The sequence below is a fragment of the Gossypium arboreum genome, chromosome 13, assembly GCF_025698485.1.
Source record: "Gossypium arboreum isolate Shixiya-1 chromosome 13, ASM2569848v2, whole genome shotgun sequence".
Lineage (NCBI taxonomy): Eukaryota > Viridiplantae > Streptophyta > Magnoliopsida > Malvales > Malvaceae > Gossypium > Gossypium arboreum.
The window spans coordinates 461,622-604,293 of record NC_069082.1 but is presented as its reverse complement, the minus strand read 5'-3'; the positions used below and the strand labels follow the sequence as shown (position 1 = coordinate 604,293).

Below are 142,672 nucleotides of genomic sequence, written 5' to 3'. Positions count from 1 at the left end.
GCACCTATCCTCTACATTTCACTTAAGTTCTACTCTCATTTAATCAACCAATAGAAATCGAGCTAAAGGAAATAGTAACCAATTTAAGATGTTATAAAATAGTCATTAAATTATTTAAATATTTTATTTAAGTTACTGAATTATTTTAAAATTTTTATTCAAGTCATTTGGCTATTAAATTTTTATTTTTTTAAAAGTTCAACTAAAAAGCTTGAAATGACAATTTGACGGTCGATATAATGGATCAATACATATCGGAAAATAGAAAAACATACTTTAGATTCAAGCTGATCTAGTGGTTAATGTCGGAGACAGGGAAGAAAGTTGTTTGGTTAAAACTATAGTAGAGAAGGGAAATGAGAGTTTTCGACCCAATGACTTAAATAAAAACTTTAAAATATTATAATGATCATTTTGTAACTTTTTGAAATTAAATAACGAAAACATAAACTTATTAATCGTTTAGTATCCTTTCACGTAATTTACCCCAAAAAACTATGATAAATCATAGGTTTCACCAAATTATCATAAGGTTAGGGGGTAGGCAATAAAAACTTGAAATGGAATTTTGTGGAAGTGACGTGTAAAGCCAGAATGCCATTTGCAAATCAAATTCACCACAATGCCAGTACTGATTCTCTTCCAAATCCAATGGAAACTAGGAAAAGCTAACGTCCTCATATATGTATATATATATCAATCAGACATCATTCGTCCAATCCTAAATACCCTTTTCTTGTTGTTTCATTTTGCGCTACGAAAATCCATTACCAGTGAACCAGAAAGAGCAACAATGGCGGTGGTGTGTAGTGTTGGTTGCGGCTGTGGTAGCGTCAGTTTCCAACGGTGCGAGTCTTTAATGCTCTCGAATCCTACATCTTCAAAACCGAGAACGTTCAAGATCTTTGCAACGACGCCGCCGCCCTCATCTAAGCCCGCTGGCGGTGGCAGTCTCCACTCATTGCAACCAAAACAATCATCGTCAAAGAACAAACGCAAGGGGATTCCGTACGAGAAAATGGACGATTGGATGAGAGATTCAGTGGCTGAGATTGTAAAAAAGTTACCCGAATCACCACTCTTGATCCACGTCTACTCTGAAAACGCCACGATGGAAACAACGGCGGTGGAAGAAAACTGGGTTTCGATGAAACAGAAGTGGAAGAAAGGGGAAAGAGCTATGCCGGATGGGGTGATATTTGTTGATCAAATACAAGGAGTTGAAGAAGGAACATGGGGCATTGTGGTTCAAAGTAAAAGTGAAGAAGAAGATAATGGGTGTGGATCAGGACCAGGTTCAGAACCAGTACCGCCAGCTTGTTATTTGTTGAAGACGACTAGTGAAGTGGGTTCAGGGTTGGGGTTAAGGTGCACCCATTTTTGTTTGGTGAAGGTTAATAGTTTTAGAGAAAGTGCTTTCTCACAGCTCAAGAATTGTTGGCTTTTGCAGGGAAATTGAAGACCTTGTGGGGGGAATTGAATCCATATTTATATTTTAATTGAAAAATTTCTTGTTCATAAATAAGACTTGGTTTTCATGGGAATTGACAAACGTCATGTTTGATCAAGTTAGGGAATTGATGTACAAATCTGTTATATGAATCAAAGACTTCAGAACTGTAAATACTTTTGAGATCACTAAACTTTAGGAGTTTTTTATGCGATGAATATATATGAGATCAATACTCAATTATGGTTTGAGTATTTCTAAACTCGAATTTAGTTTGATTAATTGTTTGAATTATTTGAGCTCAGCTGATAATTATCTAATTGAATTAAAATTTCTTTTAAATTGAACTCAAAAAATTTGCTAGCAGTACTATTTCATTTACATCTCTACTAAAAACAACCTTGATTGGTTGGTACGTTATTGTTGTTGATTGGTTGATAGAACATTGTTGAGCTGATATGTTTGTGGACATCTTTCCCTTATCTTCACTTTATTTTGTTCATGGGTCCTTTAGTAATTAAATTGGGTTACAAGCCCATCATTGCATAGTCAACAATTTTATTTTAAGTGGCTGAAATTTGCTATGTGTAGAGATAACAAAATTCGAATCCATAGTGAAGCGGATTATTTTCTTTTAAATAGGGGATGCAGGTGACGCATGTTGATTTTTTTTTTTAGACAATGAGTACGGTACAATTATGGTAACTATTTGCTTTGCCCCATCTCGCTCCACTATATGAAACTACTATTTTGTATTTGTACATATATAACTATTAAAAGAATGAAAATATAATAAAATATTATAAAAAAATTTATATATTATGTTTAATTTTTATTTTTATTTTGTATTATGCATATCCATTTTACAATCCATGTTCAGGGTCAGTGGCTACCCCCTTCCCCAGCAATGTTGTCTCCAATATTTGAACTTATGTTATCCCCTTAGAAATGTAATACGCTTTACCATTGCACCAAACCACTTGTTGGTATTATGTTTAAAATTTTAATTGACTTCAAAAGATTGAAAATATTAAGCACAAGTAGCAAAAATTAAATTGAAATGAAGAAAATTAGGACGGGAATAGATGTATCCAATGTCCATGAGAATGGTAGTGACTTTTAAAATTATACATCCATAGTGAAATAAGGAGGGTAGTGGAGTAGAATGTGCTAACTATGGAATAGTAGTGGATTTAACATCTGCCCTCACCTCTCTCCATTGCCATCCTTAACTATGAGGAAGCTCTATAAGGATATCTTTACTAGCTTTTTAGTGGTCCTTTGACAGTTTTGAGTGGCAAGGAACTTAGAAACCGTGCAAGGAAAGACTATCTCCCTAAGACACTTTGATTCATGCTCAGGCACTCTTAAGGACTTCAGGATTCATAATCTTCTTTATGAACTCTTCTTGCCTAGGAGTTCGAGAATCGAGAGATGGGAGGCCCCTGCGATCAACATCTTAAGAGCAATGTTGACGCAGCTTGGTGAGCAAGGGAGCGTGAAGCTCCTATGGTGCCGTGGTGGGTGATTCGAAGGGTATAGTGCGAGTGAACTGTGCACGCAAGCTAGAGGGCATCTTTGATGATTTGTTGGCCGAGGCACAGACCATTGTTGCAACCCTTAAGACGGCTCGAGATTTGCACTTCCACCCCATCATTTTAAGAATAATATGAAAATCAATTGAAAATCTCATAAAACATTTTCAAGCCCTCAAAATATAATATAAATGTCCATTTTTAAATATAGTGAAAGGAAAAGTCAAAAGTGAGAACATTATGATGTTTTTTCAAAAATGATGTCTGCCACTTGTTTCCTAACATATTGACATTAATATATGCATCAATAACCATTCACTTTATAAGTATCATTTTGTACTACATTTCATATTTGTACAAGGGGGGCATTAGCTAAATACAAAGATGTGAACATACATATACATATATTTATATAGAACGAAAATGATTAAGCATGCTCGTTCAACTCTTTGCATGTAATTTTTATGCTTAAAATACGTGACAAGGTAATTTACAAGGGGCTTGTTTCATGAAACACTATAACAATGGTACAAAAAATAAAATAAAATATTTCGAGTTAGGTTAAATATTGAACTAACCGTGGCACACACTGATACCGACACCAGCAACGAAGTGTCACTCACCTGCCCCCATTTTATAAATTACAGGTCTATAACCAGTTTGGTCCCATCTTGCTTGTAATTGGCTTTGGGGCTGTGTTATCTGCAACTTTGGCAAGTGAGCGATACTGCAATTTAACGCTCTCTGCATTATCCAATGTCTTCACCACATACCTGCAAAAAAAAAAATTAGTTAGCAAGATTGATCGACAATGCAGATACCATGTCTATGTAATCCATAAGGTGGTGACTAACCATCCATTCAAGCACTGCATGGTTACAATGGCCTCACGTCCTACGAAACGTTGTGGGGTTCTCTTGTTCCCCTGAATCAACCAGTCTCCGGTCATGAAATTCAACTATAAAAAACATGAGTTGCAAGAAAAAATGCGTGGGGTTTCACTAGATATACCTTTATGATAACCCGATCTGTTACAGCAAATGGAAACTGAACACCTCTATTTCTTGGAGGATCCATGATATTTGGATCACCATAGCTACTCTTATCCTACACGAACACAGAAGTAAAAGGAGAGTTGGGGATGATATAAAAGAAGTGGGAACCCCACAGTAAAAGTATCACAGAAGCCATTATACTAAGAGTTGGATTGCATTTTGCCTCCTCTACTAAAAAAATGAGCAATTTAGTCCTTAATCCTTATCCATTAGATTAAAGAGCAAACTGGCTCTTCTGTTAAAAATTTCATCTATTTCTATTGTTAAAAACTATTCCCTATACGTCAACATGAGGTACATGTGGCGTGTCTAGTTATTCTGTCTGCCACACCAGTTTTTAACAGTAGAAATGCATGAATTTTTTAACAAAAAAGATCAGTTTGTTCTTTGATCAACCGTACAAGGACTAATTTGCCCATTTTAAGAGTAAATGGGGCAAAATACAATCTGACTCCTAGTATAGAGGCTTCCATAGCACTTTTACTGAACCCAACTACATGTTTAGAAAGCTAGTAACAATAAAAGGAGGTATGAAAATGATAAACCTGGTCAAATCTCTCTCTCCTCCTTTTAGGTGAGCGATAGAACTGTAATTCTTCTTCGTGACGAAATGCCTGCACTGCAGCTCGGAGAGCTGCTCGTGAACATCAGCACAAAAAAACCAAATAAATATCCATGTATAGGAAAAAAATGGTATGCATAGCACCAGCCATAGGAACTTTTTGCATTAATCATAATTTAACCACAGGTTTGCCCCTTCATCAAAATTTATATCAAATACTGTCCACATCTATAGAGAGAATCACTGCATATCTGAGAAAATAGAAGTATAGAAACTAGAAACCTGGGAAATGGTTTAAGGGACACAGAGATGGCGGTGCTCAACATGAATAGGAAACTTAACTATGCATATCATCATTGCATGAAAATCTGAGCAAATTATAATAGCAGTTCACAAAACTATAACTGAGATTCAAAATTAAAGGGGATAAAGATTTTATTTTGTAACAGACGGATATTACTTACAAAGATTTGGAGACACCAATGCCTCTGAAACTGATTGCGAACAAGTGTAGCAAACTTTCTGATAATGCATTGATAATATCAAAATTAATATACTGTTGCAACAATTGTTAGCAAATGACTGGGTAAACTGACTATGCAGTTCAAGGCAAAAGCTAGTGAAATAAGCTGGAAAACAAGATAAATACTACACAGATTTAAAAAATAACTATAAAAATGAACTATAATATGCGAAGGCACCTTATAATACAGTTCACGAAATTGGATATAATATCTTACTAAGAATGGTCTGTATAAAGGAGGCAGAAACTTCAAAAGCCAACAATCAATCACAAAACCAGATTCAAAGGTCATTCTTAATATTTCTTAAGGCCAAAGGATTTATATGGCTTCTATAGCAGCAATACACTTTCAGTCATGGATTGAGATAACAGAAGTTCTGCTCGCAGATTGTTAAGACATTGAAGCAATTCCACTAGCAAATAAAAGTCGAGCAGAAAGGTTCAAACGTTGACATAAATCATAATTCACCAAAACACAATGCTTAAGAACAAGGAGGATTGTAGGGAGGGAAAAAAATGACATGGATACACATAGATGAAAATACCATTTCTCACATAAGAATTATAGCACCATATACACCATCTAGTCCATGTTACAGTCCGTCTTTGAGAGGTGCTATTATAGTACTGATGAAAAGACTAAATAGTCATTTTATTAGAAAGAAAGTAACTGTCCTGACAACAAAATAATACTTTACAGAATGATCCACTTATGTACAGGCTCATATTATTTGTTCAAAATGATAAAAAGCGACCTCTTACTAAATGTAAAATTGTTCAACATAAGTAACCAATCTCAAATTATACCAATATGCCAAGCCTGATATTTTCAGGCTAAATTACTTCGAGCTGATTATCACACACTGAGATGGCAGACTTATAAGTTATGGTGAAAGTAAAAAAGCAAATAAAGATTAAAAAGATTGAAAATTATATAGGTCAGAACCATGCCTATGATCTATAGTGCACCTAGGATATAAGACTTTAACCAAGACCTGAAGCAAAAGTGATCATTCATGTTATATTAGTAACAAATCTACCAACTTTACCGAAGTGGCAATGTGGTGCGACTATTTTGCTTGAGAAAAGAAAGTACTAAACAGAATGGAAAAGAACTTGATCAATACATGGTATAAATTTTCTTATCTTGGAGTTAAAACTCATCACTTCTAGTGATTTGAACCATCAATTGACCAATCAAAACTAATTGTTCAAAGCATGGCACAATCTTCTCCAAGCACTAAGCATCATGTTTAAAGAACAAATATTAGAAATAAGTTAACAAAAAGCTCACCATTCTAAGAACATGCTGTAATCCAGCAGCACTGAAGGAATGTCCACAAGGTAATATCATCGCATCGTCCATGAGAGCTCCCCTGAATTTTTAAAAAGTAATGCAAATAAATGGTGAAAACATCACTCCAACATTTCCTTTTCCCTTCTTTCTGTAAGTAAAACAAATCCTTGATATGTAAGGATCAAAGATCAATGCACCATTGGAAGAAAAATACAGAGACAGATGAAAACTAAACATATTGACATGCGTCACTTTCTGTGGTAACTTATACTACTAATATCAACTTTCCTGCTCAAAATCCCAGCCGAAGCTCACTAGTCAACAAAACAGGTAAAATTCACAACTATATGAACTAGTAGTTAACATTATGTTTAAGGCATTAAACGATCAAATCCAACAAATGTATAAGCCATTCTTTCAACAATTAAAAGTTATAATTACTTACGTGATGGGGTCGGAGAAAATGGCTCGCAAAGGATCACTGGACTCGCTTAAAAATGAAACATCTTTTCTTCCACTAAATCCACATCCACCACCATTTTCTGCCGCAATAATATCCTTCTGTCCATTAGCACCTGCAACAGAAGCAGATCCTTCTCCACCATGCGAATACTGTGTGTAATAAAGATCTCCATCTGGATCCGCAATTGTCACCGCATTTTGATAACTATTACTCTCTCTCAACCCTTGCCCCACACTATTTCCTCCTTCCTTCACTACCAGTTCCCTGCAACTCCCTCCCACTTTCCAATTATAAAAAAAAATAAAAAGAATAAATAAAGCTTGTACTTTTTTATATAGAAATCAATGAACTTTGTAAAAGATTGAAACAAACGAAAATTAACATCATTGATGTATCCTCGGCCTATGAACACATCAACGGATTAGCTAGTTCAAGTGATAACATCATGCTGATAAATGACCTATATGCAAGAAGTCATCAAGTTCCAGCTTGATTATGCGCGAACCCTTCAATTTCGCAGGGCCGGCTTACTTTGTGAACCCACAAGGGCTCGACAGAGTTGGAAAATAAAACTCTGATCGGCACGATCTCGGCAAAGCCGAGGCACATCAACAGACATTGATTACAGAAATAACAGAGAACTTACCAAAGGAATGCTTTGCTTTTCCGTTTCCCATTCTTTCGGGATCTGCACTTCCTGCATTATTTACAGTCTCGTTTCCACTATTATTATTTTTATTAATATGATTATTTATATTAATATTATGATTTTTGTTACTAATATTATTTTCGTTAGGATCATCATCATCATCATCCTCGTCTTCCTCCTCGTCGTCGTCGGCATCCTCTCCATCCAATTCATCGTCACCGCTGTTAGTGGAGCCACCTCCGGGACTACTCCCCCAATTCCTCTGGTGACGATTCGGCGAGCCACGACGGTCTGCGGAGGCAGCAGCGGCGGCAGCGGCGGCGGCGTAGATGTTGGAGGAGCGGAATTCGGGAGGTTGCAAAGGAGGGAAGGAGAACATTTTATCGTCTATGAAGGAAGTTGGATCTCGGGTTTTTGAACCGGGTCGGCCGGTTGTACCGGGTCCGCAATTAAAGGCCCGAATCGGGTCGTCTTGGAAGACGTTGAGGGTGATTTCGTCGGAGGACATGGCAATTAAGGGAAATTCTGCATCTTTAGAGGGGTAATTCGGGGAATTCAAGGGAACAAATTCATGGATTTTCCCCAAGAGCGGAGCAGTAGGGTTTTAGATATTTCTGCACAGTTCACGTTTTGGGGGAAGGAGAAGAAAGAACGGAACCCGAATCAGAAACAAAACGACGTCATTTCATTGATTGCCTGAACTTGGTAGATTTTATAAAATTGGTACCTAAGTTTTTTTTATTGATCAAATTAGTACCTTATGTTTGAAATTGTTACCATATCATCCAAAATCTTAAAGCCAATAAATTGTGATGACATGACAATCGAACACCTAATGAAACGGTGACGTGTGGCATAAATGATGATCCAAGTAGCATGCAAAGGAGAAATTAAGTTATGGACTCTTCCCATCATTTATGATTTTTTGCTAATTATTTAATGACATTCAGTAATTTTTTTCATATCATCGATACATAATTTTTGTAGTATTTTTACCCTAAATCTAAAACCCTAAATCCTAAACATTGACCAATTGAATTTTGAAAAATATTAATGGAGAGGTTTATTCTCTTTTGCTTATTTACAATAACTTTTCGATGATTCCAAGTGTTTAACTTGTAATCTCCAATCTTTTTATAATATTAGTTTCTAGCTCTTATACAACTACGAGGCCAATATTCCATCATCTTTCTTTCGAAACTTTGTTCATAGACGATTCGAGATTTGAATACTTAAAGTATTGACATTAAGTCTCACGGTATCAGAGGTGAAGTCAGGATTTTATGTGATGAGAAACCAAGATAAAATTTTTAAAAAAATAGAGGCAAAGCTAAAATATTTTGCATTAAAATAACTAAAATTAAATTTAAACATTTGAAAAAGGTCTAAATTACAATTGTTCCATTTAAAGAAAAACGAATTAAATTGAACGATTGACATTTAAGAGGCATTATAATCAAAATTATACCATTTAAAGGTCTAAAGCCCTTACTTGCCGCGTTGTGTGACATGTTCATCGAGATTCGCCTCAAACATGTTAACATTCATTTAATTTTGTACCACAAATTACCAACAAAATCTGTCAAAAAATTCAATGACTATTTAATAATTTCGAAAAATTATCTAGAAAAAATGAATCTTTATCTACCAAAAAAAATATTATGCTTATATAATAATATAATAACTTATAAATTAAGATACAACAATTATATTTTAAATAAATTTTTCTTTAAATAGTTGGTGTCTACTTTCTAAATTCAATTTGTTAGAGGCCGATTGTGACTCCATTTTTGTATGTACATCTTTTGGGTCATGACAATGACTTCATCAAACAAACAAATTTTTAATGTCAATTATTGAATGTTATTAGTTATTAAATAATCAATGGTCAAAACAAATAATTAAACACTAAATTACGTAAATAGTCATAAAATTATTTAGTTTTATCTTTTTATTACTGATTACAGGTGGCAACTTTTAAAATTAGTATAATATTAATTTTAACTCTTGATATTTATAAATTATGTCAATTTAGTCTTGATTTTAAAAAAGTTGACTCTCAACATTTACGCATTGTGTAATTTGATTTTTTTTCACAACTTTGTTTTTCTTTATCCTTTCATCTAAAAAGCTAAAAATAAATTTATCAGTTAAATTTAATTAAAATATATAAAAAAATGGGAGCACCCAAAATTCAAGATAATACTTTTTATCTTTTTTTATTCTTTTAAAATTAATTTTCAATATCACGAAGAAAAGCAAAACTACAAAAGAGAGAGACCAAATTATACAATGTGTAAATGTTGAGAGTTATTTTGTTTTAGAATCAAGACTAAATTGATACAATATATAAATCTTGAGGGTTAAAATTGCTATTATGTTAATTTTAAAAGTTGCCACCGTTAGTCTGGTGTTCTAAAAAGACAAGATTGAATAGTTAGGTGACCATTTTGTAACTTTTCATAGTTGGGTGACAAAAAAAGATTACTAATAGTTAGGTGACTCCTTATGTAGTTTACCCATAATTAAAATAATTAGTTTCTTCACTCAGATTAAAAATACATGGTTAAATGATTTTTAAAAGAAATTAATAAAACTATATATTTTCCGAATCTTTAGTTTTATCATATAATAAAAGTGTTAAAAGTTTCGTAGGAGTTTCAACAAATACTCGCACATCGACCTCCCTAATTAGTGTGTAGCAAAATTTCTCTTTCAAATATTTTTAGTTGTATTTAATGAATCACATTGAAGAAAAATAAACAAAAAGCTTAAATAAAACGCTTTTTTTTTGTCTAAGATTTGAGGCTAAAATTAAATTATATAATTTTAAAAAGGTTAAAATATAATTTTATCTTTGTATATATGTGTTATTTTAGAATCTTAAAAGGATTAAATTTTTAAAAAAATTCATCTTGTGTGGTCAAAATGTGTTTTTACTATTAAACTAACTTACAATTTTAAAACTTTCGAGGGACTAAAATAATAATTTTCCGTTTGGGGTGCTAAGGCCTTTGACTGCCCCTTTGGTGCCGTCCCTGATTCAAAGCTAACTTTTTAGGAGGAGCTAAGATTTAGATGCTAAATACCCAGTAATACCATTTCTGCATATATGGCTTCTAGTAAATCTTCACCACCAGGTTTTGTGTTCTCTATACTAATTATCTTCTCCTTCTTCAACTTCATTACATGCAACAATCATCATATCCTTAGCAGCTGCAATTTCGATGCCATATATCAACTCGGGGATTCCATAGCAGACACGGGTAATGATGTGCAAGACAACCCTTCATCAAAATTTGCAAGGTTACCATATGGAGAAACCTTCAAGAAAGCAACTGGGAGATGCTCCGATGGTTTGTTGATGATTGATTATATAGGTAAAATACTAAATTCTAATCAAAAGCTTCACTGAGACCATACACGTTGGGGGCATTGCTTGGAGAAGAATCCATCGCTTTTTTCTCTAAAAAAGTGTCAATCCCATACTAAAAAGCTTTAGGAAGATGATTAATGATTATATTTGTATTGATTTTTGTTGGTTTAATTAACTTCTTTTTTAACCAGTGTGTTTATTGTTTCGTGTTTTGAACATTTGAACAGCACTATCTGCTGGAATTCCTTTTCTTGATCCTTACTTAAACAAAGATGGAATTTTTGATTATGGGCTTAATTTCGCGTTTGCCGGAGCTACTGCCATGTCTGCAGAAGATTTAGCCAAGTGGAATGTTTCCTTTGTGCCTACCGGCATATCTTTAAGTAGACAACTTGACTGGATGTTTAGCTATTTCAATACAACTTGTCATGGTAACAAAGGTTAGCATCTTTCCTCTCTCTATATATGTTTGTTGATATAGGATGTGGTGGAAGAGGTTGAAGGTGGCTCACACGTGAGTGTCAAGAGCTGCTAGCAGAGGTTGAAATAGATTATTTTTGTAGACTTAATGGTCGAGTGATGGAGCCTCTACTAGATGTGATAGGAACATGTCCTGAGTGGATCTTGATATGACCTTGTGGTGGCTCGTGTGACAAGGCACATGAGTATCTTTAGTTGGTTGAGCTATCATGCAGGCGAGACCTCCATGATCGAGCAGTTGGTCTAATGAGGCCTCCTGGTGAGGTAATCAGGGATAATAACAATGTTCAGAATGGGTTAATGTTGCGCGGAAGCGTGTGAAAGAGTAAAATTATTGTACTAAAAAATCACATTAAGTTCAATTCCCAGGAAAGAGAGGTGGATCACGAGGATTACTTAAGTATCAAGTCTTTCCTAGCCAGAATATACCTCTATCGTAATTTAATAGCACAATAAATCACTACAATCACACTCACAAAATATGAACAATAAATAGAAAAGAACACCAGAATTTTAACGAGGTTCAGCAAATCTTGCTTACGTCCTCGGGCACTACCAAATATATTTCACTCTAAAATACAAGTGAAACTTTACAAATAGGGAGAGAGAACAATGCCTTAAGTAGAGAATGACAAATGTGGGATGATTAGAATGAGCAAAGGTTAGGCCTATTTATAGTTGAGGTTCAAGGGCTACCTTGCAAAGTCCCTATTCACTTAGGGACTAAAAATTGCTATTATTCCATGCCCAACACTAAATAAATATTTGATGCCCATAACTTTGACCTTTCCAAGGTATGGGTAGGTATGGGAAAGGTACGGGCAAGGAATGGGTATATTCTAATAGTTAACACAAATAACCACTTGAGGTGTTATATTTTGTAGATTGCTTCTAGAAAAATGGAAAAGCTCTTTTCATGGTTGGGGAGATAGGAGGAAATGACTATAACTACGCCTTTTTGCAAAGAAAAACCATAAAAGAGGTTAAGACCATGGTGCCCGAGGTAGTTGAAACCATAAAACAAGCTACCAAAGTAAGTTTCCTTCTAAGAAACATCTGATTATATCACTTCTAATCATTGAAACCTTGTTTCTCATAAGTTCCACTGTGTAGAGAGTTATCGGATATGGTGCTACTCGGTTAGTTGTTCCTGGAAACTTCCCCATAGGCTGCTTTCCTGTATATCTCACCAAATACCAAACAAATGATGCTACTGCTTATGATGAACTTCATTGTTTAAAGGAGTTGAATAATTTTTCAATCTATCATAATGATCTTCTTCAAAAAGCTATTGGTGAGCTAAAAGAAGAACATCCAGATGTAATCGTTGTCTACGGTGACTACTACAATGCATTCCTGTGGCTTTTGAGCAAGGGTGATGTGCTTGGTAAGTCTGATTTATTTGCATCCATAAGTTTATGAGATCGTACTGTGAATGGTTCTAGTCATGTTCTGAGTTTTCGAAAAATCTCATCAGGTTTTGATCCAACATCATTGCAAAAAGCTTGCTGCGGCATTGGGGGAGACTACAATTATGGCTTATCAATTCGGTGCGGAGATCCAAAAGTACCGGTATGCAAAAACCCTAATGAACGGCTTAGTTGGGATGGAGTTCATTTGACACAAAGAGCATATGAGTTAATGGCAACATGGCTTGTACGTGACATGTATCCAAAACTTCAATGTGAATACATTGTTTCATATAGTTCTGCTGTCTAGTTCCTGCTGGAACTAATGGGGCTGTTTATGTTTCGAACTTTCTATCATTGAATATAATGTTGAAATATGTATATATTTTAAATTTATTTAGATAGATAAATCTTATTTGGGTAGATAAATTTTATTCATATTCTAGAAATATTTTTATTTTATTTTTAGTAGTTTACTAGAATAAGAGAACTATTTTCTTTTTATATTTTAGTAGTTTATTAGAATAAGGAACTATTCTCTATTAAAATTCAATTCTTTAGTTAATAAGATCTGTACAATTTTATTCAAAGCTCTCTTGAAATCTTTCATATAAGATGTATTTTCTACAATTAAAAGTATAACCTAAAGTTTTCCATTCCCATTGTAGCGTCCTTTGCTTGTTTCTTGGGGTTTGGTATAGGATGCCATCGCTTTATTGTTCCTATTTTTGGTGCTTTACTCTATTTTAATTTTCATTATAAAGCCAAACATGCTTCATTGAATTTGTCTTCACTTTAGTTTAAGTTTATTTCTTTCCAACTTCCAACAAAAAAACCGTCTAAAACATCAAGTTTGGCCAACTCCCACTCCTGTCTCGACTTCTAAAAAATGATTAGCTATGATGAAGCTGGTTCAGGGAGCATTGGTGTCATCAATGATTATGAAGATTCTCAACCAGCAACCCCTTCTATGGAACAACCTATGGTGGTGGGAGCAGCAGCAGCTCAAGCCCCAATTATTTCATCATACAATGACAAAATCCGACCTTTGCTTGATGTCATCGACAGGCTCAGGTTGCTCAATGTGATGAAAGAAGGCATACAGCTCCCCACAATTGTTGTGGTTGGAGACCAGTCATCAGGCAAGTCTAGTGTTCTTGAATCCTTGGCTGGTGTTAACCTTCCTCGTAGCCAGGGCATTTGCACCAGGGTACCTCTCATAATCAGGTTGCAGAACCATGCAAGGCCAAGGTCAGAGCTCTACTTGGAGTACAGTGGCAAAATGGTCCCAGTGGAGGAACCCCAGATTGCAACAGCCATAAACATTGCAACTGATGAGGTTGCAGGCCCGGGTAAGAGCATATCTGACATCCCTTTAACTTTGGTGGTGAGAAAAGATGGGGTTCCTGATCTTACCATGGTTGATCTTCCTGGAATTACCAGAGTTCCTGTCCATGGTCAGCCTGACAACATATATGAGCAGATCCGGCACATCATCATTCAGTACATAACACCAAAGGAAAGCATTATCCTTAATGTTCTGTCGGCTACGGTTGATTTTTCAACTTGTGAATCCATTAGGATGTCACAACAAGTTGACAAGAATGGTGAGAGAACTCTTGCCGTGGTTACTAAAGTAGATAGGGCCCCTGACGGGCTTGTTGACAAGGTTACTGCAGATGATGTGAATATAGGACTTGGTTATATTTGTGTTCGGAATCGGATTGGTGATGAATCCTATGAAGAAGCAAGGAAGGAAGAGGCTAGATTGTTCGAAACTAATGCACATTTGTCATGTATTGATAAATCAATTGTCGGTGTTCATGTTTTGGCTGAAAAGCTTGTCCAAATTCAAGCTAAAGCAATTGCAAAGTGCTTGCCAGCGATTGTTCAAAACATTAGTGCAAAGCTGGATGCAAATGTTTCAGAGCTAGAGAAAATGCCAAAGGCCTTAACTTCTATTGCTGATGCCACTCAAGCTATGATGAGGATCATTCAAGCAGCTAAAGAATCCCTCAAGAAACTTCTTTGGAGAGGGGAATTTGATGAATACCCCGAGGACAACACGAAGCACGGGACTGCTCGGCTTGTCGAAATGCTGAACCAGTTCTCCTATGAGCTCCACAACTGCGAGGAAAGTAATCTGTCAAAAGACTTTTTAACAGAAGAGATCAAGGGTTTGGAAGAAGCTAAGGGGATCGAACTACCGAACTTCCTTCCCTGTGAAGCATTCCTTCGTATCTTACGGAGAAAAGTTGAGAGGATATCGTATCTCCCTATCAAATTCACCGAAAAGTATTGGGATTACATAGACAATGTGATGATTTTTGTTTTGACGCGCCACTCGGAAATGTATTATCACCTCCAGGTATCCGCGAAAGGAGCTGCTCACAACCTTGTTCAAAAGCTGAGGGAGCAATCAATAAATAGGGCGAAAGAGATTGTAGAAATGGAGAAGCTAACAGGCTATACATGTAACCCTGATTACATGATGGAGTGGAATAAGCTCATGGACCAACAAGACCATTTCATAAACCAAATATCTGGAACAAACATGCAGCCGCTGCCTTGCTGTGTGAATCTCCAAGGTTTGGGGGAAATCCCAGTCGAACATCTCAGACAACACTCGAATGTTTCGATCCTGCAACAAGCTTTTGACCTGAAGATGAGAATGGTTGGTTATTGGAAGATATTTAAGGTGAGATTGGTTGATTCCATGGCATTGCATTTACAATATCGTGTTCATAATCTTGTAAACAATGACATTGATGAGATTGTGAAGGAGCTGATAGGACCAGATGGACATGGGGTAGAGATGATGCTGGTGGAATCTCCTGCCGTTGTTGCAAAGCGTGAGAAGCTTAAAAACAGCATCAAGGTGTTAAAGGAGTCCAAAGATAGTGTGGCCAAGATCATGGACAGGATTGTTTTTTTATGATGCTTACTTGGTTTAATATTTTCACATAAAATTTGGGTTATCATCATGGTTTGCTTATTGCATGTTTTAAGTGTCTGTATTCTCTATATATAGTATATATTATTAAGAATTGAAGATTATATAATAAGGTCACAACTACTGTGGACGGCAATTTGGGGGGGTGGGGGTGGGGGTAGTTTTCTACTTTGTTTTATTTTTATTTTTGTGTGTCAATTTACCGTTGTAAACATTTTACATCTCTATGAAATCTTATTGCTTTATTTTTTTTTTTTTGCTTTTTTGTGTACGAAGATTCCAATGTTCTAAGTCTTGGTATGCAATCATCTTTTTGGATTTTTTTAAAAATATAGATGTTCTCATCTATTAATATGGTATTTAGGTAAAATTTTTCGAATAATAACTGATCAGTCTAAATATTTAGCGGAAGAACTCTAATACTACTCATTCAAATAACTTGTTGGTTATCTCATATTTGTTTTGAGGTATAAACAATACCAAAACATTATCATCGATCAATATTCGATATATAATCCACAAAATAAGGAATAAAGAGAAGAACATAGTACATCAATATTTGTTATATAATCCACAAAACAAGGAATAGAGAGAAAAATATACTCGTTATCTAGCTCCTGTAGGAACTTGTTCTGTTATTGACACATTCATCTTTTGATTGGTCACGATTTGATTTTGTTCTGTTTCCTCTCTTGCGTCCTTGTATCACTATTTTTTACATCCCAATACAGAATATAAGATGTATTTTCTACAATTAAAAGTATTACATAAAGTTTCCATTCCCATTGTAGCTTCCTCTGCATGTTTCTTGGGACTTGGTATAGGACGCTATCACCTTATTGATCCTATTTTTGGTGCTTTACCCTATTTTAATTGTCGTTATAAAGCCAAACATGCTTCCTTTGTGACTACCGGTATCTTTAAGTAGACAACTTGACTGGATGTTTAACTATTTCAATACTACTTGTCATGGTAACAAAGGTTAGCATCTTTCCTATATATATATACATATATATATTTATATATGTTTGTTGATATAGGATGTGGTGGAAGAGGTTGAAGGTGGCTCACACGTGAGTGTCAAGAGCTGCTAGCAGAGGTTGAAGATGGATTATTCTTGTAGACTTAACGGTCGAGTGATGAAGCCTCTACTAGTTGTGATAGCAGCAGGTCCTGAGTGGATCTTGATATGACCTTGTGGTGGCTCGTGTGACAAGGCACATGAGTGTCTTTAGTTGGTTGAGCTATCATGCAGGCGAGACCTCCATGATAGAGTGTTTGGTCTAATGAGGCCTCCTGGTGAGGTAATCAGGTATAATAACAATGTTCAGAATGGATTAACACAAATAACCACTTGAGGTGTTATATTTGGTAGATTGCTTCAAGAAAAATGGAAAAGCTCTTTTCATGGTTGGGGAGATAGGAGGAAATGACTATAACTACGCCTTTTTGCAAAGAAAAACCATAAAAGAGGTTAAGACCATGGTGCCCGAGGTAGTTGAAACCATAAAACAAGCTACCAAAGTAAGTTTCCTTCTAAGAAACATCTGATTATATCACTTCTAATCATTGAAACCCTGTTTCTCATAAGTTCCACCGTGTAGAGAGTTATCAGATATGGTGCTACTCGGTTAGTTGTTCCTGGAAACTTCCCCATAGGCTGCTTTCCTGTATATCTCACCAAATACCAAACAAATAATGCTACTGCTTATGATGAACTTCATTGTTTAAAGAGTTGAATAATTTTTCAATCTATCATAATGATCTTCTTCAAAAAGCTATTGGTGAGCTAAAAGAACATCCAGATGTAATCGTTGTCTACGGTGACTACTACAATGCATTCCTGTGGCTTTTGAGCAAGGGTGATGTGCTTGGTAAGTCTGATTTATTTGCATCCATAAGTTTATGAGATCGTACTGTGAATGGTTCTAGTCATGTTCTGAGTTTTCGAAAAATCTCATCAGGTTTTGATCCAACATCATTGCAAAAAGCTTGCTGCGGAATTGGGGGAGACTACGATTATGGCTTATCAAGTTGGTGCGGAGATCCAAAAGTACCGATATGCGAAAACCCCAATCAACGGCTTAGTTGGGATGGAGTTCATTTGACACAAAGAGCATATGAGTTAATGGCAACATGGCTTGTACGGGACATGTATCCAAAACTTCAATGTGAATACATTGTTTCATATAGTTCTGCTGTCTAGTTCCTGTAGGATACAGGAACTAGTGGGGCTGTTTATGTTTCGAACTTTCTGTCATCGACACACTCATCTTTTGGTCGGTCAGGATTTGATTTTGTTCTGTTTCCTCTCTTCTGTCCTTGTATCATTATTTTCTACAATCCAATACGGAATATAAGATGTATTTTCTACAATTCAAAGTATAACCTAAAGTTTTCCATTCCCATTATAGCTTCCTTTGCTTGTTTCTTGGGGTTTGGTATAGGATGCCATCGCTTTTTTGTTCCTATTTTTGGTGCTTTACCCTATTTTAATTTTCATTATAAAGCCAAACATGCGTCATTGAATTTGTCTTCACTTTAGTTTAAATTTATTGCTTTCCAACTTTCAACAAAAAAACCATCTAAAACATCAAGTTTGGCCAATTCCCGCTCCTGTCTCAGACTTCTAAGAAATGGGTAGCAACGATGAAGATGATTCAGGGAGCATTGTTGTCATCAATGATTATGAAGATTCTCAACCAGCAACCCCTCCTATGGAACAACCTATGGTGGTGGGAGCAGCAGCAGCTCAAGCCCCAATTATTTCATCATACAATGACAAAATCCGACCTTTGCTTGATGTCATCGACAGGCTCAGGCTGCTCAATGTGATGAAAGAAGGCATACAGCTCCCCACAATTGTTGTGGTTGGAGACCAGTCATCAGGCAAGTCTAGTGTTCTTGAATCCTTGGCAGGTGTTAACCTTCCTCGTAGCCAGGGCATTTGTACCAGGGTACCTCTCATAATCAGGTTGCAGAACCATGCAAGGCCAAGGCCAGAGCTCTACTTGGAATACAATGGCAAAATGGTCCCAGTGGAGGAACCCCAGATTGCAACAGCCATAAACATTGCAACTGATGAGGTTGCGGGCTCAGGTAAGAGCATATCTGACATCCCTTTAACTTTAGTGGTGAGAAAGGATGGGGTTCCTGATCTTACCATGGTTGATCTTCCTGGAATTACCAGAGTTCCTGTCCATGGCCAGCCTGACAACATATATGAGCAGATCCGGGACATCATCATGCAGTACATAACACCGAAGGAAAGCATTATCCTTAATGTTCTGTCGGCTACGGTTGATTTTTCAACTTGTGAATCCATTAGGATGTCACAACAAGTGGACAAGAATGGTGAGAGAACTCTTGCTGTGGTTACTAAAGTAGATAGGGCCCCTGAAGGGCTTGCTGACAAGGTTACTGCAGATGATGTGAATATAGGACTTGGTTATGTTTGTGTTCGGAATCGGATTGGTGATGAATCCTATGAAGAAGCAAGGAAGGAAGAGGCTAGATTGTTCGAAACTAATGCACATTTGTCATGTATTGATAAATCAATTGTGGGTGTTCATGTTTTGGCTGAAAAGCTTGTCCAAATTCAAGCTAATGCAATTGCAAAGTGCTTGCCAGAGATTGTTAAAAACATTAGTGCAAAGCTGGATGCAAATGTTTCAGAGCTAGAGAAAATGCCAAAGGCCTTAACTTCTATTGCTGATGCCACTCAAGCTATGATGAGGATCATTCAAGCAGCTAAAGAATCCCTCAAGAAACTTCTTTGGAGAGGGGAATTTGAGGAATACCCCGAGGACAACACGAAGCACGGGACTGCACGGTTTGTCGAAATGCTGAACCGGTTCTCCGATGAGCTTCACAACTGCGAGGAAAGTAATCTGTCAAAAGACTTTTTAACAGAAGAGATCAAGGGTTTGGAAGAAGCTAAGGGGATCGAATTACCAAACTTCCTTCCCTCTGAAGCATTCCTTCGTATCTTTCGGCGAAAAGTCGAGAGGATATCGTATCTCCCTATCAAATTCACCGAAAAGTGTTGGGATTACATAGACAATGTGGTGCTGTCTGTTTTGACGCGCCACTTGGAAATGTATTATCACCTCAAGGTATCCGCGAAAGGAGCGGCTCACAACCTTGTTCAAAAGCTGAGGGAGCAATCAATCAATAGGGTGAAAGAGATTGTAGAAATGGAGAAGCTAACAGCCTATACATGTAACCCTGATTACATGATGGAGTGGAATGAGCTCATGAAGCAACAAGAACATTTCATAAACCAAATATCTGGAACAAACATGTGCTTGCGGCCTTGCAGTGTGAATCTCGAAGGTTTCGGGGAAATCCAAGTCGAACATCTCAGACAACACTCGAATGTTTCGATCCTGCAACAAGCTTTTGGCCTGAAGATGAGAATGGTTGCTTATTGGAAGATATTTAAGGTGAGATTGGTTGATTCCATGGCATTGCATTTACAATATCGTGTTCATAACCTTGTATACAATGACACTGATGAGATTGTGAAGGAGCTGATGGGACCAGATGGACATGGGATAGAGATGATGCTGGTGGAATCTCCTGCCGTTGTTGCAAAGCGTGAGAAGCTTAAAAACAGCATCAAGGTGTTAAAGGAGTCCAAAGATAGTGTGGCCAAGATTATGGACAGAATTGTTGTTTATGATGCTTACTTGGTTTAATATTTTCACATAAAATTTGGGCCATCATCATGGTTTGCTTATTGCATGTTTTAAGTGTCTGTATTCTATATATATAGTATAGATTATAAAGAATTGAAGATTATATAATAAGGTCACAACTACTGTGGACGGTAAATTTGGGGTGGGGGGGTTAGTTTTCTACTTTGTTTTATTATTATTTTTTTTGTGTTAATTTACAACGGTAAATATTTTATATCTCTATGAAATCTTATTGCTTAATTTTTTTTTGCTTTTTTGTGTACCAAGATTCCAATGTTCCAAGCCTTGGTATGCAATCATCTTTTTGAATTTTTATTTTTAAATATAGATGTTCTCATCTATTAATATGGTATTTAGGTAAAATTTTTCGAATAATAACTAATCAGTCTAAATATTTGGAAGAAGTCTAATACCACTCATTCGAATAACTTGCTCGTTATCTTATATTTGTTTTGAGGTATAAACAATATAAAAATATTATCGTACATCAATATTCGTTATATAATCCACAAAACAAACACTCATTCGAATAACTTGTTGGTTATCTTATATTTGTTTTAAAGTATAAACAATATCAAAATATTATCGTACATTAATATTCGTTATATAATCCACAAAACAAGGAATAAAGAGAAAAGTATACTCATTGTCTAGTTCTTGTAGGAACTTGTTCTGTTATCGACACACTCATCTTTTGATTGGTTACGATTTGATTTTGTTCTGTTTCCTCTCTGGCATCGTTTTCTACAATCCAATACAGAATATAAGATGTATTTTCTACAATTAAAAGTATAACATAAAGTTTCCCATTCTCACTGTAGCTTCCTCTGCATGTTTTATTGATCCTATTTTTGGTGCTTTACCCTATTTTAATTGTCATTATAAACCCGAACATGTTTCATTGAATTTGTCTTCACTTAAGTTAAAGCTTGTTGCTTTCCAACTTCCAACAAAAAAACCATCTAAAACATCTAGTTTGGCCAATTCCCACTGCTGTCTCGACTTCTAAAAAATGGGTAGCTATGATGAAGCTGATTCAGGGAGCACTGGTGTCATCAGTGATTATGAAGATTCTCAACCAGTAACTCCTCCTATGGACCAACCTAGGGTGGTGACAGCAGCAGCAGCACCTCAAGCCCCAATTATTTCATCATTCAACGACAAAATCCGACCTTTGCTTGATGTCATCGACAGGCTCAGGCTGCTCATGGTGATGAAAGAAGGCATACAGCTCCCCACAATTGTTGTGGTCGGAGACCAGTCATCAGGCAAGTCCAGTGTTCTTGAATCCTTGGCTGGCGTTAACCTTCCTCGTAGCCAGGGCATTTGCACCAGGGTACCTCTCATAATCAGGTTGCAGAACCATGCAAGTCCAAGGCCAGAGCTTTACTTGGAGTACAATGGCAAAATGGTCCCAGTGGAGGAACCCCAGATTGCAACAGCCATAAACATTGCAACTGATGAGGTTGCGGGCCCTGGTAAGAGCATATCTGACAACCCTTTAACTTTAGTGGTGAAAAAAGATGGGGTTCCTGATCTTACCATGTTTGATCTTCCCGGAATTACCAGAGTTCCTGTCCATGGTCAGCCTGACAACATATATGAGCAGATCAGGGACATCATCATGCAGTACATAACGCCAAAGGAAAGCATTATCCTTAATGTTCTGTCGGCTACTGTCGATTTTTCAACTTGTGAATCCATTAGGATGTCGCAACAAGTGGACAAGAATGGTGAGAGAACTCTTGCTGTGGTTACTAAAGTAGATAGGGCCCCTGAAGGGCTTGTTGACAAGGTTACTGCAGATGATGTGAATATAGGACTTGGCTATGTTTGTGTACGGAATCGGATTGGTGATGAATCCTATGAAGAAGCAAGGAAGGAAGAGGCTAGATTGTTCGAAACTAATGCACATTTGTCATGTATTGATAAATCAATTGTGGGTGTTCATGTTTTGGCTCAAAAGCTTGCCCAAATTCAAGCTAATGAAATTGCAAAGGGCTTGCCAGAGATTGTTAAAAACATTAGTGCAAAGCTGGATGCAAATGTTTCAGAGCTAGAGAAAATGCCAAAGGCCATAACTTCAATTGCTGATGCCACTCAAGCTATGATGCGGATCATTCAAGCAGCTAAAGAATCCCTCAAGAAACTTCTTTGGAGAGGGAATTTGATGAATACCCCGAGGACAACACGAAGCACGGGACTGCTAGGTTTGTCGAAATGCTGAACCAGTTCTCCAATGAGCTTCACAACTGCGAGGAAAGTAATCTGTCGAAAGACTTTTTAACAGAAGAGATCAAGGGTTTGGAAGATGCTAAGGGATTGAACTACCGAACTTCCTTCCTTATGAAGCATTCCTTCGTATCTTACGAAGAAAAGTAGAAATGATATCGTATCTCCCTATCAAATTCACCGAAAAGGTTTGGGATTACATAGACGATATGGTGACGTCTGTTTTGACGCGCCACTTGAAATATATTATCAACTCAAGGTATCCGCGAAAGGAGCCGCTCACAACCTTGTTCAAAAGCTGAGGGAGCAATCAATCAATAGGGTGAAAGAGATTGTAGAAATGGAGAAACTAACAGGCTATACATGTAACCCTGATTACATGAGGGAGTGGAATAAGCTCATGAACCAACAAGACCATTTCATAAACCAAATAACCGGAACAAACCAAATAACCGGAACAGTCAAGCCGTTTCCAATAATCTGTAAGACCGAGGATCTGTTAATTCCAATAACCTGTGAGACCGAGGATCTCCAAGGTTTCGGAGAAATCCAAGATCTCTGGGAAATCCATGGTTTCGGAGAAATCCAAGTCGAACATCTCAGACAACACGCGAATGTTTCGATCCTGCAACAAGCTTTCGACCTGAAGATGAGAATGGTTGCTTATTGGAAGATATTTAAGGTGAGATTGGTTGATTCCATGGCATTGCATTTACAATACCGTGTTCATAATCTTGTAAACAATGACATTGATGAGATTGTGAAGGAGCTGATGGGGCCAGATGAACATGGGATAGAGAAGATGCTGGTGGAATCTCCTGCCATTGTTGCAAAGCGTGAGAAGCTTAAAAACAGCATCAAGGTGTTAAAGGAGTCCAAAGATAGTGTGGCCAAGATCATGGACAGGATTGTTGTTTATGATGCTTACTAGGTTTAATATTTTCACATAAAATTTGGGTCATCATCATGGTTCCTTATTGCATGTTTTAAGTGTCTGTATTCTATATATGTAGTATAGATTATAAAGAATTGAAGATTATATAATAATGTCACAACTATCGTGGAAGGTAAATTGGGGATTAGTTTTCTACTCTATTTTGTTTTGAGTTGAAGCGTATTATCTTTCTATTTATAGTGTAAGAGGGCTATGAGTACTTCTAGACATTATGTCAAAAATAACAGATATTATCAAAACATTATTGGACACCAATATTCGTTATCTAATCCACAAAGCAACATACAAAGAGAAAAGACAAAGTAAATATATATTCTTTTAATTTTAACTAATGTTATAAAATTTGATAATATACTTAAAATATTTCGAACCCAATACATCCCATTCATAGCTATCATAAATTAATAACAATAATTATGTATCAAACTACATACTTTAACAATTAAATTACAAAAATTACACAAAAATCAATATTTACACTAAAATTGAAAAATAAAAATTTGAAATAACTTGAAATCAATTTTTTATCAGTTCAATTTTTTATAAAATAAAATGATTAAAGGCTAAAATATCAAAATGAAGCCAATGAGACATTGTGGGAACTTCATGCAATTTTCTTTCGAAGCCTCTTTGCATGGCCTCTTTGAGAGCTCTAGAGTATAATGGATTTCACATACTCTTCTTTCAAAGCGAATCCGACGTTGTGGGGATTTCGGTGTCTAAATTGGTGAAATATCTTTGTAGGTAAGCTTATTCAGCTCGATTAGAACAAAATTTTATTGGCTGTTATTCCTAAGGCTACAAGTTCAAAGATCTCTTGGTTTAAGCCCATTAGCTTGTGTACAGTACAAGGTGGTAATGGAGGTTATTGCAAATCGATTACGAGTGGTTTTCCTAAGATCATTGCTCAGGAGATGCTAATTTCATTGCTGGTCGAAGCATTACAGGTAATATTATTGTTGTGCAGGAAGTCATTCACTCGATGTGGGTGTATCAAGGTAAGAAGCAATGGAGGGCGACTAAAGTTGCCTTGGAAGACCTATGGTAGGATAAGATGAGATTTTATCTTTGATCCCCTACGTGATGCGAGATTTTCAAATTGCCTAAATTGGGTTAGCATGTAAGTATCATAACCTCATTGATGCAAATCTTCTAGAATGGAGCCTTGACTCGGGAATTCAAACTAACCAGGGGAATTCAGGGGTAGAGCATCCAAGAGGCAGTGGATAAGGGTCTTTGGAGTTTGATCAAATTGACCAGAAATGGTCTGCCGCTATCTCACATTTTCTTTGCTAATGTTCTGCTCCTCTTTTGTAAATCGGGCTTGGATCGAGCTAATATGGTCAAAAGAATCTAGGATCAATTTTGCAATTACTCGGGGCACCAAGTAAATGCTCAGAAAACATAGATTTTCTTCTTTTCAAATATTGAGGAATCTGATGGCAGCTTGGATTGCCTCTTTTTAACCAAAAAGTCACTACTAACACTTTTAAATTTATTCTTGATGAAGTTAGGAATAGATTGAATAGTTGGGATGCTAGGCAATTGTTTTTTTTGGTTGGGAGAGTCACCCTAGCATGATTGATTCCTAAAGGCATTTGTGAGGAAATCGGAAAGGTGGTCCGAAAGTTTGTCCGAGTATCGCCTAGGTCCAATAGAAAGATGTCTTTGGTTAGTTGGAGTTCCATTTTCCAACTATAGGTACATAGTGTTCAGATTTAGTGATCTTAGTGTAGTTTTTCATCATATATAATTAAAATTTTTCAAACAAATTGATTTAATAAATTTTCTATCATTCACATTGATATTGTTTGTATTTGCCCTCAACTATTTTTGTTTGCAAAGTAAAGCGAACAAGCAAATATTGACTCCCTAATTACTTAATGCAAGAAGACAACTTATATTAGTAGGTAATCTAAATGTTTTATAGTTTAATCATAATTGAGCAAATTGATTAAAATACTATTATGTTATTTATCAAGTCCAAGTAGGATATACCTTGTTTTGGGCATCGAAGAGAATGGCTCCTTGAAGATAAAGATATAGATATCATTTTTTGTCTAACAATACATCGGACATGACCCAAGTAGAATAAATACTAGAACTTTTTATAGACTTATTCAGAATAAATACTAGAACTTTTTATAGACTTATTCATTTGTTACATTTCTAGTACAACTTACCTTAATCTTGAGCAAGTAACGGACTATATTTGCGCGACTCGTATACTTTGAAATATTGAAAGTTGAATTCAATTAGTAACATACAACTTCCGCATGACATAACTTTACTTACAATAGTAGATTTCATAGCCCAAGAAAAGAGTAAATAATATCCTCTTATTAGCATTACATGATAGATAAAAGAGTAATATCTCCATGGGTCATTTGTCTAGGACGAATGATTTAATTACTATGTGTTAGTAATAGAAATTTTTATGAAGGAAGATGCAATGGTTACCATGTAATATCCTATGAGGGTAACATACATATGACAAGGTCATTAGACTAACACTTGATAAGTAGCTTTCAAAATGTTATATAATAGGAAGAGCTTAGTCGCACTACTGTAGTGGAATAACTCTATGACTAAATAATATTGTAATTAATAGACAAAGAGTCGGGCTTAATTACAAATTATTTGAGTCTCAATTATATATACTTAATTGATCCCTTTGCTAGCTTGGTATAACATTGATAGCTTGCATTTGAATCAATCAGATGCATAGAAGAAAACATCAAATTAGAGAATAGATCGTATATATCGCTATTTGCAGTGAATGCGTTCTCTTGCTATGAGCAAGTGTTGACTTAAAGATTAAATTAATTTCTTCAAATTATTATTTAATTGACTGTAATTAAATAATTGAAGTTCGGATTGAAAATTAAATTAATCAGTCATCGCATAGATTCTAGTACGATAAAATTGTCATGACTTTAATAGAACTAAAATTGGGTTGAGAAAATAATTTAATTAGTAAATTAATTAAATTTATTTTTATTAATAAATAACTAATATTTTGAAATTAGAAGACAAGTTATTGGGATGATAAAATTATATGGATTGATTAAAAGATCAAATAACACATATAATTAAATCCAATATAGAAAAAGGTCCAATAAACCCAAAATACATGGGATGGGTGGTACATAGTAGGATTATATGTTTTCAATTAAAATATTATTAAACTTTTTCTTATTCAATTGAGACTCTTATGATTTTCTCTATAATTAAAGACCACCGACTAGGTCAAAACCAGACCATACTAAGTATCAATACTTTGTCAAAACTCAGTGAGATCTAGTCTTCCAAATAAATTTTAATTTTGAGAGTTTTTGCTTTTCGGTTTTTAGCTTTTGAGAGTTATTGATATTTTCAATGAGTATTGATAGAAAGTGTTCATAATGTTCATCGGTTCATGAATTAAAGTCTATATTCTAAGTAAGTCGAGGTTTGACAATAATAGAGAAGATCGTGTTGGTCAAAAGTAGGAAAATGACTTAAATCGTCTATTCCTAAACACATGTATGAATTTGGTTGGAAGTCCAATTAGTGGTCGGCTAATGGTGACTTCATGATTAAGAAAGCATATAACGAACTAAGGGAGATCTCTTGGAACCAACATGATCGTTTATGGCTGCTTGCATTAAGATTTGAGGGACCACGAAGAATTCGATGCTTGCTATCAAGTGGGTTGTGCAGATACCCCTTGTATATCGCAAGAAGCAAACGAGGAATTTAGTTATACGGTGGAGATCGAATTATTCCGTTTATTATTAAATGGATTAAATTTAGTTTATGAAATATTGAAAAAATTAAATAAGATTAAATTGTGATAAAATTAATATTTTCTGTATAACAAGCATATTGAATTTTTTTTAATTACAGTTCAAGTCTATACTATAGTCGTTTGAACTAGATTGGATCGATCGATCAAACCGATTGGGAATTGGTTGGGGAATCGATTTCAAAAATGCATTAGATTGATTGAACTAGAAAAAAATTGTTTGAACCAAAAAATTTTAATATTTTTATTTTTATGAATTTTTAATGATTTATTTAATCAAATAGAACGGACCGATTGGACCGACAATTCAAGACTTGATCGATTCTACCACCGGTTCGGTTTGAAAACCTTGTTCCAAACAAAAGATTGAATTTACAAAACCATAAAACTTTAAAAATATTAACTACTTTAGGAAATGATATTTTTTAACTAGTAAATGTTAAATCTATTCCAATTTTGTCTTATTTGAATTTTTAATAATATAAAGACTAAATTAATTCATTTAATAGCAGAGAGACTAATTTGATCAAATCCCTATAATAGTCTCATATACATTCACATGGCTACTTTTTGTGACCCCATTAAGATTGGATTGGTTGAGCAAATGCCGAGCAAGTTTGAGCCATTTCTGTAGTAGGTATCCTAAGAAAGTCGATTGGTGGCTCGATAATAGTATGATTAGTCTATATGACTTTGTTCTTTTTTTTGAAAGGTAAATTCATTAATTCATTCAATGAATGACACCATACAATTCGAAGAGAAAAAAATAGCAAACACTCGTCGTAGATGGTGAATGACAAACTCCATTAACACAATAAAGGCTTTAGCCTAAGCATCAATAGAACATTATGACATATTGACAATTGGCTTTATCACAACTCAAGCACGACATATTTGGAATGATTGCAAGCACTTAATATGATAATGAAATCAGCCCTGGATGGTCCAAAGCGGCCAACAAAAATCAACAAAAGAATCGAGCATTCACCAAACTAGAGAGGACGACAACAAAATCATCCCTAAAATCACTTATAAAACTAAAATTACATGTATAAGCAAGACTAAAAAACATGTTACAAGAGTAGGCAAAAACTTCTAAAACTGAAGACTTAATAAACAATAAAAAACAAATAAAAAATATAAAACTTAAGACAACACGAGTCCAAATCGACACATGAAATTATTTATTATTCTAAACTACTCTCAAATCATAAACAAATTAAGAAGTTGATAAAGAACCACCCACTTTCCATGAAAAACTACTTGTGGTTAGTTGAGTTTTAACAAACAACAAACACTGTCATCTATCTATCACAACTTGTGAAGACAACAAAGATACTCATAAAATATATCTACAAATTGAAAAGAAAGAAGATGTGTGTAGTGAATGAGAAGAAGAAAAAAAAAAGGGTTGATGGAAGAGGAAAAAGGCAAACGATAGCCAGCTCGAAGTTGACACCATCACTAAACAAAACAAAAGATAAGAAGCAAACGGCTTAAAAAAAAAAAGAAAAACTTCGTTCTTTCTTAAAGTTACTAAAAGGATTAAAAAAATTAATATTTAAAAGAAATGAGAAACAACTAATAAAATACTCTAAAATCAATATTTTATTAGTACACTAAATTTTTATTCTAATCACTATAATAAATTAAATAGATTTTAATTTTCAATTAAAATGATAATTTAATTCAATTCTTCTTTTTAGAATAATTTGATTTTTTAAATGATCCTTAATAGAAAAATTAGTTTCATCAAAGTATTTTTTCTTTACATACAAACAATACCAAAATACATTCCACATCCATATTTATTATCTAATCCACAAAGCAAGAAATAAAGGAAAAAAATAGTAAGCATATATTTTTAGTTTTAACTAATATTCTCTTACTTAGCATACACTCAAACCTATTGCATCCCATTCATGGTAATTATAAAGAAGAAACATATATAGGCAAAGCAAAGTACCATAGCAAGTTAAAAGAGACTCATACAAATAGACATTTGGAATCTCTCCCTTCTAGTTTTCTTCTTTCTTTTAGTTTCGAAAGAGACAGATAGGAAGGAGAAATGGAAGAGCTAAAGAACTATGGGCATCAACATCCACTGTTGATGTTAAATGAAAAGCAGTTGATTGACAATGGCAATGGAGTTGTTGATTGCTCAAGGTGTGCGGAGAAGGTGTCAGCTCCATGTTTTAGCTGTGTGGACTGCTGTGGGTTTTACCTCCACAAGACATGTGCCGAGGCACCTTTGGAGCTTAATCATCCTTTTCATCGCCACCATCCTCTCGTGCTTTTGCAGAATCCACCTTGCACTTCTGATCAAAGGTGCTTTTGCGATTTCTGTGATGAAACATGTGAGAAATTCGTTTACCATTGCTCTTGTGGCTTGGACTTTCACATTAAATGTGCTTTGTTTACATTTAATATTGGTGAAAGAAATTTGAAAGAGCTTGAGCATGTTGCCCTTGAGGATCCATCGTTTTCCTCTAAAAACGATGGTGGAAACCTCGGTAACTGCTTTGTGTGTTGGGAACCATTAGAAATTTATACATACTTCTCTCTTGATTGTGGGTTTAATCTGCATAAGAAGTGTGCTGAGCTTTCTCTCAAATTGAACCATTTGTGCCATCGCAAACATCCTCTTGTTCTGCAATTTAATAGTGAACGGCTTTCTTGCAAGACATGCCAAGTAACTCCAGAGAGAGGACTTGTGTACGGTTGTTCACCTTGTAAGTTGGCTATTCACATTGATTGTGCATCGCCAGTACCAGTTATTGAAGATAAAAGTCATCAACACCCATTCACCTTGTTTTGGAGACGAATTCCATTCATTTGTGATGCTTGTGGCATTGAAGGACACCATGTTGCCTATACATGTGGTACATGCAGTATTATGGTCCATAAAAAATGCATTTCATTGCCACGTATTATCCAACACACGTTGCATGTCCATCGTGTTTTTCACACGTATTTCATTCCCAAGGAATATTTTGAAAGTTTGAATTGCATGATGTGCCACGAAGTTGTCGATACAGAACTCGGTAGTTACTTCTGTGCAGATTGCGATGTTATATTCCATGTGAATTGTGCATTGAAAGAAAAGGAGTGGTATTGCATAGTTTCACAAGAAAATGGAGATGACAAGTCTCGTGATAAACCTGTTAACTCCATCACTAAGGTTCTTGAGAGGAATGATGCTGGAGAAGCCACAGTAATAGAACATTGCAATCATGAGCACTACTTGATGTTAAGTGACAATATCAGAGAGCATGGTGATAAATGTTGTGATGGGTGTTTGTTATTGATCTCCGCTAAGTTCTACCATTGCTCGCGGTGTGATTTCTTTCTTCATAAATCTTGTGCTGAATTGCCTAAGATGAAGGTTTTTTCAAAACATTTTTGTGGAGAAATGCAATTTTTTTCTGGATCAAAACCCTTCATCCTTAGTTCAAACGGCATGTTCAAATGTGTAGAATGCGGGGTTCTTTCTAATGGATTTTCTTATAAATGTAATGAATGTGGAAATCACATGTGCCTTCGATGTTTTGCTCTATGTCTCCAAGATGCTGTAAAAATTCCAGGGCATAAACACCCTCTCCTTTTCTATTATGATTATGAGGAGCAGTGTAGTGCTTGTGGGAGGGATATCATTGTCGCATTTTGTTGTAAGGATTGTAATTTTCATTTATGCGGTTGGTGTGTTCTGCTACCAACAACAGTTAAACACAAATGCGATCATCATATTCTTACACTCACTTATGACAAGATTAATGATTATGTAAAATATCATTATTGTGACATTTGTGAGGAAGAAAGGATCCAAAGCACTGGTTTTACCATTGCAAAACTTGTGACACTTGTGCTCATGTGGATTGCGCATTTGGAAAACATCCATTCATCAAACTCGGGAGCACCTTCAACTATGAAGACCATCCACACCCTGTCACTTTTATCAAGAAGATTCATTACTATCCTGAATGTGATAAATGCGGTAAGCCTTGTGACGATATTTCTATTGAATGTGTAGAATCAGAATGCAAGTATATTGCTCATTGGGAATGCTACTGAAAATTGCAGTTTCACTTTCACAAAGAAACCGTGTGTGGTTGTTGTTAAAGGCTGCTACTTTTCAATTGTGTGTTTAAACAATGTAATGTTTTTAGTTTGAAAATTGCGAGATTTGAACTGCTTATTTGTATAAATATATAATAATAAAATTGATATGATTTGCTTATTTCTTCTTTAATTTTCATATATTATTTTTGTTGCATGCTAAGTAAAATCATAATAATAGTATGTTAATTATTTTTTTCCCTTAGATTCCATGAATAATTATTGTCCTTATATGCTACCTTCCATATTTATATAATTTATTATAGTTGGATATGAAAATTTTGCTTAGCTTAAAACTTAAAATTAGTCTATCAATTTTTTTAAAATATGTTGTTATTATTTATATTGATACAAAATTTAAAATTTAGTTTATGTACTTAAAAGCTAACTCGACACCAATTCAGTTAGGAAAAGTATTAAAACTCAAATTTCAAACGATTAATAAATATTATCATAGGGTGTTTTTGTATTTTTACATATTTTTATAAAAGTATAAAGAGTAATTTAAACTGAGGAAAATAAGCAAATGATGCGATTTAAACATTTTCATAAGACATCAATCAACTTAAATTTTAACTTTACCATTTCAACCAAAGTTTTATTGTTATTTTATATGAATTTTTACATAAAATTGGTTTATCACTCACATCTTATTCTATGTATTTATACTATTTTTAAGAGTGACTTAGTTAGTGTGACGAGTCAACTCGACATCAATTTTATTAGAGAAAGTACTAAAAATCAAAATTTTAAATAATTAATAAATATTATTATAGGGTTTTTTTGCATTTTCATATATTTATATAAAATTTATAAAAAATTTGAAAATTATGCGAATAGTGTTATTTGAACAATGCATCAATCATCTTAAATATTTAGCTTTACAATTTTAACTAAAGCCTCATTATTTTGTATGAATTTTTATATTAAATTTGTCTATTACTCACATTGAGCTTTATGTATCTATATAGTTATTTAACTGTGAGAGAGTTGGTGTTAGAAGCAACTCGACACCAACTCATTCAGAGAAAGTACTAATAAACTAAATTTTAAATGAAACATAAGTATTCTTAATCAAATGTATTTACCTATTTAAATCTTTTTATTCACAATTTAATCTAATTTATTTTATTTTATTTTAATTTTGTACATATTACGTACATATTTATTATTATTATTAATTTCAAACCATATGTTTAATTATTTATTGAATTTTATTTTAAATACACATTTTATTCTAAATATGTTATTTTCATAGGTATATGTTGTGGTTAACCACAAAAGCTTGTGATCGAGGTGCGCATAACAACTCAAAGAGATTATTTGATTAAACCGAACTTACTTAACCCACTAAGATTGACCCTATTTTTGGATATTTGGAAGCCTGTCCTACTTGAAACTTGGTGCATTAATAACTTGTATTATTAATATACCAATGTGACTATATAATACTAATATTATCAATAGAATTTTCTAATAGATAGAAGAGATTTAAGTTTGATAAATTATATATTATTTTATCCAACCCAACATATCCCTTTACCCATTCTATTCTATCAACCAGACTACATAAAACTAAAAAAGATATAGACAAAAAGATGCTTCCTCTATAGCCCTTGTCACTTAACTGTGAAACCTCCATAGCCATTGCCACTGCCAAATGACTTGCCCATTACAAATGGATCAAAATGGAAAACTTTTTTTTTCCCACTATTGCTAGTTGGATAAGGTCCCATTGACATGAAACACAAACCAGAACATCTTCAAGTTCCGCCCTCGATAGCAGTTTCCCTGCTTCATGAAGCTCATAACTTAGCGGTGTTGTGCACAATAGATGATTGCGGTTAAGTTAGGTAATCGAACTGAAAAGTGGGGAAGACTTCGATTACCATTCAGTTGTGTTTAAGCTCTTGAATCCTCTAGAGTGGTATGGTTCATCTTCATCATCAGATGTCTCATAGTACCCATAATCTTCATAGAACTGTAAATTTAACGAATAAGAGGTGGCAAAAGGGAGGGGGGAACTAACATAATCAATCATTACAATCACTGAAGCTAACTCAACTCTAACTAAGTAAACAAAATAAATATGGGGAGAACCCACACATGGATTTATACATAGTGAATCTCGAACTTGAGTGCTCAAAGGTTTCAGGGTCTTTACATTACCAACACAATCAAGGCTTTATTGGCGACTAACTAACTAAATAGAAGAAATCTAGAGCGGAATACATACATGAATTACATATGGTGAAACTCAAACTTGCGTGCTCAAAAGTTTCAGGGCCTCAACTTTGCCAATGCAGCCGAGGCGTCATTGGCAGGAATGACATAGTTTAAGCGCAATTAGATATACAATACGTAAATTTATCTATATTTGCTATGTTTTTTGTGTCCCAAACATATATACAAACCTGATCAAATTTCCCAACGATTGCTGAATCAGCCTCATCATCCACCTAAAGAAAAGAACTCGTTAATAACTTCAAACATAATGCAAAACTTCGTTCCATTTTGATGTTTGAACAATAGATAAGCTAACTTTCAAGTTCAAAAAGAGGAGCAAATAAGCACAAGAACAGCAAAATTTCGACAATCGATTAGGGTGAAAGATTCAGAGAAGCTAATTATCAGATAAATCACAGCTATCATATATCATTCTTACTTTTGTGGAAAAAATTAAGAAAAGATACTAATTCTTACTAAAAAAACATTGAGAAGCAATTGTGATGAGAATAATTGACAACGATAGGGGGAAAACCGAGTGGCAACATAGATTACGTAAAGATGAGAGGATCATGAGTTCAAAATCATGCATCTTTAGTATGCCTTAGTATGACCCTATTCAGGGTTCTGAATTAAGAATCTACAGAACAAGTTCTATGATCAAATATTCAGAACGTATCAACATTGATACGAAAGCACAACAAACGATTTCACCAATTACAAAACATTCATAAACTCTGAATCCCAGTTACCTTTATAATATTTTTCTCCGCTTCAGTCATATCCTTCGTGTAGGCTGACTGCAACTTTCCAGCTTGTGTAACATATGGCTTCCTCTCCTATTAAAGAAAATACTCTGATCGATACCTCCTCGCTCATGTTTTTCGAAGTTTCGAACTCTTTCCGACCAACATCAACCAAATTTCCGTTTTTGGTGGCTTCCATAAAGCTTTCCCTAGGAAACAAACCAAACAAAAAGCATAATTCAGTTTACTTTGCACCATTTTCTCACCAACAAACATGAAATTCGAATACATGTATATAATAAGGGGAGTGAGATTGGGTTTTCTAGATTCGAACCAAGAACACATCAACAAAAGTAATTTGCCATTGAACAAGTGGCTTGGTTGACAATATGAAGTTCAAATATGGTTCACAGGTTGAATGTAACAAATTATATCGGCATAAAAATAAACAAAGTTGTGCATTCTATCAAAAGAATATAACGAACTAAGGAAGATCTCTTGGAACCAACATGATCCTTCATGGTTGCTTGCATGAAGATTTGAGGGACCAAAAGAATCCGAATGTTCTTATGCCTTGCTTTGAGAAAAACGTCTCCTTACTAATGCCGCACTGTTTTGAAGAATTCGATGCTTGCTTGATCGGGAGTCGGCTATGCAGATACGCCATGTATATTGCAAGAAGCAAACTAGGAAGCTAACTATAGGGATGGAGAAGGTTCGACACCGCTGAGAAATCTTTGTTAAGCTTTGAAGATGGAGAAGGTTCAGAAGAATCTCCATGGTTGGTTTTCAAGGCAATCTTTTATTCCGTTTTGGCTATACAGGGCATTTGTTTTGGGGAAGATGAGGATAATGGCTGGCATTCTCTGATGAGTTTTTTAGTATTCGGCTTCGGGTGGGTTTTCTGGAGTTAATGGTTGACGTCTTTTCATTTTGCTGTAGTGTGCTTTTATGTTCGACTTTCCTGAGCCAAACATTTATTAATGAATATCAGTTTTCGATGAAAAAAAAAATATATTCTAAAGTTGTCTTTTTTATAAAATTAACTTAAAAAATTTAATTAATTATATAAATAATTTATTTTTAATTAAATACGAAAATAACTTAAAATTTACAATGAAAATTAGTGGAGCTAAAGAGTTTAGCACCACCAACATGTCACGTCAGTAATTAGGATAAAAATTAATTTTTAATAGAGCTATATAGAATTATGTCACTTATATAAATTTTATAAATACTAAGAAAATATTATAATTTTGAGAAAATAAAGGACCTTTAAAAAAATTCCTTTTTAATAGACCCAAATAAATTGGAGCCACCCGTTGCTTGTACCTTTTTCCTTTTCCAAAGTTCCTGCTACATTTTACTTTTAAAACTTTAAATATATTAAAAAAATTATCTTTACCAATTAAAAATATATTAAAATTTTAAAATTGGTACTACTTAAAATTTGTTTAATATGTTTAAAATTTTAATATACTTAATATATTAAAATATATTAAAATTTTGAAATTAGTTATATTCACCATTTTCTTTAACATATTTAAAATTTTAAATATATTAAAAATCTTTTTCTCTTTACCTATTAAAAATATATTAAATAAATTAAAATTTTAAATAAATTTTAAAAATATATTGAATATATTAAAATTTTAAAATTAGTTATACTTAACATTTTTAAAATATTTAATTTTTAAAATATATTAAATATATTAAAATTTTAAAATTTGTTATACTTAACATTTTTAATATATTTAAAATTTTAATAGATTTAATTTATTTTAAGTTTTTAAAATTTTAACTATATTAGAAAAATATTTTTATCTTTACCTATTAAAATATATATTAAGTATATTAAAATTTTAATAAAATTAATTATACTTTAACATTTTTTAATATATTTAAATTTTAAAAACTTAAATAAAATCACATTGGAAACTAGTGGCACCAACTTATTTGACTCTATCAAAAATAATTTTTTTAGTCTCTCAATTTTTCAAATTATAGTATTTACCTGATATCTACAAGAGTAACACTATTTTACATAACTCTATTAAAAATTAATTTTTTATCCCGATTATTGACATGGCATGTTGATGGCGCCAAACCTTTTACTCTATTAACTTTTACTATAAATTTTAAGTTATTTACGTGTTTAATAAAAAAAATGTGTCATTTATATAATTAAATAAATTTTTTGGTTAATTTAATAAAAAAAGCCCGAAAGTTTTCCATTCCCATTGTAGCTTTCTTTGCCTGTTTTCTTGGGGTTTGGTATAGGATGCTATCGCTTTACTGTTCCTATTTTTGATGCTTTACCCTATTTTAATTTTCATTATAAAGCCAAACATGCTTCATTGAATTTGTCTTCACTTTAGTTGAAGTTTATTGCTTTCCAACTTCCAACGAAAAAACCATCTAAAACATCAAGTTTCGCCAATTCCCACTCCTGTCTCGACTTCTAAAAAATGGGTAGCTATGATGAAGCTGATTCAGGGAACATTGTTGTCATCAATGATTATGAAGATTCTCAACTAGCAACTCCTCCTATGGAACAACCTAAGGTGGTGGGAGCAGCAGCAGCTCAAGCCCCAATTATTTCATCATACAATGACAAAATCCGACCTTTGCTTGATGTCATCGACAGGCTCCGGCTGCTCATGGTGATGAAAGAAGGCATACAGCTCCCCACAATTGTTGTGGTTGGAGACCAGTCATCAGGCAAGTCTAGTGTTCTTGAATCCTTGGCTGGTGTTAACCTTCCTCGTAGCCAGGGCATTTGCACCAGGGTACCTCTCATAATCAGGTTGCAGAACCATGCAAGTCCAAGGCCAGAGCTCTACTTGGAGTACAATGGCAAAATGGTCCCAGTGGAGGAACCCCAGATTGCAACAGCTATAAACAATGCAACTGATGAGGTTGCAGGCCCGGGTAAGAGCATATCTAACATCCCTTTAACTTTGGTGGTGAGAAAAGATGGGGTTCCTGATCTTACCATGGTTGATCTCCCTGGAATTACCAGAGTTCCTGTCCATGGTCAGCCTGACAACATATATGAGCAGATCCGGGACATCATCATGCAGTACATAACACCAAAGGAAAGCATTATCCTTAATGTTCTGTCGGCTACGGTTGATTTTTCAACTTGTGAATCCATTAGGATGTCACAACAAGTGGACAAGAATGGTGAGAGAACTCTTGCTGTGATTACTAAAGTAGATAGGGCCCCTGAAGGGCTTGTTGACAAGGTTACTGCAGATGATGTGAATATAGGACTTGGTTATGTTTGTGTTCGGAATCGGATTGGTGATGAATCCTATGAAGAAGCAAGGAAGGAAGAGGCTAGATTGTTTGAAACTAATGCACATTTGTCATGTATTGATAAATCAATTGTCGGTGTTCATGTTTTGGCTCAAAAGCTTGTCCAAATTCAAGCTAAAGCAATTGCAAAGTGCTTGCCAGAGATTGTTAAAAACATTAGTGCAAAGCTGGATGCAAATGTTTCAGAGCTAGAGAAAATGCCAAAGGCCTTAACTTCTATTGCTGATGCCACTCAAGCTATGATGAGGATCATTCAAGCAGCTAAAGAATCCCTCAAGAAACTTCTTTGGAGAGGGGAATTTGATGAATACCCCGAGGACAACACGAAGCACGGGACTGCTCGGTTTGTCGAAATGCTGAACCGGTTCTCCGATGAGCTTCACAACTGCGAGGAAAGTAATCTGTCAAAAGACTTTCTCACAGAAGAGATCAAGGTTTTGGAAGATGTTAAGGGGATCGAACTACCGAACTTCCTTCCCTGTGAAGCATTCCTTCGTATCTTACGGAGAAAAGTCGAGAGGATATCGTATCTCCCTATCAAATTCACTGAAAAGAATTGGGATTACGTAGACGATGTGGTGATGTCTGTTTTGACGCGCCACTCGGAAATGTATTATCACCTCAAGGTAGCCGCGAAAGGAGCTGCTCACAACCTTGTTCAAAAGCTGCGGGAGCAATCAATCAATTGGGTGAAAGAGATTGCAGAAATGGAGAAGCTAACAGGCTATACATGTAACCCTGATTACATGATGGAGTGGAATAAGCTCATGAACCAAAAAGACCATTTCATAAACCAAATATCTGGAACAAATATGCGGCCGCTGCCTTGCAGTGTGAATCTCCAAGGTTTCGGGGAAATCCAAGTCGAACATCTCAGACAACACTCGAATGTTTCGATCCTGCAACAAGCTTTCGACTTGAAGATGAGAATGGTTGCTTATTGGAAGATATTTAAGGTGAGATTGGTTGATTCCATGGCATTGCATTTACAATACCGTGTTCATAATCTTGTAAACAATGACATTGATGAGATTGTGAAGGAGCTGATGGGACCAGAAGGACATGGGATAGAGAAGATGCTGGTGGAATCTCCTGCCGTTGTTGCAAAGCGTGAGAAGCTTAAAAACAGCATCAAGGTGTTAAAGGAGTCCAAAGATAGTGTGGCCAAGATCATGGACAGGATTGTTCTTTATGATGCTTATTTGGTTTAATATTTTCACATAAAATTTCGGTCATCATCATGGTTTGCTTATTGCATGTTTTAAGTGTCTGTATTCTATATTTATAGTATAGATTATTAAGAATTGAAGATTATATAATAAGGTCACAACTACTGTGACGGTTAATTTGGGGGGTTAGTTTTCTACTTTGTTTTATCTTTATTTTTTTGTGTTAATTTACTGTTGTAAACATTTCATATCTCTATTAAATCTTATTGCTTAATGGAGGTGGCTCAACATCATTCTTGACCACATTCCACAAATCATGTGCTTGAAGGTATGTCTTCATCTTTAACCACCCAAATGTGGTAGTTCTCTCCAGCAAACACAGGTAGTGGAAGTGGTGTGAAGCTCATTCTGCTGAAACAAACTCAACAGCTTCTTGTTTCTTTCTTCACAAAAATAATAAAAAAACAACCAACAATAGAGGCCCTCAAAGATGATAGGCTCTCCGATTACCATTTGTTGGGATTTTGGACAGCAGTTTTCATATTTCATCGGGAAAAAGTATCATGTATCTTCTTCTCTCTTATTCTATCCAATAAAAAATACCACAAGTTGGGATTATTTTTGACAGAAAACAAAGGAGAGTTGAAGCAAAGAACAAAAGCCAAATGAATTTGAACAAGATCATCTCAAAATTGATCTTCAAAATCAGATCTTTTTCATTGACTTGAGAAGTATTTACATTACAATGAAATATGTGTTAACATTAATGGAAGACAATTAATAATGGTTGCCATTAACATTAATGGGAGACAATCAAAAGTGACAACCACCAACTTTGGAAAAGTGGCATGGGATAATTTTTTTTGGTCCTTGAGATAATGGGCTATTTATAGTTTGGTCCTTGAACCTCAACTATAAATAGGCCTTCTCATTTCTCATTTCATTATCCCAACCAATCTTTCTCTCTTAGTTTCCTCTCTTCTTCCATTTGAGAATTCTTAAGGAATTCTATTTGTTTGTAATATTTTGAAGATAGTAAAGTTATCATCTGGTGTTAGTGCCCGAGGACGTAGGTATAATTTACCGAACCTCGTTAAAATTCTTGTGTTCTTTTTGTCCTATTTTTCTTTCAATATTTGAGGGTATAATAGTAGTATTTAATTGTGCTATTAAATTACTATAGAAGGGATATTCTGACTAAGGAAAGACTTGGTATTTAAGAGATCCTTGTGATCCACCTCTCTTCCCTGGGAATTGAACTTTGTGTGATTTTTTAGTACAATAATTTACACGCTTCCGACCCTATTGGAACAACAATATGGCAGTTACCTAATGCATAATATGACCAAACAAAGATTGAATTTCACACAAAAGAAAGCTGGCATATCAGCCATTACATCAAATCCAAATCTAATCCTACTAACTTTGATGACAAGTTACAAAGAAACTAAGTTTAGTTACATAGGAACAAAATGAACTGTTGCACTTGGTTTAGCACCAAAGCTGGTCTGCATGTCGAGCTGCTGCTGGTACTCATGTTGCATTGCAGGCCAAAATTTAACACATTCATAAACTCTGAATCCCAGTTACCTTCATAATATTTTTCTCCTCTTCAGTCATATCCTTCATGTAGGCTGAGTGCAACTTTCCAGCTTGAGTAACATATAGCTTCCTCTCCTATTACAGAAAATACTCCGATCGATACCTCCTCGCTCATGTTTTTCGAAGTTTCGAACTCTTCCCGACCAACATCAACCAAATTTCCGTCCTTGTTGGCTTCCAGAAACCTTTCCCTAGGAAACCAACCAAACGAAAAGCATAATTCAGTTTACTCTTTACCATTTTCTCACCAACAAACATGAAGTTCAAATACATATATATACATATACATATATAATAAGGGGAGTGAGATCGGGTTTTCTAGATTCGAACCTTGAACTTAATGTCAACCAAGAACAAATCAACAAAAGTAATTGCCATTGAACAAGTGGCTTGGTTGACAATATGAAATTCAAATATGGTTCACAGGTTGAATGTAACAAATTATATGGACATACAAATAAACAAAGTTGTGGCTTCTATCACAAGAATATAACGAGCTAAGGAAGATCTCTTGGAACCAACATGATCCTTTATGGTTGCTTGCATGGAGATTTGAGGGACCACAAAGAATCCGAATGTTCTTATGCCTCACTTTGAAAATACGCCTCCTTACTAATGCCGCACGGTTTTGAAGAATTCGATGCTTGCTTGATCGGGAGTGGGCTATACAGATACGCCATGTATATTGTAAGAAGCAAACTAGGAAGCTAATTATTGGGATGTATCAAATTAGTTAATTTATTATTAAATGAATCAATTTAGTCCATGTATTTGTTAAAAAGAATCAAATATTATTAAATTGTGACAAAATTAACATTTAATGTATAAAAAATATCTAGAAAATTATTATTTTTTAATTACAGTTCAAGTTTAAACCATGTTTGTTTGAATCGGACTGGATTGGTCGGTCAAACTGATTGGAAACCAACCGTGGTACCGGTTCAAAGAAAGACACTAAACTGATTGAACTAGAAAAAAATTTGGTTGAACCAATTTTTTTAATATTTTTATTTTTTATAAATTTTTAATAATTTATTTAATCGAACAAGTTGGACTGATTAGACTCACAATTCGGGACTTGATCAATTCTACCATCGGTTCGGTTTTGAAAACTTTGTTCCAAACAAAAAATTTAATTTACAAAACCATAAAACTTTAAAAATATTAACGAAATCAGAAATGTTATTTTTAAATAATAAATGTTAACTCTATTCTAATTTTGTCTTATTTAATTTTTTAATAGTATAAAGACTAAATTAATTCATTTAATAGTAGAGAGACTAATTTGATTAGATCCTATGTAATAGAGAGATCTTTCAGATACATTCACATGGCTATTTTATTTAACAATGACCCTATTAAGATTGAAGTGGTTGAGCAAATGCCGAGCAAGTTAGAGCCTTTTCTATTAAAGATTATCTTAAGAAAGCCGATTGGTGGCTCAATAATTGTATAATTAGTCTATCTAACTTTATTATTTCTTTAATTTACTAAAAAATTTAAAAATCAAAATTTTATTAGTATAGCAAATTTTTATTCTAATCACTATAATAAGTTAAATAGGTTTTTAATTTTCAATTAAAATGATAATTTAATTCAATTTTCCTTTTAGAATAATTTGATTCTTTCATATTATTCTCAATTGAAAAATTGGTGACGTGTATATATCAATTTTTTTTTTTTACACACAAACAAGACCAAACACAACTTCAATATATATTATCTAATCTACAAAGCAAGGATAAAGGGGAAAAAAAAGGGTAACATTTATTTTTAGTATCAACTAATATTCTCTTACTTAGAATACAATCAAAGCCATTGCATCCCATTCATAGTAATTATAAAGAAGAAACATATATAGGTATAGGCAACCCACCATCGAAGCAAAGTACCATAGCAAGTTAAAAGAGAATCCTACAAATAAACATTTGGAATCCCTCCCTTCTAATTTTCTGCTTTGTTTGAGTTATTCAATTTCAATTTTTTTTCTCTACCACATCGAAAGAGACAGAGAGGAAGGAGAAATGGAAGAGCTAAAGAATTATGGGCATCAACATCCACTGTTGATGTTAAATGAGGAGCAGTTGATTGGCAATGGCAATGGAGTTGTTGATTGCTCAAGGTGTGGGGAGAAGGTGTCAGCTCCATGTTTTAGCTGTGTGGAGTGCTGTGGGTTTTACCTCCACAAGACATGTGCCGAGGCACCTTTGGAGCTTAATCATCCTTTTCATCGCCACCATCCTCTCGTGCTTCTGCAGAATCCACCTTACACTTCTGACACAAGGTGCGTTTGCGATTTCTGTGATGAAACATGTGAGAAATTCATTTACCATTGCTCTTGTGGCTTGGACTTTCATATTTAATGTGCTTTGTTTACATTTAATATTGGTGAAAGAAATTTGAAAGAGCTTGAGCATGTTGCCCTTGAGGATCCATCGTTTTCCTTTAAAAACGATGGTGGAAACCTGGGTAAGTGCTTTGTGTGTTGGGAACCATTAGCAATGTATACATACTTCTCTCTTGATTGTGGGTTTAATTTGCATAAGAAGTGTGCTGAGCTTCCTCTCAAATTGAACCATTTGTGCCATCGCAAACATCCTCTTGTTCTGCAATTTAATAGTGAACGACATTCTTGCAAGACATGCCAAGTAACCCAACGAAGAGGCTTTCTGTATGGTTGTTCACCTTGTAAGTTTGCTATTCACATTGAATGTGCATCACCATTTCCGGACATTGAAGATAAAAGTCATCAACACCAATTTGTTGAGATTTGGCCTGCATTGCAACAAAGAACCAGCAGCAAGATTGAAAGCAAGCTACACTTGAAGCAGAATTGGTGGCAGCAACTAATTCAGTTCATTTTGACTATTTTGTTTCAATGTAACTTAGTTTAGTTACTTTGTAACTTGTTGCCAAAGTTAGTAGGATTTGTTTTGATTTAAAGTTGATGTAGTAGGCGATATGTCACCACTTGTGTTTGTAATTCAATCTTGTATTAGTAGATTAGTGGGAGTAGTTAGCTCATTAGGTAATAGTCATTTTGACTTATAAACTTTTTATTTAGTTCTCAATAGAATAGGATGATGTATGCTGCTAATTTTATCATCCAAGTGTGTGCTCAAGTTCACTCTCTCTCTTGCTCTCAGTTTCATTTTTGTTCTTAAGCAAATTTATAGTTGTTTGTATGTTGTTGCTGCTAACTTTGTTCTAACAAATGGTATCAAGAGCCTAAGTCTTTGAGGGCCTTCTCTTGTTGTTTGTTGTTTGAGATTTTAAGCTTAAGAAAGTAGGAAACCGAAGCTGTTGAACTTGTTGCTGTAGGATGAGCTTCACACCTCCTCCACCACCTGTTTTTACTGGTGAGAACTACCACATTTGGGTGGTAAAAATGAAGACTTACCTTCAGGCACATGATCTGTGGAGTGTAGTGGAAAATGATGCCGAGCCACCTCCCTTGAGAGCCAATCCCACCATTGCTCAGATGAGGCAGCATGCCGAAGAGACTGCCAAGAAGCCAAAAGCTATGGCCTGTTTGCAAAATGGAGTGTCTGACGTGATCTTCACTCACATTATGGCATGTGACTCACCTAAGCAAGCTTGGGACAGGTTGAAGGAAGAGTTCATGGGGTCCGAGAAGACCAGCAAAGAATAGTTGATCAATTTGAGGAGAGACTTGAGAACCTCAAGATGAAGGAGGTTGAGTCTATCAAGCAATATTCGATCGAATTATGACCACTGCCAACAAAGATGTCATTGCTTGGTGATGATTTTGCTGAAAGCAGGGTTGTTGAGAAGGTGATCACTACCCTTCCAGAAAGGTTTGAGTCCAAAATCTCCTCATTAGAGGACTCGAGAGACCTTACCACTATTTCTTTGTCTGAGCTTGTGAATTCACTCTATGCCTTGGAGCAGAGGAGGGCCAATAGGCAAGAAGAGCACTCTGAGGGGGCCTTCCAAGCAAAGGCCAGAGAGAGCTCCAATTCAAGTCGAAGGCAAAAGCCTTGGCTTGAGAAAAGGAGAGGTCGAGAAGAGATTCAAGCAGGAGAAGTTACCCACCATGCACTCACTGCAAGAGGACCACACATTCAGAGAAGTTCTGTTGGAGAAGACCAGATGTTCAATGCTGGAAATGCAAACAATTTGGTCATGTTGAGAAGCTTTGCAGGAATAAAGGCAAAGTACCAACACAACAAGATTAGGCACAGGTTGTTGAAGATGTTCCAGCTCAGGAGGAGCATGTCTTCAGTGCATCTTGCCTTACAACCACGAGCAGAGCCAAGTGCAGTTGGCTAGTGGATAGTGGCTGCTCGCATCATATGGCAGCTGATGTGAGTCTGTTTAAAGAACTTGATAGAAGTTTCAGCTCGAGGATCAGGATTGGGAATGGAAGCCTGATTGAAGCTAGAGGCAAGGGAGATGTGTTAATCAGCTCTAGTTCGGGTAACAAGATAATTTCAGATGTTTTGTATGTACCCGATATTGATCAGAACTTGCTAAGTGTTGGTCAGTTGGTTGAGAAGGGCTACTCATTGATTTTTAAGAATGGTTCTTGTGTCATCAAGGATTTTCTTGGGCAAGAAACTGCCACAGTCCCTATGGCTGACAAATGTTTCATGTTGGATGTTAGCCAACTTGAGAAGAAGGCTTATTCGAGCCAGAGTGAGAGTGCTGGTTTATGGCACAAGAGGCTAGGCCATGTTAACTTCAAGTCACTCGATCTGTTGCATAGACTTGGTTTGGCAAAGGATATGACCAAGGTTAAGCCACTAGAAGGTGTTTGTGATGTATGTCAGCTTGGCAAGCAAGCAAGAAAGCCATTTCCTGTCGATCAAGCCTGGAGAGCTCGAGAGAAGCTTGAGCTAGTGCATTCTGACATTTGTGGCCCGATGAAGACTCCTTCATTGAATGGGAGTAAGTACTTTGTCCTTTTCATTGATGATCTGACTAGATTTTGCTGGATTTTCTTCCTAAAACAGAAGTCTGATGTGTTTGAAGCATTTGCGAAGTTTAAAGCTTTGGCTGAAAACCAAGTTGGATGTAGGATCAAAACATTAAGGACAGACAATGGGGCTGAGTATTTGTCTGAGAGATTCAAGAGGCTATGTGAGCAGGCTGAGATCCAACATCAGCTGACCACAGTCTACACTCCTCAACAAAATGGAGTGTGTGAGAGGAAGAATAGAACTGTGATGGATATGGCTAGGTGCTTGCTTGTTTCAAAGCAAGCTTCCCAACTCTTTTGGGTGAGGTCAATAGCTCGATGTACTTACTCAACAAGCTTCCAACACATGCTGTCAAAGTCAAGACACCCTTCGAAGCATGGCATGGACTTAAGCCAACAGTGTCTCATTTGAAAATCTTTGGATGTGTGTGCTATGTCCTTGTACCTGCTGAAAGAAGGACCAAGCTCGAGAAGAGGTCTGTTCCTTGCATATTTGTAGGCTATAGCAGTAACAAGAAAGGTTATAGAGTCTATGATCCTTCAACAAGGAAGATATTGGTGAGTAGAGATATTAGATTTGATGAAGAGGGGACTTGGAACTGAGATGGTTCAAATGCATGTCAGCTTGAAGAAGATTCAGCTGGAGGCAACTTGGAACTAGCTGAAAGTGAGCCTATCAGTGGCAATGTTGATGATCTTCCTGTGAGAGGTACTAGATCCATTGCTGATGTCTATCAGAGATGCAATGTGGCCATTGTGGAACCTTCTAGCTATGAGGAAGCAGCTAGGGACATGCATTGGAAGAGAGCTATGGAGGCAGAATTGGACATGATTCAAAAAAATCAGACTTGGGATTTGGTTAAGAGGCCAGAAAAGAAGAAGGTTATTGGTGTTCGATGGGTCTTTAGAGCAAAGTTCAATGCTGATGGGTCATTGAACAAGCACAAGGCAAGGCTGGTGGTCAAAGGGTATAGTCAACAGTATGGAATCGATTTTGAAGAAACCTTTGCCCCAAGAGCAAGACTTGACACCATCAAGCTTCGCTTTCTTTAGTGCATGAAGCAATGGAGGATCCATCAATTGGATGTTAAGTCACTTTCTTGAATGGTTATCTCAAGGAAGAGATTTATGTTGAGCAACCCGATGGCTTTCAAGTTCAAGGACATGAAGATAAGGTGTATAGGCTTAAGAAAGCCTTGTATGGGTGAAGCAGCACCTAGAGCACGGTATGACAGATCGATACTTACTGCCGAGGCTCGGGTTCGAGAAAAGCTTGAGTGAGCCTACCCTCTTTGTGAAGAAGTTAAAGGAGGAGACATTGCTAATTGTCTCGATTTATGTTGATGACTTGCTAGTGACTGGAAGCAAGGATATCATTATTGATGAATTTAAAGCACAGATGCAAGAAGCATTCGACATGACTGACTTGGGAACTATGACTTACTTCCTTGGAATGGAAGTAAACCAATCCGATCAAGGGATTTTCATCAGTCAGCAAGCATTTGCCTTGAAGATTCTAGATAAATTTGGCATGCAAAATTGTAAGCCTGTGAGCACTCCTATGGCTCAAAGTGAGAAGCTGTCAAGCATTAGTGATTATGAAAAGGTTGATGAAAGGGAGTATAGGAGCGTAGTTGGCTGTTTACTCTATTTGACAGCAACTAGACCAGACTTGATGCATGCAGTCAGTTTATTGGCTAGATTCATGCATTGCTCGAATGTGGTACATTTCAAAGCTGCTAAAAGAGTGTTGAGATACATCAAGGGAACCTTGAGGCTTGGTGTATTGTTTAAGAAAGAAAAACAGTTGAAGTTAGTTGGTTACTCGGATAGTGATTGGGCTGGCTGCATCGATGATATGAGGAGCACGTCGGGTACTTTTATACCCTTGGCTCAAGTGTGTTCTGTTGAGTTCGAAGAAGCAACATCGTTGCTCAATCAATCGCTAGAAGCGAGTATATAGCGGCAGCAGAAGCAAAATCAAGCCATTTGGCTTAGGAAGTTGCTATGTGATCTAAATGAAGAGCAACTTGATGCTACCGAGATCTTGGTTGACAACCAATCGGCAGTTGCAATAGCCAAGAATCCGGTCTTTCATGGAAAGACCAAGCATTTCAAAATCAAGTTCCATTTTATTCGAGAAGTCGAGCAATCCGGAGAAGTTAGCTTAGTGCATTGTTGTTCAAAGGATCGGTTAGGTGACATTTTGACAAAGCCACTTGGTACCGCATTTATTTGAAGCTTTAAGAAATCTATTGGTGTTTGTTGCATACAGTCCAAGGAGGAGTGTTGAGATTTGGCCCATTGCAACAAAGAACCAGCAAGAAGATTGAAAGCAAGTCGCACTTGAAGCGTAATTGGTGGCGACAACTAATTCAGTTCATTTTGACTATTTTGTTTCAATGTAACTTAGTTTAGTTACTTTGTAACTTGTTGCCAAAGTTAGTAGGATTTGTTTTGATTTAAAGTTGATGTAGTAGCTGATATGTCAGCTTACTTGTGTTTGTAATTCAATCTTGTATTAGTAGATTAGTGGGAGTAGTTAGCTCATTAGGTAATAGTCATTTTGACTTATAAACTTTTTATTTAGTTCTCAATAGAATAGGATGATGTATGCTGCTAATTTTATCATCCAAGTGTGTGCTCAAGTTCACTCTCTCTCTTGCTCTCGGTTTCATTTTTGTTCTTAAGCAAATTTATAGTTGTTTGTATGTTGTTGCTGCTAACTTTGTTCTAACACAATTCACCTTGTTTTGGAGACAAATTCCATTCATTTGTGATGCTTGTGGCACTGAAGGACAACATGTTGCCTATACATGTGGTACATGCAGTATTATGGTCCATAAAAAATGCATTTCATTGCCACGCATTATCCAACACGCGTGGCATAACCATCGTGTTTTTCACACGTATTTCATTCACAAGGAATATTTTGAAAGTTTGAATTGCATATGGTGCCATGAATTTGTCGATACAGAGCACGGTAGTTACTTTTGTGGAGATTGCAATGTTATATTCCATGTGAATTGTGCATTGAAAGAAAAGGAGTGGTATTGCATAGTATCAGAGGAAAATGAAGATAACAAGTCTCTTGATATACCTGTTAACTCCATCACTAAGGTTCTTGAGACAAATGATGATGGAGAAGCCACAGTAATAGAACATTTCAAGCATAAGCACTACTTGATGTTAAATGACAACATCAGAGAGCATGGTGATAAATATTGTGATGGGTGCTTGTTATTGATCTCCGCTAAGTTCTACCATTGCTCTCGATGTGATTTCTTTCTTCATAAATCTTGTGCTGAATTGCCTAAGATGAAGATTTTTTCGGTACATATTTGTCGAGAAACGGAATTTTTTTCTGGATCAAAACCCTTCATCCTTACTTCAGACTGCATGTTCAAATGTGGCCTATGCAGGTACCTTTCTAATGGGTTTTTTTATAAATGTAATGAATGTGGAATGGACCTGTGCCTTCGATGTCTTGATCTATCTCTCCTAGATGCTGTAAAAATTCCAGGGCATAAACACCCTCTTCATGCCTATTATGATTATGAGGGGCAGTGTTGTGCTTGTGGGACGGATATCGAAGGCGCATATCGTTGTAAGGACTGTAATTTTGAGTTATGCCTATTATGTATTATGCGACCGACCAAAGTTAGACACAAATGCGATGATCATCCTCTTACACTCACTTATGATAAGATTAATGATTATGTAAAATATCATTATTGTGACATTTGTGAGGAAAAAAGAGATTCAAAGTATTGGTTTTACCATTGCGAAACTTGTGACACTTCTGCTCACGTGAATTGTGTTCTTGGAAAATATCCATTCATCAAACTCGGGAGCACCTACAATGAGGGAAACCATCAACACCCTCTCACTTTTGTTAAGAAAATTCATTACTATCCTGAATGTGTTGGATGTGGTAAGCCTTGTAAAGATCTTTCTCTTGAATGTGCAAAACCAGGATGCAAGTATATTGCTCATTGGAAATGCAGAAAATCAGCGATGTTGTGATAGATGCTGAAAATTGCGGCTTTAGTTTCACAAAAAAACAATGTCTGGTTGCTACTTTTCAATTATGTGTTTAAACAATCTAATGTTTTTATGTTGCAAATGATGAGGTTTGAACTATAAATATATTATAATAAAATTGATATGATTTACTTATTTCTTCTTTAATTTCCATATGTTAATTTTATTTCATGCTAACTAAAATCATAATAATAGAATGTTAATTATTATTTTCCTTAGATTCCATGAATAATTATTGTCCTCTTATGCTAACTTCCATATTTATATAATTGATTAAAATTGGATATGAAAATTTTGCTTAATCTAAAATTTAAAAGCCTTAAAAGGCAAAAACTCCTCAAATTTAAAAAAATAAAATAATTAAACTCTTTTTTTTCATTCGTTTGGGTACGTAAACTTTTAAAATACATTAAAAAGGCCCTCAAACCTTTTTAAAAAAGTAATTAAGCCCTGCTTTTTTTTCTCTCAATTGGTTACTTGAACTTTCAAAATGTATCAAAAACACCTCAAAACTTTTCAAAAAAATAATTAAGCCCTTGTTTTTATGAAAAATAATAAAAAATTAGAAAAATTAAAATCAATAAAATTTATAAATATTATTAAATTTAATAAAATTCAAATATTAAAAATTAGAAAAAATCGTAAAATTATTAAAATTGTAAAATTTTATAAAAATCATAAAAATTTTAAAATATATAGAAATATTAAAAAATTATAAAATTTATAAATTGTAAGAAAATTATTCAAAATGTAAAGAAATATAAATTTAAGTAAAAAACTTATAAAATTATCATACCAAAAGGATCATTTTATAACTTTTCTATAACTTTTATTGATTATTATTTTTTATCATTTTCACTATATGTCATGCTATGTTGCGATATGTGATGACTTTAATTGAAAAAAACTAAAGTCGTTAACTTTAACGATCAACAGCTAAAGTTAATTGTTAAAAGGATTTTTGATGCATTTTATTTTTTTATGATTTTTATAAAATTTTACAATTTTTATTTTTACGACTTTAATAAAAAATTCTAATTTTTAATAAATTTTAAATTTTTGAGTTTTTATTAAAATTTAATAATTCATCTCAAATTTATTGATTTTTGTTTTTATAAATTTCTTTCTAATTTTAATAAGACCAGCGCCTTAATTGTTTTTTTGAAAAATTTTAAGAATCTTTTTATGCATTTTGAAAGTTCAAGTACCCAATTTAGTGCAAAAAAAAGTATGGGTTTAATTGCTTTTTTTGAAGAAGTTTGAAGGCCTTTTTGATGCATTTTAAAAGTTCAAATGCTCAAATGAGTGCAAAAAAAAGGGGGCTTAATTGTTTTTTTTTTTAAGTTTGAGGGCTTTTTACACTCTTAAGCCAAATTTAAATTAGTCTATCAATTTTTTTTTTAAACATGTTATTATTTGTATTAAGACAGAATTTAAAATTTAGTTCATGTACTTAAAAAGCTAAAAGTTAAATCCATTTACTTTTTTTATTTGAAAATCTCAATTCAACCGTTAACATTGTTAGTAATTTCCATCAAAATTTGCTAATTTGGCACGTTGATTAGTCTGGTCTCATATAGCGTTGTATAGATTGACAGAAAATAAACATGTTAAATTGTCAAATTTTGATAACGTACAAATGATGGGATTTAAATGTAAGGCATCAAGCATCTTAAATCTTTAAATCTACCATTTCAACTAAAACATCATTGTTATTTTTTATGAGCTTTTTACATAAAATTTGCTTATCACCCACATTGTGATCTATGTATCTACACTTCTACACCATTATCTAATTGTGTGACTGGGTTATATCATGAGCTAATTCAACACCAACAATTAATAAATATTATTTTAGGGTGCTTTTGCATTTCGTAACTTTATATAAAATTTATTTTTAAAAAACAAATTAAACTTATGAAAATATGCAAATGGCAAGTATTCTATGTATAAATTTATCATTTTAACCAAAGTCTCATTGTTAATACATCATATTATATGTATTTATACTATTTTTTAAGTATGTGACTGAATTAGTGTCACGAGTCAACTCGATACCAATCCAATGAAGAAAAATATTTTTTAAAAATTAAATTTTAAATGATTAATAAATATTATTATTGGATATTTTGTATTTTCATACATTTATATAAAATTTATAAAAAAATTAACTTACTAAAATATACTAATGGTATTTTTTGCAAGGTATCAATCATCTTAAATATTTAGCTTTACAATTTTAACTAAAGCCTCATTGTTATTTTATATGAATTTTTTACATAAAACTTGCCTTTTACTCACATTGTTCTTTATGTATCTATACAGTGTGTGATTGAATTAATGTCACGAGACAACTCGACACCAACTTGTTTAAAGGAAGTATTAAAACCCAAATTTTAAACTGAACATAAATATAAATATATTTACCTATTTAAATTTCTTTTTATTCACAGTTTAAACTAATTTGTTTTTTTTTAATTTCATGCATATTACATATTTACTACTATTATCGGTTTCAAACATAAGTTTAATTATTTATTGAATTTTATTTTTAAATGCACGTTTATATTATAAATATGTAATTTTCACGTGTGTATATATATATGTCATGATTAACCACAAATGAAGAAATTATTCAGTTAAATTGAACTTTCATAACCTACCTAGATTGACCCTATTTTTGGATAATTCTGAAATCCCGTCCTACTTGAAACATGGTGCATTTGTAAACACACATATAACTTGTATTTTACTAGTGTAATTTTATAATACTACGAATAAAGTAATTGAGAGTTTAAATTTCTTAAAGATCAATACTCTAGATAAACTTAAATCCAAACCGATAATGCAATTCAATCTATATTATTAGATGTAAGAAATTCAACTATAAGTAGAAGTATTTCTAACCTCATTTATATCATTCCTCATCTACCACACAAGTTATTGAACATAAGGAACATTTACATACAAAGCTTTTTTGACCATTCAACATAGGGAACGTATCACCTTAGCCATTCTATTCTATCAGCCAAACTACATAAAACTAAAAGAATATAGACAAAAAGATGCTACCTCTATTGCCCTTGCCACTCAACTGCGAAACCCCCACTGCCACTGCCACTGCCAAGTAACAAAATAACTGCTTCGAAGGCTAAAACCCCTATAACTGCTTTACAATAGCCAAATGACTTGCCTTTACAAATGGATCAAAATGGCAAACTTTTTTTTTCCACCATTGCCAGTTGATAAGGTCCCATTGACATGAAACAAAAACCAGAACATCTTCAAGTTCTGCCCTCGATAGCAGCTTCCCTGCTTCATGAAAGTCATAACTTATCGGTGTTGTGCACAATATATGATTGCGGTTAAGTTAGGTAATCGAACTGAAAAGTGGGGATGGCTTCGATTACCATTCAGTTGTGTTTAAGCTCTTGAATCCTCCAGAGTGGTACGGTTCATCGTCATCATCAGATGTCTCATAGAACTGTAAATTCAACGAATAAGAGGTGGCAAAAGAGGGGGGAGCTAACATAATCAATCATTACATTAACTGAAGCTAACTCAACTCTAACTAACTAAACAAACTAAATCTGGGGGGGAACCCACACATGTTTTACACAGTGAAACTCAAACTTGAGTACTCAAAGGTTTCAGGGCCTCTACATTACCAACACAACCAAGGCCTCATTGGCGACTATGACTTAATTCAAACACGATTAGATATTTGCTATGTTTTTTGTGCCCCAAATATATATACAAACCTGATCAAATGTCCCAACCATTGGACAAACTAAAAAAATCAATCATTACATTCACTGAACTGAATAACTAACTCACGGCTAACTCAACTCTCTGACTAACTAATTACCATACTAACTCAACAACTAATTCTAACTAACTGAACAGAATAAATCTGGGGGGGAATCCTTACATGAATTACATATAGTGAAACTCGAACTTGAGTGCTCAAAGGTTTCAGGCCTAAACTTTGCCAATACAGCCAAGAAGTCATTGGCGGAAATGACTAAGCTTAAACGCAATTAGATATACAATACGTAAATTTATCTATATTTGCTATGTTTTTTGTGTCCCAAACATATATACAAACCTGATCAAATTTCCCAACCGTTGCTGAATCAGCCTCATCATCCACCTAAGAAAAGAAGTACTCATTAATAACTGAAAATATGATGCAAAACTTTGTTCCATTTTGATGTTTGAACAATAGAACAGCTAACTTTCAAGTTCAAAAAGGGGAGCAAATAAGCACAAGAACAGCAAAATTTTGACAATCAATTAGGGTGAAAGATTCAGAGAAGCTAATTATCAGATAAATCACAGCTATCATGTATCATTCTTACTTTTGTGGACAAAATGAAGAAAATATACTAATTCTTACTAAAAAAACATTGAGAAGCAATTGTGATGACAATAATTGACAACGATAGGGGGAAAACCAAGTGGCAACATAGATTATGTAAAGATGAGAGGATCATGAGTTCAAAATCATGCATCTTTAGTATGCCTTAGTATGACCCTATTCATAGTTCTGAATTAAGAATCTACAGAACAAGTTCTATTATCAAATATTCAGAATGTATCAACTTTCCAGCTTGAGTAACATATGGTTTCCTCTCCTATTAAACAAAATACTCGGGACAATACTCAATACAAAATTACAACAGAAAACTTCCAATGAAAAGTTACGGAAAATTGGGAGGAGTGAGTGACCGATACCGCCTCGCTCATGTTTTTCCAAGTTTCGTACGCCTTCCGATCAACATCAACCAAATTTCCGTTCTTGTTGGCTTCCATAAAGCTTTCCCTAGGAAACAAACCAAACAAAAAGCATAATTCAGTTTACTTTGTACCATTTTCTCACCAACAAACATGAAGTTCAAATACATGTATATAATAAGGGGAGTGAGATTGGGTTTTCGAGATTCGAACCCAACCAAGAACACATCAACAAAAGTAATTTGCCATTGAACAAGTGGCTTGGTTGACAATATGAAGTTCAAATATGATTCACAGGTTGAATATAACAAATTATATGGGCATACAAATGAAGAAAGTTGTGCCTTCTATCAAAAGAATATAACGAACTAAGGAAGATCTCTTGGAACCAACATGATCCTTTATGGTTGCTTGCATGAAGATTTGAGGGACCACGAAGAATCCGAATGTTCTTATGCCTCACTTTGAAAAAAACGTCTCCTTACTAATGCCGCACGGTTTTAAAGAATTCGATGCTTGCTTGATCGGAAGTTGGCTATGCAGATACGCCATGTTTATTGCAAGAAGCAAACTAGGAAGCTAAATTACAGGGATGGATCAAATTAGACCATTGATTTGTTAAAAAGAATTAAATAAGGTTAAATTGTGACACATTTAATATTTAATGTATAAAAAATATCTTGAAAATTATATTTTAATTACAATTCAAATCTAAACCATGGTTGTTTGAATCGGACTGCATCGGTCGGTCAAACCGATTGGGATTCGATCGTGGTACCGATTCAGAGAAAGACATTAAACTGGTTGAATTAGAAAAAAATTGGTTGAACCAAAATTTTTTAATTTTTTTATTTTTTTATGAATTTTTAATGATTTATCTAATCGAACAGGATGGACCATTGGACTGACAACTCGGGACTCGATCGATTCTACCATCGGTTCGGTTTTGAAAACCTTGTTCCAAACAAAAGATTAAATTTACAAAACCATAAAACTTTAAAAATATTAACTAATATTTTTAAATAGTAAATGTTAACTCTATTCCAATTTTGTATTATCTGAATTTTTTAGTAGTATAAAATTAAATTGATTTATTTAATAGTATAAAGACTAATTTGATTAGATCTCTATATAATAGAGAGATCTATCGTATGCATTCACATGACTACTTTATTTAACGATGACCCATTAAAATTAACGTGGTTAAGGAAATACCAAGCGAGTAGAGCCATTTCTATTACAAGTTATCCTAAGCCGATTGGTGTCTCGGTAATTGTATAATTAAGCTATCTAACTTTATTCTTTCTTTAATTTACTAAAAAAGTTTAAAAAATCAATGTTAAAAAATAGAAAAAATAATAAAATAATCTAAAATCAATATTTTATTAGTACAATATTTTTTTATTCTAATCATGGTAACAAATTAAATATGTTTTTAATTTTCAGTTAAAACAATAATATAATTCTTTTTTTAGGAAAATTTAATTTTTATATCATTTTAATTGAAAATTTTGCAATACGAAAATCAAATTATTATTATTTTTACACAAAATAATACTAAAATACTTTCAATATCAATATTCATTATCTAATTCACAAAGCAAAGAATAAAAGAAAAAAATAAACATATATTTTAGTTTCAACTAATTTTCTCAAAATTGATAATTTACTTAGAATACACTCAAACCCATTGCTTTCCATTCATATAGTAATTATAAATAAAGAAGAACATATATAGGTATAGGCAACCCACCATTGAAGCAAAGTACCATAGGAAGTTAAAAGAGACTCATACAAATAAACATTTGGAATCTCTCCCTTCTAATTTTCTGCTTTCTTTTACTTATTCTATTTCAACTTTTTTTTCTCTACCACATCGAAAGAGACTGAGAGGAAGGAGAAATGGAAGCGCTAAAGAACTATGGGCATCAACATCCACTATTGATGTTAAATGAGGAGCAGTTGATTGGCAATGGCAATGGAGCAGTTGATTGCTCAAGGTGTGGGGAGAAGGTGTCAGCTCCATGTTTTAGCTGTGTGGATTGCTGTGGGTTTTACCTTCACAAGACATGTGCCGAGGCACCTTTGGAGCTTAATCATCTTTTTCATCGCCACCATCCTCTCGTGCTTTTGCAGAATCCACCATCTTCTTACACAAGGTGCGTTTGCAATTTCTGTAATGAAACATGTGAGAAATTCATTTACCATTGCTCTTGTGGCTTGGACTTTCATATTAAATGTGCTTTGTTTACATTTAATATTGCTGAAAGAAATTTGAAAGAGCTTGAGCATGTTGCCCTCGAGGATCCATCGTTTTCCTCTAAAAATGATGGTGGAAACCTGGGTAAGTGCTTTGTGTGTTGGGAACCATTAGCAATTTATACGTACTTCTCTCCTAATTGTGGGTTTAATTTGCATAAAAAATGTGCTGAGCTTCCTCTCAAAATGAGCCATGTGTGCCATCGCAAACATCCTCTGGTTCTGCAATTTAATAGTGAACGCCTTTCTTGCAAGATGTGCCAAGTAACACAAAGAAGAGGCCTTTTGTATGCTTGTTCACCTTGTCAGTTTGGTGTTCACATTGAATGTGCATCACCTTTTCCGGACATTGAAGATAAAAGTCATCAACACCAGTTCACCTTATTTTTTAGACAAAATTCATTCATTTGTGATGCTTGTGGCACTGAAGGACATCATGTTGCCTATACATGTGGTACATGCAGTAGTATGGTCCATAAAAAATGCATTTCATTGCCACGCATTATCCAACACACGTGGCATGACCATCGTGTTTTTCACACCTATTTCATTCACAAGGAATATTTTGAAAGTTTGAATTGCATGTGGTGTCATGAAGTTGTCGATACAGAGTACGGTAGTTACTTCTGTGCAGATTGCAATGTTATATTCCATGTGAATTGTGCATTGAAAGAAGAGGATTATTATTGCATAGTTTCACAGGAAAATGAAGATGACAAGTCTCTTGATATACCTGTTAACTCCATCACTAAGGTTCTTGAGACGAATGATGATGGAGAAGCCACAGTAATAGAACATTTCACGCATAAGCACTACTTGATGTTAAGTGACAACATCAGAGAGCATGGTGATAAATGTTGTGATGGGTGCTTGTTATTGGTCTCCGCTAAGTTCTATCATTGCTCGCGGTGTGATTTCTTTCTTCATAAATCTTGTGCTGAATTGCCTAAGATGAAGCTTTTTTCTAGTCATATTTGTGCAGGAACGGAATTTTTTTCTGGATCAAAACCCTTCATCCTTACTTCTGACTACATGTTCAAATGTAAAGGATGCCGGTACCTTTCTAGTGGATTTTCTTATAAATGTAATGAATGTGGAGTTCAGCTTTGCCTACGATGTTTTGCTCTAAGTCTCCAAGATGCTGTAAAAATTCCAGGGCATAAACACCCTCTTCTTCTCTATCATGGTAATGAGGAGCAGTGTAGTGGTTGTGGGGAGGATATCATTCACACACATAGTTGTAAGGATTGTAATTTTCATTTATGCGGTTTCTGTGTTACGCGACTAACTACAGTTAATCATAAATGCGATGATCATCTTCTTACACTCACTTATGACAAGATTAATGATTATGCAAGATATCACTATTGTGACATTTGTGAGGAAGAAAGGGATCCAAAGCACTGGTTTTACCATTGTAAAACTTGTGACACTTCTGCTCACGTAGATTGCGTGCTTGGAAAATATCCATTCATCAAACCCGGGAGCACCTTCAACTATGAAGATCATCCACACCCTCTCACTTTTGTCAAAAAGATTCATTACTATCCTAAATGTGTTGAATGTGGTGAGCTTTGTGAAGATCTTTCTCTTGAATGCGCAGAACCAGAATGCAACTATATTGTTCATTGGGAATGCCCCTGAAAATTGCGGTTTCAGTTTCAAAGAAGAATAGTGTGTGGTTGTTCTTAAAGCTTGCTACTTTTCAGTTGTGTGTAAACAATGTAATGTTTTTAAGTTGAAAATAGTGAGATTTGAACTGTAAATATATGAAAATAAAATTTATATGAAATACTTATTTCTTCCTTAACTTGCATATATTATGAGAGTGTTTTTGTTGCATACTAACTAAAATCATACTAATAGAATGTTAATTATTATTTTCCTAAATTCCATGAATAATTATTGTCCTTATATGCTAGCTATTTATATAATTGATTATAGTTGGAAATAAAAATTTTGCTTAGTCTAAAACTTAAATTAGTCTATCAATTTTTTTAAATATGTTATATGATAAAATTTAAAATTTAATCCAAATATTTAAAAGTTAAAATTAAATTTATTTATTTTTTGATTTAAAATCTCAGTTCAATCATTAACATTGTTAGTAATTTCTATCAAAATTTGCCAATTTGATATGTTTATTATTAGCCCTCATATAACGTTGTATATGATTGATAAAAATAAACATGTTAAATTGACAAATTTTGAAAATATGGAAATGACGGATTTAAACGCAAGGCATCAAGTATTTTAAATCTTGAAATTTACCATTTCTACTAAATCATTGTTATTTTTTTGAGTTTTTTACATAAAATTTGCTTATCACCCACATTGTGATCTATGTATCTGCACTTCTACACTATTATCTAACTGTATGACTGAGTTATATAATAAATTAATTCGACACCAACTCGATTAGAGAAAGTACTAAAAAGCAAAATCTAAACTCTTAATAAATACTGTTATAGGGTGTTTTTGCATTTCATACCTTTATATAAAATTTATTTTAAAAAATTAAACTTATGAAAAATATGCAAATGGAAAGTATTCTATGTATAAAATTATCATTTTAAATATTTAACAAATTAAATTTATCATTTTAACCAAAGTCTCGCTTTTTATTTTATATGAATATTTTTACATAATATCTGCTTTATCACCCTCACCCATCCGGTATTCTATGTATTTAAATATTTATTTAAGTGTGTAATTAAATTTATATCACGAGTTAACTCGACGCCAATTCAATTAATAAAAATACTAAAACTCAAATTTAAACAATAATAAATATTATCATAGGGTGTTTTTGTATTTTCACACATTTTTATAAAAGTTATAAACAACAACTTAAACTTGGAAAATAAGCAAATGATGCTATTTAAACATTTACCCAACTTTACCATTAATTTTAACTAAAGCTTTATTGTTATTTTATATGAAATTTTATATAAAATAGGTATATCACTCGTGATCGTATTCTATACATTCATATTATTTTTAAGTGTGTGACTGAATTAGTGTAACGAGTCAACTCAACACCAATTCAATAAAAAAACTAAAAATTAAAATTTTAAACAATTAATAAGTATTATTATTGGGTATTTTATATTATCATACATTTATATAAAATTTATATAAAAAAATTAAACTTAAAATAAAAATATGCAAATGGTGTTATTTGCACAAGGCATCAATCATCTTAAATATTTAGCTTTACAATTTTAACTAAAGCATCATTGTTATTTATATGATTTTTTTACATAAAATTTGTCTATTACCCTGCATTGTTCTCTATGTATCTATAAAATTGTTTACTGTGCGACTAAGTTGATGTTATGAGATAACTCGACACCAATTCGTTCAGAGAAAGTATTAAAAATCCAAATTTTAAATAGAACATAAATATTCTTAATCAAATGTATTTACCTATTTAAATTTCTTTTTATTCACAATTTAAACTAATTTATTTTATTTTAATTTCATGCATATTACATATTTACTATTATTAGTTGTTTCAAACAGAAGTATTTGTTGAATTTTATTTTTAAATTCACACTTCTATTCTAAATTCCACGGATATATAGCCCTTGCCACTCACCTGTGAAAACCCCATTGCCATTGCCATTGCCACTGCCAAGTAACAAAATAAATACCAATCTGCTTCGAAGGCTAAAACCCCTATAACTACTTTACAATAGCCAAATGACTTGCCTTTACAAATGGATCAAAATGGCCAACTTTTTTTTCCCACCATTGCCAGTTGGATAAGGTCCCATTGACATAAAACAAAAACCAGAACATCTTCAAGTTCCGCCCTCGATGGCAGTTTCCCTGCTTCATGAAAGTCATAACTTATCAGTGTTGTGTACAATATATGATTGCGGTTAAGTTAGGTAATCGAACTGAAAAGTGGGGAAGACTTCGATTACCATTCAGTTGTGTTTAAGCTCTTGAATCCTCCAAAGTGGTATGGTTCATCATCATCATCAGATGTCTCATAGTACCCATAATCTTCATAGAACTGTAAATTCAACGAATAAGAGGCGGCAAAAGAGGGGGGAACTAACATAATCATTCATTACATTCACTGAAGCTAACTCAACTCTAATTAACTAAACAAACTAAATCTGGGGGAGAACCCACACATGTTTTACACAGTGAAACTCAAACTTGAGTGCTCAAAGGTTTCAGGGCCTCTATATTACCAACACAACCAAGGCCTCATTGGCGACTATGCCTTAATTCAAACACGATTAGATATGCCAAATGTAAATTTATCCATATTTGCTATGTTTTTTTGTGCCCCAAATATATATACAAACCTGATCAAATTTCCCAACCATTGGACAAACTAATAAAATCAATCATTACATTCACTGAACTGAATAACTAACTCACGGCTAACTCAACTCTCTGACTAACTAATTACCATACTAACTCAACAACTAATTCTAACTAACTGAACAGAGTAAATCTGGGGGGGAATCCCTACATGAATTACATATAGTGAAACTCGAACTTGAGTGCTCAAAGGTTTCAGGGCCTAAACTTTGCCAATACAGCCAAGGCGTCATTGGCGGAAATGACTAAGCTTAAGCGCAATTAGATATACAATAAGTAAATTTATCTATATTTGCTATGTTTTTTGTGTCCCAAACATATATACAAACCTGATCAAATTTCCCAACCGTTGCTGAATCAGCCTCATCATCCACCTAAGAAAAGAACTCATTAATAACTGAAAATATGATGCAAAACTTTGTTCCATTTTGGTGTTTGAACAATGGAACAGCTAACTTTCAAGTTCAAAAAGAGGAGCAAATAAGCACAAGAACAGCAAAATTTTGACAATCAATTAGGGTGAAAGATTCAGAGAAGCTAATTATCAGATAAATCACAGCTATCATATATCATTCTTACTTTTGTGGACAAAATGAAGAAAATATACTAATTCTTACTAAAAAACATTGAGAAGCAATTGTGATGACAATAATTAACAACGATAGTGGGAAAACCAAGTGGCAACATAGATTATGTAAAGATGAGAGGAACATGAGTTCAAAATCATGCATCTTTGGTATGCCTTAGTATGACCCTATTCATAGTTCTGAATTAAGAATCTACAGAACAAGTTCTATGATCAAATATTCAGAATGTATCAACATTGCTATGAAAGCACAACAAACAATTTCACCAACAACATATTTAGGTCGCTCTAGAAACTTTAAATTATACGAAATTAACATTCATAAACTCTGAATCCCAGTTACCTTTATAATATTTTTCTCCGCTTCAGTCATATCCTTCATGTAGGCTGAGTTCAACTTTCCAGCTTGAGTAACATATGGTTTCCTCTCCTATTAAAGAAAATACTCGGGGCAATACTCAATACATAATTACAACAGAAGACTTCCAATGAAAAGTTACGGAAAATTGGGAGGAGTGAGTGACCGATACCTCCTCGCTCATGTTTTTCCAAGTTTCGAATGCCTTCCGATCAACATCAACCAAATTTCCGTTCTTGTTGACTTCCATAAAGCTTTCCCTAGGAAACAAACCAAACAAAAAGCATAATTCAGTTTGCTCTGTACCATTTTCTCACCAACAAATTCAAATACATATATATAATAAGGGGAGTGAGATCGGGTTTTCTAGATTCGAACAACCAAGAACAAATCAACAAAAGTAATTCGCCATTGAACAAGTGGCTTGGTTGACAATATGAAGTTCAAATATGGTTCACAGGTTGAATGTAACAAATTATATGGACATACAAATAAACAAAAGTTGTGCCTTCTATGAAAAGAATAATAGAAAAGCAAACAAAAAGTATCTAAATTTGACAAAATATCCGGTGAATGCTATAAATACAACTACGAAGCAGATATAAGCAAGACCCATTAAAATCTATACTATATATGTTATGGGGTTAAACCCTCAACAAGTCTAGTATTGTCCCCAGTCGAAGTTGTCTCCCGACTTTGTCTAGATCCTTGGTGCATACTAAAGAGTTTGTGCATAGCTTGACTCAATCTTATGACCTATGGCATATAGGTCACTTATAGGAGAGAATGCTACCACTTGTAGGGCAAACCCCTATCAGAGACAATACCGAACTTACCGACGGTTCGACTCTTCACCATTAAATAGTGTAAATGCATGGTAAGGTTCCAATCCCCTCTTCCCTTGTTAGGATTTATCAAATATGCCAAAACTAAACAACTTTTAAAAATTAAATAAACAAATGGACAAATATAGAAGAATCACAAGAAAAATGTGGAATCAAAATTGACAAATTTTACCAGAAAATATTAAAAGCCGATCTGGGTTGCAAACAAGCCATTGGTTTGACAGCATTTTGAGTTCCAGAAATGCCCTTAAACTTCTTCAACTCTTTCTTTTTAGGCCCACATTCGTGCATATCAACCAAAGCAATCGCCACCATGTCACCACAAATATCACTTCAACATTCATAAATACGTAATAATATTAAAAACCCAATCCTCAAAATCACCAATAAAAAAGAAAGCAATGAAGGATAGAAAAAATCTAATGATCATGTATCAATTATCATCCTTCAAAAATAATGGCAAAGTAATAGTTTTAGGTATATATTACCACTTCTGGAAGGCACTGCCATTGGGTGAACGGCGGGGGATTGTAGCATGGACTCTTTTGCGGGTCCTTGGGTGATTCGCCATTGAAGCTCCACTTCAAAGGAAACTCTGCAACTTTCTCCACTTTTTTCACATAAATAAGTTAAAATAAATAATAACCAGTGAACTATGGCCACTTCATTTTGGCAGTGGAAGAACATCATTTGTTTTGTCATTTGTGGGTCTTGCTAACGTACGCCCAATTTGATACATTATGCAAAAAATATTTTGTTTTAGTCCTTAGATATTATTACAATTTGTTTTTTACCCCTGCATCGTGTGTATCTAATAAAATATATTAAATTATTTTACGATCAGCCCATATATTATTTATTCAAAACTATAAATTAATTTATAATATTTTTAAATAATACATACAATCAATTTATATAGAAATTATTAAAAGTCTAATAATTTAGTTAAAATATATAATTTTTAAAATTATAGAAATTAAAAGATAATGAAAAATTAAATAAAATATTTAAAAAATTATAATAAAAAGGGAGAGATATGCCACTAGAGCTGATCATGGGCTGGGCGGCCTGGCCCGGCCCGAAGGCCCGTCCGAAAAATGGGAGGGTTTGGGTAAAAATATAGGCCCAAAAAATGGGTTTGGGCAAAAAAAACGAGGCCCGTTTAGAAAAGGGGTCGGGCCTCGGGTAAGAGTTTTTTGGCCCGAGCCCGACCTGCCCGGCCCAATTATATATTAATATATATTTTTTATTATTATTTTAAATTTTAATATAACCATTTTTATTATATTATTAATTTGTGTATTGTTTTAAGAATTATTTTAGTATTATTTTTATTTGTTTTAATATTTGTTTTTATGTTTTTAAATATATTTGATTTATTATATTTTTAAATTTTTTTATTTAATGAAATAAAAAAATTTTAATATGGGCCGGGCCGGGCTAGGGCTTAGTAATTTTATTTTGGGCGGGCTTGGGCAAAATTTTAGGCCCATATTTGGGCCGGGCCCGGTCCTAGTAGACGGGCCTACAAATTTGTATGGGCCCGCCCGCCCGCCCATGATCACCTCTATACGCCACTTATAGCAATAAGAGCTTGTGTAAAAAATTAAAACGCATACAAATAAATATAATAAAACATAAAAGAAAAAGAAAATTACTCAAGAAAAGTAAATTTGAAAAAAATATATAATAAGTGTGTTCAGTGTTTTATTAAAAATTAATGTCTTATACCGATTGAGTTTTAGCTTGATTGGTATGGATATTGTTGCCAATGTAGAAGGACGTGAGTTCGAGTGTGTTGAAGCGTATTTCCCTTATATTTATAGGTTAGGAATATGCTATAGGTAGTTATAGGCATTGTGTCATCCCAGCAACTAGACATCCAAATTAACATTTAAAACCCATTTGGACTGTAACGTAGGATTACTGTTAGAGAGGTAATGAAGCTTAATGGCAAAGTGACTATTTCATAACAAAACGATAATGTAAGTGACTAAAATGTAATCTGAGATAAATAAAAGTGACTATTTTTATAGTTTATCTAAAAAACTAATGCCTTGTTTGTAAATTTTAAGTAATTTAATTACGAGGAAAAAGTGTAAAATAAAATTATCAAACTAATTGTTAGAAATTAAATTGAATTTCACATCAAATCTAGTAACTAATTCAATATTAGCTTAATTTATATGTATTTATAAATGAAATATAACTTTTAATGTTGGTTTTATATGAAAATTTTAAATTAAGTAATAAATAGGGATTATTTGGGTGAAAAAGAAAAGAGGATGGCTCAAATTGTATTTATACCACAAACTTTTTTGTTCTTTAATAGTATCAGCGCAGGTTAGCCGATGCTAAACTGCACTCAACAAATTTGCGCGGGAAGAGAAATAAAATTGACCGAGTGGTAAAAAATATTTAAAGTAAAAACAAAAAATTCTTTCCCGCGGTGGTAAAACAAGGATAAATTTTAACCACAAGTATTATGCACGTTATATTATTAATTTAATAATTTGTTAAATATATAATTAAAAAGTATTTTATTTTCTTAATATAAATTTAATATATAGATAAATATAAAATTAAATAGATAAAATTTAAATTTTCTATCTGTTTACAATTGAGGTGAATTATTTAAATACAAATAATATAATATTTTATAATAAATTTTAATTTAATTGTAAGTTATATTTTTAATTATAAGATATTTTTGTTTTCAAAATTACGTGTTAATTTTATTTAAAGTCACAAAGCTCTTGAATTTACAGCTTGAGTTCAAATCTCATTATCTGCAAATACAATATGTTAATTTAAACTTTCGATTGTGTATATGCACATTTTGAGTTTCGCTTGATTCTTTCAATTTTGTCTAATTCTTTATTTGATGTATAGTGCATTGTATTAATTGAATTTGACATTTAAATCGATAGAATATATATTTCTATTTATTTTATATTTATCTTATATAATAATTAACCTCTAAATTACTGCAATAATGAGTCAATCAACTAACTCAATAAAAGTAAATTTAGATGAACAATGTATTTATTTACTATTAATATAAAAAACAATAATAATAAAATTAAATATTATTATAATATTATAATACGAGACTAAAAATAAACTAAACGTATTGCCCCACCATTCAAATACACACTGATGAAATACATTTAAGTTTTGTATGCCATTATCTACACATTCCCATAAAATCTGCTACGCAATTCAGATGCACACGTATCAAAGCCAAAATAGGACTGCACGGTTTCCATGGAATCCGCAGTAAACAAGGCAACTAGTTGAATTCATGCCCAAATCTTAAAATTCTCCAACACATTAAATATATGTCTAAAATTTTAAAATTTTGGTTCTGAATCGAATAATATTAATTAAATTTGTTTGGTTATTTTTAATTATTAATTTTGTATCATATATGGTTGTAGATTTTATTTATATTTTCTAATCGGATTATTCTAAATCTTTCAAATTTTGAAATTTCAATTTTGATATAAATGACAATCGTTAATGTATTAATCGAAATTTTAGTGAGTAAAATGTGAAAATAATAAGTTGATATGACATTACACATAATAATGTATTTACTACATCAAATTTTAACAGTTATTGTTTAGTGAGAATTGAAATTTTAAAATTTAAAAAGTATAAGGACTAAAATGGTCAAATTAAAGTATAAAGTATAAGGATTAATAGCAAAATTTAAGATATATCTACGGGAGGATCCTTAAATTTTGTATATTTTTATGCTATTAATATCTTAACAATCCAACCATTATATTTAATGCTCAATTCATATAGATTATGCATGTTAAGTTTGACATAAATTAAAAATTGATTAGTAAATAATATGTTAATATAGATAATATTTTAGACAGATACGATAGAGATATTGGATCGGTTCAAAAATTTACATGCATGATAAGTATAATTATATCAATAAATTTAACGGTTGAATCGTTAAAATATTAATCATACAAAAAATACGAAATTATATACAACTATATTAATTTTATACCGATGTAAGTGGATGTGTTTAATTTACAAGCACGATAAATACAATTATAACATTAAAATGTTATAAAATGTAAAATAAAAATATTTCTCTCTTTAATTATTTTATCAAGCTATATTTTTAATTTGAAAACTTCGGATCTTTTACCAGCCTTCAACTTCGGATCTTGAGCCCCTACCTTTACAAAACTAAAGATCTACTAACAGTAGCTCATCAGTTTCCAATATGTCAAGTGATAACTGTAATAGCCATGAATTACAACCTCAAAAAGGTCTCCAAATCAAGCAAGATGACAAGTTCTTTACCAGGCTAATGTCCAAAGAAACTTCCATGGCCAATTCTTCTTGTAGGATCTACTATGGTGGAGCTTCCGTTGCTGTTCCATTCATGTGGGAATCACAACCTGGAACCCCTAAACATACTTTTCGTGACAATGTTCTCCCTCCTCTAACACCCCCTCTTTCGTATCGTGCCTCGTTTGAGTCGAAATCGAAGCGGAAAAAGAGCTTGAAACCAACCCTTTTGAGCTCCATCTTTGCTTGTTTGAACTACGGTGCTACACTATCTTCATCTTTGGCTAATGCTTCTATGAACCGTGAGTTGATTGAAAGACGAAGAAGGTGTTTTCCGTGTTCGAGATCATCAGTTCATGACTGTATGGATGATGATGGGGAAGGTATGGGATCGCCAACTTGGACGTTGTGCTTTGGGGTTAAAACAAGGAACGTGAACGAGTTAAGAGGATTATTTCAGGGATGAAGATGGCATTGCCTATCAATTGTTAGCCATTGGATCATGTCATCAAGGTACTAATCAAGTTTAAACTCTGAGATTTTATGTCCACAAGTATTTAAATAACGTAAGTCATTTGTTATTATCATTGAGATGGTATAATTTGTTGATTTTCCTTTTTCTTATTATTTTTCAATTTATTTTTAGTGTATTTGTAGAGATATTATCACGGAAATTGGAAAGTATCGACAAAATAGTATCAATCAAAAGTGTTTATGATTATAAATAACTTATATTAGGACAATCTAAAAGCATCATTATATACAGGTTCATATTCAACTCCTTACTGTATATTCTTCGCACCTTAACATGAAATGAATGCACTTTAACACATTTGAACCAACATCCTCTTATATTAGCAATTTAAGTTAATCACTTTAAATTTTTTTAATTGAGTAAATATATATTTAAATTAAGTGTTAATTTTACCTTAGTAAATTCAAAATCAGATAAAAATAACATAAATAATAAAATTATATGGATTCTATTTCAATAAAGTTGGCTTGATTTTGGAAATTAATTTTAAATTAAAATTAATTAATAGTCCAATTATGTAGGTGGGTTAATTTCTTAACTCAATGGGTGAGGGAAATTTGATCGGCCCATGAGTAAATAGACTTTCGGCCCAAGGAAGCCTAAAAGTCGACTAAGTGTATTCTTTTACCCTAGGTGGCTAACCGCTAAACTTATTTATGGATAGTCCGAACATTCACTAAATTTTTGACAGTTTAAATAAAAATATTAAGTTGGAAAAATAAGTTTGAACAAAAACTAAAACTCGTTTAATATATGGGTTGAGGCTCGAGCTTGAATATATCATTTTATGTTATTTTATACAGAGAAGCAAATACAGGAGGCTGGCAGGGGCCTTCCTAAAATAGAAAATTTCTATTTAGGCCTTTGAATTTTTTTTTTTAAATTTTAAATTAGTAAAGGTAAAATTGTACTTTGTCCCCCTTAAATTTTAAAAAATCGACTTAATCCTTTAAAAAAATAAAGTATAGACTATAAAAAGTAAAATTTCATTCGCCCCACCTAAAATTTATTCTAGCTTACACTGCTTATATATTATGTAATTTATAAACATAAAAGTTAAATTTATAATAATATATAATACTATAATGTAAACATTAAAAATGTTAAAGATAAATTTTAATAAATATAAATTTTAATAAATTGGTAAATATATAAAATTACTAAATATTAATGTTAAAAATACGTGTGTCTTAAATGGGTTTGGGTTAGCCATTTACAAATAAAAGCGAGCTTAGATAAAATTTTAGACCCAGTTCTGAGTCGAACCAAACTTGGACAAGCATAAATTATGTTAATATAATGTTTAAACCAAACCCAAATTCGACCCGACCCATGAACAATTCTACTAACTAGTAAAGTGCTATGGTGAGAGAGTTTCTCAACATTATATATGTACATTTATCGGATACAGTTATGAAAAACTACAAATTAATATGTGGTGAAATTATATTTTGGCCCTTTTAAAATGATAGATTTGTAATTTAATCCTTCTAGAACTTATAAAATTATAAGATTATAATGAAATAATTGCATTTTGATCTCATGAGAATTTATAGTTTAATTGTGACCCTTCCAAAAAGATATTCTGACTACACCATTGATCATCGCTCCATAAAAAGTCAAGAACAAAGTTCAACATGTAGCTAGAAATTAAAATCGACGCGTAATTTATAAGCTCTATTATTAAAGTTGATGAATGATTGAGAATAGTTTTATTTTAGTTGAAATATGCTCTAAATCTTTTTTTATACATATGAAATTAAGTTTTTCTAGTCATATTTTCAATAATTTAGTCTATTGACTTTTCAAATTTAAGAACTCAAGTCCAATTGTTAATACTATTAATTTTTTCTATTAAATTCAAGTTCATTACAACACCATCCTTTTAACCCTAATTATAAAGTCTAAAAACTCTACTCACAGTCTAACTGTGAGTTTAGATGGACAGTACGGTGTGATGTGTTTAGCTTACTATTTGTCGCACGTCACAGTATCGTTACAATATCTAATCTCATCAGCACCGCTATTTTTACACTAATTTAAACTCACCATATCAAATATTTTTGCTTAATTTAAAGCCACAAAATCCTTAAATGAATATGAAGAAAGTCAAAAAGTACCCGAACAATAGCAAGTAAAAGTCTGCACATTATTCAAAGTTCGACTCATTTAAGGTATACTAGTTTGACTAACTTAATTAGGCCAAAAAGAATATTGAAGGAGTTCGTAAATAATGATCATATTCCTATATAACAGTTAGGTCCAAAGTTGATGTACACTTTAATTTTGCAGATAAGATGCATGCATTTTGACCCAAGCTATATAAATACAGATAAGTGTGAAGTGTTAGGGTTTAAAGATGGTGGTCAAGTCCTTTGATTGCATGAGTAAATAGTGAAAAGTGGGCAAATTGTGGGAACTTGAGTTCAAAAGGAGATAGATAGTTAGGTTGGATGTGAGAGAGGAGAATGGGGACAAATAGTGAGCCTAAAAATATGGGTCAAAATAACAATTGGATGGTGTCATTTTCCTTGCAATCTAAGCATAATTATGCCTTTGTTTAATCCTCTCCATTTCGCCACCCACTTTGATATAACATTTCTCTCAAATTATAGCCAAGCAAAACAAACCCTTAATTTTCTCAAATTTTGCTAATAAAGAAAAAATTGAATAGATTTCACATATGACGAGATTTAAATCGAAATAAAATTTAAATTAAAACACATGATTTTCATAGGATGAGATTAAAATTTAGTATTTCGAAATTCTCAAAACTTCCTCATTTGAGTTTAATAAATCTATAATTTTTTTTATGAATTATACAAGTACACGTCAAGATTAATAGGATAATTATTTGGTACACTGACGATAAAATTTTTTAACTTCACATGTGAGGTTAAGATTTCATCATGTGTCCTTAAATTGTATTTAAGAATAGTAAATGTGACAAAATCTTAAACTCACTTGTGGAGTTAAAAATTCCCACCGATTGTGTACAACATAATTACCCAAATTACTATATAAATTAAACCATGAGTAATTATTCTATACATTGCTAGTGGAATAAAAAAAAACCTCTAGGTAGCTTTAGAATGTTGCCACACTTCTCTGTAAAAAAAATAATTTTCACCTGCATTATTAGTGTGCTCATTTTGATATCGGTTTTTTTTAATACAATACCTAAAGCTATCCATAACCTCTCTCCAACCCTTAAAGAAGAGAATAATGCACTTCAACACACTCGAACCCACATCCTCCTACACTGACAACAATACCATACCAATCGATCTAAGAAGCACTTGAAAATTTTTCCTAAACTTTTATACACTAGTTTAGAGTTGAAATTAGCATTAATTAAAACATCTTCATAAATAAGGGGGCAGCTATCATTGTCACCATGTCTAAATATAAACATATCTTAGCCATGGTTCAAACAACAGATTGCGGGTAGTACAAGGCAATCCTCATCACTATTTATATTCCATTTAGGGCAACTAAGATATCCCAAAGATTATTAATTTAACAAGTGCTGGGTTCTTGATTTTGACAAGAAACTAACATGCCTGCCCTTAACCCTAAGAAACCACAAATTCCTTTGATATATATGTACATATATATGTGTGATCATCAATATATATCTACTTCATAACCTAACCTTTGATATAGCTTGTTTTAATTGCAATATTGTTAATCATTAACATGCAAAAGGGATTGCCAATTTGTAATTAAAGCCACCTAAGTGCATGATCCTTAATTAATTAGGGTCGGCTGAATAAATTTTCCATTTTAATAGTTGTGTAGTTTATTGGTAGGAGACTACCTTTTACTCTCTCTTTTTTTTTTTCTATAGTTATGAATATTTTAAACATTCACGTTTGTAATTATTTGTTGTATATGATAAATATGTACTAAAATAGCAAATAAGTGTTGGTGAAATGGTACGACATATTGCATTTTTAAGGGGAGATATTGATTCCAATCCTAGAGTCGACATTGTTGAGAGGGACACCAGGAACCTTGAACATGAATCGTAAGTGGAATTATTGAAGGGTGGGTTACTCGTCGAAGTTCAAATGCCCTTTTGATATTTGAGAGTATTAAGATAAAATATTAAACTTGAAAAGAGCTCGTTTAAAATATAGATTGAACTTGGGATCCAATGTTCAAAGCCCGATAGGCTCGGCTAAACCATTCTTTACGTTTATAATAGGTTGTTTTTTTTTCTTTTCATTTATGTATGTGTAATTTATGTTATATGAAAATTATTAAATATACTATAGTATAATATAATATTAAAAATATTCTCAAAAATATATAATTTTAAAAAATATGTTAAATTGTTTATGTTTAGGAATTTAATATATGCCAATGAGGCCTTAGTACAGTTGGCAAAGGTAAAGGGGTCTTGAGTACTCGACTTCAAGACCCACCATGCACTATTATATGTGTGGGTCTTCGAGTCCCTTCATGGGCGGATTGTTAAATATATATAGTAGTATAGTAAAAAAAATGCATATATAAAATTACTAATTATTAAATAAAAATAATATATTTTTTAAAAATTTAAAAATAACATGGGTGGGTTTTAATTAGCTTGAGTTAACTATTTACAAATATGAACGCGTTTAAGAAAAATCTAAGGCTCATATTCCGGTTTGTACTTAGTTTGGACAACTATTTATGATACGATAATTATTTGATACACAAGCGGTGGAAAGTTTTTATTTCAAAAGCGGGATTAAGATGTTGCCACATGTCTTATTTATTTATTAATTTTTTAAATACAAATTAATGACACATGGCAAAATTTCAATCAATCCCGCTTGTGAAATAAAAACTTTCCATTGTCGTTGTACCAAATAATTATCCTTTAAGGTACGATATTATTTTTAAAAGAACTATGTACAATATTGATACCGTACATAAAACTAACTTGAACCCATGAATACTTTTAAATTATCAGAACTTATTCTAATTATTTCATATAATTAAGTTGGAATATATCTCGACAAATTCACAAATAAGTTAGAATAAATCTAAAATATAATCGACATACCATAGTGACTTGTCCTTAAAACTTCAAAATCTTTTTAAGAGAATTACAATTACAATTACAATTACAATATAATTATAAATACAATATAAATATAAAAATATGTCCAACCAATTACAATATAAAATCAATTTAGTACAAAGCACAACGAACAATGAACTAAACAATAAAACCAAACAAAACCTACCTATTACACCCAACCCAAATTTTAAATTTGTAATTGCGCTAAGGAATTAAATTAATTTGGAATTAAGCTATCTTCATTTTATATATATATATATATATTAGAATTGTATGACCTGAATCCTGTTTGATCGGTTTGAAAAGCAACTCACTTATTAAAAAAATAAAATAGAGAGACAAAATTGGAATTTGTGGGGGTGAAGGTTCGAGGGCCGCTGTATTGATCTTGCCGCACAAGTTGAATTCGTCAAGGACTATTCTTCTATTAGACGGGTTGTTTAACCCTTAAAAACTACGCATAGCCGCAAACCTTTTGTATTGTTATTATTCAACATTAATGAATTTCTGCTCTTCTACTTTCCCAATAATGATTTTCCACGTAAAACCTACATATTCTTATTTTTCTTTATTATTATTTTACGATCATTCGTACTACTATTAACGACATATAATATAAAAATTTGAGTATATAAACCACATGGTTAAGCCGTATTTGAATAATTTGATTTTTTTTTCTAAAGTCAAAACATTTAAGGATCCCCACGTGAGCAAGCAGTGATAGAGCTGGCATTCATACAGTACAAATAACGACATATAAATATCCTCCTTAATTTCTTTCACACTACTTTGCTTCCATTGAAGCTCTCTCTCAAACCCCTCCCGTTATTATATATATACACACACATATATATATTAACAATTCCAAGAATCAACTTTAAGAACCCCCAATTTAGCTTCTTCTAGTAAAATACACATATCCTTTTTGCCTATTATATTCCCAAATTTTATACAAACAGTAGACCATACATACCTTTCTCTTGTATACCTTGCCTTTTAAGCACCCCTTTCCTTCATTTCACCTTTTTCTTCCTTCTCTTCTCTTCTCTTCTCTTCCTTTCACCCCTGAGAAAATTTGTGTTCTCCATTTTTGAGAACATGCTTTAATGTCCAGGGAAAGGTAAGTGCCATATTTTAAGCTTTAAATGAACTTATAGTCTTATACATGCATATAAATATATGTGTGTATATACACATATTTGTAGTGATGGGTTGTTGTTGTTGTTTTTTTTTTTTTTTGTATGTGTGTGTTTAGGGAGAGATTTGATGAGATAGGCAAAAAGATCAAGAGAGAAGCAGATGTTGTTTCATTTGGAGGTCATCATCATCAAATAGGAAGAAGGCACATAATGGGTTCTCATGGAACCCTAAATACCATTACACCATGTGCTGCTTGTAAGCTATTGAGGCGTCGGTGTGCTGAAGAATGCCCTTTTTCTCCATATTTCTCCCCACATGAACCCCAAAAGTTTGCTTCTGTTCACAAGGTTTTTGGTGCTAGCAATGTCTCAAAGATGCTTATGGTAATTATTTCAAAACCTTAATCTTGAGTTCGAGTTTTATTTTTAGGGTAAATTACGGTAGGGGTCACTTAATTATATCTTTTTTATTACTTAAATTATGAAAAATTAAAAAATAATCATCTAACTATATGAAAACACCCTAATATCTAAAATAGTTTATTGACAAAAAAGGCAATTGAATAATTGAGTGACTATAACTTAAAAAATATGATAATTGCGTGACTACTAATGTAATTTATCCTTATTTTTATTTGGTATAAATCATTTGTGGGTTCTAACTGTTGTGTTGTGATTCAGGAAGTACCAGAGAATCAACGAGCCGATGCGGCGAGTAGTCTTGTTTACGAGGCGAACGTAAGGCTAAGAGACCCTGTTTATGGTTGCATGGGTGCAATCTCAGCTTTGCAACAACAAGTTCAATCTTTACAAGCTGAGATCAATGCAGTGAGGGCTGAGATAATGAAACACAAGTGTAGGGAAGCTAATCTTATACCCTCTCCTTCTCATTTAGCCTTGCTATCTTCCGGGGCTGTTTCGATCGCCGCACCACCACCAATGCCACTGCCACAACCTACCACGGCTGCAGACTATAACACTATATCGGATGAAAACGTTACCTATACTTTGGATAACAAGTATTACATAGACAAGTACTGAAATTTAAACAATATACCCATTTTTTTTTCTTTATTACAAAGCAAATGAAATAAAAACAAATGAGTATTAGTTTCATTGCTTCTTTTTTTCTCACACAAATATGCCTTTTACCTATAATTGTTGGTTGATGTGTATCTTTCTTCTACATTTGTTTCTTTATATATATATATATATATTGAATTACTTGTTTTCCACTTCTTTTTACTGTTTTCTCCAGTGATTGATATGGACACTACCATAAAGGGAATGGATGGGTAATTCCATTTTTTTCTTAGTTAATTAATTCGTTAAATTTGTAGCTTAAATTCTAAACTCTAAAACTTAATTTGGGGGTGTAAAATTGCATCCTAGTTGAACTTCTGATTGTGTGTGCTGGGGAAAGAACAAGTGTGAACTCACTTCACGTGAAGTATGAAGTATGAGCACATGCTAATCTGTGCCATTGAAGGATCCAATGTTATTATGAATTCAGGGGGACAAAAGGTATAGTTGTGTAGGTTAGAATAAGGAATTTTTTATATAATGTATAATGTGGGTTCTTGGAAGCATGCCTATATAGGGCAAATCCAGATAAATTTTAGAAAGAGTCGAAATAAAATTGTATATATTTACGATAATAAAAATACAATTGTATCATTTTAATTGCCTATATTTTTATATTTTTTAAATGATTAAATCAAAATTTTATCATTTTTAAGGCTAAAGTATAATTTTATTATTACAAATTTAAAATTTTAAGGAATCTAAACAAAAAATTTTCATTTTAGAGGGTCAAGGCCCCTGCCAGCCCCTGATTCACCACTATATATATTAGTTTTTGATAAATAACTCAAGACAACGAATTCACTAAACAATCTTTCCGATACAACACTTGATTTAAGCTTGAACTACCGAATACTCACAAAGATAATTGCAACTTCAGTATTGCCTAATTGTTTACATTCACTCTCTCCAAAATCCCTTCTTTTTTCAAGAAAAACTTAAAACAATAATGTTTCATTATATCGACATTTTCAAAAGAAGATAAGCTAACTTCTCAATTTTGAAACAAGCGAGATACAAATAGAAAATCAACATTTTATCTCCTTCCTTTATCTCCTCATTTTCGAAATCATAAGCTGCCTTAAACATTTGATCGCCATGGTTCCTTGCAATCAACAAGATATAGAGTCTAACCAATTTTGAACTCTTACATACCCTTCAAAATTGCCTCCAAAGGATTTGACATTACCCGAACTTTATCTAGTTCCTTAGTATAAAAAATATTTTGTATTTAAGCCGATTGAGTTTTAGCTTGATTAGCATGAGATTGTTGCCAGTGTAGGAGGATGTGGGTTCGAGCGCAGTGAAGCACATTATCCTCCTATTTAAGGGTTGGGGAGGGGCTATGAGTAGTTCTAAGTATTATATCAAAAAAAACAAATATGATCAAAACCTATAAAGTTTCTAACGTATATATTTTATTATAATAGAGTTTTGTGTAATATGAATTTTATGTATTTGAATTATCATCTATAGTATATATAATATAAGCACGAGTTTGGAAGACTTTTAAACTAACAAAATACCGTTTATTGTTTATTGTTTATTGTTTATTATTGGTTTAAATATGTCAAAGGTCCTTATATTCTTCTGAAATTTAAAATTTAGTCTCTATAATTTTGAGATACTGAGTCCCTATACTTTAAAAATCTTGGTCCCTCCGTCAATTTTACTGTTAGAATTGATGATGTGGTATTTATAGAAAAAGGTGAAATAACTCTTTACCCTCAACAATTTTATTTTTTATCAATTTGGTCCTTAATTTTAAATAGATTCGAGTTTGTATCATCATTTAAAACCATTTATACTAACATTTTATATACATTTATAATTAAATTTACATAAAAATATTTTTAATATATAATTAATATAATTTATAATATAAAAAACTTATTCAAATTTGATTTAATATAAATCGAACGAATAGCTCAAAATTTAGAGAGACCTTATTAGTTATTACCATTCATGAAGTAAATAACATAATTTTTATTTTGAAAATTTGTATATGTCTTACAATTATTTAAAATAAATTTTAAAATGTATTTTTATTTTTAAAACTTAAAAGTTTGTTCATATTTTCAATAAAAAAATAAAAATTATGAAAATTAAAATTAAAAATAAAAATCAGTGCATCAATTAATTAAAGAGAAAATATTGTATCAAACTGTGATTCCACGTCATGTTTATCCCTTTCCAATGGGAGAATCAGGAGGAAAATTTTGATTTGTCATTCTCCCATCAGAAAGGGATAAAATGATGTGAAATTACAGTTTCATCCAATCCTTTCTCACAGGTCATAATTTTCCTCTTATTTTTAGTGTTTTTAGTTTGATTTGAATTTTTTCAAGAAGAAAAATCTGATTTGTTATTCTCTCGTTGCAAAAGAGATAAAATAACTGGAATCACAATTTCATATAATACTTTCTTTTAAATAAAATGTTGCCTCAACATTTATTCCTCCACAAGTACAATCTAAATTGCGTAACAAAAAAAAACTTGAATTTTTGTTATTCAGAAAACCAATGCATCAATTAATTAACCCTTCTACAGTTCTTCCTGATCTCTCCCATTGATCCAGTGAGGGGACTGATGTCTCCCATCTTGATCATGGCAGCAGCAAAATCCGAACGAAAGGATCTCGGATTGTTGCTATAACCCCGAACGATGGAATCCGTGAATCCGCCACCGGTGAACAACTGTTGATCGGAATGGAAGAGACCTCTTCTATCGATTAGGTTCTTGAAATAACTGTTGTCGAAATACGTAGGCGTGTGGATATCGAGGGGTGCCAAGTTGTTGTCACCTGATCCAGTTTCCCTCGGACAGTTTCTTTGCCTTGTTCGAGCAAACGAAGGGTCGATGTTGCTCTCGTTGTATACCCGTGCCCTGAATGTTGTACACCTTGCTTGTCCAATTGTATGTCCCCCTGAATTTACAATAGCATTTAAAACAATTCAGGAGAGAGCTTAAGTGGTAGCGTGCTTCCCATATGTCTTAAGTCATAAGTCCGAGTCAAACTATGTACAAATTATTCAGTTTTTCATAGTTCCAGGGGCGACACCAAGGGCAGGTAAGTGCTATGCCTCTCATCACCCTAAAATAGAAAATTTTCTCTCTAAATTCAATTCGATCTTTTTAAAAAACTAGAAAATATAAATTAACGTTGAAATTACATTTTAGCATTCATAATAATATATAACTTCATTTCGCCTTCCTGACAAAATTCCAGGCTTTGTCCATGCATGGTTCTGTATGTTCAAAAACTCTACGGTGCTCTCACTCTATGAACCAGCAAGAGGTTTCGATAGAATCGGTAGATAAAATTCTGAGCCAAATTTCTTAATTTGTATTATAAATTTGTTTTAAGTTGAATGCTTAACGAACCGGATAAAGCGACCAAGTCCCGGGGGGCAAGTCCATGAGCATTGAATCCAGAAATGAGTTGATTCAAGTTAGAAGATGGAGAAGGAATGTTGTTATTAGCAGCAGCTTGGCTTGCAGTCCTAGCATCTCTTCTCCCCAGTTTCACATCCCAATAGGGGCCTCCAAGCTACCATCAACAACAAAAACAAAATGGTAACCTCTCAATTACTTGCTTAATTTAAAATTTAAGATGTACTGCAAATTCAAGTTTCACCAAGAGTCTCATTTGTCCAGTAATATGAGAGTATCACTTTCAGCTATCTATGAAACTGATCACGTAAACAGGAATTTAGGAGCTTACAATTGTAACAGAGTCTCTAGCAGAAATAGCCAAGATATCAGCACATGAAACAAGACCAGGGCAAACTATCTCGACGGCAGACTTGATGTCGTCGACCACATTGAATCCTCGAGCGGAGTTGCGATTCGGGGCAGCATTTTTTTCTCCGATGAAGGACGATATATCGTCGTCTAGTAGAATCGATCCATCGCATCCCTATCATCAACAACAGTAACATATAGTAATCTTAGATTTATAAAATTAAATATTACTAACTGAAATGCATTAGGTAATACCATTGAGGTCAAATTTGTCTTTTTTTTATTTGAAAAGTTATTTACTCCCAAGTCTCTCTTTGACTTAAGTCAAACAGTCGGATCATGTTTATGCCAAGGTAGGTTTATAGAGTAAAATGATGAAATTATATTTTACCTATAGAAAAATTATACAATTTAATTTTAATTTTTTAAAAAAAATTTCTAACTTTGGCTTTAGGTAGAACCATGTACAAACTGAAGAGTTTGCACATGCTGTCCCATCAATGTTCTATACGATATAAGTCATGGGATTAAGTCAGAAGATTATTTTATCTGTTTAAATATTCTGAGTTACTCTCACTCTATGAATCTATTAAATAATAAAATAAAAAGACAAAGCCCCAATTAAAGATAATACCAAACTCATTATAAGGAGGAGAAGAATTACATTGACAAAGCAGTCATGAAAGAACAAGCGAAGCAAAGAAGCACCCATTCGAGCCTCTTTCATTATAGCAGAGTGAACAATGAATTTCACAGTAGGTAACAAGTTGGGGCATGATTTTGAGTAAAAATTGGTTGAAAGCTTAGCATTGGTTCTTCCATGGAAGAACACAAGGAGAAACAAAGCCGAACAAAACTTGGAAAAACAAGAACCAATAGCAGCCATTGAAACTAAGTAAAACAGAAATTATATGTTATGGCTTTGAAACAAATTGTGGGAGAACATTGGTTTTATAGAGAGTGCTCAAGCTATATCACCTAACACGTAGAACGTTTAAAACTAGTGCATGGCATTTTTTATTTTTTATTTTCTTTAACGTGTATCACAAACAATTAAATTAAATGGTAATAAAATTTTCGTTTTGGTCACTTAGTTAAAAAAATTACAATTTGGTCATTAAATTATTTTAAACTTTTCGTTTAAGTTATTGAACTATTTAAAAGTTTTATTTAATTCATTGGGTTGTTAAGTTTTTTTTTTTTAAGTTCCACTGGCAAGCTTCAAGTGACAATTCGACGGTCTGTACGGTGGATCAATACCCATCGACGAGTAGAATAACATACCTTAGATAAGTTGATCTAGCAATTAAGGCTGGAGATTAGAGAAAAAAGCTGTTTGAATTTTAGTTCTCAAATTTGTGACGTTCAAAGTTGTAACGCACCAATTTTCGGGAATTCTGCGAATGTTGGCAAAATTTCATGCTTTGATTTTGTCATTTGTGAGTGAAATTATGAAATAGGACCTATGTGAAAATGTTTGAAAATGCTATAGGCTAAATTGAAGTGGCCAAATAAATAGGAGTGCAAAATAGGAGGATTTGCATGACAAACCTCCCATTTTACATGAAGTGGCTAGCCATCATGTTGTTGTAGACAAAATGTACACTTGATATCCATAATTTATGGTACAAATTGATACAAATTGATAATAGGTTAGGTAAATGTTCCATGATAATGGGTTAGGTAAATGTTTCATGATAATAGGTTAGGTAAATGTTCCATGATAATGGGTTAGGTAAATGTTTCATGATAATGGGTTAGGTAAATGTTTCATGATAAGAATATCATGTCTTTTGTATTAAAGAATTAAATGGATGAAATATGAAGTTTTATTAAAAGAAAAGGGTGAAAAGAACAAAGTTTTGTCCATCTTTGTTCATCATAGCTGAAAGTTAGAGAAGAGAAAGGAGAGGAGAAAGCTCTTGAGTATTTGGTCATTAGGAGGAGGAAAATTGAAGGTAAGTTCTTGGTACCTTGCTTTTATTTTGAGGTTCATGAGTTCTTCTTGATTCTACCTTAACTCTTGAAGTATATTTTGATTTTTAGTTGTGTTGTGAGCATTTAGTCATGAATTAAAATGAAGGAAATGGTTGTTGTTTCATGTTCTTTTGATGAAAAAAATGGAAGATAGGTGAAGTTGAGCCAAACAAATGAGCATGCATGTGCCTTAGATGCTAAAGGGAAAAATCGGCTAACATGTTGTGCTTTGAAATGATGAAATGGAGATTATGCTTAAGTAAAAATCATAGATATGTGATGATTGATTGGTGATATACATGTTTAAATAACATGCATGCAAGATAGGTGTATGAAAGAGTGATTTGGTAATAAATCTGCTTGGGACAGCAGCAGTAACGTGACTTTGGAAAATCACCATAAATTGTGGGAGAAGAATTAGAAGCTGAATAAATTATGTAATTAAATCTTATTGAGTCTAGTTTCTAATGAAATAAACAAGAACATATTTTGAATTCTGTACAATGAGAAATTTGATTCGTAATGAAGAGTGGTCAGATTAGTCAAACAGTGAAACGTGGGAAACTTTGAGAAAAATCTGGTATTGATTGGCTAAACCAAAATTCTGAAAATTTTATGGATAGAAGATATATGAGTCTATTTTCAAGGAAAATTAACGGAACTTGATTTGGAGTTTCGTAGCTCCATTTATAAATGATTTAGTGACTGTTGCTCAGGAAGACAGCTTGCAGTGAAATTATGATTATGTGGTAAACATTGACAAAAATTTGTTAATGAGTTGCTTATTGATTTCTTATAAGCTTACTATGATCTGTAGGTGTGGTTGGCCGAATATTGTAAGGGGTTAATACGTAGTTCGTATTTGAACAGTTAGATTAATGTGTTAGTAATCCAATTGTAGGCAGTTCGTGTGTGGATCTCGTCAGCATATCGTCGCAAACAGGTGTGTAACTAACACCCTCTTTCTTAGTCTAGATCGGCAAAAGCCGAAATGCCGAAACCGGTATTTTGTAGATTTGCGAAAAAGAATGCTCGTGAGGTAAATCGATTAATGTTTTTGGTAAGCTGCAATGTTTGGACTGCAAAGTGCATGATTTACGTGCTCGATATTTTTGGGCTTAATGGGCCAAAATTGGAATGATGGGCTAATCGGCCCAATTCGGTAAGAACCCTCGACGTGATTCTCGTTAGTACGTGAAAGGTAGGAATATGCACGAAAAACCCTAAAATAGATAAATTACTGAAATACCTTTAAAAATAGAAAATTTACGCTTTACCCTAGTAGATAAATTACCAAATACCCCTAGGTTAAATTGACCTAAATGCATGTTTGATCGTTGTTATTTATCGCATGCCATGTTGTTATTATCGATGCATGGACCGGATATTGACGGAGGAAGTACCGAAAGTGGCTTGTCCACATCTTGGAGGCTTTGCCTCAATTTATCGTTAATCGAGCAAGCAAGGTCGCAAGAATCAGGAGTGTTAATGGGTGGGTTGAGCTATTCCCACATGGAGTGTATGGCTGGTACGGTGGAGTGTAGTGGTTGGTGGGTTGAGTAGTCTCCCAAATAGGCTTGCATATGTTTACCGATGTTGTATGTATTTTGAAATGGGCCTATGGGCCATACCGTTATCTCAATAAGGGCTAAGGCCCAGTTTATTGTAATCTGAAAAGGGCTCTCGCCAGACCACTGTTACCCAAATGGGCTTGCATATGTTTACCGATGTTGCATGTATTTTGAAATGGGCCTATGGGCCATATTGTTATCTCAATAAGGGCTAAGGCCCGTTTATTGTAATCGAAAAGGCTCGCCCAAGATCACTTTACTGAATGGGCTTAGCCCAATAGGCTTGAGTGACTTGGGCTTTGAATGGGTTTTCCTTACACACGAGTTTCCCCAAACTCACCCCTTTTATTTTCATCCACACAGAAATCCTCAACCATAGTGGGCTTGGAGTCGTGAGGGAATTGAGTGGCCACCCGTTCAGAAAGTTTGATTTTCTTCTGGTGAACTGGACATCCTTTTAATTACGTTTGAGGTTTTGGGCTTTTAAATGTAATAAGGCCGCTTATTTATTTTTGATGGTTTTTATATGTTTTATTAAGATAGATAATATTTATTTTAACTGTTGAAATTGGATAGCTTTAGGCTGCTTTTCAAAAACAACAGTTGATTTCAAAATAACACGACAACAAGCAAAGCTTCCAATGAAAGTATTTTCCCAAATTAATCACTTTTCCTAAAATGACTTAATCAAATCGGTTTCCTAGAAATATCTATGACGTTAAGGTGTGGCAATGGCGGTATGCATGTCTAGGATTGGATCCGAAGGGAGCTTGGTACTTAAGCAGTCCGATGGACTCACCACCTCTTTTCCGGTTTCCTACCTGGTGCACAGCTTCCTTTCACTTTAACCCTTAATGAATTAATCTTTTGAACATCAAGTACGATTTTCGGACTTAGAATGGAAATTTTTTTACGCTTTGATGTGGCATGCGGATCCCGCCATAACTTCGGGCCGGGTTTGGGGTGCTACATTTAGTGGTATCGAGCCCGCCATACAACAACTCGGTGTGGAATGGGTTTACAAAACAAAGATTTTCAAAACGAAAATTTTATAAAGAATGCGAAAAACTCGATTTTCAAAATTTAGATCTTTAGAAGGTGGCATTCAATCTCCTACCAAGTCTGTAAGTATTACTCGAACTTTTCAATATTTTTCGACTTATCTGTCATCTTCAAATCCTGCTAGGATACTCTAGATAGGATGATACTGAAACCATAGGAAAATCGATAAGAGATCAAATCGTAGCTAGACTTCGATTCTGCGAAAACAAACTCGAACTATCATTCGATTCATAAAACATCGTAATAAACACTGGAATATTAATTGATGCATAAAAATTCGTAATCAAGATAATACGATATGAGTACAAGAGGCCGTGGACGGAGCCGAGAAAGTGCTCGAGCGAGATCTTCGTCTTCGAGACATATACCGGCGGTGGATGCACCGGTACCACCGGCAACAGAGGTAGAGTCTCATGACCGCGGTGCCGAGGATGATGCCCTGTCACAGGCAATGCTTCGTGTTCTAGAAAGGGTTGCTGGAGCAAGTTCGGCAATGAAATTCAGGGATCTATTTCTAAATGACTTCGGACTAACGGAACGGAGATCTTTAAGGCGTGTCGGTATAGCCCGAATGTGGCGTAATATTGGTTAGAGGCCACGAACAATTATCGACGACTTGAACCGCTCCGAGGAGATTGTGAGTGGGGTATCTGTACTAAGTCCTTGGGTCACTTTGGTTAGGGTAGACAAATCAGATAGGAATGTACCCTTAGAAACTCAAGGTAAGATTTTCCTGAGATCTAATGGAGTTACCATTCGAGAGTTTGATCTCATTTTGGGAATGGACTGGCTTGTTAAGCATAAAGCGACTCTGGATTGTGCTGCTAAACGAATGGTGTTAAGAACTACAAAGGATGAGGAGGTTATGGTGATAGGTGGGAGAAGGGATTATTTGTCCAATGTGGTGTCGGCATTAAGGGCCGAAAAGTGGATTCGGAAAGGTTGTGAGGTCTATTTGGTATTTGTAAGTCAGTCGAAAGAGAAGGGACTGACAGTGGATAAGGTTAGGATCGTAAAGGAGTTCTAAGATATTTTTCTGGAGGAGCTTCCAGGATTGCCTCCGAACCGAGAAGTTGAGTTTGGAATAGACTTGTTGCCTGGAATGACGCCTGTGTCTATCGCACCGTATAGGATGGCACCGAAGGAGTTAGTAGAGTTAAATGCTCAAATTCAAGAGTTGTTGGATAGAGGCTTTATTAGGCCAAGCGTGTCTCCATGGGGAGCACCAGTGCTATTCGTGAAAAAGAAGGATGGTACGATGCGATGTGCATTGATTATCGCCAGTTGAACAAACTGACGATTAAGAATAAGTATCCACTGCCAATGATTGACGATCTATTCGACCAGCTTAGAGGAGCTTCTGTATTTTCCAAGATCGACCTTCGATCTGGATATCATCAGTTAAGGGTCAAGGAGGCGATATCCAAAAGACGACATTCGTGACTCGGTATGGTCATTACGAGTTTCGGTTATGCCATTTGGACTAACGAACGCCTCAGAAGCGCTTACGGATCTGATGAATCGTGTGTTCCAACCATTTTGGATCAGTTCATAGTCGTCTTTATTGACGATATCCCGGTATATTCAAACCAAACGAAACATGATGAGCATCTCCGTATAGTCTTTGTAAGTATTAAGGAGAAGGAACTCTTTGCGAAGTTCAGCAAGTGTGAATTTTGGTTGAGGGAGGTAACCTTCTTAGGACATGTGGTCTCTGTTGAGGGGATTAAGGTGGACTCTCAGAAAATTAAAGCGATTTTGGAGTGGAAGCCGTCTAGGTCAGTGTCGGAAATACGGAGTTTCCTAGGACTGACAGGATACTACAGAACGTTTGTGGAAGGTTTTTCTGTGATAGCAGCACCTCTGACAAAACACATAAGGAAAGGAGTACCATTTGTATGGACTAAGAAACAACAGGAAGCTTTTGAGAAGTTGAAGAAAGTTCTAACTGAAGCACTTGTGTTAATTCAGCCGGAGTCTGGGAATGATTTTACTATGTATAGTGACGCATCACACGTGGGTTTGGGCTGCGTGTTAATGCAAGAGGGCAAGGTGGTTGCATGTGCATCACGATAGCTTAAGCCTCATGAGGGAAACTATTTGACTCATGATTTAGAGTTGGCAGCAGTGATATTTGCACTTAAGATTTGGAGACATTACTTGTACGGAGAAAGGTGTATTATATACACTGACCATAAGAGTCTTAAGTATTTGTTGACTCAGAAGGAGCTGAACCTTAGGCAAAGGAGATGGATTGAGTTGCTTAAAGATTATGACTGTTCGATCGAGTATCACCCAAGCAAGGCTAATGTGGTAGCCGATGCTCTAAGTCGTAGAGCTGTATCTGATCTGAGAGCAATGTTTGCTCGTCTGAGTCTGTATGATAATTGGCAGTTTGTTGGCTGAATTGCAAGTGAAGCCAACCTGGGTGGACCAGATTAAGGAAAAGCAGTTGGAAGATGAGTCTTTGGTCGCTCGTTTTCAACAAGTTAAGGAAGGGGAAACTTCTGAGTTTGGGAGCCAGAAGAGACGATGCAACAGCAATACCCTCATCTGTTTGGATTAGGTAAATTTCGAGGACGAAATTTCTTTAAGGAGGGTAGAGTTGTAACGCCCCAATTTTCTGGAATTCTGCGAATGTTGGCAAAATTTCATGCTTTGATTTTGTCATTTGTGAGTGAAATTATGAAATAGGACCTATGTGAAAATGTTTGAAAATGCTATAGGTTAAATTGAAGTGGCCAAATAAATAGGAGTGCAAAATAGGAGGATTTGCATGACAAACCTCCCATTTTACATGAAGTGGCTAGCCATCATGTTGTTGTAGACAAAATGTACACTTGATATCCATAATTTATGGTACAAATTGATACAAATTGATAATAGGTTAGGTAAATGTTCCATGATAATGGGTTAGGTAAATGTTTCATGATAATAGGTTAGGTAAATGTTCCATGATAATGGGTTAGGTAAATGTTTCATGATAATGGGTTAGGTAAATGTTTCATGATAAGAATATCATGTCTTTTGTATTAAAGAATTAAATGGATGAAATATGAAGTTTTATTAAAAGAAAAAGGGGTGAAAAGAACAAAGTTTTGTCCATCTTTGTTCATCATAGCTGAAAGTTAGAGAAGAGAAATGAGAGGAGAAAGCTCTTGAGTATTTGGTCATTAGGAGGAGGAAAATTGAAGGTAAGTTCTTGGTACCTTGCTTTTATTTTGAGGTTCATGAGTTCTTCTTGATTCTACCTTAACTCTTGAAGTATATTTTGATTTTTAGTTGTGTTGTGAGCATTTAGTCATGAATTAAAATGAAGGAAATGGTTGTTGTTTCATGTTCTTTTGATGAAAAAAATGGAAGATAGGTGAAGTTGAGCCAAACAAATGAGCATGCATGTGCCTTAGATGCTAAAGGGAAAAATCGGCTAACATGTTGTGCTTTGAAATGATGAAATGGAGATTATGCTTAAGTAAAAATCATAGATATGTGATGATTGATTGGTGATATACATGTTTAAATAACATGCATGCAAGATAGGTGTATGAAAGAGTGATTTGGTAATAAATCTGCTTGGGACAGCAGCAGTAACGTGACTTTGGAAAATCACCATAAATTATGGGAGAAGAATTAGAAGCTGAATAAATTATGTAATTAAATCTTATTGAGTCTAGTTTCTAATGAAATAAACAAGAACATATTTTGAATTCTGTACAATGAGAAATTTGATTCGTAATGAAGAGTGGTCAGATTAGTCAAACAGTGAAACGTGGGAAACTTTGAGAAAAATCTGGTATTGATTGGCTAAACCAAAAATTCTGAAAATTTTATGGATAGAAGATATATGAGTCTATTTTCAAGGAAAATTAACGGAACTTGATTTGGAGTTTCGTAGTTCCATTTATAAATGATTTAGTGACTGTTGCTCAGGAAGACAACTTGCAGTGAAATTATGATTATGTGGTAAACATTGACAAAAATTTGTTAATGAGTTGCTTATTGATTTCTTATAAGCTTACTATGATCTGTAGGTGTGGTTGGCCGAATATTGTAAGGGGTTAATACGTAGTTCGTATTTGAACAGTTAGATTAATGTGTTAGTAATCCAATTGTAGGCGTTCGTGTGTGGATCTCGTCAAGATATCGTCAAACAAATGTGTGTAACTAACACCCTCTTTCTTAGTCTAGATCGGCAAAAGCGAAATGCAAAACGGTATTTTGTAGATTTGCGAGTGTGCGAATGCTCGTGAGGTAAATCGATTAATGTTTTTGGTAAGCTGCAATGTTTGGACTGCAAAGTGCATGATTTACGTGCCCTCGATATTTTTGGGCTTAATGGGCCAAAATTGGAATGATGGGCTAACGGGCCCAATTCGGTAAGAACCCTCGGTACGTGATTCTGTTAGTACGTGAAAGGTAGGAATATGCACGAAAAACCCTAAAATAGATAAATTACTGAAATACCTTTAAAATGGAAAATTTTCGCTTTACCCCTAGTAGATAAATTACAAAATACCCCTAGGTTAAATTGACCTAAATGCATGTTTGACTGTTGTTATTTACTGCATGCCATGTTGTTATTATCTGATGCGTGGGACTGGGATATTGACGGAGGAAGTACTGAAAGTGGCTTGTCCACATACTGGAGGCTTTGCCTCAATTTATCGTTAATCGAGCGGCAGAAGGCCGCAATCGTGGAGTGTTGGGTTTGGGTGGGTTGAGCTATTCCCCACATGGAGTGTATGGCTGGTACGGTGGAGTGTAGTGGTTGGTGGGTTGAGTAGTCTCCCAAATGGGCTTGCATATGTTTACCGATGTTGTATGTATTTTGAAATGGGCCTATGGGCCATCATCATTATCTGAATAAGGGCTAAGGCCCGCTTTATTGTAATCTGAAAAGGGCTCTCGCCAAGACCACTGCTACCCAAATGGGCTTGCATATGTTTATCGATGTTGCATGTATTTTGAAATGGGCCTATGGGCCATATCATTATCTGAATAAGGGGCTAAGGCCCGCTTTATTGTAATCTGAAAAGGCTCGCCCAAGATCACTATTACTGAATGGGCTTAGGCCCAATAGGCTTGAGTGACTTGGGCTTTGAATGGGTTTTCCTTACACATCGAGTTTCCCCAAACTCACCCTTTTATTTTCATCCACACAGAAATCCTCAACCATAGTGGGCTTGGAGTGTGAGGAATTCGGAGGCCACCCGCTTTAGAAAGTTTGATTTTCTTCCGTGAACTGGACATCCTTTTAATTACGTTTGAGGTTTTGGGCTTTTAAATGTAATAAGGCCGCTTATTTATTTTTGATGGTTTTATATGTTTTATTAAGATAGATAATATTTATTTTAACTGTTGAAATTGGATAGCTTTAGGCGCGTTTTCAAAAACAACAGTTGATTTCAAAATAACACGACAACAAGCAAAGCTTCCGCAATGAAAGTATTTTCCCAAATTAATCACTTTTCCTAAAATGACTTAATCAAATCGGTTTCCTAGAAATATCCATGACGTTAAGGTGTGGCAATGGCGGTATGCATGTCTAGGATTGGATCCGAAGGAGCTTGGTACTTAAGCAATCCGATGGACTCACCACCTCTTTCCGGTTTCCTACCGGTGCATGACTTCCTTTCACTTTAACCCTTAATGAATTAATCTTTTGAACATCAAGTACGATTTTCTGGACTTAGAATGGAAATTTTTTTTTTACGTTTTGATGTGGCATGCCGGATCCGGCCATAACTTCTGGGCCGGGTTTGGGGTGCTACAAAAGTTATTTCATGAAAAAAAAATGAATTGTAGAAGAGAGGGGGAAAGAGAAAGCCATATAGCATCGATTTTAACAATCTAATAACTTAAATGAAAACTTTTGAATAGTTTAGTGATCAAATTGTAACCTTTTTTAAGTTAAGTGTCCAAAACAAAAACTTACCCATAATTTAGTGACTAATGGTATAATTTACCCTAAAATTCTTATCATGTCTGTTCTTTTTTTATACAATGTCTAGAACTACCTATAGTCCCTTCAAACCCTTAAATTGGAAGATAATATGCTTCAGCATACTATAGCCCCTCCATACTATAGCCCCTCCCAAACCCTTAAATTAGAAGATAATATACTTCAGCATACTTAAACTCACATCCTCATGTACTGACAACGATACTAATACCAATCAAACTAATATTAAATTAACGACTGTTGATTGAATTATTAATAAGAAAAAGTACAATTATTTTAGAGTTATTTAGTTAGAACGCGTTTTTCATTTGAAAAAGATGCGTTGGTGATGTGTTTGACGTCAACTTCTCAAGAAGGGGCAGTGTAATTGGTAGCAATTTTTTCAAAGCCATGTCACAAATAGCTTAGGTATTTATGATTTAGTGAAGACTTCATTTTCATATTTATGATTAATTAATATATTGCATAATCTGACTACTTCTCTTCAACATTACGTATGTGCATATATGAATTCTATATTTTATGTATTAATGGATTAATGAAAAGTTAGTCCGGTCAATTTAGCAATTTTCTTTCTTTAATTTCTATTTCTATTTCGATTAACTCGATCATCTCTTGTTAATGATATGGTAGCTAATGATTTTTATGTCAAAGAACTCACTCGGGTTCAAGATTCTGAGAAAATAGTTAGAAAAACCCAATTTATAGGCAACCACCAATTACCATTTCATTTTTAATCATTATAATCACTGAATCGAATAAACAACTCAGTTCAAATTAACTAATTATTCTCGAAATTTCAAAATCTTCAAATTTCAGCCTTCATTAAGTGAAGGCTTCACACTAATATCTTATTTGGTAAAATATTGTTGGATGATGTTATGATGTAATTTCTTGTGAGTCCATTCTTTTTCCAAATAGGATGTAACATGACAAAACAAGCTTTGCTATGTTTAAAGCTTGGAGGTGTAGGTTATTTATTTTCCAATGTCAAACATGTAAGAGAAAATACTTTATTTTTGTCAAAAAGTACATCATTGCATTCCACATTTTCTTCTTCCTTAAATTAATATTCACGGCTGGGTCGAATGATAAGGAGTTCAATGTTTTTTAAGTTTTAGATTTAAGTTTTATGAACGAAGATATAACATTAAGAGAACTTGTTTCTAGTTCAGGGGTGAATTTAAGGGGCACGTAGAGGCCTTGACTGCCTCACAAATGAAAAATTAGCGTTTCAATCCCCCATAAATAATGTAATTATAAATTAATATATTGTAAATTTGCACTTTAACTTCTTTCAAATTAGTAATAAGTGTAAAAGTGCTATAAAGGCCCTTGTATTAGGATTTAGATTGTATTTTGTCCACTCTACTAAAAAATTTCCGTATACATTAGATTAAGGAGCAAATTGGTCCTTCTATTTAAAACTCCATTCATTTATACTATTAAAAACTGATTCTTGTATATTAAAATAAGGAACATATGGAACGCCATGTGTAAATTTTGGATTATTTTACGAATCACGCTAGTTTTTAAAAGTAGAAATAGACAAAAATTTTAATAGAAATTACCAGTTTGCTCTTTCATCTAACATACAAGAACTAATTTACTCTTTTTTTTTTTTAGTAAAGGGAACAAAATGCAATCTGACTCCTAGTGCAGGGGACTCCATGGTACTTTTACCATTAATAAATGATAAAATTATATTTTGAATTTTCAAAAAATTATAATTTAATTCCAATCCTCTAAAAAATTTCTTAAATTTGCCCTACTCTAGTTTAAAAATCCAACTTAACTCAGGATTTAACCAAAATTCAATATGATTAAATGAATAACGAGAGATATCTGAAAAAAAAATTTATGATTTGCCTTGCACTTAAAAGTCTACCATGGTGTTTTCTTTTTTTTATCTCAATGGCGAAGCCAACGGGCTGGTAGGGGCTCCGACCCCTCTAAAATAGAAAAACCTTCCCATTTAGACCTCTTTGTAATTTATAAAATGTTAAATTAGTAATGGTAAAATTGTTCTTGGTGCTCCAACATGATAGAAAATTGATTTAATCCTTTAAAATATATAAAAATATATACTATTAAAATGATAAAATTACGTTTTTTTACAATCGTAAAATACAAAACTGACTCGGAATTTTTTTTAACTTCCCTGCAAAAGTTGATTTACTTTGTATGCATGGTGAAAAGGCTTGATTCCTTAGACCAAAAGTTCGGTAAAAAGGAGGTTGACACATTACCTCTTCAAACCAAAATCATTTGAAGATAAGACTTCAAAATATTAATCAAAAGTGTTGTTATTTTAATTGGTTGATACAATAATCATTTAACGAATTTGAATATAATTCTTAAAAATTATTAAAAATAAAAAAATAGAAATAGAAAATATGTTGCACCGTCTTTTTCTTTTTGGTGATTTATAAGAAAATGGCAAAACCCTAATAGCAACGCAATTAGCGCAACTCAAATCCAGGTTACACTTAGGGCGACGAACACTATAACCATTAGGCCAATACACAGGGTTCTTGCACATTGTGTTTTTAACATTTCAAAACATTGATTCCTTCCACATTGTTCCTTAATTTCTAAGATTAATTTAAGATATGGAAACAAAATATGGAAAATGAATAATAAATTTTAGTGCAATATGTAAATTTATCATTACATTAACACGTAATTTCATAAATTTTGAAAAGATTAAAGGATCATTTATCATTTTTGGGAGGGCCAAAGCCGCTACATACCTTTTTCTAGGCCCAGTTGGTAAATCTCAGAGTTCAAGTTTCACTAACAGTCTTATTTAGTAGATAATATATAAATATCACTTTCAACTAGGTGTGAATTCAAATTTTTTTAATGAGGGTCGGAATTAAATTATAAATTTTTTGAGAGGTCAAAAAATAATTTTATCACTTAATAATTTATGATTTAATCATTTCTAAAGGGATTGAGTAGAATTTTTTTTTTAAATTTTTGGGGCTAAAGTGCAATCTTACCTCATATTAACTTATAATTTCATCCTTTATGAATAGACTAAACTGCAAATTTTCCATTTTAAGAGGACCTACTCCCAAATTTCAATCTAATTTCAACCCTCTATACTCCGACCTTAAACTGGATTAACCTCTCTCAAACTTTATCTAGTAATTATTTTGCAAGTTGTCATCCCACTTTTTGTTTTAATCTTTCTTGCGTATCCTTTTTGTATACTAAAGCAGTTATGGATATATCTCAACGTCAACACATCAATGCCTGACTTTGTTTTCTTCTACACGTTAAAAAAGGCTCCACTCGCACCATCAAGCAATAAGATGAGTATAAGGTGGAAGAAGGGACAGCCCAAAATTTTGTACTTCTCTAAGACATAGTGAGTTGGTTGGTAAGCTACATGGAAAGAGCACATTTTCATGTTACAAACATATTTAGAGTGCATTATGACCACCTTGGCCACACTTCGGATGGGTTTATCTTACATCATCGACAAATATGTAAGATTTCATCGTCAAGTTATCATATTTGGTTCAATAATGTGATACTATCAAAACATTGCTAAAGTTTGGTTGATTTGAGGTTGGGAAGGAGTTTTATAGGTCAACTAAGTCTGAAAAATGAAAAAATGTGAGCTATGAACGTGTCGGAGTTGTCACTCTGGTCGCTCTTTGATGCTGAAGTTAATGGAGTGACATGAACAGAAAAATATCCATAGAGACCTTTTTATGCTAGAGCCCAAGATGCCTTGGGATTGGCTCCTGATTTTGTCCTTGTTTGTAGCTTTCCTAAGTTAAGAAGGATGAACGAGTGAAGTGTGTCTCATGATTGTTTGGATGCCATTAACACATCGTATGCCAGTTCGTATCTGAGCCACGTCTTGTAGAGCAGAACGATAGCTTCATTATTGTTGATAGTTGTTGTTTTGAGAGCAGCAACTATCTAACCATTGCGCTACAAATACATATTGTGCTGATTCTATTTGGGCTTTTCTAGTTTGTAAAGTTAATTGGACCAATACGTTTAAGAGGTAATCGGGGGACTAGGTTGCATTACCCAGTTATCGTGGAGTTTTGAGCAAAAATCGAGAGATGATTGAGGTTAATTATGCTTAAGCATTGAGCACAGAAACCCCCACAAATTGTTTCGAGTGTTTGTCTTTCAATCCCTTATTTATCAATAAAGGTGTTTATGGCCCAATAAGTTTAGGGGAATCGATTTCTTCGGAATAAATATGTGAATTGTCATCCGCCGGACAGTCAATACATTTATGAACAATCATAGATATTATTGGGCCATAACCATCCAACGGACGACATTTCAAAAACTTTTCTTGAAAGAGTCGATCCCCCTCGACAATAAAAAGGGACCAGTGAAGCGGTACCATGTCTCCTTGAAAAGGCTACTTATGTCTTGCTGGTTCACTCCACATCACGCACAACTTCACTGATTAATTATTTACACGTCCTTCAAGTACGTAATCTTTTTACTAACTAAGACACTCTTATTTCGTGAACCCTTGAGGCTCTCCACGGAATCAAGATACACACTTACCCCATTTTGAGCTTGGGTTTGGGTTAAGGTTTTTTAGTTACAACTAATTATTAACCATAGTTAATCTGATTATTATTATCTATTATCCAAACTCGTTATCCATAAAAATAAAACAGATTCAAATAATAGATATTCGATGACTAATATCCACATCCTCCCCAATCTACTACAAATAGTAATTAGAATACTGGGTTAAATAACTTTTTGGGTCTTGAACTCTTTTTTGTTCAAGTTAAGCCTCATATTTAACAATTGTTCTTATATTGGAGCCTAAACTTTAAGATTTTCAAGGACTAACTTGAACAAAAATAAGTTCAAACCCCAATATGGGAACCATTGCCAAGTTCAAAATTTAGCTTGGACAAAAAAAAGCTCAAGCCCCAATATAACAAACAACCGTCAAATTCAGGATCGAACTTAAATTAAAAAAAAAAAACCAATGTAAAATTCTTTTTATAAAATTCAAGCCCCAAATAGTAATTTAACCTTAAAATATTCAAATCCGAATATTATCCGAAATATATAGTGCTAAAATATCATAGAAATCTCCAATACCAATCATAGTTTACCCTAATAATGTGATAGCATTATCTACAAAAATTTTACAGAAAAATGCATGAATCTAGCAACACTTTTTATTCTCTTTTATATATATACATATTTTGAACTAACCATGGTCCTAGATTCATTTTTCTGGACTTATCTCATTGTTCTTTCCAAATCCGGCCGGCCACTTTCAGCTTCAATTCCTGTCTATCCCCGCCCGAAAAAAAGAGCGCCAGGTTCCGTTGAATTATAAGTCCGTCTTGACTATCTCGAACTTTCCGATGGCTATCTCGAATACTCCTAGGAACTCCTTGCCAGATAACCTTTCTGCCATAACCACCAACTTCCAAACTATAACTGAATTGTCTCGCCTCATCCTCGTCACCCATGAATCGTAAGAAGGCCATGTAAACTGGTGCCATTCCTATGTGAAAAGCCTCGAAGTGCAAGCAAAATTGTCGACCAAAACAGTTGAAAACCTGCAACAGATAGGACGGCTATTAACAAACTTGTTGCAAGTATGTGTGTGTCGTAAAAGACGAGATCTTACGGTTAACATCCAGGTAGCATTTTCGACTTCATGAGGATTGGATTTAACGTATCTGTGGTTGAAAGTACAACCATCATGCATATCGACCTTGTGATCATTCTTTAGATGCATGACGAGAAATGGAATATCACCGGTGACGGAGCATTCAGCTCCTGCGTACGGACAATTATAGGGGCGGTATCTACAGTTTTTTTCATGCTTCAGCTTACTGTAGTACGGAAAAATATCGTGACAACCCAGAATCTGGTATCGGCAAGGAAGTTCTAACGACTCAGCTACTTTTTCTAGAGCCAAACACCTTATATTTCCGAGCTCGTTGCGGCAAGTTGGGCAAGAATTATGAACTCTAGCCTTACAAATCGAACATACAGTGTGGCCATTGGGACACTAGTGTAAAATATATTAAAAAAAGTGTCATTAAAATAATTTCGAAACAGAACTTTTTATTAGAGGTAAACGGCACCTACCTGGTAAATCGGAGGATACATCAAATTTAAGCAAACGGGACACTCGAGTAATTCGTGCACGTCGTTTGTTGATGTTGCTCCAAGATTTCCACCTAAACTGGTTGCTGCTTTTCTTAAAGGGGAGCCTCTTAACTCTGCACTTGAAGTTGCCATGTCATATTCTGCAAATGTAATACGAGACTCGATCACATCCTTGCAGATACCACCACCAGGTGCCATATTGCAGCTTTTGAATTTTGATGCCGGGCCACACACTCTTTGTTTAACTCTAGTTTCAGTGAAATCGCGCAGGGGATGAATCAGACTTCTCTTAATTCCTCATCTTCGAAGCCTTCATAATCGTTTCTGCATTTCTCTGCTGATAATAATAATATTAGAAATTAGAAGCTCAACGCATCAGAATCAAGGACAACCATGAACTTTCTCGAGCAAACACATTAAAGGGCGGTCATGTACTTTAGAATGCAGAGGAATTTTTCAAGACGTCTGAAATATGAATAGACGAAAGAGATGAACCAGTAAAACATAACGAGAAAGATTCGTTGAACACGGTTTCAAAAAACATAATAGGTCATCCTCTTATCGAACACATTTATGATTATACTCTACAATGGTCAAAAAGATGCATCGGCAACATGATCCATTTGCCTTCATAGTAGAGATATGAAGTGTCATTTTTCTTGTGCTACAAGCATGTCTTTTGTTACAATTTCAAGAAGCAGCCTATGATGCTTGAACAAATCTTGCTCGTAAACACTTCTATCTGTTTAACTACGTTCTACATGGGAGCACGAGGAAGCGGTTCTAGCTTTGCTTATTATGAGTAACCAACAAACAAACAGATTATCAGAAAAAGGAAAACTTTAACACCCTACTCAAACTCGAAAACCAAAACATGTTTGACTTAAACAATCCAGTTTTAAAGTCAGCATACGAATGTTCACAGGACTTGAAAGATTATTGTAACACCTGAATGTAACTAGGGTATTGGTCAATATCGAAAATTACATACATTACGCAATACAAATGCACCCAAAAGTCGAAATTTCCCTGTGCTTAACATACGAGTAAGAAGGGTATTCATATTCGGCATTTACGAATCAAACTGATCTTCTTGAGAGAATTCTAAGATTCTATTCAAAATCGAAACTCATTACCACCTCCTACACTGCTAGATTTCATTAAAAAATCTCCAAAGAAACAAACATTAGCCCTATCATCACAGTGCTACTATTTTCATAGCTTACTTCGAGCTGCAACTTATAATTATATTAACAGTTACCATCAGAATCATTACAAAGAATCCACTTAAACTAACTCGTGCTCACGACTCGAACATGGAATCTCAAAGTTTTCAGAGTTCATCCTTACCATTAAGCTAAGACCTTGTTCGATTTTGGGATTCAGCTAAAAAACTACCCAGAAAGATTATTTTTTTTAAATCAAAACTTGAATCAGCAATAAACCAAGAAACCCAATTCAAAAATCTGACAAAAGAAAATCAAAATCATCCAAAATAATCAATCGATCAAAAAACCCAATCAAGAAAAGTAATACCCAGATTGAGATTCAAGCTCAACAACTCAAATAAATCAACAAAATTTAAAAGGAACTCACCAAGATGGAAACTTTTATGAGTTAATTAACAGTGAGACCCTCAAAACCCTGAATCAGGAATTGGATAGGAATATTCAAAATTGAATCCCAGTTTTTAAGCAGCATTGTAATAATTGAATCATACTTGGGGACAAGAAAGAAAGGGAAGGTGTAAACGTGGAAGAAAAGCCGTTAAAGTAGACTCCGCAAATTGCGTGTCTTAAAAAAAACCTGAAACAAGAAAATCAGGAGATTGTTGTAAGTTTTTTGGATCTCTTCGACCATCTCTATGTATTTTACACATAGCACTTCACAACAAAATTCACCACTCTTTTTTTTATTAATTTAAAAATTTTGAGAAAATTACCGATTGAGTCTTAACCCGATTGATATGGATAATACGTGGTTCGAGTATGCTCAAGCGCATTATTCTCCTATTTATAGATTGGGGAAGAGCTATGAATAGTTTTAAGTATTATATTAAAAAAACAGATATTATTAGAACTTATAATGATATTGTTTTAAAAATATTGGGAAATTTTAATTTTTTTACTAATAAAATATGGGATAATTAAGATAACATTCGAGTTATATTTTTGTAAATTTTATGTGATTTTTGTTTGAATTTATTTTTATTTAAGTTTAAATCACGTGTAGGTGATGTTTATAGTTATTCTAATCTATATTATGTTTGATTTATACTTTATAATAACTTGTAATGATATGAATCTATTGTCGTATATTCTTTCTTTTAAAAAATAGGTTAATATAATTTTTAATATTTGAACTCGACAATTAGGTCCATTTTAGATTAAATTTGATACTTAAACTTGATAAATAGATTCACTTTGGTCCTTGAACATAGATTACATCAATATTTGATGATGTGACATTGTTAAATTATAACATGTCATCATCTAAAAATTTAAGTGATACTTAAAATATAAGGATTAAATCTCAAATTCTATATAAATACAAGGACTAACGGTAAATTTTAATTTTATTTAAAGTATTTAGCAATTTCCAATGAAAAGAAAACAACTTGGTGGTGGGTTTGGTGGTCAAAAGTAAATTGAATACAATGCATCCTAAGTTAGTAGGTGTTGTCATTTTCAACTTTAGGGTTCAATTTAAAATTAATTAAGGGCTTTAATTTAATTTTACCTTTTACCAAAGCTTTGAAATTTCCAGGCAGGCTACGTTTTCAAAAACCCCCAATTTTCTTGTGATTTGATATTCGATTTAAAATTATTAGACCGTTATGTATTATTATTTTATTTATTAACAATGATATATCATATATCAAGGTTTCTAGAGCACACAAATCAAACCCTATGAAGATCAAAAGAATAGGATATAACTCAAATTTTTGTCATGGTTGATCGAGTTATTATAAGACTCAATAATATTTTAATTTAATTCATGAATTTGTTAAAATTTTAAATTAAAATTTCTCGATAAATAGGTCATAGAGATTTCTGTATTAGGAGTCGAATTGCATTTTATCCTGTCTACTTAAAAAATAGGTAAACTAGTCCCTGTACATTAGATTAAAGATCAAATTGGTTCTTTCTATTAAAAATATTATCCATTTGTACTGTTGAAAACTGGTATGGTTGACAGAAAAACTATACAGTAACATGTGCTGTGCCATGTCTATCTTATTATGATGTACAAAGAGCAATTTTTAATAGCATAAATGGATTATTTTTTCAACAAACGGACTAATTTACTCTTCAATTTAATGTACAAGCACTAATTTACCTATTTTTTGAGTAAAAAGGCCTCCATGATAATTTTATCTACAATCATCATATTGAGAAAGAAAGTGTTTTTATTTTTATTTTTACAACTACTATTCCAACTTAAGCTATTCCTAAGAAATTTGAACATTCGACCAAACTCGAGATTCAAAAGGAACGAGTTATAAACACAAAGATCAAACCTTGAATTTAATGCTAATCAACTTGAACCCACACAAGTTTTACCACTAAATCAATAGCTTGATCAACATTAAATATACTAGATTATGCCATACCCATTACGTAAAATAAGAATTTTTTTAAAATAATAAATATATTTATAATTTTATCTTTAAAACTAAAACAACAATACCTTCATGAGTGGTTTAGACCTTTTAGGTTTTTGTTTGATAATTATTAAATATTAAACATTGAATATAATTATTTTTGTTGGATAATAGTAAATTTTAATTTTAAAAATTCATTATTTTATAATTTTAATTTTATTATTATGGTATTATTTATTTTATTTTGAATAGTTTTGGATAAAAATTATTTGAAATTTTTAATTTTTAATAAAATGTGGAAATGATTTATTTCAAGAATAGTGAAAAATAAAATCAACTTAATATTTTCACATGTTTGATAAATTTTTAAAAATATCATAAATAGGAAAATAATACGTTTCAACATGCTCGAACGCCGTTCTATTACATTAACAATAATACTCATACTAATCGAACTAAGACTCAACCGACTATTTTTTATTTTTATGATCGTAAAAGTTTGATGGAAGGTGTGTTTTATTCTCTCCCTAAAGTAAAAAGGAAAAGAAATATTTGCTAAAGGAGCAACGGGATTAATGGCTCTTTTACTTTTTTTTACTTTTTCCAAAAGGTAAAATATTTCTTTATTTGTAGTAGGTAGCTTTAACAGGATAATACAAATATATTTTTAAAACTTTTTCAGTGAATTTCTTAATTAAATTTATCTTCGATTAATTTGTCGCATCGGTTTATTCAATTAATTTTTATCACGATTTAAAAAGCTCGTCTTTCATAAATTTTTTCATTGGAAGATTATTAATATTAAAACATTTTAAATATGATTATTGCACGTAAAATTATATAAAAAAAGAAGAAAATATTTAGTAGGTTGTCAAGTAGAGTTAGGAGTTGACGAGTGTCCTATAAGAGTATAGTAAATTATTAAAAACTATATATTAAAAAATATGTATATATCTATTTTAAATTTATTTGTGAAATAAAAAAATACGGTGTGAATGTATTAAATACTCGATGTAATAAAAATACAAAAATTTTAGATCTATGCAATGTTGGAACTTCAACCCAATATGTTGGGGAATCATATTTGGAAAAGCCCAAATATATGGGCCATTTTAAGATTGGGGTTCAAACTTATTTTCTTTAATTTTTATAATTTAATTAGTTAATACTAAAAAATTAAGATAAAATTTATTAAAAATATTTTTGCTAAAATTTAATAATGTGATTATTAATATATTTTATTTTATTAATTATAAAATTAAATTTAAATTATTTGTTTATAATTAAATATACGTTTTAAATGACTTATGAATTAATCTATGAATTAGTTATTTTAAAAACATGATAGTAAACATAAAACCAACTTAATATATAATTTAGAATTGATATTATGCAAGAAACATCAATATTTAAAAATATTGGTAAGAGTCGATTGAGCCTTAGTTAGATTATCATGAACATTGTTGTTAATGCAAGGAGAGATGGGTTCGAGTGTGCTAAAATACATTATCCTCCTATTTATGGGTTAGGGAAAAGCTATAATTCGTGGCCCAAAATACTTGTGAGTCGTGGCCTTTACATATAAATCTTAAAAATACAAAGATGTTCCTTTAATTTAAAAGATAAATTATAAATATATCTATTTTATTTTTTTCACACCTACAAAGTGGGTTTGACATAATCTAGTATTATATAAGTCCCTAATCGAATTAATATCACGAGTCAACTAACATCAATTCAGTTAAAAAGTTACCAAATGACCAAACTTTTAAAATGAAAGTTATATATAAAAAGGTTATAGACAATTTAATTTAATTTTAAAATAAAATAAAATAACACTGTTTTAAAATTTTAAACTTAAATCTATAATTTTTTTTAAATTTCAATCTTGACAACTATTAAAATCTAATTGGTTGGCAAAAAAGAAAGTATGAAACCTTGCCCTTGCTTTCCAGAATATTTGGGAACTCTTAAAAATCATTCATTTCTTCCAAGATAACAATAACAGTTGATAGATAAAAGACGGTAGGGATAAACTTACATCATTCACCATACACACATTATATCCAAAAGAAATTACCTAAATAAAAATTTATCACCTATTCCCGAAAATTTAAACTCCAATAGACTCTACGAATGAACATCCCTTAATCACTACATCAATCATAGGACTTCCTTTCACATAACCTTAATTTCCTCTCTTTTGTAAAAAATTAAAATTTAATTATAAAAAGTATATATATAATTTTTCTTTATCAGTAATGTTATTCTAAAAACATTTTTAATATTAATTTTATTTCTTTCACCTAAAAATGGGTGTACCATAACATTAATGATTTATAATATTACATAAAAAAGAGAGAAAATATTTGAGAAGATATATATGTTTGGGTTTTCAGTAAAACAAATAAAATCTTTCATATTTGGATATATTGTTTTTAGTATATTTTAAATAAATAGATAATATAAATTTTTACATATAAATTTAGCAGTTAAGTTCGCTTTGGTACCTATATTTTTGTTTGTTCACTTTGGTACTTCAACTTGACAACTAGATCCATTTTAGTTCTTGAACTTGAATTCTGTCAAGATTTGATTATGTGACAAATGTTCTTACTAGGTTGGTCGGTCCAAACCGATTGGACCTAGAACTGACCAATATATTGCTCTAAACAAAGGGGTTGAATTAATTGAATAAAAAATTATTCAAAACCAATAAAAATCGAAAATTGAAACAAAAATCAATAGTTGAACCGATTTAATGATTTTTTTATTTTTTTAAAATTTTGAACTTTTAATTATTTATTTAATTATTGTAGGTCTAGTTGTTCAACTGATCAAATCAATTGAATCCGAAACTAGTGGTCTAATCGATTCAACTACTAGTCCAATTATTAATACAATATATATAACACTTTAAAATTGTACCACATCATTATTTAAAATTTTATATAATTTTTAATTTTCAAGTAATGATATACCTCAATCTTAAAATTCTATTCTATAATTTTTATATTTTTTAAATTTAAAGAGAAAATAGAATTAATTACTAAATTCAGAAATTAAAATTATATTATCGAAGTAAATATATAATGATGCCTCGAAAGAAAAAAAACAGTATGATGATGATGACGAGGACGAGGACTTAGCTTATTTGATTTGGTTGCCATCTCCTTTCCAACAGAAAGCGTACACGTACGTTATATATGCACCTCACAAACAAGCCTTTTATCTTAAAAAATTAAGGCCCAATTGGACACATGGATGGAGTCACATTATTTTCTCATTTCCCTTATACTGTCTATCAGGCGACACATGGATGGAGTCAGAAGTTGGGATATTAAATACTATGATGTTTTGGGATTAAATTTAATGTTTGCATTATGCAATTATATTTTTTTAGATTTATCAAATCATAAAATAATATAAATATCTTCGAAATATTTTTTTTTCGTATCTTCCATGTTCATTTTATAGTTTATATTTGAGGTTCGTCGCTAGTCCTCCTAATAATATTGTTTCTAATATTCAAACTTGCCTTCTCTCCTTGAAAGTGGAATGTATTTTACTATTGTACCTAACACTTATTGATAATTTGAAAATAGTAATAATATATTAGCGGTTCAAACTCTGGAGAGCACGCTTATTGGAAAGGCTTTATCTTTAATACTATTAGTTCTATTGAAATTAATCTCATATTCAATATGGCAAAAACACCTTTATATATATTGAATATGATCGATTTGAACAAGGTGAAAGTCAAACTCCGAAATAATATGTTGTCATGGTTGTTAGAATTAGACTAATAATTGAACAAGAAATCGGTGGTTCAAGTGATTCAACTGGTACCCTAAATCCAAAGAAAAGTGAAATTGTTAAAAGAATCTATTGAACTAAGAAAAAACCATTAATCTAACTAGTTCAACTACCAATCCAATTTATACAACATTTGTTATTACAAATTATTTTAAATTAAAATACTTTAAAATTTTGAATGAACCCCAAACATAAAATCCAAAATAACTTTATATTTTAATCCAAAAATATCTAGTCCTAGTCAAATACATCTTATCCATTAACACGTGCATACATGTTAGTCCTTCAAACATTTTAATATTATATGTTTTTTTTAAAAAATTAATTAAAGATTATGATCATATTTGTTCGTTTTGATACAATATTTAGAACTACTCATAATTCTTCTTCAACCTATAAATAGGAAGTTGATGCACTTCAACGTACTCGAACCCACTCCTCCTGCATTAACAATAATGTTTATAACAATCAAACTAAAACTCAGTTAGCATAATATTATGTTTTTATTGACAACTATGGTCTTGCGGTGCCAATTAAACATCAACTTGGTCAAACTACTATGTCTTTATATTGATATATTCTTTGTACTAAATTAAAAAGAATGACACACACGTATATTTATTCATTAATTAATTGTAGTCTTTCCTACTATTTTCCTTCTCAAGTTTTAAACAGTCCCTGGGCTGATTTTGATAAGTTTTCTAGATTTTCTAGAATTTAATTTGTCCACTCAAAAAAAGTAAACATAAAAATTAATAAAAAAAAATATTGATTTTTCGTCTTACGTTGGTGCATACGTATGTACTATTGATGAATAATAACAAGATATTTTATTATTAAATAAAAATAAAAATAATAAAATTTATAAATAAATAATATTAAAATTCTAAACCCTAAATTTCTAATAATTTTAGATTGTATTATTTTGTAGTTACTTGTATTTTTAAATTATGCTATTAAGCCAATCTTGTTAATGAATTTCGTTGGCAGGGTCAACTTTTGACCCTAAGCTTGGACTTGATCTAGATAAAGTTTATTTTTATTAAGGTTAATATATTATTTGGTACTTAAGGTCAATTTTAATGTTCAATTTAGTACTTAGATTTTTTTCCCATAATTTGACTCTAGCTTCAATATTCAATTTAGTACTTAAGCTTTATTTTTTGTCCCAATTAAGTGTTTTTGGGTAAACTATCAAAATAGACACTTTTATTTACCTCAGATTATATTTTGGGATGTCCGCCTTGAATGATTTGGGTTTTGGGGGAAATTTTGTATTCTTTTTTCATTAAAAAAAAATAACTCTTCTTTTCCGAGCTGGACTTCCATGTTGGCATTTTAAACCCATTTTAACCGCCACGTCAGATTGTTGTTTGGGAGGTAACAGATCTTAACGGCAGAGTGACTATTTTGTAACAAAATAATAATGTAAGTGACTAAAATGTAACATTTCAAACATAAGTGACTAAAATGTAATCTGAGACAAACAAAAGTGGCTATATTAATAATTTACTCTATGTTTTTTACAAGAGTTCATTAAGTCATTTAGTATGCAGGAGCTGATCCAGAATATCTTTTTAAATTTTAAAAAAAAATCATTTGACGGACTTATATGGCAATTTTTCCATTTGAGGGGCCTAAAACCCTTGCCTACCCTCTCTAATTCGCTCCTGTTGGTATGAGTATCAAATAAGACAAACTCCTGTACCAAATTAAAAATTTTAAAAAAACACAAATACCAAATAATATATTAAACATTTTATTTATATACAATTAATTGAAGTGGTAATAAAATTCTATACAACAAAATCAAACCTTGACCAAACACTATCCAGAAACAACTCAGAATATAAACGATTAATAGAAGTAAATAAAAAAGCACGTGAAAATAGTATTAAAAAAAGATAATAATTTAATTCTTACAAGGAACAGCAGCCATTTTTCGTGTCTTAATCTCTTACATCCAATAACGTGTAGTCAACATATAACTTCCAATCTTCGACAACAAGTCAAACCGGCCGGTTTTCCCCCTTATATAAAACCATATCCCCCTCACCATTTTCTTCCATCAAATTTTCCGGGAATTCAATTTCCAATCATTACTTCACAAGAAAATCTTATCCATTGTTCATCAAAAGCTTTGTTATTTGTTCTTTGAAGAATATATATACAATCATGGAGGTTGAGATGCTGGCTGATTCATTGATGAAAGTGTTTATGTTCTTAATTGTTCAAGCACTTGTTTATTTGATTCTTTCGAAATCCTCCAACGTTTTCTCCAACGACAAGATGAGATCGTTCAGCTTCAAACGAGCTCGTTCGATGAGTATTCGACGGATTCTTGCTGCCGTTTCGGATTTACCTCAAGGGGTCGAGTCGCCTTCATCGTCGTCACCGCCGCCGTTGGTGTCATCGAGGAGTTTGAGGTCGTCGACTAGGAAATATGGTGAAGAACATGAGTTTCATTAGAATTTACTCTTCTTTCTTTTAGTTTGGTGTGAAATGATTTTCTTTTTATTCTTTGGTTATTATTGTAGTGTTTATGAAAGGAATTTTTTTTTTTTTACTGTAAAGGATTTGTATGCATAGATTACTTTGGTTAATGTGTATTATCGAGTTTCAATTCAGTTATAAAATTATTAAAAATCTATTATTTGTTGAGTATTCGGGCGAAACCAGTAAATCTTTTTAGGGGTGAAATTAAATTGTACATTCATGTGAGAGTTAAAATGTAATTTCTCCATGTCAATAATCTATATGTTTATAATTTTTTAAAGGACTAAATTAAAATTTTATCATTTTTAAAGGTCAAAATATAATTTTATCTATACTAACTTAAAATTTTATAAATTGTATTTACCCACATGGTAGTTGTGTGATCAATGTTTGAAGTTGAATGTAATTTGTCGGATAAAACAAAACACTTGTGTATGAAAAGATCTTATAGCAAAATTATATAATAAAAAAATGTGTGAGGGTAATTTTGTAAAATATAATCATTGATAATCTTATATGCCAATAAATCAATAACCTGATCAATTAGATTATTGATTCAATTTTGAAAATGTTGATAGCTAAGTTTGAAAAGGATCTTGTCTAAAGCCCAAAAGTCAGCCCATTCGGTTTAAATTACTATTCTCATAATAAATAATATTTAATTTTAAATTTAATTATTAAAATATACAAATATTAAAATAAAATTTTTTATTTTTTAATTATATTTAAAATAATAAAATAAATTATTCGGACCGGTTTGGAAGCTCAAATAGACTACAAAAATTTTCGTGTTGCAACTTAATTGATGAATACTTCTAAAAATGATAATAAATAGAGAACTGTTGAAAGAGGATCATGTAAATATTGAAAGATGATTATTTGACGGGTTAATACATTAGTACTTGAGTTTTTTTTTATCCCATTTTGGTACCTAGTTTTAGCTTCAATGTTCAATTTGGTATATGAGTTTTATCAATTTGATACTTTAGTTTTTCTTTTTCTCAATTAAGCCCCTAAATTTGGATTCAATGTTTAATTTTGTACTTGAGTTTTTTTATTTATTTTCAATTAAGACTTATGTTTGTTTTACCAAGCACTCATGCCAAATATTCACTAGGCCGCGTGATATTATTTTATGCAAAATTGAACATTGAAGCCAAACTAAGGTACTAAATTGAGATTAAAAAAAATTTAAGTACCAAATTAAACATTAAAACTAAATCAAATGATATATTTACGAAAGCCATGCATGCACATAATTAAACTTATGTAAATCTTGAAAGAAGATTATTTGATTTGGCTTGATTATCGATATATTATAGACCATAAAGGAAGTCAAAAGCTTTCCTTGGAGCAAAACATTAATTGATGAAAGACACAATTTTGGAAACCATTTTAAGAAAAAAGACGACATAAACTTCGAACATAAATCATTAAACCAACATCAAAATATCCAAAAATAAAACAAAACGAAACGAAAAAGCCAATGGCAAATTAGAGTGGCTTTAGTTGCAACAATAGGCTCTGCGTTTCATTCCACACTTATTGAGCAATAAGTTGAATTGAAGGGGAGGCTTCACATTGACGAGGCCCAACACATCGGCTTCAACGACAGTGCAAAGGCAAGCATCCAGTTCGAGACCCACCAAACCATTAATGAGGTCACAACATGGCTTAGGTGGTTTACCAATGCCAACATCAACAACATTCAAGATGTTGGCACACACATTCAAGAGTAGGGCATCGTTTTGGCATTGGGGCTGGTTGTGGGCATTCGCCATTGATAAAAACAGAAGGTTGATGGAGAGAAGAAGAGCAATTGTTGCTAAAGCCTTGGAAGCCATTTCTCACTATCAGAAAACTAAGCAAATGGCCGAGTGATGAAAACAATGTTGCATGGCAAGAGGCTTTTATAGATAGGAGATATAGGGACTTGTTTATGTTTTTTTTTAAAAAAACAAGGTATAAAGCAACATTTAATCCTTGAATTTAATAATCTTTTTCAATTTGGTTCTTGGATTTTTTTTGGTGATAAGGTGACACATTCTCAAAATGACATATTATCACATTTTAATGAAATTTTAGATCTGATTATAGGTTTGGGTCAAGCTAGATAGATATAAGATTTTAGACTCATTTTCTAGATTCAGATTCCGCCCGCCCGTATTAATTTTTTAAGGTTATTTTTAAAGACTACAACTTAAATAAATATTTTTATTAATATAAAAATATTTACAACTTCATCAACTATAGGAACAGAATTTTTAAAATATGGTAAAATTTGAAATTAAAATAAGAAATCCTTGGAAATTTACTATTGCCTCCTCCTACATAAGCAATCCAAGGAAAATTTGGTAAATAATTTATATATATATATAAACCATATATATATATATATATAAACCATAAATTTACTACAGCAAATATAACCGATGGAAGCAACTCAAAAACAGCAACCAAGCAAGCATGCCAGCAAGCATACAGTTGTGGTATATGTATGCAAATTGACATAAATATAATAAATACCTAATTACTTGTTTGATGTTTCTTAGTTTAGGTTTGATAGAAATTAACACACACATGTATATAATAAAGAAGTTTAGGCATGTGATTCGGGTCAAATTGGGCTAGGATCTAACAAAACAATTCTACTCGAGGTCTTGCCCATTTAGAAAATAGATTTTATTTTCTGTCTAAGCTCATTTTTCGAGCCTATATTTATACTCAAATTCTCTCACTTTTCAGACAAGCCTTCGGACTTGCACGGGAGGCCCGGCCCATGATTAGGTCTAAACGAAATCCAAGTTTAGAGGGTCAAATAGGGGAAAAGCTGACAAGTTCTAAGAATAATGAGGACCAACAAAAATTTTAGGGACTGAAATGAAAATAATTATCAAATTTAGAGACTAGATATTGATTTATCCCAAAAATAAAAAGGTACAACGTGGTTCATTCATGCAAGCACATCCCGAGTGAAGATAAGAATTTTTATACAACTTGGCTGTCAGCACTCAACATGGGGTTATTCGATCGCTTGAAACACAATAATTAGTGAGTTTTCATGTATTCTTACTTGTCCGATATAATGTTGTTTCCTTATCTCTTCGTTTTTCCTCTAATTTTTCAAGGTTTTTGCTCTAATGATGGTGCCAATGTAAGAGATGGAATATTTGGTCTAGGAGAAGCTCTATGCTTTTGGATCCTCAACAAGTCGGATATTGTCGGGATTTGTTTTTTTGACTTTGTTAAAAATTTAAATACTTAAAAAATCTCTAAAGAGAGACAACGATAAATTCATAGAATAAGAATTGTTGATACATGATATCAACAGATATAGAGACGAAGAGGATGGAGTTCTGGTCCAAAAGCAAAGAAGAAGAAGAAGATAGTCAATGGGATGTTTGGAGTGTCCATCCCCTAAAGAGGGTCTTTAGAATTTTATTATATAAGGGATTAATTAATTGAGTTAGATTTCAGGTCAAATTTCAGGTCGGACCCCGAATCGAGTTATTTTTACTATCATTATATAATAAGAATATGTTATTAAATGCCTAAGAATGTCTAAGAAGACGAACTATACTCTAGAATCTATTTAACCAAACATATCTTTAATGTTAAACTCTAAATCTAATTAATGAAATTATCAGGTGAGGAAATAAAATGAAAACCCAAAGCTTGTTTTGTTATTATTGTTTTTTTATTTAATTAATTAACACAAAAAATAAGAGTTTTATGATTCAAATATTATAAATTTCAACCCTAACAAGTATAAGATTTTAATATAAAAATATACTTATAAGTGTCGGCTATAGTAATAAGAGGCAGGCAAGGATTCATCCTTTTATAATGGAAAATTGCTTTTAGATCATTCCAAAATCTATAAAATTATAAGTTAATACAAGATAAATTTATAGTTTAGCCCTCTTAAAATGATAAATTTTATTTGATCCTTTTAAAACTATAAAGATATAAGTTAATATAACGGTGAAATTACATTTTAATTCTTATAAAATATATAACTTAATTCCGACCCTAAAACAATTCCTGACTTTATCACTGATGGTAAATCACATTGCACTCTTAAGAATAGAACTTAAGTTCAAACATTGAAAATGTCGTTATTAAAAAAATCACGAACCTGAAAAAAATTAATTTTCATAAACCAGACAAACATCGATCCGTGAAAGATGTGGATTTAATTGTACTTTAATTTAATCAAATTTAATCTTTTTTACTTTTTAAACTGGTCAATTTTAGTCTCTGTACTTTTTTAGTTGGTCAATTACTAGTCTTATATTACGTGTACTATTGTAGATTTAATCTATATTCTCAATTTGATCATTCTAAGTCTTTGTATTTTTCAAAATTTAAAATTTCAATTTTAACACAAATAACAATCATTATTCCATTTATTGGACTTTTAATGAGTAATATGTGAAAACAACTCGTTAACATGATATTGTACATACAATAATATGTTTGTCCCATCAAATTTTAAAAATAATAAAACTTAATCCAACAAATTTAATAATTATTATTTGTTGAAGATCGATATTTAAAAATTTTAAAATATAAAATTAATTCCACAACTTTCTTAAACCACAGGTACTAATAATCAAAGTTAACTTAAGTAATACCTTGACAACATGTGTTGGGTCCATAATCATCATTCATGTGGCAACTGGTTCAAAGCTACGTCCCATCAAAATATAATTTAGATCCTATACTAGTAAAAGCTTGACAAAATCGTATAAATCTAATAAATTAGGATCTATCATATTAAATTATATAATAATAATTCGATGTAAAAGTATATTTAAATTTATTTATATTTTAAAATTTGTAAACTTTATGATTTTGATGTTTCAAATTAATATATAAGTGTTTTACACTATGTAGTTTTTTGTGATGATGATGAAATATTTGTGCACATTAACCTTAATCTAATTAGCCCATTATCAATTAAAAGATAATTGCTAGAATATTTACACATATTTAACTCATATTCTATTTCATAAATGAAGTTCAATAAGCCTTAACCATATAGATCGATTTTAATTTGGGTTAACTTTTTATGGTAGTGAATAATAACATGTAATTATCCTTATTATATATATGATGCTCATATTATCCAAAAATGCGGACTTGCATCAATTACCCGATCTAGAGATGGCAATGGAGTGAAATAGGTGGATGTTGTTAAATCCACCACCATTCCATAGTTGGTATGCACTATTCCACCACTTGTCCCTCTCCATTATGGATGTGTAATATTAAAAATTATTATCATCTCCATAGATGTTAGATGCACCTATCCCTATCCCATCCCATCCTATTTTGCTTCAATTTAATGTTTACAATATATCTTTAATATTTTTATTTTTTTAAAGGCAAGTGAATATTTTAAAACAATTTTTCAAAAATATTTAATCATAAAACATATGGTTTTTTCTATAACACATTATTACAATTTTATCATTTTAATAATCATACATATACAAAAATAAAATGGTAATTTTATATAGTGGAGCAAGGTTGGACCCAAAAAACAAAATTCACCCGCCCTGCCTTGCCCTGCCTTATATCTATTTTTCAAAAACAATTTGCTCCACTCAAAACGGATCAATTCGAATTCCTTTGGACGATTCGAATCTTGCCATTCCACATCATGATTATCATTAGTGCAAAACCTTGAAGCACATTATATTCGACAGCTAACATTACATGAAAACTCACTAATTATTGTGATATTACAATCCAAATTATATCCCTACTAGTACTTGAGCCACGTTCCATGTTCATTTTCTAAAACCCAAAAATCTCCCATCTTCACCTCTATAAAGTCTCATACGATTCAACACTTTTTGCATCACTATTAAAACCACCTAACTAATATTGATATCACAAGTTATCTGATAGTGAGAAATGGCTTCCAAGGCTTTAGCAACAATTGCTCTTCTTCTCTCCATCAACCTTCTGTTTTTATCAATGGCGAATGCCCACAACCAGCCCCAATGCCGAAACGATGCCCTACTCTTGAATGTGTGTGCCAACATCTTGAATGTTGTTGATGTTGGCATCGGTAAGCCACTTTAGCCATGTTGTGACCTCATTAATGGTTTGGTGGGTCTCGAACTGGATGCTTGCCTTTGCACTGTCCTTAAAGGCAATGTGTTAGGCCTCGTCAATGTGAAGCCTCCCCTTCAGTTGAACCTATTGCTCACTAAGTGTGGCATGAAACGCAGGGGCTATCGTTGCAATTGAAAGTCACTCTACTTGATGACTAAACTTCTTTAAACTCTTATTTTATCAGATGTTTGAAGGATTTTAATAAAAATATTAGACATGAAAAATAAATTTAAATTAAAAAAAATAAGGAAGTAGGTAGGTTAATCTTTCAACACAAATATTCATAACATTTCAAAGTGAGGCAAAAAAATGTAAATCCGCCTAAGATGTTGTGCGGTGCAACTTGCTATCAAACAATCATAGAGTATTCTTTGTGTCTACCTATGCAAATGCAAGCCGGTAACATAGGATGAAAATTATAGGTCAGTCATCTCGCTCAATCTATCTTAAATTTAATTTAAATAAAAAATATTATGAATATAAGATGTATATAGTTGTAGAAGCCCAAATTGCCCGGGCCCAATTATATGAAAACCCAACCAAACCTCTAAACCCACTAAAACCCTTAACCCATGACCCATTTACATCTACCCATGACCCAATTCAAAAGCCCATTAAGCCCCCCAAAAAAAAAACCTAACCCAAAAAAAAAACAAAGAAAAAAAAAGAAAAAGAAAAACTTACCCCAAAAAAAACCTAACCCCCAAAAAAAAAGAAAAAAAGAAAACCTAACAAAAAAAGATAAAAAAACCTAGCCACCTAACCACTTTCCCACTTGCCCCATTTTTCCTCCCATTGTCTACCACCACCACCTACAAAATAGAAAAAAAAAATAGAAAATCATGTAAAAGATGGCTATAAAAAGCCATTCAAAAATCATGTAAAAGAAGAAGAAGGGAGGATTTTACAAAGATTGAAGAAGAAAAAAAAAACACAAAAATCCCTTCAAATTTTGAACACAAAAGAAACATCAATAAAAAGGTTGCATTTTTTCTTTTTCCTCTTCTTTGAATCTTTTTTTCTTTCTTTTTTGTGTTGTTTTTTTTTCTTTCTTTATATATACATATATTGTTAAAAAAATTATTTATCTTTTCCGGCCACCGCCCACGGTGGCCGACGGTGGTCGATGATTTGGCGACGACGATCGACCGTGACCGCCCCCCCTTGGCCGGATTTCTTTCCCCCTCCTTCTCTCTTCCCTCTCTTCTTTTCATTTATTTTTCGATTTACCTTGGATTTCATATTATTTTGCTACTTAATTTAGCTTTAAATATTAATCATGTTATATATGTAATATTGTTATCACTATTATTTTTATATATTGTTATTATTATATTATATTTAGCTATTTATATATATATTTTCTTTATGTTTCGTTTCTTACTATTATATGCATATATATCTATTATTATATTTATTATTAATATTGTTAGCATTAGTACTTTTACTTAATGTGTATGTAGGTATACTTGTACATATTATTAGCTTTTTATCATATGTGTATATTGTATATATTATATTTATATTATATATATATATTCTTAATGTTATTAGTTGTATACTTCTTGTATATTTCCATGTATATATTTTATATTGTCTCATGTACATACTCAAATACTATTATATATATACGTATTTTTAATACCATATCATGTATATATTATTATATTTATTTTATCCCTATTATATTTATTATTAATATTAGTACACATATTTTATTATAGGAGTATATATATTCTTTTCTTTATATAGTATTATTTTCATATATCGTTATATTTATTATTATACTTATCATTTTTCTCTATTGTTGCTTACTATTTTGTTTTAAATTATTATGTATTATTTGGTATATATGTCTTTTATTATTACTCTTATTATCATTATTAGTACATGTCCATTATATATGTAGATATTTTTAATACATATAAGTACATATTCATGTAGTGTCGTTAGCATATATATATATAAAATATATTTTTCTGTTATTAATATTTCTAATATATGTTGTATATTTTCATTTTGGTATGTCATGTATATATATATATATATATATGTATATGTATGTTTTATGTATATATTGTTATTTTCTATTGTCATTATGAATATATTATTTTTCTTATTATATTGGTAGTGCATCATTTCTATTTTTTTGTAAATATTAATATTGTTGTTTTAATATTCTCGTTTAACATTTCATTATTAATTGCATCGTTGTTTTGTATTATTTACTTAATTCTTATTTTAAATAATGTTTTACTCATAATTTTAATTTCAATAAATAAGGCAACATGCCGATTTAATATTAAGTCATCGATTTCATCGCTATGTTGGGTGAATATCAATCGACTCGTGTTAAAACGGTACGTCCTTCTCAAAAGAAAACGAAACTTGAAATTTCTCGTGTTTTGATCGAATCACGATTCAATGTTACTTTGAACTTGCAATTTTGAAAATTAAGACAATACTTGTTTAATAAGATACCAATTTTGGGCGTCGCGAGGTGCTAATACCTTCCTCGCAGCGAATCGACTCCGAACCCAACTTTACTTTGGCTTTTGACGTAGACCTAAATTCGCCTTCATTTTTGTGCAAGAATAAGTTTTCTTTTCTAAAAGGATGATTTATTAGGTGTCCGGTCACACCGGAAAAAAGATCGGTGGCGACTCCTTTATTAATAAAATCGAAAGTTGGTTTTCAAATGTTTAATAAATCACCATAATTAGCGACCGAAAAGAATTTTTTTACGTCGCTACACCGGCGACTCCACGGGGACAAAACTTGTGAGTCGAGTCGAATTAAACACGTTTTGTCAAAATTTTCAAATTTCCTTGTTCAAAGTAAATATTTGGTCGTGATCCGAAAATCTCGTTTTCAAAATTCATGCATTTGTATCGTGTTGTAAATATTTCTTCTAACTTGTTATTTGGTTGTTTTTCAGTTTTCAATTTTTATGGTTTTAATTTTGGTTTAGTTTCTTTAAGTAAAACGTAAAGGTTTATGAGTTTTTCCCCACACACCATGCACTTGCATTTTCGCATAACATGAGCTCTTTACCCGGGCCCCGTCCGTTTAAGTGAAAGTAAACGCTACGCCTTCGTGAGTTAACTCGTCCCTCCGCACAGGCTAGTGAATACTTTCGGGTTACATATGACTTATGCTTTCGTGAGTTAACTTGTCCCTCCGCATAGGCATAAATAAATGTAATCCCTCGAATTGAACTCGTGAGCCTGTGATGGGTTATGACCGAGGCTTCGTGCTAATCTTAGCAGATGATAGTACGAGCAATTCGAGTACCTGTCTAGAACCGAGACTGCATATAATGAACCATACGAGCTATCCAATTAGAGCCATGCCGAACCTCTGTCCGCTTATAGTCACCAAAATAAGTACACGGGGAAAATGCCTTTTACCTTTCATTTACACTGTTTATGCAAAATAATTGGATTGGGTAGTTTAGTTTGTTTTTTAAATTATATTTGTTGTGTTTACTAACCAAGTTTGTTTGTTTTTATTTTCATCATGCATCATAGGCATCATATTAGGAAGGTGTTGATTAAAGGTTGGTTGCCAAAAACGGGTTTCGATGGAGGAGTCAATTACACAAATAATCGAGAAGAATGCCGTGGTTCGGACCGGTCTCTAAAACTCGAGAGAAAAGGGGATAGTCTAGTGAAAGGGTGTGTCGCCAATTTGTCCGAACATATAACTGTAAATGTTCGCCAAAATAACTTTGAGGACTTGGTTCAATTTGGAATCGATGGGATTCGGACACTAGAGACGTTTTCACCGAGAGGTATGGAGATATAGCTCACCGATCACCATCCGTGTGAGCGAACAGTTGATTCAAGCCATGGTTCGGTTGTGGGACCCAACTTATCGTTGTTTCACCTTCAATCAAGAAGACATGACTCCAACCATAGGAGAGTATCTTGCTTTACTCGCATCGACAATGTACAATTCGGCAAAATATATGTGAAGGAGCCTAAGCCGATGACCTTCAAGAAAAGTTAGTAAGACCGATGACATGACCGATGCATGGGCTGAAAAAGATGAAGAAGAAGAACGAAACCATTTGCATTCCATGGTCCTCCCTACGAGATTTGACTCGAACCATCCCGACACCGTGAAAAGGGTAAATCTATTCGCTTTGGCCATTTATGGTCCGGTTATTTTCCCAAAGATTCTCGGACATCTCGAAGTGGCGAGTTGATTTCTTGAAAGGTTAAAACAAGGAATCAACCTGTCCCAACCATCCTAGCCGAGACCTTCAGTCCCCGAGTAGTTGTCGAAGAAAAGGGAGGGACGATTTATCGGATCGCTGCAGATTGCTCAATGTTTGGATTTTAAGTCACTTCGGAAGGTAGAGCGACTCCATTCCATATGTTTTCTAAAACATTCTCCCGCTAGAAGCTTTCCTCAAGAAAGAATGGTAGAAGGAAGTTCTTGAGCAACATTGGGTATCGATCTTCGAACTTTCGCAGAGGATATAACATGGAGAGCACCACGGATCCGTCCTTCGGTCTTTGCTATACAAATGTGGAAGCCAAGATTGGGTACCTTTACTTGGGTTATGGGGAGGAGTTGGATATGCTCGCTATTGGTCCAAAGGCAATTTTCTTGCGACAATTCCTCCCATAACCGGAGGATTAGCACGATTCGAGTTCGCTTTCACGGGTGAAGGATATATGAAGAGAGTCCGAGACATCAGTAAAATCTTGGAAGGAAATTCATTTCATGGAATTAGCCTTGTATGCTGATACCCTTACCCAAGATTACAACGTATGGAGGAAGCAACGGGTGAATAGTCAGCAAATCTCGACAACAAACCACCCCATCCAGAATCCTTTCTCGAAGGAAATGCCGTCTGAGCTAGAAATGGCAAGACAAGAATTTGAGCGAGAAAAGGCCAAGATGTCTCGAGACCTTAGTGCCCTTCAAGAAGAAAACTATCAACTAAAGATTGAAATTTAGGTTGAAAGATCCAGAACTGAAAAGGTACAAAGAGAAGCCGAGATTGTGAGAAACGACTTAAGGGACCTTCATTTGGAAAATAAGAAATTAAGAAACACTATAAAGAATAGCAGGTTGGGCAAGTCGACAATGCAGAATGGAAGGAAGAAATTAGCAATATCAAGGGAAGAATGGAGTTTTGGAAGGAAAAACAAAGAAAGAGGAGGGAAAAGGTCACAAGGCTTTGATAGAGTTAAGAAGGAAGAACGCCGAGTATGAAATAGCGACTGCAGAATTGGCGAAAAGTCAGTCTGAACATCAAGAATTAAAAAGGAAAACACGAGATCTAGAAAATATGCTGCAATCTCATCAACAACAATTAGATAACCTTCTGAAGGCTCTAGAAGAAAAGAGTGAGCAATACGATAGGGACATTCACGCGTATGAAGGAACTCTCAAGGAAAAGGAAATGCAACTCGGCTTCTTGATCAATGAAATTCGCAAAGCGGCTATGCAAGTTGTTCAATTATCAGATGAAGCCGAAGTTCTCAGTTACCAATTCCCTCCGAGCCAAAGATCGAACATATCAGAGTTTTTAGAGCAAGTAAAGAAATAAGGCAATGTGGCTAAGAAATTTGTGTAACCATTGAAAAATGGAAACTTTGTGTAATAGGCTATGTTGATCAATGAAATGCCTAAATATGGGGCTACCTTGAAATTAACACCAATTTTTGCATTCCTTGCATAATTGACATGTTAACATTTTGACATTCGTACATTCATTCATGCATTCATCCATACATTGCATATCCCATACTCGGTCGCTGAAGACAAAATATATGATTCGCAGTTGTAATACCACAAGACTGGAACCACGTCATCAGTATAAAACGCGCCGACAAGCTAGAGTGATGGAAGCTGAATTCAATGAGAGAATTGAAAGGATGGAAAGGACTCAAAAGAATTACAAGAGCAACTGGCCAAATCACAACAAGAGACGAGAGACCTAATGATGAGATCTCGAGAAGAATCACTCGAGCAAAGAGATCAAATGGCCAAAATGATGGAGATGATGTCAGCTCTAGTTAAAGGGAAAGGACCCATGCGGAGCCCTGACATTGAAGAATCTCGATCAAGAATTCACCACGATCAGGATCCACTCTATCCCCCAGGATTCACTCCACCATTCGCATATACAACACAAAGAGGGTGCACTCAAGGGGAACCCACTGGCTTGGAACATCGACCTATGCCACCGCTCCACCCGCTAATTTGGGGAAGGAATATTCGCGTCAAACCGGGGGCTAGTCCTGCCGATCCACTAGTTCCAGATCTGGATGACCCAGTGAGAGGTAGCCAAGTTGAAATCGGATAACCATGACGCAAAATATAGGAGTCTAGAGGAAAGACTCAAAGCGATAGAAGGCACTGAAGTCTTCTCTGCACTAGGTGCCAAAGAGCTCAGTTTGGTACCCGATCTGATTTTGCCCCCAAAGTTTAAAGTACCTAATTTTGAGAAGTATGATGGGACAAGATGTCCAAAGGCGCATTTGGTCATGTTTTGTCGAAAAATGACTGGTTATGTGAACGAGGATAAACTACTCATACATTACTTTCAAGATAGTCTAACAGGTCACTCTCGGTGGTATAATCAACTTAGTAGAGAAAGATTCGATCCTGGAAAGACTTGGCGTCGATATTTTGCGATCGGTACAAGCATGTATCGGAGATGGTGCGGAACCGTATGACCTTGCAAATGATGGAGAAGAAACCAGCAGAATCCTTTAGACAATATCGCGAAGATGGAGAGATATCTCGGCCCAAGTGGAGCCTCCATCGACTAAGACCGAGATAACAATCCTTTTCATCAATACTCAAAGCACCGTTCTATGACAAGTTGGTGGGAAGTGCTACGAAGGATTTTTCGGATATCGTAATATCTGGTGAACTCATAGAGAATGCCGTCAAGAGCGGCGAAATGGAAGGATCGAAGGCTCAAGAAAAGCAAGACCAGTAAGGAAGAAAGAGCGAAGCCCACATGGTGGGAACTGAGTCATTACATTCCCAATTCAGTATTCTAACCAACCCCGACCTCGAAATTATCCACCCCAATTTCCATTACCCTCCTCAAACACCTTACTACCAAGCATCACATCCGTCCTACCTCAGATACGCCATGAATAACCAAAGGCCGTCACCACATTTCCACAAAACACTCGCCCACTCAAAGCCAACCAGAATCGAACCAAGACCAACAAGGCCTAATCACGAGAGATGACAATTCACCCCTATTCACGTGTCATATGGGGAACTGTACCCAAAACTTCGGAGAAACAATTGATATCTCCCCATTACATGGCCTCCTTAAACCTCCATACCCAAATGGTACGATCCAAATGCTAGTTGCGCCTACCATGCGGGAACCGGGGCATTCTCTACGAGAATTGTCTTGCTTTCAAAAGGAGAGTTCAAGGGCTCATCGATGCGGGCATTTTGCGATTCGATGGTACTTGGCGAGAAGACCGGAATCCATTCCCAAACCACACCAAGGGAATGTGGCCAGAGGAGAGGAGGATAAACAACAAAATAGAAGATGGGTTTCTGAGGTACGAACACCTCTGCAGAGAATCTGGGAGATACTAAGTGAGAAAGGGTTGCTCTGTCGTTTCAACGGAGTATCCAAAGGAGAAGATGCAAAAGGTCACAGTTTTTGCAAGCTCCATGGTATTGGGGAGCATAACATTCAGTCCTGTAAGGAATTCAGAAGTTTACTGCAAAGTATGATGGACAATAAGGAGATTGGGATTTTTTGTAAAGCCAAAGAGGCCGACAGTGGAGAAATATGTGCCTCTGACAATCAATCATCAGGTTTCCCATATAGCGCCAACCGAATAGTTAATAATCTATTATGACGCGAAGAAGGAGCCGTGAAACCAAAATGATAATTGAAGTACCATCTCCTTTCCCTATAAGGACAATAAAACAAGATCTGTGGAAGTACGATGTCAACATCGTTACACGAAGGTGAAAAGCTTGAAGTCACAATCAAGACATTGGGGAAGTAGGTCATTTTACCCGCGATGGACGGTGCTATTCTAAAGAAGTTGAACCGATAAAGAAAAGTAGCGACTTGAAACAAAAAGGAAAGCGGTGATGCACGAAGTCGAGGTCGAGCAAGAAATTCCACCGTACAAGAAACTAAAAAGCACGTGAATGAGGAAGAAGCTCAAGAATTCTTGAAATTTATTAAGCACAGCGAGTATAGTGTGGTGGAACAATTGAGCAAGCGACCAGACGAATCTCGATTCTATCTCTATCATTAAATTGAGCCACATCGAATGCTTTATTGAAGGTGTTAAATCAAGTTTATGTGGCCAACAACATATCTGTCGAAAAGCTTGGTAGATGGGTAAACAATCTGAATGCGGACAATTTCATCTCTTTTAGTGATGATGAGATACCGCCAAATGGTAGAGGCTCGGTGAAAGCGCTGCATATCACGACTCGCTGCAAGGGCTATATAATACCGAACGTACTCATCGATAATGGGTCAGCATTAAACGTCATGCCATTGGCCACGCTTTCCAGAATACCGATGGATTTGTCCTACTTAAGGCCCTGTCATTCCATGGTAAGGGCATTCGACGGGACAAGGCACGAAGTCATGGGAAAGATCGAAATCCCTTTGGAAGTGGGCCCTTACATCTATGAGGTCGAGTTCCAAGTCATGGACATTACACCCTCTTATAACTGCCTTTTGGGAAGACCTTGGATCCATTCTGCTGGAGCAGTTCTATCATCCCTCCATCAAAAGTTGAAATTTATCATGGATGGTCTGTTTGGTCACGATCGAGGTGAAGAAGACATTGTCGCATCTATCTCTGCTGATGCGCCATACACGGAAGTAAGTAAGGACGCGATGGAATGTTCCTTTCGATCCTCGAATTCGTCAATGCCACTTTCATCGCTGAAGGAAACAAAATTCCGATGCCAAAACGGTCGGAAAATACCAGAATGGGTGTCAAGTTGACTGTAGGAAGAGGAGCTCGTGCGAGAAGAGGTTTAGGGAGACATCTACAAGGAATAGTTAGGGCTTTAAGGCCAGTGCACCACAAGGCCCGATACGGTTTGGGGTTCCAACCTGACATGCGTCAAAGAAGAAGACAGTGGAAGAAGGATCAAGAGAGAAGAATTGCAAGAACTTTAGGCCGAGAACCAGAATGGGAACCGATAGAGTACCCTCATTTGTCAAAAATATTTACATCTGCGGGAATGTTGTACCCTGGACAAGATGATCCACGAAACATGCTGGGGTTAATTGAAAGGGGTTTTCAGAATGTCGATATAAGTGTCATCGACAAAGAAGTTGGTGCAAGTAAAGATGTCTCGAGGATACACCTTTGCCCTCCGGTTTTATGTTGAACAATTGGACTCTTGAGGAGCTTCTTGTAGTTTATAAGTCTTGAGTAATGCTAAACATTAACCTTCTATTGTGTCCTTAGATATAATAGAATTCTTTTGTAAGAGCTTTCATTCGCTCTTTATCATTTAAACGAATATCGATGAAGATGCATTTTGTCACGATTTTTCGCGTTATCACTAATTTCATGATCATTCTCTCATTTCATAGCCTATCTTTACATTTGCCTCATTACCATGACATAACATTTTGTTTGTTGTTTCCAATACTTGGATGTCCCCCTATAGCTTCCTTTTCCATTTCAACTTTCAGGTGCTCAGATATTGACGACATGAATAAGCCCGTTACGAATCTTGAAATCGATTTTGAGAAGGCTGTTTGCTTAGGAGAATTTGAAGTCAAGAAAATCTTTGAAGATTATGTCTCGTCTCTGAATTGTTAAGAATGGTGGAGCAAGAGGATAAACAGATTCTGCCTCATGAAGAATCTGTGGAAACAATAAATTTGGGCACTGAAGAGAGGAAACAAGAAGTGAAGATTGGGACTTCTATTTCAGAGAGTACCAGACATAATTTGATTGCTTTGCTCCGCGAGTACAAAGATGTATCTGCATGGTCATATCAGGACATGCCAGGATTGGATGAAGATGTAGCGGTCCATAAGCTCCCATTAAAGCCAGAATGCAAGCCTATTCAACAAAAGCTAAGACGGATGAGGCCTGAGATGTTGTTGAAGATAAAAGAAGAAGTCAAGAAGAAATTTGATGCTGGCTTCCTACAAGCCTCCAAATATCCAAAATGAGTGGCTAACATAGTCCCAGTACCAAAGAAAGATGGCAAAGTACGAATGTTCGTGGATTACCGTGACCTAAACCGAGCAAGCCCAAAAGATAATTTTCCCTTGCCACATATTGATACGTTGGTGGACAGCACAGCAAAACATTTATTGTTTTCTTTCATGGATGGATTCTCGGGGTATAATCAGATCAAGATGGCCCCTGAGGATATGGAGAAACTACCTTCATAACAATGTGGGGAACGCTACGCTAAAAGGTGATGCCATTCGGGTTAAAGAATCTTTGGGGCAACATATCGAGGGCTATGGTAACGTTATTCCATGACATGATGCATAAAAAATAGAGGTCTACGTCGACGACATGATTGCTAAATCCGAGGGAAGAAGAGCATGTAGTGAACCTCAAGAAGTTGTTCAAAAGTCGAGAAAGTTTCAAAGCTTAATCTAGCCAAATGTACATTTGGGGCTACCTCGGGAAAGTTGCTATGCTTCATTGTCGATGAAAGAGGTATCGAAGTTGATCCGGATAAAATAAAAGCCATCCAAGAATTACCACTTCAACAAGACGCAAAAGGAAGTTAGAGGATTTTAGGAGATTAAACTACATTGCCCGATTTATCGCTCAACTTACCAACCAATGCGACCCAATCTTTCGGCTTCTTCAAAACATAACCCGGAGAATGGAACGAAGAATGCCAGTGGCCTTTGATAAGATAAAACAATATTTGTCTAGTCCTCCAAAGTGTTAGTACCGCCAACCCCGGAAGACCTTTGATATTATATTTGACTGTGTTCGAAAGTTCAATGGGTTGCATCTTTGGGGCAACACGACGAGTCGAGAAAAAAGAAAAAGCGATCTACTACCTCAAAAAAAGTTCATCAATATGAGGCAAAATATTCGTCCATTGAGAAATATTGTTGCGCTCTGGTTTGGGTAGCTCGGAGACTCGGACAATATATGTTGTATCACACGACATGGCTAATTTCAAAGTGGACCCAATAAAATACATGATGGAATCGCCAAGACTATCGGGAAGAATGGCGTGATGGCGATCCTCCTTTCGAATATGACATTGCCTATGTAAATCGAAGTCGATAAAAGGGAGCGCAATAGTCGACTTCTTAGCAACTCGAACGACAGAGGAATATGAGTCTTTAAGATTCGATTTCCAGACGAAGACTTAATGTGTATCACAGAAATAAAATCCGAGTCATCAAAAGAGAAGTCATGGAAGATGTGCTTTGATGGTGCGTCAAATGCTCTAGGGCATGGAATTGGAGTAATCCTGGTATCACCAGACGAGAATCATTATCCGTTCACCGCAAGGTGAACTTCTTCGTACCAATAATATCGCGAATATGAGGCTGTATCATGGGGCTTCGATGCGACTATCGAGCGAAACATCGAGATCTTGGAGGTGTACGGGGACTCAGCCCTAGTGATTTACCAAATTCGTGGAGAGTGGGAAGTGAGGGATTCAAAATTGATTAAGTACAACAATTTAGTGGTTGGATTAATCAAGGAATTCAAAGAAATAACTTTTCATTACTTCCCACGAGAAGAGAACCAACTGGCGGATGCCTTGGCCACTTTGGCTTCAATGTTCAAAGCAAGTAAAGAAGCAGAAATAATGCCCCTCAAAATGAGCATATATGAGGTCCCTGCACACTGTTGTAGCATTGAGAAAGAGGCAGACGGACGACCATGGTTCTACGATATCTTAGAATATATCAAGAATCAAAGCTATCCCGAACAAGCAAATGAGAACGACAAAAGAACAATCAGAAGAATGGCAGCGGGATTCGTTCTTGATGGGGATATCCTATATAAAAGGGGAAAGGATCAAATACTTTTGAGATGCGTGGATGATGTCGAAGCCAGAAAGATACTTGAAGATGTCCATGAAGGAATCTGTGGGACACATGCCAACGGCTTCAGTATGGCCAGAAAGATTATGAGACTCGGTTACTACTGGTTGACGATGGAAAGTGACTGTATTAGTTTTGCCAGAAAATGTCACAAATGTCAAATCTATGGCGACAAAATTCATGTAGCCCCTTCGCCCCTTCACGTCATGGCTTCTCCTTGGCCTTTTTCTATGTGGGGCATGGATGTTATAGGGCCAATTTCTCCAAAAGCATCCAATGGACATCGATTCATTTTTGTGGTTATCGATTACTTCACAAAATGGATAGAAGCTGCTTCATTTGCCAATGTGACGAGGACTGCAGTTTGCAAGTTTTTGAAAAAGGAAATCATTTGCTTGGTATGGTTTGCTGAAAGAATCATTTCGAGATAATGCCATGAATCGAACAATAAAATGATGAAAGAAGTGTGCGGCGGTTCCAAATGAAGCATCATAATTCCTCGCCCTATCGCCTAAAGATGAACGGGTCATTGAAGCGACTAACAAGAACATTAAGAGGATCATTGGGAAAATGATGAGACATATAAAGATTGGCACGAGAAACTTCCATTTGCTTTGTTTGCATATCGCACATCTGCATCTGAACATCTACGGAGCAACTCCTTTCTCTAGTCTATGGAATGGAAGTCGTGCTACCCATCGAGGTTGAGATCCCTCTCTGCAGTATTGATGGAATCGAGTTAGAAGAAGCGAATGGATTCGAGCTAGATATGATCAGTTGAACCTCATTGAAGAAAAACGTCTAAAGGCAATTTGTCACGGGCAAATGTACCAAAAGAGAATGATCGCCCATGACAAGAAGGTACGACCAAGAGAATTCCACGAAGGAGAACTCGTCTTTGAGAAAAATTCTCCCAATACAAAAAGATCTGCGAGGGAAATGGGCACCAAACTGGGAAGGACCGTACGTCGTAAAAAAGGCATTCTCAGGAGGAGCTTTGATCCTTACCGAGATGGATGGGAAAGAGTTGTCGAATCCAGTGAACTCAGATGCAGTGAAGAAATATTATGCTTAAGATGAAAACTCGAAAAGGGCATCTAAAAAAAAAAAAAAAAGGAGGAAGGGATCAGAGCGAAAACCCGAAAAGGGCGCTTTGGTTAAACATAAAAGATTAGAATGAAAACCCAAGAGGGCGTTCTAATGGAACAAATATTCGGTTTACAAGGCAAGGCGTTCTAAACTGTACGACAAACAGTGAGACTACAGTATTTGAAGCATCTCTGAAAGCTCGAAATCTTCTACGCAAGGAGCCATACTCTAAAAGATTCTTGATTAAGGAACGTGAAGAGTTCATGTGTCGAATATCTAAAGCATTTGTATCCATTGAATACGACCCTTTCTTTCTTTTTGACATTTTTTGTACTTTCATCAGTTAACTCTCTTTGTTTGCCGCAGTTGAAATAAAGGAATATGAGATATCATTTTTGTCCCTACCTGACCATTTTCATGCATATCATTAGGTGTTTATTTACATGATAAATGGTGAAATGATATGCCCTAAACAAAAGAAAGGTTAAGCATTACCTGGATGAAAATTTAATAAGCGCAAGAGTCTCAAAGTAGGAACAAAGTTCAATCGGGGACAAAAGAGTGACATCTGAGGAACGTCGATTACTCGTGAAGCCTGAAGACATGTACATGGCGTAAAGAGGAAGTAAAGAGCCGAAGTAATGCAGACCATCACAAGAATAGAGACGGAAAAGACATACGACGAACATACTTAAAGAGCGCTGCATAATCATATAGGCATAAAGGCATTTAAGACAAACATGTGCATAACATGATAGCATCATGCATGGTATATACAGTACTCCAATGAGCAAGAAATCGGAATGAGAGTCGCATTAAATCAAATGAAAAGACACTTGAATTCTACCAAATGACAGTTTTGACATTTTTAATGTTCAATTTCGTCCTCCAATTTTGTTTTTTCAAAATCAACTCATATTATGCGAAGTGAGTTGAGCCTCGAGGCACGCCGAGGTATTTCCAATTCTGCTTTTAATTCATGTTTTCCAAGAAAATCAGCTCATATTGCGAGAGGTGAGTTGAGCCTCAAGACACGTTGAGGTAATTTCAATTTATGTTTCAAAAAGCACTCATATTGCGAGAGGTGAGTTGAGCCTCGGGCACGCCGAGGTAATTTCAATTCCTATTAAATAAAAATCAACTCATATTGCGAGAAGTGAGTTGAGCCTCGAGGCACTGCTTGAGGTATTTTCAATTTCTACTTTTTAATTCATGTTTTCCAAGAAAATCAGCTCATATTGCGAGAGGTGAGTTGAGCCTCAAGACACGTTGAGGTAATTTCAATTTATGTTTCAAAAATCAACTCATATTATGAGAAGTGAGTTGAGCCTCGAGCACGCCGAGGTATTTTCAATTCTGCTTTTTAGTTCATGTTTCCAAGAAAATCAACTCATATTGCGAGAGGTGAGTTGAGCCTCAAGACACGTTGGGGTAATTTCAATTTATGTTTCAAAATCAACTCATATTATGAAGTGAGTTGAGCCTCGAGGCACGCCGAGGTATTTTCAATTCGCTTTTTAGTTCATGTTTCCAAGAAAATCAACTCATATTGCGAGAGGTGAGTTGAGCCTCAAGACACGTTAGGGTAATTTCAATTCATGTTTCAAAAATCAACTCATATTGCAGAAGTGAGTTGAACCTTGGGCACGCCGAGGTAATTTCAATTCCCATTAAATCTAAAATCAACTCATATTGCGAAGTGAGTTGAACCTTGGGGCACGCTGAGGTAATTTCAATTCCCATTAAATCTAAAATCGACTCATATTGCGAGAGGTGAGTTGAGCCTTGCGGCACGCTAAGGTATTTTCAAATTCTATCTTAAAGAGTCAATTCATATTACGAGAGGTGAGTTGAGTCTTTTAATTTCTATTTTCAATTTCTGTCTTTTTTTTTTTTCAAAGATCAACTCATATTGCGAGAGGTGAGTTGAGCCTTTAATTTTCGTTTTTCGAAATCTACTTTTCGAATTATTAACTCATGTTGCGAGAGGTGAGTTGAGCCTTTTAATTTCTACGTTTCAAAAATCAACCCATATTGCGAGAAATGAGTTGAGCCTCAGTTCACTTGATGAGGTATTTTCAACTTTTGTTTTTGATGTCCGTTTTTAAAGAGTCAATTCATATTGCAAAAAATGAGTTGAGCTCAGGATCACATGCCGAGTAGAGAATAAAGATTGAAGCTGATTGAAGACGTCAGATTCTGCCTCCTTAAAGTTGCAGTGGAGTTGATCGAGGGCATCAGATCTTGCCTTTCTGGAGTCGCAGAAGAGAAGACCAAAACCTTATCTCACTGAAGCGATAGAAGAGCATATTGAAATTGTAGATCTTATCTTTACGAGTTACAGTTGAAGCGGATCGAAGCCACAAATCTCATATCCTTGAAGTTACATTGGAGCAGTTGAAGCTACAAGGCATATCTCCGAATTTGCGGTGAGATTGAACCAAAGCTACAAGATGCGGTGGACTGAAAAGAGACTAACTAAACAAGAAGAGTTCCAAATCAAGTCAAGACCTAGCAAGACCGGGCAAGTTTGGTCTTCCTTGAAAGTCTTTGCTCTATTATCGTTGCACGACAATGAGCAAAGAGGGGCAGCTGTAGAAGCCCAAATTGCCCGGGCCCAATTATATGAAAACCCAACCAAACCTCTAAACCCACTAAAACCCTTAACCCATGACCCATTTACATCTACCCAAACCCAATTCAAAAGCCCATTAAGCCCCCAAAAAAAAAACCTAACCCAAAAAAAAAACAAAGAAAAAAAAAAAAAAGAAAAACTTACCCCAAAAAAACCTAACCCCCAAAAAAAAAAGAAGAAAAAAGAAAAACCTAACAAAAAAAGATAAAAAAACCTAGCCACCTAACCACTTTCCCACTTGCCCCATTTTTCCTCCCATTGTCTACCACCACCACCTACAAAATAGAAAAAAAATAGAAAATCATGTAAAGATGGCTATAAAAAGCCATTCAAAAATCATGTAAAAGAAGAAGAAGGAGGATTTTACAAAGATTGAAGAAGAAAAAACACAAAATTCCCTTCAAATTTTGAACACAAAAGAAACATCAATAAAAAGGTTGCATTTTTTCTTTTTTTCCTCTTCTTTCGAATCTTTTTTCTTTCTTTTTTTGTGTTGTTTTTTTCTTTCTTTATATATACATATATTGTTAAAAAATTATTTACCTTTTTCCTACCACCACCACGGTGGTCGACGGTGGTCGGTGATGACGGCGTGATGACGATCGATCGATGACCCCCCCTGGCGGATTTCTTTCCCCTCCCTTCTCTCTTCCCTCTCTCTTCTTTTTCATTTATTTTTCGTATTTACCTTGGATTTCATATTATTTTGCTACTTAATTTAGCTTTAAATATTAATCATGTTATATATGTAATATTGTTATCACTATTATTTTTATATATTGTTATTATTATATTATATTTAGCTATTTATATATATATTTTCTTTATGTTTCGTTTCTTACTATTATATGCATATATATCTATTATTATATTTATTATTAATATTGTTAGCATTAGTACTTTTACTTAATGTGTATGTAAGTATACATGTACATATTATTAGCTTTTTATCATATGTGTATATTGTATATATTATATTTATATTATATATATATATTCTTAATGTTATTAGTTGTATACTTCTTGTATATTTCCATGTATATATTTTATATTGTCTCATGTACATACTCCGAAATACTATTATATATATACGTATTTTTAATACCATATCATGTATATATTATTATATTTATTTTATCCCTATTATATTTATTATTAATATTAGTACACATATTTTATTATAGGAGTATATATATTCTTTTCTTTATATAGTATTATTTTCATATATCGTTATATTTATTATTATACTTATCATTTTTCTCTATTGTTACTTACTATTTTGTTTTAAATTATTATGTATTATTTGGTATATATCGTCTTTTATTATTACTCTTATTATCATTATTAGTACATGTCCATTATATATGTAGATATTTTAATACATATAAGTACATATTCATGTAGTGTCGTTAGCATATATATATATAAAATATATTTTTCTGTTATTAATATTTCTAATATATGTTGTATATTTTCATTTTGGTATGTCATGTATATATATATATATATATGTATATGTATGTTTTATGTATATATTGTTATTTTCTATTGTCATTATGAATATATTATTTTTCTTATTATATTGGTAGTGCATCATTTCTATTTTTTTGTAAATATTAATATTGTTGTTTTAATATTCTCGTTTTAACATTTCATTATTAATTGCATCGTTGTTTTGTATTATTTACTTAATTCTTATTTTAAATAATGTTTTACTCATAATTTTAATTTCAATAAATAAGGCAACATGCCGATTTAATATTAAGTCATCGATTTCATCGCTATGTTGGGTGAATATCAATCGACTCGTGTTAAAACGGTACGTCCTTCTCAAAAGAAAACGAAACTTGAAATTTCTCGTGTTTTGATCGAATCACGATTCAATGTTACTTTGAACTTGCAATTTTGAAAATTAAGACAATACTTGTTTAATAAGATACCAATTTTGGGCGTCGCGAGGGTGCTAATACCTTCCTCGCAGAATCGACTCGAACCCAACTTTACTTTGGCTTTTGACGTAGACCTAAATTCGGCCTTCATTTTTGTGCAAGAATAAGTTTTCTTTTCTAAAAAGGATGATTTATTAGGTGTCCGGTCACACCTGGAAAAAAGATCGGTGGCGACTCCCTTTATTAATAAAATCGAAAGTTGGTTTTCAAATGTTTAATAAATCACCATAATTAGCGACCGAAAAAGAATTTTTTTTACGTCGCTACAATAGTAATATAAACATATATTTTATTATTTTTAACAGCAAAACAAGTTAAATATTTTTTAATCCAAGCTGCGACCTAATCTAACCTAGGCAATGGGTAACTCTAATCTAAACCATAAAGAATTTCTTATACATATTGTTTATATTCTATTTTATTAGCAACACATGGCTTAGGAGTAAAGAAAAAAAATCTTAGATAGTAAAAGTGAATTATAAATGTTTAGGGAGTCAAAATACAATTTATCACTACATTAATTTATAATCTTCCAACCTCTAAAAGAATTATAAAGTAATTGTACTATTTTTTGAGGACCAAGGTCATTATTTATCCCTTCTAGTTGCGCCATTTACGCCATTCACTACTAAATAGCAAACTACTTACATAAGCATCTCTAAGCTACTTACATGTTTGGTTCGATAAAATGGAATAGAGATATAGCATGTATTGCGTAGTTTGGTTGATTGAATAGAATGTATATGTAATAGCATTAAAATGTTATAGAATAGATTTAGCAAAATATTTCTTTCCTAGTATAATGACTAAATTTCTACGTAAATTTTAATATAAAAAATTTACTTCACCGGTTGCCAACAAGGACTCCATGGCCCAATGGATAAGGCGCTGGTCTACGGAACCAGAGATTCTGGGTTCGATCCCCAGTGGAGTCGTTTCTTCTACTTATTCAATGTTTGGCATATTTCCCCGTTCTAGGTCTAGGAGAAAACGATTTTATATATATCTTTTATTATCTTTTCGCAAAGAGAAAAGAAATTTAATTTTTATTTAGAATAGAAAATGATTTCTTATAAATGAAATTTTATTTAAAGTTAATATTGGGCTATGTTATTGAATAAATTATTACAAAATATATATTTAAAAAAAAAGATTCAATTGGTTGAATCATCGATTTAGCCGGTTCAATTGGTTCACGAGTCAATCAATTTGACTCCTTATTTTGTGTTGGTAACTCGACTGACTACCAATCCAATCAATCTAATCGATTGGTCCAATCTGATTCTAAAACAATGACGAAGTTTCATGCATTTAATTTAATATAGTATAAATATTCAAAATTTACATTTATGCCATAGTTTCCACAATTTTAATTTTAAACCATTTATTTTTACTTTATACCTAAGTAAGTCCACTTATGCCCAATGTAATCGATCTGACAAGCTGCCGATCCAATTTTCAATTCTAGTTATATTAAATAAATTATTAAAAAATCATAAAAAATTAAAAAAATATTAGTTTAACCGGTTCAACTCTCCAATCAATCGATCTGTACCGATTCTTGGGTTAACTAGTCTAATATCTTTCTCCAAACCATTACCCTAGCCGATTCTCAATTCAACCAGTTGGTCCAGTTCGGTTCAAACAACAATGTTAAAAATACTCCTAAATAATTAAACTAAAAAAATATTTTGAAGACTTAGAATTAGTTAGAAATCCAAACCTAAATTTAAATTATTAAAATAATTCATTTGAATTAATTCAAAATCTTAAATTTTAAATGTCAATCCTAAACAAAGAATTTAGGAATAATGAAATCCTAAACGTTACCTAAAAGAAATTACATTTAGACTTAAATCTTATCAAATTGATTTATTCTAATAAATCATAGAATAATCATGTATATTGTGTTCTAATTAAATTAATTTTATTTTACAAAAGTTGATTGAGTCTTAACTTGATTGGCATTAGCATCATTGGCAGTGCAAGAGGACGTGACGCATTATTCTCCTATTTAAGAGTTGAGGAGAGACTATGAGTAGTCCCACACATTGTGTATCAAAAAGAACAAATATAATAACAATTAATGTTCAAAAATATATATATATATTTCACATAATAATGAGACTTTCAATAAAATATCCAAATAAAATCCCATAAAAAATAAAAATAAAAACTCTTAGAAAAACTAAAAAAATACATATATACATGTTAGAAAAATCACTAGGCCCATTTTGCCATAAGAGACATAAATCCAGCACCCAGCAAAACTGCAACATATGACCAAATTTGGAGCTTCATATTGGTTTGAAGCTTAGGTCCTAGAAAATCAGCTGCTAGTAGATCGACCAGAGCCATGTAATTGAGTAACCCTGCTGAGCTAGCGTTAAGTAGTCCCACCACAATGAGTGATGTTGGGCTTGTCTCACTGTAAACCTTGGACAATCCAATCCCTAGAACAATCCCTAGTGGTGTTGTGGCTGAAAAGAAGAGTACCATGATTGCTTTCAGTTTGAACTTGTACTCAGCCTGAAAAGATTGAACATGATGTTGATCAATAATGCTATATGTGTAAATGGGTTTATATTTGTGAGGTTACCGGTGGTTCACACCTAGAGCAATCGAGATTTTTAGTGATTTGGGTTGGGATTTGATGTATTAGTCTTTCTTTTATGGTATTAGGGGCTTTATTTATAGAGGTTTGGGGGGCCTTAATGTGGGTCTCTAACGAATGATCACTCTAGTAAGCTGGCCCAATCTTAAGGCGATGGAGGTTATTAGTGCTTCACACGATTGTGCCTAGAGTTATTGAAATTTTTAGTATTTTGGGTAGGGGTTGGATACATTAATCTCTCTTTTTGTGGCATTAAGGGCTCTATTTATAAAGGTTTTGGGGTTTTAATATGGACTTATATGAATCATCATTTAGTAAATCGATTTAATCTTAGGATGATTGGTTTCTCTCTTAAGATGTGATTAGATGTGACTTGATGTAATTAGCTTAAAGGGTTGATTTCTGAAATTATAAGACATGATGATGACGTGAGGTGCGTGTAAACAACCTTATGGAGTTTAATTCTAACTAGTAAAGTGATTCTCATTGGTGACATGGGTTTTACTCAACTTGTGAAATGAGGTGTTTATGTATAATTCTATAAACTACAATGAACTAAATGATGACACTTTATCTAAAATGAAGATAGTGAATTTATTTTTAGAATTTGTAAATGATATGTCATCGTCTGATTCAATGATCATGCATGGAATAATCTATCATCATGAAAATTGATTTTTCGAATTAGTGAAATAGTATTGGATTACCTGTAGTATGCATCCACCAAGACCCATTCCCTCAAACATTTGGTGGAAGCAAAGAGCAGCGATGAGTGACCTAATGATACATGGATTTTCAGAAGCTCCCATTGCAAGACCAATCACCACTGAATGAACTATAATTCCCAACTCCAACACCTACATTTAAGGAAATGCATATCAACATATAACAATATTCGAAAAATGGTTACGGATTCAAACATGAAATAGCATTGAATACCTGAGCAATAACCCGATGTCGTAACAGTTGTGATTTTTGATTCATCACACCGTGATGTTCATGTCCATGGTTCTCTCTCTGTACATCCCCATTCTCCAATCTAGCGACATCCGTACCCTCCCCCGCCATCAAAGCCTTAGCATGATGTTTCCTATAAACGCTCATGGCAAACGAATCCACCATAAGCGTCACAATAGCCGACAACATCGCCACGAATGTCGTGAATGGGAACTTCCTCCATGGGTTTTCAGGCAAACAATCGGACATCAAGTCATCAAACGAGTCTGGTAAGACGTGCATGTACCCAGTCGCTAGGATAACACCCGAAGCAAATGCTTTGACGATGGTGAACAAGTCCCTATCGGGTCCGAGTGACGGCATTCGACGAGAAAACAATGGCAAGCTCACACCAATCATACTAGCTAGCAAAATTACAACAAAGGCAATGATTTTTAGCTTCATGGCTTCTTCCTTGTCATGGCATCCATTTTTGGACTCAGCTTCACATTGAGCCAATACAAGTGGTGTATAACATAAAAATATGACCATGAAAACAACAACAAAGGTAGGGTTTGTAAGGGATTTTGGAAATGAAGCCATTGTTGCAAAAGATTTACAATAACGTTTGGATTATGAGCTTAGAGGAAATGAACACGTATATATATATACACACACACATAATTATTGCCTGTTCTGAAATGACTAAAATGTCCTTGTTTGGTCAGGTTGGGATTGTTGATTGTGCTGTAAACGTAATGAAAAATTTCGGGTATTTTTGGTAGGTTAGTGTGGAATTCAGAGAACTTGTGCATGGCGTGTGATATGTGTGACCAATACCAAACTTTCATGACTTTTGGGTTTGCTAATATCATTATGGCACATGTCAAGCATCAGCCTTATGATGAGCTGACTTTTTTTCTAAGAAATTTATTTTCCATGAAATTATGATCTCCAAAAATTTTGCGTATAAAATTTTTAAATGGTAAGAGAATCAGTCTTAGCGAATGTCTCTGATGTCGTTAATTGAATCTTTAAGAGATTTTCACTCCAACACCCTTTTGTATTTCGTTTTTACCACACATCTTCCTAATATGTGATTGAAATTAGAATTACATTTTTTCTCAAGTCACATTCTATGGATAAGTGAGGATTTAAAATTACAATTACATGCGTCCATTGAGTTTTAGTTTAATTAGTATGGGTATTATTATCAATGCAATTAGCATGGACATCTTTCTATTTCAGGGTTGGAGAGAGACTATTGGTAGATCTAGATATTGTGTTAAAAAGAATATATATGATCAGAACCTATGATGTAGAAACATGACATGCTCAGCTTAATCGATATTTTTATTAGAGGTGTTCAAGGTCTAAGCTGGACCGAATCAAAACCCATTTCCAAAAGAAATTCAAGCTTAAACTCATTTCTAAATCGACTCGCTTCTGTCCAAAAATCCTTTTTCACTATTCAAAAAATAAAAAAAAAATATTTTGATTGGTATTTTATATACTTTTATAATTAAATTTAAATTTAAAAAATATTTTTTATTATTTAAATTGAATTTGGGCAGAATTGAGGTGCAAAAATCCTTATCTAAGATCGGCCCTAGTCTGGTTGGGCCTACCAAGCTGAGCAAGCTATCCAATCCTTGGACAAGTCTAATCCTTATATATGCTCAAATTATTTTTGTATTTCAAGTATATAAGGATTTATTTGACCATTTTCTAGTGAGTTTCTATAGGAGAATGTATAAACCAAAAAAACTTATTTACGAAGTACATAATGAAGGAAAAATCTTGCCTAACACCATCCCATACTTCATACATCAGCAAGATAGGTCCTTTCATGAAGTTTCAATTGCTGAGAAGACACCATTAGAGCGATTGCACCTTTGCATTCTTGCATTTTTGTTTCATTTAACAAATTAATGAGATACTTGGACTGGGTTAGGAATAGACCACCATTGGTTTGGAGAACTTCAATTCCACAAGAAATTCAGCATGCCAAGATTTTTAGGAGGAAATCTTCTAGATAAGGAGGAGAGAATCTATTGAATAACCCTAATATTGTTGATTGTGACTACAATATCATCGAGTACACTAGAAGATAAACAATAAGACGTCACACTTTGATGATGGTTTGAACTTGAGAGATAACATCAACATGGTCAAGATCTTTATACCACTATTGGAATGCATGTTTAAGCCCATATCTCACTTTTTTAAGTAGAACATGTGTTGATCATTTAGAATCCCTCAAAATCATAATGAAAACCTATTTGTCCAAATAACCTTGCAAGAAATCCATCTACCTCAATCAATGGGATCCAAACAAAAAGGCTCCTTCCGGAGCGAGGATTAAGACAAGGAGATACTTTTTACTCCATAATTACTCCATTTGTTTTATAGAGTAACTTATTTACTCACTTATTAATAGTATAGGGGTTGGACAAACACTTGAATCCATATAACAATATCACTACAAAAGTCGTGGCCAACATTGTTCTTCACATCTCATACTTTAAAACTTGAGTTCAAATATAAGTACATTTTTTTTTACTTATAGCACATTTTGGCAAGCCATTGACAGACCCATCTTTTTTGAGTCTGCAACCATCAAGTACTTCACTCCCATTCCTTTTATACACAAGTGATAGATAAAAGCTTACTCCTATCGGTTTCACATACAGCAACAGTACTCTGTGGCTGGCAGCTACTCAGTAATTAGCATCTGAATATCGTTTGTTGGCATCGGAAGCTGAAATAACAAACACGGGATCAAAATGTCAAGCCTCAAGATTATAACATTCATCAAAAACAGAGTCCCAAAATGGAACTCTTAGAAGCATACATTGAAGTACAAAAGAACATGTATTGATGGACTTATCAGCATCAAACTAAGTAGTTTACAAATGATATTTTCACTTAAAAGACCCCACAATCATGGCCTGTGCTGCCCTAAGCCAACAAGAGGCAAGATTATGATGAAATGTGAACAAGTGAATGGAGTTGGAGCAGAAAAGAGCAAGTAAAAATTGTTCGATAAGCGTTGGTTTCACTCTAGATCACACTACAAAATAGAGAAGCAATTGAATCTAGATCAAGGCATGCAGATATAGACACAGGATAGCAACACAGCATGAAATTATTGGTGGGATACCGAGCATCAAGTATACGTAGATAAATATTTGTACCCTACTTAGATAGTGTATTAAGTTCATATGAAGAAATTAACTGTCATTTTTGCACTTTTTTCATGTCCATTCTGAGCTTTTTCCTGCACCACTATTACCATATTAAGAAAACAAAAAATACATGCCATGTCAAACATTTTACATATATGCTAAAAATATCTTTAACCATGATTCAAGGGGCATAGTTATCTCATATATCTATTTATGACAGATAAACATTGAGGAGCAAAAGAAGATTCAAGATATCAAAGTAGCAACCAAAATGCTTTGTAGATGTGGACAATTAATCATATTCTATATATATACAAGGAAAATATATAATAAGATGAGGATTTAGACTATGATGTCTATTATAATACAACCCCAGAAAGGATGTTTCTTAAATCCAGGTAAAACTTCCGTTTTTTTAGTATAATTATAGGTGTTCTCATCCGTTCTATGGTCTAAGCTTAATCCTGTTCGGTCAGGGGTTGTATTCAGGATTAACCATTGCATTAAAATACTTTAGAATTCATCTAAGGGCACCTACTAAGGAAATGGTGTCATGCACACATTTTCATACCACCCGGCAAGTAAACAGGTGCGAGGTCAAGCATTGACTCATACTATAGACTACAGAGCATAAAAGAAACCAACTCACTCAACAAATTACTTTTATGGTAAAGCATAAAATTTTGCCAACATCATAAAGATGCAATGGTTAAGCCCCTTGTTGGCATTCCAAAACCCAGGATTCAAACCCTGTGATTGTCGTCCCTCACCCATTATATGTACCAAAAAACCAAAATACTTTTGTTCTTTACCTACCTCAAGTTCCCCTTATTCTCCTCCAAGAATTAGAGATAGAGAAAACTGAAGTTCCCAACAATTTGAGAATTCAAAAGGAACAAAATCCTTATATGGAAAAAAACAAATAAATGCTTGTAAATTGTTATGCACTAATCCATGCTATTTGTAACGAAACAACATAGTATTAGCAATGGCGGAAAGGGGTTAAAGAGGATGGCCTACACATGAATCACCCCTCTACGACTCTCGTATCAGACACATGGATATCAATATACGGACATGACCTCCAAGAACCCTTCAAATTCCTAAGAAAACTTGGACAAACCGACTGTACTCGATGTTACAACCAAACTTTCCAGACCGAGCAGAGCAGACCCCTCACAAAAACCCTCTGGGCCAATAGCCTAGCAGCCCCACTCATTAACCGTAACACCAGACTCCTATAGCAATGTCCCATCCAAAGTTACAGAGGGCGCAGCACGGCGCCACCCTACCTAGACCTAGACAATCAAACCACTTGACTCTGACCCACCACCAATAGCTCAACATGTGGTGTCTAGGTATAAAGGACTAAGGGTATATAAGGTCCAGAACAACTGGATAGAGAGGAGATCCTTTCTCCTCGATGGCTCACTGATTTCCACCAAACAAAGTGAACCGCACATCTCCCCCACCTTCTCTCTTCCTAGCCCAGATCAAACATGAACACTCCAGATCAAGTAACATAGAATCACCCCCACAGCTGATCTTACAGATTTCAGGGGTTATATCTGTTGTTCATTTATATAACAAGATAAATGTTAATTATAAGGTTGCCTTTGTTTACCAAGTTCCCAGAAAAACAGAGATTCAAGTAATATAAGGTTGTCTTTTCAATTAAAGCCAAAAATATAAGTAACACAATACCTCAGCAGCACGTTCAACTAACTCCCATAATAAAGGAAAGGTATTTAAGAGCAAGTATTTACAAATTGAAAAGAAAACCAGATGACTCAGAACGGGAAAATACCTGAAGAACTGATTTCCAAGAATATTTACAAGAGCCAGTAACCCCATCACGGCAAGAATGGACGGTCTGGAACTGGTCAACGTCGAGCTTCTTGTTGATAAACCCAACTTGGAAATAGATAGAACCGGAAGGTGGCAAATCGACGGTGATCTCATCGACATCGAGCCAAAACAAGAATCGCTTCACCTGAATACCTTTCAAATCAGTAATGGAACCATAACCCAGTTTTCCGGTGATGGTCTTATCGTAGTAGACCAAGTACTCGAATTGAACGTAGCAAGGGCTGTCCAACGTGACGATGAACCTCCCATCTTCGTGGAGGACATAGTCGGTGACTGTGCTGGGTAAAAGCCCACTAGGGAGACCGTATTTGGGAAGCATATCCCAAACTGCGGGTTCAGGATCAAGGGCTGAGAGTGATTTGGGAATTGAAAACAAGAAGATTAGAGAGATTAAAGAGAAACCCAGATGGGAATTCTTGTTAGCCGCCATTGATAGGAAACTTGAGGCAGGTCTCTGTTTTGTGTGTGAAAAACAATTGAAAATTTTAGTGAAGATTTTTTGGGTCTATTAATGCTCTGTTTTTATGGTGTTTGGTAAGGTGGGGTTTTATTTATTTTAGAAAAAACATGATTTTTTGACAATTTTTATGCAATTTTTTTAATTTAAAATTGGAATATGATGTGGGAATTAAACTAATTTTGTTAATTTTTATTGTATTTTATCATTTAATCTTTTTAAAACATTTGAAAATATAATTTAAGAATATTCCTTCAAATGTTTGTTTTAATAATTAAATAAAAAAATAGTAAAAATCGATATATGATATGGTGAACTTAGATAAGATAAGCATGGAAAAGATGGCAAATGAATAAAGCCCTAATACACTCTACGAATTCATTTTTAGTCCCTCTACCTATTCTCGATTCTTGATTCTAAAATAGGTTAATTGGCCTCTTTCAATACCGTTCCTCTCATTATTGTCTACATCTGTTGGTATCGTGTAGTAATAAATAATTTTTTTAAATATGTTCTTAAGAATGTTTGTTTAATATGCAAGAACAAGTTCATTTAAATTAAACAAACGAATATAAACATACATAATTTTAAATAAATGATCATAGACACAAATTTTGATTTTTTAACGAATGTAAACCAAACACGAATTATTAAGAGTAAACTAGACTCCTGCTGGAAAGTATTCAAAGCGTCGTCCGCCCAAAGTCGACGGACCATCAACAAGTCAATATTGCCCATAAGTTGAACTAGGGCTTTGTCTTTAAACTCTCTCGAGAGCCAAGTTAGAGGTGAGATTCATGGAGTATGAGCTTCTTGTCGAATTGGGCTATGCGATGCACAACCTCCTACCAAGTAAAGTTTGAACCCAAACCCTAAATGACACCAACACCATTTCCTTAGTAGGTGGTTGTGCATCACGTATGGCTTGATCTTATGAGATGCTCTCATTCTATGAATTTTACTTCTAGTTCGAGCTATTAATCAAATAGTGAGATAAAATCTCGACTAGACTTAAGGATAATACTAATTCATTGAGAAATTTATTGACTCAAAATAAACGACGTTATGAAAATTTCTCAAAAACAAACCTAACTACCCTTCAATACAAATAACTTAAAAATAAATAAATCTAACATGAAGAAAAAATTGTTTGTTGAAGCTCGGTTTATAATTTATTTACCATTAAAAAAATGGAAATTGCATATAGAAAAGGGAGCAGACGAGGGGCATGTTGTGTACAAACTTGGTAGTAGCTAGTAAGTAGGTCACCTACTTCTCTATCCCCATTAAATGGGGGCCTAATCTTTGATGCTAGTGTTTGAAATATACGACCACAAGCAACCTTCAAAAGAGTTGAATGGGACTATTTAAGGAAGCCCACCCAGTCAACAAAAACCCATGAATTAAATGGGCTACAACAAATGAATGAGATTTGATTCCACTTGAGTGTTGTGGTTTGAGCACACACTCAGACCTATTTGTTGTATTTTAGAGGTATTTTAAAGCCTTAAAGAAAGTGTTTTATACGTCTCAAAGTCGTTATATTTTACTAATTTTATTTTACTTTTGTTGTTTCAACTTTTTAATTAATAATTGATAAGGTTAAATTAGAACTGTTAATGAGTCGGGTTACCCACTTATACCTGAAGGCTTGTTCGAAATTTAGAAGGGTTTGGGCATAAATATTAGGTCTAAAAATAGGCTTAGGCAAAGAAATTAGGCCTGTTAAAAATATGGGTTGGGCTCGAGCTTGAATATTTAAGGCTTAAGCTCGGTCCGGCCTGATCCATTTTTAAGCTTATAATACTTTATATTTTTATATATATTATGTAATTTAGAATTCATTAAAAAAATCTATACTAAATATATAATACTACTCTAATGTAAACAATTAAATAATGTTAATATAATTATATAAAAATTTTCAACAAATAAAATATTTTTTTAAAAATAATATAGGAGGGCTTAAAATGGACTTGGATTATTATTATTTTTTTTTCAAATATTAATAGGTTTGAATAAAATTTTAAGCTTATATTTGGGCACGTATAGGTTAAATCACTTTTTGATGCCTAAACTTGACAACTATTTTTATATTAGGGCTTGAACTTTTTTTTAATGATCCAAGTTAAGTGCTAAATTTGTCAATTGTTCTTACATTGGGCTCCAAAATTTTTTTGTCCTAATTAAAGCTTCATTTTTTCTTGAAAGCCCTAAAGTTTAGATTCAATATGGGAACAATTATCAAGTTTAGGCCTTAATATGAGAATAATTGCTAAGTTCAGATACAAAGTTGAAAAAAAAATTCAAGCTTTGATTTGAGAAAAATTATGTAATTTAAGCCATAAGATGAGAATAATTATCAAGTTTAAGATTTACCTTAAATAAAAAAAATTCGCATCCATTATAAAAATGATTACTAAATTTAGGCCCTAAATAATAATTTAACCCTTAAAAAATATATTTTAAATTTAGTTTACCGCCTCTAGTAGGATTGGGAAACAGTACACCTTAAAAGCCGGGCGCCGCCCCTGTTTCCGTCTTTGCTCCTTCCATTTCATTTCAATCTTTTCAATGTCTCCACGCGCCCTAGTACGCGCAAGAACTAAATTAACGTACAAATTTCCCTCCCCTCGCCCGATATTTTCAACCAATAACCCTTCATTATTTTAAATTTTATAAATTTCATGTAATGGTCCCTACTCCCTTCCCTTTTCCAAATATCACCACTTTTTTCTAATGCCTCACCCTTGAAAAATCTACATATATTTTCTCATTTAGTACTCAATTTCTCTCATATTAGTACTTAAAAGTCATATATTTCATATTTCAGTCTAGTTAAAAGTAAGAGTATCCTAGAGATCTCGGTATTAAGAGTTCGATTTTGTTTTACTTCTTATACTTAAAAAATGAGTAAATTAATCTTTATACATTAGATTAAAGAGTAAATTAGTCATTCATTAAAAAATTGATCTGTTTCTATTGTTTGATTATTGTGTAAGTCCAGGTAGTTTTAACTATACAAATGGATGAAATTTTAACAAAAAAATTAATTTATTATTATTTTTAAATAAAAATAAAAAATATAATCGACTTCTAATATAAAGACATCTATAATGTTTTTAGCTCTAGCTCAATAGCCATATAAAAGTACTAAAAAAGGCGAGACATATTGCTTAGCATAATGCATCACGTAACACTTTTAATTTAATTATAATATGGCATGTGACATCTATGTTAATAGATATTCAACATCCATATATAAATTTTAAGTATAAATTTTAAAAGGATCTTTAAAAGTAAGTTTTAGAAAAGTGTAAAATATATAAATATAATTCAAAAAATTAAAAATTAAAATAGTTGAAATTCTAAAAATAATTTCTTTTCTAAAATTAAACATATATTAGAAAATTCTAATATAAATAAATATAAATTAAAATATGAAAAGAAATAGTTATAATTTTGAAAATTACAAAAAAGAAAAAAGAAAATCAAAGTTGGAAATATATTTATAAACTCTAGAATAACTGCAATAATGTTAAAAATATTTTAAAAATAAAACCCAAAAATAAAACATTCTAAAATTATAAATTATATATTTTTAAAACTTAAAAATTAAATTATTAAAATAAAAAATGCATATAAATTCTAAGAAAGATTGAAGTAAATAAATTCTATAAATTAATTTTTAAGAACACTTTTTTGAAAAATAAAACTCAATATATATTTTTTAAAACCTTATTGAAGTTTAAAAATATTAAAAAATCAAATTAAAATATGGTCAACACCGGTTAATGGAAGTCGTCAAAGTCAATGATAATTTTCTAAGATATTTAATTGTTTTTTATTTTTATTTATATTTATTGACTTTTAGAATTTATATGAATGTATATTCAATTTTAATACACACCAACATCACATGTCATATTCTAAATAGTTAGAAGTGTTATGGGTTCATTTTTACTAGATGTTACGTGTTAATCGGCATTTTATTGTTATTGGATTAAATTGAATAATAAAAACAATTTTAAGTATCAATTTGGATAAAAATAAAATGTTTATGTATCAAAGTAGAAAAAACAATATAGTTTAATAGTCAAATCATGCATTAACTTTTTTTTTGTGAGACTTTAGCAATTTTCTCAAAGGTCGAGGTCTTAGATTGAAGTCCTACCACGCGCAAATTTTTTTTTGTTTCAATTGCTTTTATGGTTTAAGTTTTGATATTTTATACCTCTGTCAGAAAGATACGTGTCAAGTCTAAAATGCATTGTTGACTCTGCATTGATTCTCTAGACACAATTATCCGACCTACTTCAAACGAAACTTACCACCTATGTTCATAGGAGAACGTTATTTTAATGTGAACACTCTTCTAAGCTAATAAGAAGTCTATTTAACTTAATTACTTCGTATTGATTAAATCACATAATACGTGCCCATGATTATTTATTACTCGTTTAACACGATTAAATGGTTATCTGACTAATATATTGATGTATTTATTTATTTAAATATTTAGGATGGTGAACA

The 142,672-nt window shown here is 33.5% G+C and overlaps 18 protein-coding genes, 1 long non-coding RNA gene, 1 other non-coding gene and 2 pseudogenes across 28 annotated transcripts; 14 read left to right on the top strand and 8 right to left on the bottom strand.

Moving 5' to 3' along the window:
- The first annotated feature begins 572 nt into the window (after positions 1–572).
- LOC108462985 (uncharacterized) lies at positions 573–1,643 on the top strand. The gene has a single exon (XM_017762913.2). It carries the CDS (start codon positions 623–625, stop codon positions 1,457–1,459), a length of 837 nt encoding a protein of 278 aa, XP_017618402.1. The 5' UTR covers positions 573–622; the 3' UTR covers positions 1,460–1,643.
- Positions 1,644–3,412: 1,769 nt separating this feature from the next.
- LOC108461327 (U-box domain-containing protein 62-like) lies at positions 3,413–8,232 on the bottom strand. Its single transcript, XM_017761138.2, has 8 exons — positions 7,532–8,232; positions 6,868–7,165; positions 6,420–6,501; positions 5,067–5,124; positions 4,586–4,674; positions 3,997–4,092; positions 3,840–3,910; positions 3,413–3,758 (listed from the first exon to the last, which is right to left on the bottom strand). The coding sequence occupies exons 1-8, from the start codon at positions 8,040–8,042 to the stop codon at positions 3,635–3,637; spliced, it is 1,329 nt and encodes a 442-aa protein (XP_017616627.1). The 5' UTR covers positions 8,043–8,232; the 3' UTR covers positions 3,413–3,634.
- Positions 8,233–10,585: 2,353 nt separating this feature from the next.
- Positions 10,586–13,228, top strand: LOC108462359 (acetylajmalan esterase-like; annotated as a pseudogene).
- Positions 13,229–13,566: 338 nt separating this feature from the next.
- On the top strand, positions 13,567–15,997 carry LOC108461849 (dynamin-related protein 4C-like). 2 transcript variants are annotated; one of them, XM_053023875.1, is made up of 2 exons: positions 13,567–15,497; positions 15,582–15,997. In XM_053023875.1, exons 1-2 carry the CDS (start codon positions 13,689–13,691, stop codon positions 15,735–15,737), a joined length of 1,965 nt encoding a protein of 654 aa, XP_052879835.1. In that variant the 5' UTR covers positions 13,567–13,688; the 3' UTR covers positions 15,738–15,997. The 2 variants fall into 2 exon arrangements, with proteins under 2 accessions (XP_052879835.1, XP_052879836.1); XM_053023876.1 differs by having other exon boundaries at positions 15,592–15,743.
- A 108-nt stretch (positions 15,998–16,105) lies between these two features.
- Positions 16,106–17,958, top strand: LOC108462360 (GDSL esterase/lipase At5g03980-like). Its single transcript, XM_053024056.1, is given in 6 exon segments — positions 16,106–16,116; positions 16,681–16,733; positions 17,128–17,276; positions 17,357–17,483; positions 17,486–17,626; positions 17,717–17,958. Coding segments are annotated over 6 exon segments (723 nt in total).
- A 186-nt stretch (positions 17,959–18,144) lies between these two features.
- On the top strand, positions 18,145–20,679 carry LOC108463369 (dynamin-related protein 4C-like). The gene is made up of 2 exons (XM_053023907.1): positions 18,145–20,197; positions 20,282–20,679. Exons 1-2 carry the CDS (start codon positions 18,389–18,391, stop codon positions 20,450–20,452), a joined length of 1,980 nt encoding a protein of 659 aa, XP_052879867.1. The 5' UTR covers positions 18,145–18,388; the 3' UTR covers positions 20,453–20,679.
- A 563-nt stretch (positions 20,680–21,242) lies between these two features.
- LOC108463362 (dynamin-related protein 4C-like) lies at positions 21,243–23,756 on the top strand (annotated as a pseudogene).
- Positions 23,757–29,494: 5,738 nt separating this feature from the next.
- Positions 29,495–31,456, top strand: LOC108462363 (uncharacterized). The gene has a single exon (XM_017762318.2). The coding sequence runs from the start codon at positions 29,495–29,497 to the stop codon at positions 31,454–31,456; it is 1,962 nt and encodes a 653-aa protein (XP_017617807.2).
- A 1,555-nt stretch (positions 31,457–33,011) lies between these two features.
- LOC128286680 (uncharacterized) lies at positions 33,012–35,462 on the bottom strand. Of its 5 annotated transcripts, none has more exons than XR_008277304.1 (5): positions 35,024–35,462; positions 34,521–34,723; positions 33,957–34,001; positions 33,432–33,523; positions 33,012–33,336 (listed from the first exon to the last, which is right to left on the bottom strand). XR_008277304.1 is itself a non-coding variant. In XM_053024051.1 (5 exons), the coding sequence occupies exons 2-5, from the start codon at positions 34,548–34,550 to the stop codon at positions 33,215–33,217; spliced, it is 306 nt and encodes a 101-aa protein (XP_052880011.1). In that variant the 5' UTR covers positions 34,551–34,723; positions 35,024–35,462; the 3' UTR covers positions 33,012–33,214. The 5 variants fall into 5 exon arrangements, 3 of the variants coding, with proteins under 3 accessions (XP_052880011.1, XP_052880013.1, XP_052880012.1); XR_008277303.1 differs by having other exon boundaries at positions 33,012–33,333; XM_053024051.1 differs by having other exon boundaries at positions 33,012–33,353.
- A 1,395-nt stretch (positions 35,463–36,857) lies between these two features.
- LOC108461457 (dynamin-related protein 4C-like) lies at positions 36,858–39,076 on the top strand. Its single transcript, XM_017761309.2, has one exon. It carries the CDS (start codon positions 36,983–36,985, stop codon positions 39,044–39,046), a length of 2,064 nt encoding a protein of 687 aa, XP_017616798.1. The 5' UTR covers positions 36,858–36,982; the 3' UTR covers positions 39,047–39,076.
- A 16,971-nt stretch (positions 39,077–56,047) lies between these two features.
- On the top strand, positions 56,048–58,398 carry LOC108462365 (uncharacterized). Of its 2 annotated transcripts, XM_053024049.1 has the most exons (2): positions 56,051–56,488; positions 57,557–58,398. In XM_053024049.1, the coding sequence occupies exons 1-2, from the start codon at positions 56,232–56,234 to the stop codon at positions 58,230–58,232; spliced, it is 933 nt and encodes a 310-aa protein (XP_052880009.1). In that variant the 5' UTR covers positions 56,051–56,231; the 3' UTR covers positions 58,233–58,398. The 2 variants fall into 2 exon arrangements, with proteins under 2 accessions (XP_052880008.1, XP_052880009.1); XM_053024048.1 differs by having other exon boundaries at positions 56,048–58,398.
- A 1,628-nt stretch (positions 58,399–60,026) lies between these two features.
- Positions 60,027–63,416, bottom strand: LOC108461458 (high mobility group B protein 7-like). 2 transcript variants are annotated; one of them, XM_053024050.1, is made up of 7 exons: positions 63,210–63,416; positions 62,894–63,052; positions 62,049–62,136; positions 61,862–61,948; positions 61,262–61,306; positions 60,521–60,612; positions 60,027–60,425 (listed from the first exon to the last, which is right to left on the bottom strand). In XM_053024050.1, the coding sequence occupies exons 1-7, from the start codon at positions 63,290–63,292 to the stop codon at positions 60,395–60,397; spliced, it is 585 nt and encodes a 194-aa protein (XP_052880010.1). In that variant the 5' UTR covers positions 63,293–63,416; the 3' UTR covers positions 60,027–60,394. The 2 variants fall into 2 exon arrangements, with proteins under 2 accessions (XP_052880010.1, XP_017616799.1); XM_017761310.2 differs by having other exon boundaries at positions 60,027–60,422.
- Positions 63,417–66,973: 3,557 nt separating this feature from the next.
- Positions 66,974–67,507, top strand: LOC108462366 (uncharacterized). Its single transcript, XM_017762322.1, has one exon. It carries the CDS (start codon positions 66,974–66,976, stop codon positions 67,505–67,507), a length of 534 nt encoding a protein of 177 aa, XP_017617811.1.
- Positions 67,508–73,436: 5,929 nt separating this feature from the next.
- LOC108463353 (LOB domain-containing protein 15-like) lies at positions 73,437–74,947 on the top strand. The gene is made up of 3 exons (XM_017763298.2): positions 73,437–73,770; positions 73,906–74,173; positions 74,471–74,947. Exons 1-3 carry the CDS (start codon positions 73,757–73,759, stop codon positions 74,828–74,830), a joined length of 642 nt encoding a protein of 213 aa, XP_017618787.1. The 5' UTR covers positions 73,437–73,756; the 3' UTR covers positions 74,831–74,947.
- Positions 74,948–77,280: 2,333 nt separating this feature from the next.
- On the bottom strand, positions 77,281–79,572 carry LOC108462994 (peroxidase P7-like). The gene is made up of 4 exons (XM_017762919.2): positions 79,281–79,572; positions 78,597–78,791; positions 78,257–78,422; positions 77,281–77,798 (listed from the first exon to the last, which is right to left on the bottom strand). The coding sequence occupies exons 1-4, from the start codon at positions 79,500–79,502 to the stop codon at positions 77,404–77,406; spliced, it is 978 nt and encodes a 325-aa protein (XP_017618408.1). The 5' UTR covers positions 79,503–79,572; the 3' UTR covers positions 77,281–77,403.
- Positions 79,573–80,443: 871 nt separating this feature from the next.
- On the top strand, positions 80,444–87,343 carry LOC128286448 (uncharacterized). The gene is made up of 3 exons (XR_008277013.1): positions 80,444–80,574; positions 81,495–86,420; positions 87,258–87,343. It is a non-coding gene; the product is annotated as an uncharacterized LOC128286448 (long non-coding RNA).
- Positions 87,344–94,186: 6,843 nt separating this feature from the next.
- LOC108461533 (E3 ubiquitin-protein ligase SINAT2-like) lies at positions 94,187–97,210 on the bottom strand. Of its 2 annotated transcripts, none has more exons than XM_017761400.2 (4): positions 96,920–97,210; positions 95,303–95,657; positions 94,836–95,222; positions 94,187–94,764 (listed from the first exon to the last, which is right to left on the bottom strand). In XM_017761400.2, the coding sequence occupies exons 2-4, from the start codon at positions 95,519–95,521 to the stop codon at positions 94,444–94,446; spliced, it is 927 nt and encodes a 308-aa protein (XP_017616889.1). In that variant the 5' UTR covers positions 95,522–95,657; positions 96,920–97,210; the 3' UTR covers positions 94,187–94,443. The 2 variants fall into 2 exon arrangements, with proteins under 2 accessions (XP_017616889.1, XP_017616890.1); XM_017761401.2 differs by having other exon boundaries at positions 95,303–95,660; positions 96,920–97,201.
- Positions 97,211–104,785: 7,575 nt separating this feature from the next.
- Positions 104,786–105,407, top strand: LOC108463371 (uncharacterized). Its single transcript, XM_017763319.2, has one exon. It carries the CDS (start codon positions 104,919–104,921, stop codon positions 105,210–105,212), a length of 294 nt encoding a protein of 97 aa, XP_017618808.1. The 5' UTR covers positions 104,786–104,918; the 3' UTR covers positions 105,213–105,407.
- Positions 105,408–106,744: 1,337 nt separating this feature from the next.
- On the bottom strand, positions 106,745–107,083 carry LOC108462367 (putative lipid-binding protein AIR1B). The gene has a single exon (XM_017762323.1). The coding sequence runs from the start codon at positions 107,081–107,083 to the stop codon at positions 106,745–106,747; it is 339 nt and encodes a 112-aa protein (XP_017617812.1).
- Positions 107,084–129,937: 22,854 nt separating this feature from the next.
- Positions 129,938–130,010, top strand: TRNAR-ACG (transfer RNA arginine (anticodon ACG)). Its single transcript has one exon. It is a non-coding gene; the product is annotated as a tRNA-Arg (tRNA).
- A 1,131-nt stretch (positions 130,011–131,141) lies between these two features.
- Positions 131,142–133,254, bottom strand: LOC108462368 (zinc transporter 7-like). Its single transcript, XM_017762324.2, has 3 exons — positions 132,629–133,254; positions 132,397–132,546; positions 131,142–131,604 (listed from the first exon to the last, which is right to left on the bottom strand). The coding sequence occupies exons 1-3, from the start codon at positions 133,226–133,228 to the stop codon at positions 131,299–131,301; spliced, it is 1,056 nt and encodes a 351-aa protein (XP_017617813.1). The 5' UTR covers positions 133,229–133,254; the 3' UTR covers positions 131,142–131,298.
- Positions 133,255–135,003: 1,749 nt separating this feature from the next.
- Positions 135,004–138,217, bottom strand: LOC108463998 (uncharacterized). The gene is made up of 2 exons (XM_017764043.2): positions 137,621–138,217; positions 135,004–135,386 (listed from the first exon to the last, which is right to left on the bottom strand). The coding sequence occupies exons 1-2, from the start codon at positions 138,110–138,112 to the stop codon at positions 135,342–135,344; spliced, it is 537 nt and encodes a 178-aa protein (XP_017619532.1). The 5' UTR covers positions 138,113–138,217; the 3' UTR covers positions 135,004–135,341.
- Positions 138,218–142,672: the final 4,455 nt, after the last annotated feature.

Excerpts from the sequence above, each read along its gene's own strand:
- LOC108461849 (XM_053023875.1), top strand. The coding sequence starts at position 13,689 with ATGATTAGCTATGATGAAGCTGGTTCAGGGAGCATTGGTGTCATCAAT. Across the intron at positions 15,498-15,581 it reads GTTATTGGAAGATATTTAAG|GAGCTGATAGGACCAGATGG; the intron begins GTGAGATTGGTT and ends GAGATTGTGAAG.
- LOC108462994 (XM_017762919.2), bottom strand. The coding sequence starts at position 79,502 with ATGGCTGCTATTGGTTCTTGTTTTTCCAAGTTTTGTTCGGCTTTGTTT. Across the intron at positions 78,423-78,596 it reads CTAGAGACTCTGTTACAATT|CTTGGAGGCCCCTATTGGGA; the intron begins GTAAGCTCCTAA and ends TGTTGATGGTAG. Across the intron at positions 77,799-78,256 it reads GGACTTGGTCGCTTTATCCG|GGGGACATACAATTGGACAA; the intron begins GTTCGTTAAGCA and ends TTGTAAATTCAG.
- LOC108462366 (XM_017762322.1), top strand. The coding sequence starts at position 66,974 with ATGTCAAGTGATAACTGTAATAGCCATGAATTACAACCTCAAAAAGGT.
- LOC108461457 (XM_017761309.2), top strand. The coding sequence starts at position 36,983 with ATGGGTAGCTATGATGAAGCTGATTCAGGGAACATTGTTGTCATCAAT.
- LOC108463369 (XM_053023907.1), top strand. The coding sequence starts at position 18,389 with ATGGGTAGCAACGATGAAGATGATTCAGGGAGCATTGTTGTCATCAAT. Across the intron at positions 20,198-20,281 it reads CTTATTGGAAGATATTTAAG|GAGCTGATGGGACCAGATGG; the intron begins GTGAGATTGGTT and ends GAGATTGTGAAG.
- LOC108462365 (XM_053024048.1), top strand. The coding sequence starts at position 56,232 with ATGGAAGCGCTAAAGAACTATGGGCATCAACATCCACTATTGATGTTA.
- LOC108462368 (XM_017762324.2), bottom strand. The coding sequence starts at position 133,228 with ATGGCTTCATTTCCAAAATCCCTTACAAACCCTACCTTTGTTGTTGTT. Across the intron at positions 132,547-132,628 it reads GACATCGGGTTATTGCTCAG|GTGTTGGAGTTGGGAATTAT; the intron begins GTATTCAATGCT and ends CCTTAAATGTAG. Across the intron at positions 131,605-132,396 it reads TTGGTGGATGCATACTACAG|GCTGAGTACAAGTTCAAACT; the intron begins GTAATCCAATAC and ends CAATCTTTTCAG.
- LOC128286680 (XM_053024051.1), bottom strand. The coding sequence starts at position 34,550 with ATGACTGAAGCGGAGAAAAATATTATAAAG. Across the intron at positions 34,002-34,520 it reads CGGAGAAAAATATTATAAAG|GTGGATGATGAGGCTGATTC; the intron begins GTAACTGGGATT and ends TCTTTTCTTTAG. Across the intron at positions 33,354-33,431 it reads AGCTTAAACACAACTGAATG|TTATGAGCTTCATGAAGCAG; the intron begins GTAATCGAAGTC and ends AACACCGCTAAG.
- LOC108463998 (XM_017764043.2), bottom strand. The coding sequence starts at position 138,112 with ATGGCGGCTAACAAGAATTCCCATCTGGGTTTCTCTTTAATCTCTCTA. Across the intron at positions 135,387-137,620 it reads CTTGGAAATCAGTTCTTCAG|CTTCCGATGCCAACAAACGA; the intron begins GTATTTTCCCGT and ends TTGTTATTTCAG.
- LOC108461458 (XM_053024050.1), bottom strand. The coding sequence starts at position 63,292 with ATGGCGAATCACCCAAGGACCCGCAAAAGAGTCCATGCTACAATCCCC. Across the intron at positions 61,949-62,048 it reads GGAAAAACATGAGCGAGGAG|GAGAGGAAACCATATGTTAC; the intron begins GTATCGGTCACT and ends TTTCTTTAATAG. Across the intron at positions 60,613-61,261 it reads CGGTTGGGAAATTTGATCAG|TTCTATGAAGATTATGGGTA; the intron begins GTTTGTATATAT and ends TTGAATTTACAG.
- LOC108462985 (XM_017762913.2), top strand. The coding sequence starts at position 623 with ATGCCAGTACTGATTCTCTTCCAAATCCAATGGAAACTAGGAAAAGCT.
- LOC108462363 (XM_017762318.2), top strand. The coding sequence starts at position 29,495 with ATGGAAGAGCTAAAGAACTATGGGCATCAACATCCACTGTTGATGTTA.
- LOC108461327 (XM_017761138.2), bottom strand. The coding sequence starts at position 8,042 with ATGTCCTCCGACGAAATCACCCTCAACGTCTTCCAAGACGACCCGATT. Across the intron at positions 6,502-6,867 it reads ATTTTCTCCGACCCCATCAC|GGGAGCTCTCATGGACGATG; the intron begins GTAAGTAATTAT and ends TTAAAAATTCAG. Across the intron at positions 3,911-3,996 it reads CAGATCGGGTTATCATAAAG|GGGAACAAGAGAACCCCACA; the intron begins GTATATCTAGTG and ends TGGTTGATTCAG.
- LOC108463371 (XM_017763319.2), top strand. The coding sequence starts at position 104,919 with ATGGAGGTTGAGATGCTGGCTGATTCATTGATGAAAGTGTTTATGTTC.
- LOC108463353 (XM_017763298.2), top strand. Across the intron at positions 74,174-74,470 it reads ATGTCTCAAAGATGCTTATG|GAAGTACCAGAGAATCAACG; the intron begins GTAATTATTTCA and ends GTTGTGATTCAG.
- LOC108461533 (XM_017761400.2), bottom strand. The coding sequence starts at position 95,521 with ATGGCACCTGGTGGTGGTATCTGCAAGGATGTGATCGAGTCTCGTATT. Across the intron at positions 95,223-95,302 it reads TGTATCCTCCGATTTACCAG|TGTCCCAATGGCCACACTGT; the intron begins GTAGGTGCCGTT and ends ATTTTACACTAG. Across the intron at positions 94,765-94,835 it reads ATGCTACCTGGATGTTAACC|GTTTTCAACTGTTTTGGTCG; the intron begins GTAAGATCTCGT and ends TATCTGTTGCAG.
- LOC108462367 (XM_017762323.1), bottom strand. The coding sequence starts at position 107,083 with ATGGCTTCCAAGGCTTTAGCAACAATTGCTCTTCTTCTCTCCATCAAC.